We start from the raw sequence: 138,264 nt of genomic DNA, 5'->3' as shown, positions 1-138,264 counted from the left end.
GGCTGAACATCGTCGTTTAGAAGAGGCTGCTGCTAGGGAAGCTGCTCTTCAAAAGCAGAAACACGAAGAGGAGGAAAACCATAGGAAACAGCTTGAGGAGGAGGTAATTCATTGCTGATAATGGTAACGGGAAAGGATCTAGAATTTTTATTCAGGGAACTTCCATTGAGGGAGATGACTCTCCTGTCTGAATTATTTAGTGCCTCATTGCTATGATAGATCTGTAGGCTCAAAAAATTTGAATATCATATGACCTCTAAATCTGAATATAGTTATAGCAAGGACAAACTGAATTGTTTGTTCTATATTTTGTATTTGTTCTGTAGGTACTGTATGCACCCTTATAGTCCTCGGTTTTTTTAATTTACCCATATATGTATAAAGGGTCTTGCATTTTTATTGGATTAATAATAAATGTCAATATTCCATGTGCTTCACAATGTGATTTCCATTTATTTATATATTGATTAAATTATTTATATATGCTTAATTTTCTCCCCTTTGGTTGTATTATTTTAGGCTATTCAATTAAACTATAGAGTGGTAGTTCCATGATCCTATTTATAACATCTTTGTACCAATGTTCTTAATCTCATACCGTACCGGTGTATCGAGATTTGCTCGGTATGGTACGGTACGACGTATGGAGCGATACGTCTAAAATAGGCATAAAATCGTTCAAAAATACTTGAAAAATAGAAAAATAAAAAAGTTAGAATAGGGTTTTTAAGTTAGAAATAAATATACATTTAGTATAGTTTTAACAAAACTAATGTAAATTAGGTAATAATAGTATCACATATCTTTTTCGAGCTTTGAGGAGTAGCTTTGTGCAAAGTTTGCAATTTCGATCTGTTCTGAATCGTCCCTATGTTAATATTGAATTATCTACAGAAAAAGTATTTGAATTATTAGATTATTTTGTATACAACTTAAACTTTAAGATTTCAATGAATTAAGTAATAACATGCAGTGATTGCAAAAGGCGCTCGGGCGAGGCGAGGCGAGGCCCGAGCGCCTCGCTAATGTCCTAGGCGGCGCGCTTCAAACAGGCGCCGCCTGGGCGCTCGCCCGAGCCCAGGCGTTGGGCGCTTCGGGCGAGCGCCTGGGTAAACCAAGGCGACCGAACCAGAATTTTAGGTCTGGTTCGGTCCTGGTTTGGTTGTTAGTTGGTTCAATCGAACCAACTAAACCGATATAACCCCAACCCTAACCCAACACTAACCTGCTGCCGCTGCCGCTCTCGATCCCGATCCCGATCCCGATTGCGATCTCGTCGCTCGCTGCCGCTGTCGCTGCTCGCGCCTCCCGCGAGCCTTCCCGCTGCTCGCGCCTCCCGCGAGCCCTCTCGCTGCTTGCGCCTCCTGCGAGCCCTCCCGCTACTCGCGCCTCCCGCGAGCCCTCTCGCTGCTCGCGTCTCCTGCGAGCCCTCCCGCGAGCCTTCCCGCTGCTCGCGCCTCCCTCGAGCCCTCCCGCTGCTCACGCCTCCCGCGAGCCCTCTCGCTGCTCACGCCTCCCGCGAGCCCTCTCGCCTCCTGCGAGCCCTCCCGCGAGCCTTCCCGCTGCTCGCGCCTCCCTCGAGGCCTCCCACTACCGCCGCTCGCCGCTGCTGCTGCCGCTGCCGCTGCCGCCACTCGCCGCTGCCGCCGCTCGCCGCCGCTGCTGCCGCCGCCACTCGCCGCTGCTTCCTCGTTTCTCCGTCAGTAGGTTTATACTGTTAATGTGATTATATTTATTAATTATATTATATATTTTTATATTTTAATTTAAAATTTTAAATAATTATATTTATTAATTTTATTTTATATTTTTATATTTTAGCGCCTCGCTTCGCTCGGGCGAGCGCTTGGGTGAGCGCCTAGCGCCTCGGGCGTTTTTGGACCTTGGCGCCTTTTGGCGCCTAGCGCTTTTTAAATCACTGATAACATGTGTAGATATACTTGATTCTATCACCAAAACGAACGACGGACATTCACAAGTGGTGGATCGGAGTCTTCGATTCTATGTATCTATATATTAATATGATATGTTTGTCGGACCCAATCCTAAAATTAATCTCACGATATAGTGTATTGATATACCGTATGTCATTGGTGCATCAATGTGGTGACAGTTATATGTTGATCACCATAAATCACATGTGTTTGAGGTGGCTTCTGAGGTATATATTAGTGAATGTCAGAATTTTGACTTTCGCTACTGATCTGCTGCTCCTATCATACTATTGCTCGGAGAAGTATGACCAACTATCATAATAGGCTTAATCATCTCATGAATCAATAAAAATCTAGAAAGAGAATACATACCTCTTGTTAAAAAGTTTTTCTTTTTAATCCTCCTAAATTAATCTTCTAAATTTGATTTAATCCACAAATCGACGTTTTGTTGAGTTTAGGAGAGTGAAAATGTGAGAATAAGAGACAGAATATGAGAAAAATGAGTTTGAGAGAGTTTGATAGTGAAATAGATTGAAATAGGGGGGAGAAAAGGGTTTACAAACCCTGGAGGAGGCCTCCAACGTTCAAATTGATCGTTGGAGCACTGTTACCATTTGGTAATGGTCAATTTCGACAGTTACCGCTTAGTACAACCCCGTATCGCCCGATACGGGTCCAAATGCTTGATACCACCCGGTAGTGGGCAGTCTGCGTGCCAGTCTATTGGTGGACCGATATGTACCACCCGTACCGAGCGGTACAGTACGGTATTGCAATCCCTACTTTGTACACAACTTTTCCAAGCCATATGTATGAGGGAGGAGTTATATGATCAGGAACACTAGAAAGCCATTATTACTAAAAACTTGTAAGATTAGTTGAGAGTGGTGCATATGTTTATGTATCTGGAAACAGATACTGTGATTCATAGCCAATGAGTTGCAAAATTTCAATATTTATCTGGGTGTCTTTTGTTTTCTGGAATCTGGTGTCTATTTTTTTTTTTTCAGATTGAAAGTTGATTGACAATTTGGCATTTATCCTCTTGCTGTATTAACCTATGAGTAGTCTAGTAGTCTGTCCTTTAGGTGTGCTGAATCCTGAATGTATAGTTACAAGTTATAACTAACATAGAACATACCCTTCTTAGGACAATACTTTTTTGTTTACTGGTTGGCTTGACATGGTTCTTGCAGGAACTTGAGAGGATGCTTGCTGCAAAACAAGCATCCTTGCCACAAGAGCCTTCTTCAGATGATGAAAATGCTGTGACCCTTCTTGTGCGAATGCCTAATGGTAGTCGGCGTGGACGTCGCTTTTTGAAATCTGACAAGCTTCAGGTTGACCCTTTGGATTGATCATGCATTTGGCAATTTTCTAGCAACATTTGTTTATTTATATGTTTTTTTGTTACTTTGTTAGTCACACTGCTGCCATTTGTTGCAGTTTCTTTTTTATTACATTGACATTGGAAGGGTGGTTAAGCCTGCCTCCTACAGATTGGTAATACTTCCTTTTGATCTTTTGATTTGTTGGTCTATTTGTAAATGCAGTGCCTTTCAGGTTTTAAGTACTCTATATGTTCTCAATCTTTGATTGGCATGTTTGGTCTTGTTTTGGGTAAATCAATCTATTTGGAACTCGCATACGTGCAATGTAGAATCTTAGGTGCCATGGTATTATGCAACTCTTGTTTACATGTGGCTGATGTGCTGTCATATGTATATGGAGATAGGATCCTTCTACTTCCTCGAAATGAATTGGACTTCAATTCTAGAAGTTTCTTGAACAGAAGAAATTCTGCATGTTTAGCACAATGCATGTATTAGTATAAAGTGGGTGGAATATTCAATTGAAATGAAAATTTTATAACTGCTGTCATGGGCATTAATGCTGAAAGGCATGTATAAATGTGAAGTTTTCTAATTAAAGAACATTTTAGGACTATGTGAGTCTATATCTGCTTGGCCCATGTAACTGGAAGCAAGTGGTTTATTACACGGAACAAGAAAATAATGTGGTTGTATAATCAGACGATTTCATGTGATGAAAACCTATGTCAACAGAGTCAAAACCAATGTGTTGTAGGTCTGGATTTAATGAATAATACTGCTTGGTAGTTGACAGCTATCTTTTTTCATTTGTTTCCTTTTTTCAATGGTCTCTCCTCTCTTTCCCCCTCCTTTTTCTTTTGTTACACCCCTCGCTTTTTTTTCTCTGCATACCGCCTGGTACTATTGTCATATTTCTATTTTTTTCAGCTGGCAATTATTTATTTATTTTTATTTTCCCTGTTTTTTCCTTCCTTGCTTCTCTCTCTCTCTTTGTCTCATCACTTACAAGACTTGTCTAGTCAGTTTTTCCTTTTAAGCGACAGATGATTCTTTTGTTTTGTATTTGAAAGCCAATAACGGGACCTTTTAGAGGCTTATGAATGACTCCAAACCCATTGTCACCTCGTCTACTTCTAGCAAAATGGTGTCACGATGTATGCAGACATACTATGTCGGTACACCGACATGGACCAACCCATATGGGGACCATGGACAACCATGTTTGTGATTCCCAAAATTGCATTCCTTGGTCAAAACCACAAGCTGAACCAGTACGGCTATAGTATCCAAGATTGTATTCATTGATCAAAACCAGGGATCTCAATTTCAATGTCTACCACCCGTACGGGCGGCACATATCAGTTCGAGAGGATATCGGTACGCGGACTACCCTCTATCAGGCGGTACTAGTGTTTTGACCTCGTACCGGGCAATACAAGGTCTATATCGAAATTCGACCATTATCGAGGCGTATCGACTAGTACCGAGGTGTATCGATCAATATGCTTCAGATTTCGATCGTTACCGAGGCATACCGGTTGGTACGCCTCGGTATGTTTGTACCGTTACCTCCAGGTATTTTTGGAGGTTTTTCAGAATTTTTGAGCGTACTATCGGTATGCCTTGGCATATCGTCGGTATGCCTCGGTACGTATTGTACCAAGCAGGGCTCGATACATCGGTATGAACCGAAATTGAGAACCTTGATCAAAACTGCCAAATTTCTTGTGACCAAAATGATCCCTTGCTTTTTATGGTTCGGTCTAGTTATTCTAGGAATTCTATTGTTATATCTAGGTCAAGAAATGGGACTGAAGTGTTTTTCTAAGTTGACACTTATGATAGTTTAGTGTTTAATTATCAACACTTAAGTGTGTCATGATATTTTTTGGTTTTTGTTTGAAAGACTGACTAATGAAAAACAGAGGTAGAAACTGAAGGACGAGGACATAAGTTAATCATAAGGCAGATACAAAGAGCGCAATGAAGAATCGACTGGTTTTTTTCTTCATTCAAATGAAGCCTCTAAGGATATTGTTCATTAATTCTGTTTCATGTGTGTTGTAACTTGTGCTAGAGCCAGCACTTTCCTTGGACAGGTGAGTTAACCAAGATGCATACCTGGGTTCATACCTCCAGGTTCATAGTTCTGGAGGTGATTTACTTTTTGACAGTCGGCTGCACTCATGTTCTTCTCAGGCATAATGGAATAATTTCAGGGCATTTTTTGTATATGTGTTTGTTTTTCATGGTGCATTCTGGATAAGATAGTGTTTGAGTAGTTGATGTTTATCTCCTGACCATTTGGCTGCGAAGAATACAATTAGTTCTCTACCATCTGAATGTTGATTTTTGACTTTGATCTCTATTAAATAGAAGTTGATGCTTTAATGCTGCATGACAAAAGCATCATAGAGAAGGATGGTTGATGGTTGTTGAACTGTAGTTAGAACTTTACTTTTTATCTAATTTTGCATCTATTTGTCTGCATACAAACTCCAAGGCATATTCATAATAATTGTCCAGGTGAGTTGACGGAATAGCATACTGTCCTTTGCTCATTGGAACTGTAGATTGTGAAATATTAGAAACATCTTGAACAATAACTAAATTTAGAAAGAAACTTTGAATGTGCTTTGATTGAAAAGGTGGTGGATTTTGAAGTGAGGAATTTGAAAGATGAGATTGGATGGTGAGGATTCTCAAAGTACGAGTGAAGACATTAACATGACACAAGAAGGTTCAAGTTTCCTAAGGGAGCAGGCTATTTACTTGTATGAATAGAAGTACCAAGATATGGAAACTAAAAAGAAGAAGCAGGGTTGGGGGTGGGGTTGGATATGGAAATCAGGTGTGGCAGACTATTTACTTGTATGAATAGTAAATCCAAAATTAGATGCCAACCGGAGCCTTTATTCTGATTTGTCGGTAAAAGTGGACTTGGAGAAGCGAGATTTGGAAATTAGAAAGCGGCAGACAATTTACTTGTATGAATAGATGAATAGCATGCCACTATTTCCTCTCCATTGTTTCTGATATGATAACCTGTACCTGCACAATCAAACTTGATTTTTTTGGAAGTGAGGATGGGGTTATCGAGCCCTAAAATCTTGATATGTTTTCCCCTAGATGGCTGTTTCTCGTCTTGCAGTTGCATTACTACTTTGGCCTTTACAGCTCTGATATATGAGGCTTGATTTTCAATATTCTACTATTGCACTTACAGTAACATATTAATCCGATTTTTAATGACAACAATGTCAGCTCTATGTAGCCTTGAAAATTTTATTCCATTGCAATGAATCCATAATACTGAAAAATGGATATGTTTTGTTATCTATCAGAAGCTATTTTTATCTGTTTATTATTATGCATCGTGTGATTTCATGTATACATGGATCTTTCTTTATTCGCCTTGAGTTCAGTATCAGCATTATTGCCTCTCACTACACTATTTTAAATCTGACAGGTGAGGCCATATCCTCGCCGTGCATTTACTGAAGGAGAAAGCGAACTATCTCTGAGTGAACTGGGCCTGACTAGCAAGCAAGAGGTTTTGTTTATAGAGTTGATTTAAATGCTGCTAGTTGGATGACATGCTTGCAAGTACTTGAACTATAGGTTAACACATCACATGAAAAATCGGACACGATGGTGGCATTTGCAGACCATTTGGAGATTGTCATTATAAGTATTTGGGTGAATGCATGTTTTTATGTGGAGACTTGGTCATACTCCATTTGGTGGGACTTCAGAATTGGTTTAATGTCTATGTTTGCAGTAGGTACCCACCCCCCCCCACCCCCCCAACCCCCCAACAAAAAAAAAAAACTGTGTACATATAAAGATGGTTTATAACGAACCATTGTCTCTCTACCAGGAAGTAGAGAAAGGTAATAAAAATAAACTAATATTATCTTCTTTGTAAGCTCAAAGTGCTCGTGATTTTGTTTGTTATTGTTGTTGTTATGGTCTGGTGATTTACAGAATACAGGAACTGTTTCTGCTACGTACAGCAGGAAAGAAGACTGCTGCTCTCATATTTCTACGGTTGGTTCGCCTACTTTGATGAAAGAGGACACGGGCTTCCCAGGTAACATGTGCATGTCAATCCGAATTCATTATTTTATTCATGACTCCACATAACACTTTACTTCAGAAGAACCGAATTACTAGTGTAGACAGATTGACAAGGATGCCATTTGGGTTTCATGTTCATGATGAACATAATTGTTTTCGTAATAACCAAGCATGGCTTCTCCAATTAGGTGGTATTAGGTGAAAGGGCTAGTTGGTTTGAAATGCTTGTTTCTTCGCAATCATTCAATTAATGTTTTATATTTGCTATCATCGTAGTGGGAGTTACCTCATCACATAGCTAAGTCATTCGATTGATCTTTTTTGATAAGGTTATAGGGTTTTATCATAGGAGTAGAAAAAGAAAAGGGATGTTCACTGGGGAGGAATCTGCCTGTCAAAAGCTAAAATAATATTTCATAGATAGATGAAAAGAAACAAATACATCAGTATTTATAGAGTTTCACTCCTCATTTCATAAGAACTTGATTCCTAATAAATAAATAAATAAATCATAAATAAATTCTTATCCGACTCTTATGACAAACTTAATAAAATATTATTCAAAGTTAGGATCTTAATAATTTCTTCCTCTTCAAATCAGTCTTGTTCTCAAGATTGAGCAACATTAAACTTCGGGAGCTTCTCTTTCAACACTTCAATCATAAGATATCTACGACACATCACAATCCATTGATCAAGTAAGTACGATCTTCACTTCTTGATATTGTAAGTAATAGGTCAGTCTTCTAAAAAACCCTATCAATTCGATGGCTATTGGTAATCGTGACCTTACTTCCACGTCTTCCTTTTAGAATCACTTGCTTTCCATTAATAAAAAAATTCATGATTAGTTTAAAAATTTTTTAAGAAACATCACCCAGGGTTGATAGTCATTCAATTCCAAGCACCACTTCGAACTCTTCTAAGAGTAGCAAAAATAAATCGACAAGCAACTCTTGGCCTTATATAATAAATTTTATCTTCGAACACTTGCTATCATAAGTTAAAATTCGTTCATCAATAACCTTTACTTCGAATTTGTCAATCTTCAATGTGGTAGGCCAATCGGTTAGCAATCTTACTGTCAAAAAATTATTAGTGCTACCAATATCAATTAAAACTGTAACATGTTGATGTTCTAAAATTCCTCCAACTTTCATAGTTTATGGGTTAGAGTGGCCGGCTAATGCATGCACTGTATGCATGATAGGTCTAACATCTTCATCAGAATTCATATCTTCATGATGGGAGTCCACATTGTCACCTTCTGGTTCCTCTCCAATTGGTTCAATCATCAAAAGTTATCCTTATTTACATCAATGCTCCCTACTCCATTTTTCACAATAGTGCCAACACAAACTTTTCGCTGATCTTTCCTCGAGTTCTTCTCGGGTTAGTCTTCGGGTGTTAGGGTTTCGATTAGGAATAGATGGGGCGGGTGGCTTGCTGATCATCTGTTTATCATCACTTCTATTTCGACGATTCTCCCTGTTGAATTTTTTCTCATACAAATGTGCAAATGAGATTACAGTTGTCATAGTACGGGGTTGGCGAGCTTTGGCTTCACATTGGATATTTGGCTTAAGTCCTGACTAGTCTTTGGCTTGATTTGACAATCGTTCAAATTTGCTATGATATTTTAGCACTGTAAAAATCTAACAAATTTTAGCGAGCTGTCCATCAACATTCTCATATTTAGATGGTCCAAAGCGAACGAGAAGCCCTCTCTTGAATTGCTCTCACGAGGGGACCCTATGACTGGTTTCGTACTATTGGATTGCATCTCCATCTAGTTGGATTGAAGTTATTTCCACCTTGGATTCTTCTGGAGTTTTGTGAAAATGAAAAATTATTTTTGCCTTAGAGATCCAACTGGTCGGATCCCCATCTTATGTTCATTTTTCTCATCAATCATACTATTTTTCCCACGAGGGTTCCTTTTTCCTGTGTCTCTAGATCGGCTCACCGTAAGACTTGAATTTTCATCTTGCTGAAGCTCTCCAATAGACTCCTTTTGAATTCATTAAGGGTTTCCTGCAACTGGTTCTCAATCCTAGTTTCCAAGGCTTCTAGTTGGGTTTTTATTGAGTTATCAGTATCCATTGCGTAGGATTACAGATCTGTAATCCCCAACTCCTATTTCTAGTGTCGGGTCAAGGGCATCAGCACTGCCCTATTCGGTGCTACTATTATGATGCCAGTCGATGGCGGTGATGTGGGAGTGAAGGGTTGTTGCAAGGATGTCGATGAAGCCTTGCACATCGAGAGGCTAGGAGGCAGCGATGGTGGTGCAACTGGGAGCAACGCCGTCGAGAGCTCGCTGTGGTCGTTGGGAGGCGATCGCGCGATTGCGATGGGATGGGACGCTGGCGACCATGCGGTTGGGACGAGCGTTGGCTGGCAGGAAAGAAGAAGGTTGTGGGAGCGCTGAGGATCTGTGCGAAAATCATAGCCTATGTGCAATGATGTTTGTAGCAACAGCAGAGGAGACGAAGATGAGTTGCAGGGAAAGCGCAACGACGACAACGGACGTCGAGGATTGTGCGATTGACTAGGTAGTTGTCGCGATTGTGCGGTTAGTTAGCAACGGACGTCGAGCGAGGAAGGGATCGATTGGGAAGGCACGACGATCGCACGACCGGTTAGCAACGGAGGAGAAAACAACGACAATTGACGACTGCAACAAAAGGTGTGAGGAGGCAATAAGGGGTTTGCCCTATTTCTATCGTTGCGTGGGTGAGACATTGAGGATTAGGAGCAACAACAGTAGCCCTTTCTCGCTCGAGTGGGATGAGGCGACTATTGAGGGCTAAGAGGCACGTTGCCGGAAGGGGATGAGGAACTACAACGAGACGTCAAGGATTAGGAGCAATGACGATGACCCTTTCTCGCTCAAGCGGGATGGGGCAACTGCTGACTTCTTTTTTTTTTTTTTTTTTTTTTTGATGATGATGATGATAGCTGCGACAAAGTGTTGTGAGAAATTACAACGAGAACATCAAGGATCGCTATTCTAATACCATATGATAAGACCCTAGGATTTTATCATACAAGAAGAGAAAAAAAAAATAGGATAATCATTTCGAGGGGATCGGTCTCCTTGATCACTTCGAGGTGATCAATCTCCTAGGGATTATCAAAAGCTAGAATAATATTTCATAGATAGATGAAAAAAAAAATCCTTACATTATTCTCTTGATTCCCTAATTATGTCAGCATGGAATTAATTCATCACAAAGTATTGATACATGAACGATCTATCAAACCTGTGAAGCCAATGATCGAAACACATACCAAGTTCAATCACATGCGATTCGAGAAAAGTGGCGTAGTTCAAATAACTGCTCGTGAGAGTCCTGGATGCAGTAGCTAATACTTTAGTGTAATGGAAATCTACTAAATAACAAAAACACCTCTCACCCTTCTGATAAGATACAATCTGAAACTTAGAAAGATCTCGGCAGGCCGAATATTTTGTTTCGTAGAAACACTCTGAAGGTCTTGGTGCCGGATCGTGGATAAATATCAAAGCCCCAATGTTCCAGAAACCTATATATTCAAAAGACAAAGATGAATTAGCCTAATTTTTTCTCGAAATGCAAGGGATAAATGCTAGAGAGAATTAAGTTAAAAGCCAAAAGAGGAACCTTAAATATCTGTATGCGTGGCTGCTGTCAGCCACCTCCTGGAGCTCTCGAAGATTAAAGCACATGGGACACTGAGGTGAACCCGGGCGCACGAGGAGTCTTTTAAGGGCTTTATCCTAAGATTAGAATGGGCTAGATAAAAGGCTGTCTTCAAAAAAATTAAACGACATAGACTGTATAGAAAATGAATGAACAAATACATCTAATGAAGTATTATACCTTAACGGCATGGATCCTAAGACCACACCGCTACAGTTCAGAGCAGCGGTTGCACTCTCAGCCTGAAATTACAAGCTCAAATGAATTTTGGCATCAGACTTGAAGTTAAATTGACAAAATAATGATTTATCATATACATAAACAAAACTTAAGGAAAATGAATAACACAAATCAGAGCCTTACATTCCATTTGATATCAAACTCATGGTCAGATAACTCGAAACAAGTATCTAAGTGAAAGTAAATTTTAAGAAAACATTATATAATTCAGCATGAGTTTATCAAGCCATAGATGCTAACCATCACAAACTCCACAAAAGCAATCCTCGTGGAATGTTGACAATCGCCAAGCACTCTTAAGCGGTAAACCTGCAACATTCACCGCACACCATTAATTTATTTTAGTTTACATTCTTAAATCAGCATATGATATCATATATCAATCCACAAGAAAGACCCCATTATATTTTATTTTATATTTTTAAATCAACATATGAAATATATATAACTTAGTTCATGCAAAAGTTATGGAATCACATGACAATGCAAGTGGAACCAACCTCTCCACAAATAGATTCGAAGAAGAGTTTAAGATCTGCCTGAGAAACCTATATCAAACAAAAGATGTGATGACCCAAGTATGAAGAAATAAGCAATTTGTTCTGACGTAAAAATGATTAAATTGAACAATCAATACTATCATCAACCTTCTTGTCAATATTTGTACAGTAGACAGTCCTTGAACACATCAACGACCTGCCTCAATACTTTATTTAGAAGTGTTATGCTCTTTGATGAGACATGAAGAGTATACAAGTATCTCACCTGCCCGCAGTTGATGAAATGTGCTGTAAACTGTTCTTCAGTGACGTAAATATAAAGCAGAAACATACATCACAGACTCCGTTCTGAAAGTTTAGAAACGTTAAATGTGTTGTATTGCAACAAATCATTTAAAGTACTCTTCCCATAGCATTAAAAATAATATCGAATATGAGACATGTTTCAGAGTTTCTCAGTACACTGCAAACATAAATTTTATGAAAGCATGATTACACAAGGCTGGCAAATGGCAAAAGAAAACATGGAACATCTGTCACCTTTTCAAAACCAGTTATTGCCTCAGATCAATGAACTGGTGATGCCATAATTTTACTAGTTCTCTCAGATGATCAAGGACATACAGGACTGAGTGAGATACAAACCATATATATTAGATGCAGGTCTAAGTTCAACACTGAGAATTTGGCAATTTAAAAGAGAATAGGTCCTTCCCAAAACAAGTTCAATATGGAATAGAAATGTTTGAAAAATGTAATTGTCATAACTTGGCAAAATTTGATCTGGTACTGTCTCACAGACTAGGCTAGAAATTTTGCGAACATAATTCAGGATCGTCTCGTAAACTAGGGTGAGACATGTGGATGTGCAAAACTATGTCCTTGAGTCGAGGAATTATCCATTTCTTCTTATTATCTTTTCGTTATTATCTTCCTTTCCCCTCTTTACCTCTATTCCCAAATAAATAATTAAAACCCATCCTATTATCCATTTCTTCTTATTACCTTTATGTTATAATCTTACTTTCCGCTCTTTTCTTCTATTCACAAATAAATAATTAAAACCCATCGTACATCATAAAGTTTCAAAACCTTGTCTTCCAATAAGATCAAGATAAAAGTCTAGTTTAACCCAAAAATAGCATAATAGTGACGTAGATTGAGATGTGTAAGGAATCAATCATTTAAAGAATACCACAAGAGATGGTCAATGAGCATTTATCCTGAGTCTACATGCTGTGTCCCGAGCGAGGATGTCCAAAGGCCATCAACACATAAGGGAGAAAAAGGAATTAACAAAAGGAAAAAGACATGATATGATCATTGACCAAAGCTCAATCCAAAGCCATCTGTAAATATGCTCCCGAGATTTGTTCAAATCATCAAATTAAAGGACATATAGCACTGACAAATTCTGGATTAGCCTGACTACCTGATTGATGATCGATGTCTGAGACGTACACAGTTCTTCTAATCACTTCGTCTCGCTGTGCCAAGCTAGTCCGGCTATTTATCCGACGCTGCTTTCCATCACCATATCCATTCTTCTTCTGAAGAAAAGCACCAAAACATCAAGATCGGAAATATGTTACGAATTAGCACACAGAAAAGACACGGAAACGTAACAAAAGGATCCCATCCAAACACCTTACACGCATCCCACCATATTCCGCACTTGGTTGCTCACCCAAAACCATTGGCATAAAACCCTCCGTCACCGCCGCCGGCCGCGCCGCACCAATTCCCTTGTCCCGAGAGAGACGGGAGCACGAACTCCTCCGCCATCGGGTTCAGCCTCGAGAGCAACTCCTCCAAATCCATCATCTCCCGCTTAAACCTTTCGCTTCCAGAGACGACGCCGTTGGGCCTCTGCGCCGCCAATGCCGACACGGCCGTAGCCCAGTCCCTGGCTAGCCCCCGATCCAGCAGAGGCTCCAAGTGGAAATCGACCGAGCCGTCGGGGTACTAGCAGAGTACGGGGAGCCCGGCGACGTCGTAGGCGGAGGCCAGATCCTTGGGGCTACAGGGCTCCTGTGCTCGGCCACGGCCGCCGCCAGTGGAGGGGCTCCCGGTCGCCACCAGATCGACGCCGCTCGTCCTCTCAATGGCGGCCATGATCGCAATGCCCAACCAACCAGTTTCGTTTCTCCACCTTCTTCCTCTTTGGTGAGGTATTCAATTGTAACATAGAAAAAGACTAAAGAGGGGGGAAACTTAGGAGAGGGTCGTTGGTTGGCGTACGCCCAATTGGACGACGGATTCTTGAGGTTTTGGTAGGGACGGAGGTGGAGGCGGTCACCGGACTCTCTCTCTCTCTCTCACTCCCGTTTCTATTGTCCATTTCTTACCTTAAAGAGGACGGCTGGATTTAGCTTTAAGCTCCGTAAATTTTGTTGATCCCACGGACGGAAATTTTCATATATGCCGCGGTCTAACAACCATCGTGTCCTGACACCTATAAGATAAAATATGCAGTAATTTCCCTACCCATTGCTGTCACCCGCATCAAGGGTGGATCAGATCATCGGAACCGACGGTGGACCCCACTATAAACTCTCAGGTAGAAAACACAGAGGCAAGGACGTCAGAGCCTAGGTGGATGAAACATGGACGAACGGGTATGACACGGCACGGTGAACACACCAGGAAACAGTGCCAAGACCGGGCAACAGTCATACTCGAGTCTCAGGAGCCATACATGATTAACATAAGCCTGTTAACATGAAGTCCCAACCAAAGAAGACTCTAAATAAGTTTCAGCCAGAATTGTGCTGCGAAAAAATGGGCAGCCCGGTTACCCTCTGCAATGGTCGCGCAGTTTTTGGCGCTTGTCATATACATTAGTAACCTTGTGAGCAAGAAAGAAGCCATCCCACAGTCACTCTTGCTGCTCATATATTTGCATGTAGGCTTCAGAGAGAGCAACCATTTGAGGAAGAGTTTCGGTGACGTGGAGGTCCTGCATTTCATACCTGAAGGGAAAAATGATGCTCAGCAAGGCTTCAGAAAAATACCAAACAATAGCACCGATGAAATTTACTTTGATCGCACAATACCAGAGCTCTTCTGATTTTCGCTGCACGAAAACTCTATAACATCCCTCTCCAGGCTTGCCATCATGAACTATGTTCCCTATGATATCATATTTTGACCGCAACTTCTTGTTCTCCTTTGGTGGGGGCAATGGAATGTAATCCTTCAATTCAAGATTCTTCACAGGAAAGTTGACTGAAAGAAGAAAATTCTCCACGGTCAATAACAACATTGGTGGTAAGAACTAAAAACACCTCATATATTGAAAAAGAATTTATAATATACCTAGTGTCGGGTTCTTTTCTATGAAGAAATTATTTTTTGTAAATCGACGCATATGAAGAATTAGATACTTGGGCAGTCTGATGACACGATATCTCATCCTTGCTATACAAGGCCTCACAACCTCTGTGATAGTCTCACCATCGAACTTCTTCAATATGTTGAAGAGGGGAACCTACAAAAAAATATATCAGATTAGTGTTTCCATCAGTGTAGGAACTTCAGCACCAAGTTCATGGTTAACTAAAGGCATCATAAAATTGTAGAAACTTTAATGCCAGAAAGATTCATTGGCTGTTTTCCACATGTCCTGTTATCAAATATAGAACAAGTATGAGAAAGCACTATAAAATCCCCATATGATTAAGGTAAATCTTAACCCTATAACAAAAAATATGCAGTGTAAACTTGCAGATCGTGAAAGGGTAAACCTAAGCTTTAAAACGCACACCAGAAATTAAGGGTAATCGCCACTCTAAAATATCTCCAGGCCATGCCATGGTCCCAGGTGACCAGGTTCAAGGTTTTTCGCCAGAAAGAGCAAGAATTTCTTGTATGATATTCTTAATTTAATATTAAAAGGAAACAATAATCTCAATATGCTACTCAATTGAAATGCCACAAAATGTAATTTAAAACATGAAATCAAAATCAAGTCAACTATGCAAAAGCATCCTTTAGAGCCCATTGTTCTTTTGCCACAACTGAAATTCTGCTTAACACTCTTTTGCAATCCTTAATCATTTTTTGGCTCCATATAATCCAGCTATACACAGCTAATGCCTCCATATAATTCAGAAGATTTGAGCTCTACATCTTTTCTTTGCATCTCTCTTTAACTTTCTTTTATAATTTATACATTACAACGTTCTTTAAAATGACTTAGAACCGGCATAAACTATTCTAGTAAGTCGAAGATATGGGGACTCGCCAATCATACATAAGCAAAAGTTTTAGAGTATGACTCCAAGAAAATGCACACTTATGCATTATCTATCAATTTAAGTTTATAAAGCATGGGACAGAATCGTGCAACATACATACTATAGATATGCTGACATGAAATATCTTTTAAAAGTAGGATAAGACATGGCATGAACAAAGGCAATTTATACATGTTATGGTTTTCTTCATTACTACATGTTATTGTAAATATATGCTCTGTAGAATATAGACAATGCAATTCTTGCAAGTAGGATATAACACAGCATGAACAATGGCAATTTATACATTCTTTTCTATATTATGGGTTTTACTGAAAATATATATTTTGTACAATATAGACTATCCATAATAATCATGTACATATACAAAGTATAATAAACATTCAAATAAATAGTAAACTTTCACAAATGTAGTTCAAATCAAGGTTTTACACACAGATCTGCACAGTGCACACCAATCGATACTTAACCGTCCGAACAAAAGCCAATATGGGACCACATGACACCGGGCAGTACGGGTAGTTATACCACCCGATACACTGGTGCCATACTGGTCCAATAGATTACCAAAATCAATACCAAACTGTGTTTTAAACCTTTGTTCAAATGTCAACATCTAACATAAAGGAGCCAGTCAAAAGACTAAATCACATATATATTGCCAACATGTAACATAGATACACATAATAACACTTATTGGCAGATAATAAAAGAGTATCAATACGTTCTGAACTACTCAACACATTTTAAGAAGTCTATGACAAGTATTGAAGTGCACATACTTCATATCCTTTGGTAGAGTTCCTACTTCGGAATGAACTATTTACTAAACTCAATCTCTGGCAGCACCCAACATGTGGCCAAAGCCTAAGGCCACCAACCATCAGGATGTACAGTTGGAAGAAGAAAGAGAGAACTAAGGTGCTGCTCACCTGATGATTAAATGATATTATTCTCACCTAAGATAAGATACACAAGAGTTTACAATGTATGCACTTTGACACTCACAAGAACGAACGAAACTCTGTAAGGTTTAGAAAAATTTATGTTTCACTAGATAGTTGCAATTATAACATGAACATTTTCATATAAGATTCAATTAAAATTAACCTGAGACATCTATAATACGCACCTGAGGTATAATGTTTTTCTCCATTGCATCCTTAAAAAGAGGTGGTGGTGGCAAATCAAGACCAAGCATTAGGAATGGTACTCTAGATGCTTCCCTCACAACATTATCAATTGATGATCCACCATCTGCAATAGTTACATTGTACTGCTCCTCATCATTATCTTTCTTCTCGATAAGAAGTTTCGTCTGTATCTCTTTTACAACCTCCAATTCACCCTGCAATGTAAAGGAATCAACATGATGAAAAAGGGTAAAGAAAGATAAACGATTTGGGGGTGTAGCCGGGAAGGAACCTGAAAGCAGTCATAAATAATGCTTTGATCCTTTTTCTTTGAAATTCTTAGTTGTGCATGCAACGTGTTCAACAACCAGGACATAAATTCAACAGGATCTGATTGAACACCTATTTGGAAACGCTTATTACTGACTTTCATAACTGCTTGTAAAAACTCATGGGGGCTAACCTGAAAAATAAAAACCAATGAGAAGCACTACCTCCAATCAAATAGCAACATAAAGAAAAAGATGTCTTCTTAAGGAGCTAACCTGTCCCTTGAAGTTCCTTGCATGCCAAATTTTTCGTGTAAGTTCTCCAAATCGATGAACAAGTGGAGATTTACTATGTTGATAGTTCTCAGGTATTAAAAAAAAGTTCCTCAGAGGAGTCACTCTCATTAAGGACTGAATCGTGACATTCACAAAATCGGTCTCCTTAATATTGTTGAGACCCACCTAAGAACATGACACAAATTGATGAGTGCCTAATTTTTTATGCTTATAGCTAATTATACTAATTCTGAAAATGCTTCAATAGCTTGATATAATTGTAACAGCACACAAACTGATATCATGACACTCATCTTAATGGAAATAAGCCTTAATTACAGTATGTAAAGCTTTGGTTACATTTGCACCATGTGCAGCAAAAAAATAGGTCAGTAGTCAGACATTTCCACAGAGCTACTCTAGTTTTCAATGTAAACATGGGTTCAACAATGTCTATTGTTTATACACAGTGATGATCGATCAGTACGCCTGGGATCCTCAAAAATGCAGCCCTTGTACAGAATTACAGACAAGAAATATACCTACCAACAGACTCTCCCATAGATTTTGTTTATCCAATTCAACTGGAAGGTAGCTAGTACAGGAACAAACCTTGGATAAACATTTTATCAACACAGCATGGTATTGTAGATGCTGTAAGTGTATGGAAGTAGAACATACCATTCCAGGCAGATAGTTCGACCCATCGAGAGCTCTTGACCATTGCCTGTTTTCATCAAGGTGCAGAACTTGTTCTTTCGAAAACCTGAATGAAAAAACTGCACAAAGTTGGTCTAAGTAAAATAAATTCCCATGGCTCTTGGAACAGCAAAAAGACTGCCCATATTTAGAGGTAACAACATAAATCAAATCAGTTAACAAAATCAACGCCAAAAAAGATCATGATAGGAAGAAAATAAAGCACTAAAAGAAAATCAATGGAATCAATTAATGTTTCTGTTATAACTACAGTACTTATAAATGTGAACATCATAATTTTGAGAAGCCAAATAGGTTAATATTTTTACCAATAAGAATGTTCCAGTTGTAGGTTAGGAGAACACAAAAAAACAAGGAAGCAAATTACCATGTGAAAGGAGAAAGTAACCTTATAATGAACATGTACACTTAAAGAAAAATACATCAAACATAAACAAGGATTGACTTGAGTGGACAACTTGCATAAAAGTAACTAAACAGACGAGTGGAAGAGACATAACAAAATGTGAACAAGAACAGAAGAGAAATAATGATTTAAAGTTCCCAATATATAATATTGTGAAATAAGATGGAAAACATGACATGGTGTTGGTGTAAACAACTTTAAGCCGTGGCCTCGGGGCTGACGCGGCTTGGTTCGGGTCCGGATGATGGGGGATCTTCCTGGGACGACCCTTGAGACTGCTGAGGTGGCCGACTGCGGTGGTCCGATCGGGACGGGGTCGTCGTTTCCTCCGGGAGGGAACTCCTCGCCTGGGCGTTTAGTGGGAGGTCTCCGTCTTCGCACCTGCACACAGGTCGGGTCGGGAGAGCTCGGCCCGACCCCTTCGACGATCAAGTTAGCGAATAGTCGCAGGGGGTTTTTTTGTTGTCCTCCTCTTTTCCTCGGAGCGCGAGGGTTTTTATAGTGAGGGTTACCGTTGTCTGATGTGCCTGCCCGCAGGGAGCAGGATCGTACTTCTGGTAGCGTCTGACATCAACGTTGGCGTGGCGTGAGGGATCGAGCCTGAGCAGGATGTTAATGTGCCTCGGTCGACGTTCCGATCCGTGTTGACCAGGTGCTGTCAGGTCAACAGAGGCGCGAGGCGTCATTTGGGGCAGCTGACGTCACCCGAGTCTTATCGTCATTATTACCCTCATCATATTCCCCCCCCCCCGAAGGAAGCTATGCGTCGGTTGTTGTAAAAGGGGGGTCCGAGGCATGGCTTCAGCTTTAAGAAACTATCCCTGCTGGGCGGTTGCCGGTCCGTTACCAGGGGTGTGGGAATTGTGGAGTTTAGTAACTAAGGAGGGTTGGATGTGCAGCGGTGGCCCTGGGCAGTATACGGCCGAGGAGCGCGACTCGGGCGGGCAGGCCGCGTAGAGGTAGTGGTCTCGGGCAACATGCAGCCGAGGAGCACGACTCAGGCGGGCAGGCCGCGTAGAGGTAGTGGTCTCGAGCAACATGCAGCCGAGGAGCATGACTCAGGCGGGCAGGCCGCGCAGAGGTAGTGATCTCGGGCAACATGCAGCCGAGGAGCACGACTCAGGCGAGCAGGCCGCGCAGAGGTAGTGGTCTCGGGCAACACGTAGCCGAGGAGCACGACTCAGGCGGGCAGGCCGCTCAGAGGTAGTGGTCTCGGGCAACACGCAACCGAGGAGCACGACTCAAGTGGGCAGGCCACGCAGAGGTAGTGGTCTCGGGCAACACGTAGCCGAGGAGCACGACTCAGGCGGGCAGGACGCGCAAAGGTAGTCGAGGAGCACGACTCGGTCGGACAGGCCGAGCAGAGGTGGTCTTGGGCAACATGCAGCCAAGGAGCACGACTCAGGCGGGCAGGCCGCGCAGAGGTGGTCTCGGGCAACATGCAGCCGAGGAGCACAACTCAGGCGGGCAGGCCGCACAAAGGTAGTGGTCTCGGGCAACATGCAGTCGAGGAGCACGACTCAAGCGGGCAGGCCGCGCAGAGGTAGTGGTCTCGGGCAACATGCAGCCGAGGAGCACGACTCAGGCGGGCGGGCGGGCCGCGCAGAGGTGGTCTCAGGCAACATGCAGCCGAGGAGCAAGACAGGCGTGCAGGCTGCACATAGATAGTGGTCTCGGGCAACACGCAGCGGAGGAGCACGACTCAGGCGGGCAGGCCGCGCAGAGGTAGTGGTCTCGAGCAACACGCAGCCGAGGAGCACGACTCAGGCGGGCAAGCCGCGCAGAGGTCTCGAGGAGTCTGTTCGGTGAGGAAGGCCATGTGCTCTTGGTCCTCGGGCGCCCTCCTCTTCTATGAAGCCCGCTGCTAAAAGTCGCTCCATCTCCTCACAGCCATCCAGGCCTCCGCCGCGATGTGCTAGTTAGCCCGCTGGAGCATCTCTAGCACCGCGGTGGGGGGTCGCTCCGCGAGGGACCAGGAAAATCTAGAAGGTCGCAGGCCTCTCATAAACGCTTGCATTAACAGAGAGGGATGAGCGTCCGGCAAACCCCGGATTTGCGTTGCAAAGCGATCCACTAAATGTGCGAGGGGCTCGTCCTCCCTTTGGTTGAGTTCGAGGAGCAACGCAACGGATGGCTTCGGCCAGGTGTAGGATAGGAAGTTAAGCTCGAAGCCCCTGGCGAGCTGATCGAAGGAAGTGATCGCCCCGGGCTTCAGACTGCTATACCATGCATGGGCTGGCCCTCTCAGAGTGGTGGGTAACGCCCTGCACATCAAAGCATCAGAAGTTCCAAACAGCGCCATCTGGGCACGGAAAGCGATTACATGGTCCGCTGGGTCGGTGGAGCCGTCGTATGCGTCCAGGGAGGGGAGTCGGAAGTTCGGGGGGACTGTCTGATCCTGTATCTCGGGTGTGAATGGAGATCCCTGGTGTGCGTCCTCCCCGAGCTCTCCCCTCGACCAGCGAACCTCTTTTTGCACCTCGTCGAGCCGTTGACTAACAAAGTGTAACTGGGCTCGCAGGGAATCCGTGGAATCTGAGGATAATGCCTCGGGTTCCGGGCGGCCTCTCGGGTTTGCTGTCGCTCGGTCCCCGAGCAGGGCCGATCAGTCCCGAGGGGAAGTCGGAAGCTCCTGAGGTGGGGTGCGAGCCCGAACGGGCGGCTCCTGTTGCCGCAGCGGTTGGATCGCAGGCGGGTGCAACGGACGAGAAACGAGTGGGATAATGGACTGCACCATATCGGTCAGAGTTCGGACTTGATGAGTGAGGTCCTGAAAGGCCTCGGACGACACGGGCGATGGGCCAGCTGAGGCGCCGTCGAGCGGCGACAGGCCCGGGTCGTTAAATATCCGCCAATAGCGCTCTGATGTCGTGGCGAGGGGTTTGTCTCGAGGTTCTCCACGCGGGGGGTGTTCCCCCGGAGCTCCGATCGGGTGTGACCCCTCAGTTGCGAGCTCGTCTGAATCAATTGGGCGATCCCCTGACATTCGGGCCCTCCTTCTAGCGTCAAAATGTTGGTGTAAACAACTTTAAGCCGTGGCCTCGGGGCCGACGCGGCTTGGTTCGGGTCTGGATGATGGGGGATCTTCTTGGGACGACCCTTGAGACTGCTGAGGTGGCCGACTGCGGTGGTCCGATCGGGACGGGGTCGTCGTTTCCTCCGGGAGGGAACTCCTCGCCTGGGCGTTTAGTGGGAGGCCTCCCGTTTTCGCACCTGCACACAGGTCGGGTTGGGAGATCTCGGCCCGACCCCTCCGACGATCAAGTTAGCGAATAGTCGCAGGGGGTTTTTTTGTTGTCCTCTTTTCCTCGGAGCGCGAGGGTTTTTATAGTGAGGGTTACCGTTGCCTGATGTGCCTGCCCGCAGGGAGTAGGATCGTACTTCTGGTAGTGTCTGACATCGACGTTGGCGTGGCGTGAGGGATCGGGCCTGAGCAGGATGTTAATGTGCCTCGGTCGGCGTTCCGGTCCGTGTTGACCAGGTGCTGTCTGGTCAATAGAGGCGTGAGGCGTCATTTGGGGTAGCTGACGTCACCCGAGTCTTATCGCCGTTATTACCCTCATCACATGGTGACAGCAAGTTATAACTGTATATCCTCAATATACCAAAAGCTATATTCTATGGAGATATGTTTTGTACAATTTAGTCAATTTGTTATCATTAAATAAAAAAGAAATATTGGTCACAGGTTCTACCAAATCAGAAACAAGGAAATTTGTTCTCGTGACATATATTCCACTGAAATTCATCAGACTGAAGTTTTTCCCATCATCCAAATAGAAACAATTAACCAGTTTCTTTTATGTACAAAGACCAAAAGGATCTGTTTCTTTACTATATATCTCTTATTGCACTTTTTTATTCTATGATTTGTACCTCAAAATTAGGTTATTTTGTTTCTCATATTTAGACTACAATGAATACTCTTCCATTCTTCATCCCCTTCATACACATAAAGTTTGTTAACTCTTCTGAAACCTCATGCTTCAAAATCTGTTAAAAACTGGGCTTGTGCTAATTCTTTATTAGATTACCTACATTACAGGTAGGATCAACACTGTGGTATAGTATGTGTCTCAACCCCTTTAATGGCAAATCATGCTATGTATATGTATATGTATATGTATATATATATATGAATTAAAATCATGAACCTTAATATGAGACCTTAGGAAAAAGTTATCAAAAGTAGGATAAGACTTGAAACAAATATCTCTGAAATTCAATTTAGTTTTATGCATAGAAGATTAACCATAGAAGCTATTTATTTATTAAGACAATTAATAAAAAAGAAAGGTTTACATATGGTTTTTTATTGACTTAGAGAAAACCTATGATAGGGTTCCTAAAGATTTATTATGATGAGTTTTAGAAAAGAAAGGTGTTTCCATTAATTATATTGATGTTATTAAAGATATGTATGATAATGTAACTACTAGTGTTAAAACAATAGGAAGTGTGTCTAGTGAGTTTCCTATTAGCATAGGATTACACCAAGGATCCACATTAAATCCCTACCTTTTCACATTAACAATGGATGAACTTACCAATCACTTACATGATAGACCTTCCCGGTATATGTTATTTATTGATGATATCGTTTTAGTTAATGAGAGACTAAGTGAAATTAATTATAAACATGAGATATGAAGACAAGCCTTGGAAACTAAAGGTTTTAGATTAAGTAGGACTAAAACTGAATATATAAAATACAATTTTAGTGATTCTAGAAATAGACAAGAGAATATAGTTAAATTGGAGGACAAGAAATCCCATTAAGCAAAAGCCTTAGGTATCTTGGATCAAATATTCAACAAGATGAATAGATCGATGAAGATATTATTAATAGAGTAAACACAGGATGGTTAAAATGACAAGGAGCGTCAAAAGTCCTATGTGATCATTGGATACCTTTAAGATTAAAAGAAAAATTTTATAAGACAATTGTGAGACTAATAATATTTTATGGATTTGAGTGTTAGAGGTTAAGAAAAAACATATACAAAAAATTTATGTTGCCGAAATAAGAATGTTGAGATAGATGTTTGGAGTCACTAGGAAAGATGACAAAAGAAATACTTGTATTTATGTACAACTTTGTATCGATTCGATAAATGATAAGATGAGAGCAAATCATTTAAGATGGTATGAGCATGTGCTAAGGAGACTTTCAGATGCGATAGTCTGAAGAGATGAAATAATTAATATTAGTGATACGAGGAGAGATAGAGAAAGACCTAAAAAACTTTAATAGAAATTATAAACAAAGATTAAGTACAATAAACCTAACTAAATAAATGACTTTTTATCGATCTCAATGGCGACAAAAAATCCATGTATCCGACCCCAAATAGTTGGGACTTATGACTTTGTGTGTGTATATACATACATACATACATACATATATATACATATATATACATATACATACATATATATACATACATACATATACATACATATATATACATACATACATATACATATACATACATACATATACATACATACATATATATATATATATACATATATATATATATATATATATATCTTCAATACAAATTGTTCTTTAGTGGATCACAATTTTATATATGAACTTAAATCAGTAAAAGATGATATGCAACTACATTTTATACAATATGAAGATGTAGAGAATCATTATGCTAAATGGTATGAATATATGCAACTCTATTTTACAAGCAAAAGCTCCCTCTAATTCCACAACTCTCCATCTGTTAATAAAATTCGTGCAAATTAATTATCTGTAATCTACAGCCCAATTATAACAAACCCCAAAGAAAAAAAATTACAAAAAAGGAAAAGAGATCCAAGACCTTGTGGAATATAAAGAAAAAGGAAAAAAAATGTTAATGTTGGTAACTGTGTTTTTAAGAATCAAATCAAATCTAGATCCATCATATTCCTCTATACTTCTACCTTGCAATAGGTGCATCTTACTCTTAGTCAGGTAAACTGCTGAGCAACAAGAATGGTTTGATCATGCATAATATTGCAACATCCAGAAGAAAAAAAGAAAGAACTGTAGATAATACCACACGCACCTTGGGTTTAGAACATGTCGGATGTCATCCAATGATGGATCATCTATTTCATATCCATCAGGAAGGCAATAAACTTTTTCAGTTTGAAGATTGATGTATACATGGTGACCTGCTTCAAGGCTATGTGTATATGCATGAGAATTCAGGCCTCTTCCTTGGTAGTACTTTCCACAAACCAAGCATGCATAAACGTTTAAGTTTGAGAGAGATATAGAACAGAACCTCTCAAAGTCAAAGTCCAAAACCTGCATTAAGTGTAAAATAAATATTATTAATATTTAAGTGCACTTAATATAAATGATATGATGCAAATATCCTTGATCCTAAGAGAGGAAAAAAGTAATTAATCAAATTGCCATCAAATTCAAAAATTACCCTTTCCCTTGATTCATGGGTTCAATATTTGACCATGGTGTCAGAGTATTACATTCAGTAAAGTGGGTTTCATCCTCCTGGTCCAACAAAGTTGTTGAAGAGATGGAAGTATCGAGGCTAGGACTGCGTCACTACTGTAATTTTGATATCACAAAGAGGCCAAAGACATAAACCCACGGATGTTATTTGTTGTGGTCCTTGTTATTTTATCATTCTCTCCCTTGATTTTTTTTTTTTCTACAATTTCATGTTCTTGTTTACATTCTTATATGTGTCTACAGTCTACCCCTCTTACCAGTTGCTTCAGATGTCAAGGATAAACTGTGAGTGCGTTACTACATTGTTTTTTGTATGTAGATATTGTCTTGTCTCTTTCTTAAACTTGATCTGTCTCAGCTATGTCGCATTAGCCATTCAGACATAAACAAGATGACCTCCTTTTCTCAAAATCTAACAACATTCCTCATGGAAACAAGGATCTCATTTCTCACCTCTATCCCTCACACCGGCCAAGCCAAGATAAGTTATCTAGCGGGAAGTAAGCAATGGGCGGACAAAGAGAATGCCACAAAATACTGTAATTGGAAATTACTTTTTTTTTCCCCTTTTCTTTTCGTGCACATAACCTTATTGATAGAGCGCCAAAAAAGATATACTGTATAACATGGAATTAATCTAACACCTGTATAATTCTATGCACTGAATAAAAATGGAAAAGGCAAACAGAAACATCACCTGACGATTAACGGTATCAAGATACGGACAGTCCCTCCGGCGCTCCACTTGCCGCTGCTGCCTCACGGGAGCAGGAGGTCGATCTGCGGCCTTATCCTCTACCTCCTGCACTTCCTCATCTCCTACTCCTCCAACTCTATGACCGCCATTCTCTACCGCCTCGCCGCGGCCACTCCCGACCTCACCAATACCATTCGAACCGTCACTCCCCCGCTCTCTCCGGATCATCGCCTCCTCATCTTCGTCATCCTCGTCCTTATAGACAGCGAGGCCTGGGAGAGAGCCGCTTCCGTCGTCTTCTTCGCCTTCTCCGTCTGAGAGCCGCCGCTTCTTGATCGCCTCTGCATCTTCGTCGTCCACCCCATCTCGGGGTCTCCTCTTCTGCGGCGTCTCCATGGGCGTCGGACCGATCTCAAACCCTAAAGCAGGGCAGAGCCGAGTCGATTCGGTTGCTAGGAGTAGTCTAATCGAAGCCTCAACAAAGGCTGTGGGATTATCGGGTCGGATCCACCTTGTACGAATCCGACAATTAATATTTGTGGGTTCAAGTCCGAAATTTACGGATTCGGGTCAGATGTCGGTCGAACTGGATTTCAAGGTTTGATGATCTATGCTTAGGCTGTACCCGATCGGGAGCCTTCGGTCGATAACTCGAAACCTAAGTCGAATGGAATCAAATCGGATCCTGAACAGCAGCAGTCACCACAATCTCCAGCACTAGGCTAAGAGATACTTCAGAATCCTATTGACCAACGTTGTGGATAGAACTAACACAAATAAACTTCATGAACGTGTATATTCCAGTGAAGTTGTTGAACTATACAAGTTGGATGCACAAAACAAGTCCGATGAAGAACTTGCCTCTTTAGCTTGAGGGCACGAGTAATCCCCTACGACGAACTCGTGGACGACACCATCGAGTTCGATCCAGCTGCATCCAGGAACCTTTTTAAGGTCCTTCTCCCTCATCATCGTCCTCACCTTCCTCACATCTCCCCACATCCCTACACCAGCATAGAGATTAGAGAGTAGAACACATGTACTAGAATCCCAAGCCCCCCCTTGGGTTAAACCTTTCAGTAGCTTTTGGCCCATGCCAACATTCCTGTGGTTCCTACAAGCACTAAGCAAAGATCTCCAAACCACATCGTTTGGCTCGATCGGCATACTTCGAATCAGATTCAAAGCCTCTTCCAACTGCCCTGCTCGGCCAAGGATGTCGATCATGCATGCGTAGTGCTGCACCTTTGGCTCCAAGGCATAGTCTCTTCTCATGATCTCAAAGCACATCAAGCCCTCCTTCACCAAACCTGCGTGGCTACAAGCGTTCAGAACTCCGATGAATGTAATGTCGTCCGGCTTCAATGAGCATCTTTTCATCTCCCAGAAGAGTTGAAGAGCCAAATTGCCACGCCCATGAATGGCCAAACCACCGATCATGGCATTCCAGTGATCCACACTTGTTCCTGAAGTCTCGAACACCTTCAAGGCATCCTCCAATCGACCACATTTTGAGTACATGTCGACCAGCGCCACGCCCAGCTGACCATCTAAAGCCAATTTGGTCCTCTCAATATAATCATGAATGGCTATCCCATCATCAACACGACCCAATTCCGCAATCGCCGTGAGAGCTGTTGCTAGGGTGGTTATATCGGGAGCAGGGTTGCCTTTCGCTTGCAGCTCAGTGAAGAGATTCAAGGCTTCGAGGTGACGTCCGTTCTTGACATAGCCATCCATCATGATGTTCCAAGTGATGACATCCTTCTCTGGCATCAGCTCGAAGAATTGTTTGGCCAAGTCGATGCGCCCGATTCCTGTATAACCATCAATCATAGTAGCCCAAGATATGACATCCCTCACAGGCATTCGCTCGAACAAGTCCTCTGCATCGACCAACCTCCCGCACTTGATGTAGCCGTCGATCATCAGATTCCAAGAAACCAAGTCTCTTTCGGGCATTGAATCGAATAATTCACGAGCAACATCAATCATGTCGATGGATGCTGCGTAGCCACCAAGCATCGTATTCCAAGTCACCGTATTCTTTTTGCCATTATCCATTTCATCGAAGAGCTTTTGGGCTGCTACCACGTTCCCATCCTTGAGGTACCCATCTATCATCGAATTCCAAGAGATCGCGTCCCTTTCGGTAATCCTGTCAAACACTCGTCGCGCAATCTCAGGCAACCCGCATTTGGAGTAGAGCGCGATCAAGCCGTTCTGGAGATAGAGATTGGAGGCGAGGTCGCTTTTGAGGAGGAGGGCGTGGATCTGCGAGCCCTCTCGGAGGGAAGGTATGCGGGAGCAGGCGTTGAGTGCCAGCGACAAGGCGAACTTGTCTGCGGCGACGCCGTCGAAAAGCATGAGCGCGAAGGCCAGGACGGCGTCCCGGGGTCCACCGCCTCCGTCGCGGGAAGCGCCGATGAAGGCGTTCCAGAGGAAAGGCCGGTCGTCGGCGGCGGGGAGAGAGAAGAAGATGCGGCGGGCGAGGCTGCGGAGGGGAGGGTTGGGGGAGGCGAAGAGGCGGCGAAGGAGGAGGGATGGGTGGCAAAGTATAAGGCCGGTGGTGACGAGGCGGGCGTGGAGCTGACGGGCATCGCGGTGGGTTCGGCATCGGGGGAGGAGGGCGAGGGTGGAGTCGGCGATGTCGGGGGGCGCGGTGGGGCGCGCGAGGAATGGTCGCATGGCTAATGCAGTCGTTTGCCTTACCCGCTCAATCACAAGGAGGGCCGCTCGCTACCAGAACGCGGATAGCGATGATTCTATTATGCATGTTTTTTGGGGAAAATATCCGCATTTTAATTTTTTTTTCTTAAAAGTAATCTTAAAAATAAGTCACGTAAATTTTATATATATATATATATATATATATATATATAAATATAATATTTGGTGTTAATTTCTCAAGCCACAAAAAAATATATATTTCATGAAAGGCATTATCTTGCTACATTATGGGGAAAGAATACATGGAGGGCTTAGCAAAAATACTCTGAAATGTATTAACGAAAGTGTTAAGGCCAATCATTCTTCCGTAAAGTCTACCAGAGGATGTGCGGATTACTAATGCTTCGGGGGAGGCGGAGGCTCAATCTGCATGCATTCCTGCAGCCACGCCTCGCAGATGCATGAAGTCATGCACTCATCCGTATCCATGACGGCCGAGCTACTCCTCGTCTCATTTCTCACCTTCACCTCCGGCGGGCCGACCAGTGACTGCACCCAGGAAACATCGGGCTCCTCGGCCCACGGCGACCGACCCAACAACCCTCCGACCACCTCCTCTTCGTCCATCTCGCATGGAGCTACCCACTTGCTGGACCAGGAATAGATTGGCGAAGGCGATTGGTGGTCTCGAGCGCCGAGGCGGAAGCTCACATCTGGTGGCGTGATCGGGAGTGCCGAGCCCTGTAGGGGAGAAGGGAACTTGGATACGTTGGCGTCGATGCTCGGGTACAAGCTGTGATGTTGCTGCTGCTGCGGCGGCCGCGGACTGAGTCGATCGGAGTCGTACCTTGTGGGCGAAGATATGTCCGCGGCGAAGGGGGGGACAAGGTGGGTTTGGTCTATCAGTTGCGCGGAAGATTCACCAAAAGGGATGTGAATTCCGGTGGCATAGAAATCATGGAGTCCAGGGAGACGCAGCAGCACAGGCACTGCGCGAAGCTCTTCGGATGTGTGGGCGAAGAAGCAGACGCGGCGAGCGCAGCGTCCGCCGTCCCTGCACATCACCGTGCGGTACTGCGTGGGGTGAAGCCAGCGCTCGAAGACGCCGTGGGCGAACCGGCACAAGTCGCCCCTGGTGCACCCGCCTCGGCGGAAGGCGGGGCAGGGGAACCAGGCAGCGTACGGGTACTTGATCGGATCCCGACGCCTCGCCGTCTCGCCGGGATGAACGAAGGGGCACGCCGTCCAGTCGTGGACGTACGCCCGCGTGCACGGCAACACCTTGAAGCAGAACATGCGGAACTCGTCGGTACTGTAGATGCCGCCGTCGATTCGGAGGTCGGGAAGGAAGGGGTCGACGGGGTACTCCCTCTTCTTCTTCTCCGTCACCTTCAAGGTCGACGCAAAGCCAAGCTCGCCGTCGTCTCCGGAGACGATAGCATTGCCCAGAGCTCGTCGGATGATGCCGAAGGGTTCGATCGGGGTAGGGGGAGGAGATGTCTTCTGTCGCGAGCGAGAACGACAGCTACCTCCGCCGCACATGTCTGCGCTCAGGGAAGGCCTTCGACAGTACCTGCGATTGCAGTCACGGTCTTATAGGAGGAGGAGGCCGTGGATTTATAGTAACGAGAAAGAAATAAATGGATATGAACAAATCTATGAGTGAGATGTGATTCTGTCGCGATTCGGAATGGAGATTGCGGGGGTCGGAGAGGAAGAAGACGGTGACGTGGCGACGTTATGAGGAGATCTGATCCACTGTAAAATTTGGAAGTTTAAAGACGTTCACACCGAACGATTCCTCAAAATCCAATCAATGACATACAGACAAGGAAGGTTCGAAGCGCGGAATGGAAGCCGCTCGTGGTATGGATGTACGGTTTGACTCCGAGGATGAAGTCAACCGTACTGGCGATGAGGAATGAGCTAGCTGGGGGGAGGGGGCCCACACTCTCCTTGGTTTGACCAAACGTGAGTGATGGGTTTGGGTCGTTCGAGTTGACTCGATCGGTGTAAGCACCCAAGTCGAGTTGAGTTGACTTGGATCATCACTACTACACCCACGAGAAAAGCCCAAAAAGAGAAACGGATGATCTGAGATGATTTTGATTCAAAGGATAAGCTGACATTTATTGGGAGTGATATATAAAGACTTCCATCGGTTTCTTCAAAACGTATGTGGAACCAATTATTTTCTTTCGGTTACAAGAAATAATAGGAAAAAACGAATTCTAATCCCCAAAAGGAACAATAAATAGTTGATTAGCATCAACAACACTGTTATTTCTTTTAAAGCTTCTCCTTCTCCTCCTATAATATTGGACTGATCAAAATCTTAGCTTATATCCAATAATATAGCACCCAAGATTTGCGTTTCAATACTATATGGATTCTTGAAATCATGTACGGATATTTGTTTTCCTGGAGACTAAAAATTGTTCGATAATGGGAATGCCAAGGAGGATTCCATATATCAACTTAATAATGGCGTTGGCAAACATCTGATATTGGCACTTGTGCTCCTCTAATTTGCTACCAAAAATCCACGCTAATGTTCATATCGATCGAGATTGAATCAACCATGAGGTTTAATGCATGCATCAACAATAGTTACCTACCAGGTATTATTTCCTAGTTTTCAATGTAAAATCTCAAGGGATTAATGGCGAATTTTTAGACACAGTTGAAGTTCCAGAAAACTTTACCCAGCTTCATTAAAACTCTGCAGGGATAAATATGGGTGGCAGGAGAACATACTTGTTGATTTGTATCTGGGTTTGACTTGATCCGCATGGGAAAACATATAGGTTTAGAGATTGATTGCAGGATGGTCAATATATGCATATAGTCTTCAAATTGTAAAGGAACAATGTACTGACTGAGGCTAGTCTTCTAAAATTTCAAGCACATAAGCTATCCAATAACTGAATAATCTAAATTTCTAGCACATAAACAATCCAATAACTGAATATGTTAAATTTCTAGCACATAAACCATGCAATAACTGAATAATCTAGTCAGAGTGGTGGGCTATTTGGATGCACTTACCAAAGCCTCTCATCATAGTCAAATCTGATTCTCTAGGCTGTGTTGCTTTGTAATATATAGATCAAGGCCTACTCTTTAGCACCTGCAAAATATCTGTAAAGATATATTTAAACTGGCTAAATCTGTGGTTGTTTTACCTTTTGAGCATTGTCGGTCGCAACCTTACCAATCAAGCAAGGATTTTTTATTTTTGTTCTTTCCAATCTCATGAGGAGAATTTAGTAATTTTCGGTCCCAGTTATGTAATTGAAAGTTGATATTTTCCTTGAAAAAAAAGAACTGGAGAATCTAGTCATTCAAAGATCAAGCAGATCAATATTGCAAATGAACCACAAAACACACAGTGAAATATGTGATTGAGGCACTAAAATTTATTCTTTCTAATAGAAAGCTCGGGGAACACAAGCACATTTTTTATAGGCTATCATGTCAAGGAATTCCGATAGAACACCTTTTAAGTACTTGCTCAGTGTTTATTTTTTGTTTTCTTCTAGGAACTCTGCAACCTTAGGAAGAATCCTTCCTGAAGAGAACACTGTAATTTATTTTTAATTTTTGGGTTGCGCCAAGTAGATCACTTGCAAGCATTAAGTTCCGGTAAAATTACTGTAGCACATGCGCATAGACTCGAATTAGATCTAATATGCCAACACTTGAAATATAAAAAAACTACATACAAGTATTTCCAGTTGAGAATAACCAAATACCATTTTTTTTATATAAAAAACTAAGCTATTAATTATTGGACCTTCAGACACCTGAAGTTGGAACAGAAAAAAAGGGCACTCAAGGCATGGTTGTCCAAACCTATCACATAGAAAGGTCCATGCTATAAATTGAGCACATACTTGTCACTAATAAACCTACAGATTTACATTCTGCGTAACTGAAAGTATGAACAGGTTGAAACTATAGCATTGATTCTGGGCTTAACTAGATGATGATATCCACGGAAAAATATTTGATCGGAATGCAGTCAGTTTGCAGTGTCAGAATCAGTGTCAGAACCTGAATCCTGGGATTGCACACTCATTTGCGTGTTTGGACCCCCAATGGTGCTTTGGCCATGCGGGTGCCCTGGATTGGTGATCTCCTTCACCATCTGATTTGCTGGCATAGAAAGAAAACAGAGTAACGTTTCAAGCATATAAATGATATTTCAAGACAACTACAGCATATGATACGTCCGCTCAGCGGAAAATTGCCAACATGAAGTAACATAAGGTATGAATGGTAGAATGCCAACCATGAAGAGCACATAATTCCCACTGCTTCCAAATTTCCTTTGACATGTCAGATAAGAAACAATGCCATTGTTCTCAAATAAATATTTGTAACTCTTTGACACATTAGGAATGATGATGGAAGAATGTTTATCGATAAAAAAAATGACATGGAAGAGGTCTAAAGAGAGTTTCTTTATGTTAGCTTGTTCTTCATCCAACTGTTACAGGCTAAATAACCTGGACAGAAAAGACCCTAGGAGGAGCTTCCCTCAACTTCAATGTTCCATATAGTTCAATATCATGTGCAAAAGAATAACAAAGTGCAGAACCTACTAATTTTATGTTGCTTTTGTAAGATGAAAGGTGTTTTTACCTGTCATTGCACACCTCAGAACCACAGCCTTCACTAACTGGATTTCTCCTTGGTGATTGCTAACGAACTTCTCCTGAAATTTAGGAAAAGTATAGATTTATTACCATCTTTAAAGTATTCAAGAAGCATATTTTAGGAGCATCATATTAATGGCACTGAATTCGATCTCCTGACTAGTTTAATATATAGCAAACCCATCATTGTCCTTAAAGGGTAGCCTAAAGCATCCAAGATCAACTGCTCTACATAAATATCTGTTCCTAGTACACTTGGAAATATGAATAAGATTTTGAGCATATATCAACAAAGACGACTATTGTGATAGTCTGCATGGTTGTTTATCGACAATTCCCATGTAAAAAATAGGTCACATCATTAAAAATAACAGATCCCTTCTCAAACTATGTAGCAAAAGGAATGACTCAGTAAAGAGTTCCAAAAATACTTGCGTTAGAAAAAAGAATAGATGCATGGAAAGAAACATACAATTTCATGGGACAAGAAGTTAAGAAGTTGATCAACTTTAGCTTGATGTTTCAGTAGGAATGGTCGCAGGTGTTTTGCATATAAATATTTTGATCCCTGTAAGAATAAGGGAAACGATGGTTGTCAGACTCCAACTAGATAAATGTAGAAAGATAACTGTAGGCACTAAATAAGTCAAGCGGCATTGATGCATGGAGTAATAATTAATGCTCAAGAATTGATAGTTATTCATCCTTCTGTCCTAAAATTTGAAAATCAAATTGATTATTTTCAATAAAGTGGCAAAACATGCAGATGGCATATGGTTGCTGAATTTGGTAGCCAGCAATAAACCATTAAGGAAATCAGACATTTAAAATTCTCTACATAAAAAATTGGAAGGGGACTTAGGGATCAAGGATCTTAATTACACCAAAATTGCTCTACATCCAAAAGGAATCATCGCCCAAGTCTATATCACAGTTCCCAGACTTTTACTATGTAGAAGTCATGTCCATATCTTATCCTGCATGGTTATTTTTCTAAACGACTAAAAGCAACAACATGTTTCAAAAAATAATTCTATTTCAAGGCCATGAATGTAATGAGGTTATTTCTGTAGACAAGAAAATTTGGATATTGTAGATGTACTAGTGCAGATTGGCTTACATAACCAGACGGAAGTTGTAGCCAAACAAGGAAGGCAAACTTAATGTGGTAGTAGAACGGACACCTGCAGAAAATGAAATGACCAGATCGACATATTGAACATCTTTCAAGCAAGTTCAGTGTAAGATTCCTAAAAGCAGAACTAATGGCAAAAAGTAAAAAAGAAAAAACAGAGCACATAGTCAATAGATAATATAGGTTAGATTGTTTTTGATATTTTATACAAGATAAGAGCAGCAAGAATAAATCATTTCACATAACTTCAGCCAAATTTGATCATGTACAGAATTTACATGATTTCGAATTCAGCCATAATTTTATGCCCCATTAAAAGAACTGTTATATCATCAAAAGAGAACATTTTCAGCTACTTATCAACCTTTAAGTGCAGCTGACTAAAAACATTACCCGGTTCCCAATCTGACAAGAGCTAAGCAGATGAAACATAATAGTTTAAGAACTAAGAACATTATAAAGGCCTCTAATACAGCCATTGAGTTACCTCACAGGCTCACATGAAGAAAACTAAATGGACCACACACACTTCTTTGGTTATTTGGTATAAACAATCCCTGCAATTTACACACTTGTTTCCAGTATTAGGGGGTGTGTTATAAGGTCGATTTTATATACGGTTATTGAGTAGTTTCCCTAACAGCTGTCAACATGATGAGTTGGGTTAGGCTTTGGTCACATGACCAACCAGACCAGAAATGACCTATTGAGGGGTCAAGAATCATCGACCAAAACTTACAGCAGCAGCTCAACTGGTTAACCCAGCCCAACTTGCCTAATGGATGAGAAAATAGTTATCATAACCAAGGTTTTAAATCTTGGTTCAATACTGCATTCGGTAGCTTATCAAACCCAATTGGTCCAGTATATTACTGTTTGATCAATTTGTTCAATGCATGGTTTAGTAAAATTATAAAAAATAGCATGGATACACAACATATAGTAAACATAATATTTTCTGATTTTATCTAACCTTGTTGCTATCTTTTTTTGTTTATACTTCTCCTTATCTTTTTTTTTTTCCTTTCCTCATCTTTCTTTCTTCCTTTTTATTTCCATCTTCCACCTCTTCTCCTGCACCATCAACCCTCTCCTATTCCTCATCAACCAGTGGGATGTAGTGGGGGCATCAAAGAAATCTGACCTTTCAAGGATGATGGCATGATCAGAAAAAAGGCATGGCAATACTATTGGGAGTAGGGAATGGAGATCAGGACATTTAGTCTTTAATGAACGTCCCCAGTTTTTCTCAACGTAACCATTTCAAACAGTTTGCACAAGAACCAACCAGGTCTGCAGTTTATTCTGAGTTCCCGGTTTTACCAGTCAGATAGGTTGGTATCTAACAATTCTGATAACTGTGGATGGAACTGTATTGGAAAAATGAAAAGCTTGTGGGCCAATATTTGAAGAAACAAGAGAACAGGTCAATAGCAGTTGAAGCAACAAATAGAGTGCTCAAAGGTAGGGAGGCAGATGATGCTACTAAGAGAGCTAAGGTGAGATAGCACGAGTATGCAGAAAGAAAGCAAATGAAGACCTAAATACACATTTCATCTGATAAGTCTTGATTACTAAGATTTTTGTCAAATATAGACCTGAAATAAAGAATTTAAATGCTGATGATTCACAAGCTAAGTAAGGCATAAAGAGATTCGATATTGAATCCATTTGTTCTGTAAAATTTGCACCAACTAAAAGAGTAACCCTAGTACACACAGGTTCTAGCCAATACAGAGCCTAGGAAAGGTCAACTTATGTAGCCTTACTCCTACAAGTTAAAACTTTAAACCATTTCTCGGTTTGTGTATTATCCTTTCGCAGGTGGCACACCAATTTTCTTAGTATCATTCAATTTTATCATGTCTTCAAAGAAAAATAATGTGTTCAAATTTGCACCAACTATCAAATAGAAAGGAGTAAAACAAACTTGGAACGGAATAATATGTTGAACATCTTGTAAGCATCAACCACAAACCAAAACCCTAAGTTAGAGAATGGAAAAAAGGAACCTTCACTCAAAAGGATTAATATATTCAAACAAAAATTTCATAAAAAGAAATATACCAGTAAAGAAATTTGTCAGAGAGCACTTCCACCAGGCTAAAAGATCCGTATACTGCATGTTTAAAAACAAATATGCTAGTTATCTTGGAACTACTCTAAATAATAAAGAACTTTACCAAAACTATAAATAAAAATTTAAAGACTCTTAATTTAACTAAGGATTTTAACTTGTATAAAGCTCATCATTGACTAAAGATCCATATAGCCAACCCCAAATACTTGGAAGTTGGAACATTACTTCCTGTTTCTTTGTTGTTGTTGTTACTTATGCTACCACCAATCTACATAACTAGTAAAGAAAATGACAATTTATTTTAAAATAGAATTGATGGTCATAAAAATGGAAGAGTGGGATAAAGGATTTGAATACTGGTCCGACACCCAAATATATATCTATCAAATGAAACAAGTCAGAACTTTGGTATGCTCTGTACATCGACCATAGCTGTCTTACCATCAAATAAGTGTACCTGTAAGCCCAATGTCCTGGGTGGTGACCATTCTTACCCGGTTCCCAAATTCATCTTATCTTCAGAACCCAATTTCAACCCTTCAGCAGCTCTCTTTTCTTATTTTCTCACATGTTTCCTCTAATTTTCTTGTTCTCAGCTAAACTTCAAGGTTTTTGGTCAAATCAAAATTAGATATCAATGATTCTTGAAATTGCCTTCAAATTAAAGTAATTCCAAAGCTTTTTGAACTAGTTATTTTGCTTATTTGGTTCATTTGAAGCTATTTTGCCGCTTGTTGTTCAAATTGAACCTACATGATTGATTATCAATTTCTCATGCTCCAATCTTGCATTCCCTATTCAGTTGAAGCTAGTTTTAAACATTTCTACCATGGATCTACTTGAATCTAGGCTAATTGGATTTATGCATTTCTAGCATGGATAAACTAAAATGTAGGTCAGATATGTGTAGTTTAGGTTGGATTTGTGCGTACTAGAGTTTCTTGGATCTACATGGAACCTCCGTAAATCTGGATGGATCTAAGGCAGATCCACATGAATTCAGCTGAATTCTGTGCCAACCCAACCAAGATCCAGGTAAATCTAGACTAGATCTGTCTAGATCTAATTTGCAACTGCTAGATCCAACTTAAAATAATGTGGATTCGACTAAGGTCCACAAAGATCTATATTTTGTTTCCATTAAATATCTTAATTGTGTATATGAATGCTTCTTAATATTTGTATGAGAATGGCACTAAAGCAAATAGAGTATCTGACTTGACAGACAGTACATTTATTGCTTAAAGTAATAAAGCAATAAAATATTGATCCAACTTGACAGACATCAGGCTCAAAATTCATAGAGCAATTATAATTGACTTCTAAGTTCTAACTAATATTCAGACAAGAAAATAATTTTGAAAGACTGTTGTAGAAAATCATCTACAGGACCTTTTAGCATATAATCTGCTTATCGATCAGTGGTAAAGTTAAAGAAGGCAACAAAAAAGTGTTGCCAAAAAAATATTTCTTCACAGTTATTTCATTTAAAAGATTAGGCAGGCCATAATCAAAATTCTTGATGGCGTGTTAAGAATAAGTGAAGATTGGATATGTGTCAGCTTCTGACAGTTCTTTGGGTTTGATAAACACACCTCAAAACAAGTCATGATCGAGTACATAATGTAACTATTAACATGACAAGATAGTGTCCATCTGAAGCTGGAACAACAAGTCTTGGATAAAATCCTCAATTTTGTGCCTCTGAATCATCTATTTACAATAACAACAAGGAGGTGAAAAAAAAAAACAAAAAAAACACATGTACAACTTATGTGATAAAGGGACTAAGAGAAAAGAGGACATGTGTACACATTAAGTGTCAAGAGTAACAAAACATAATATAACTATTTACCAACCTGCCCAATAGAGAAGCCACTTTTCTTGTTCATTCCCATTTTTATTCTCTATGGCCTTGAAAGTAGAGTAGACAGGCAAACCAATCCCTATTGTGCAGCTGCACAACCAAAGAAAAAGGAAATATTATACAGAGCTCATTCACTGAGGCGAAAGGGAAAACATGTAACCAAACTATGTTCAATATTTAAGCACTAAAAGGTACTCTTTCCTATCATAAAACCACTCCTATGCTAATGCAGCATACAGATAGCTAACATCAGCACCAACATCTAGATGTAAAAACAGTAAAATAGATCACAAAAAATCAGAACATATCCTACATAGAAACCAAAAGAAGATGAAAATTATATATGAAGATAAATTGATGCTTGAAAAGCAAAATTCATCAATGTTCAAACCAGTCCAACAATAAATTGCACAGGGCCAAGATATCAAACTTCCTCATAGCCCATGCAGTGGTGGTTGTAAATTTAACACAATGGTTTATAGGTTTGTGATATGCATAGTTGTCGTCGCACTGAAAGCATAAGATAGAGTCTCTAACAAGTCAACAGCCACAAGTTGGTCTTCCTAGGACAGTTAGATAGGTCCCCCAAAAGGAGGAAGTTGAGTCTACAAGGCTAGTGGCCCAAAAACACAAACTTACTTATACAGACTCCAGAGTTGCCTCCAACAAGATCTGCTCTAACATTTGTGTTAGGCAACTAGATGAAAGCATGTAGATGGGCCACTAGGAATAGCTGGTAATGGAGGCAATGATCTGACAAACTCTAGGTAGGGAGGATCTCCGTCAAAACCACAATACAGATATGGTTGGTTAAACTATGATTAATTTGCATGAGCAAGGTAAATCCATGTCTGCCAGAGCAGAGTTCAACCTAAAACTAGCATTCTAGACTCAAGGTTTAGCTCCGGTTACCAAGAGGGGTCTTAGTCAAGATTCTCGAGATGTGGCCTCAGGCTCTCAGAACATAACAGGGACACCTCATAGGATTCAAGAAGCCAAATGCTATACCTCATTGACTATCTCATTTAGAAGGCTTACCAATTGTCGACAGCAAGGATTAAAATACATATCGGTATGGATTTGTATGTCTTGACACAACAGCCAATCAGGATACATATCAGGCATTTGCCCAGTTCGGTCTGATACAGGTTAAAAATCCAGTAGGCTCCCCGTATCGGGCTTATCAAGTGATAAATATTCCAATACCAAATGGTATGCATGGTAAGCCTATTGCCCAACACCTGTATTTATTAAAAAATAGCAATTAGACAATTGTTATATCCTCTCTCTCTCTTCCTCTTTTTTTCTCCGCCTCCTTCCCATCACGTTGCCACCACCTCCTCCTTGTTGTGCCACTGCTGCCACCTCGTCCTTTGATACTCATCCTCCACCTCCATCATGAGAAAGATAAGAAAGATTTACAAGTCTAATTCAATTGTTCATTTATCATAATAAAAAATATTTCATCAATAAGAGCTTTTGAAGGATTCTCCAAGCAATTTAATAACTTCAATTGCCGATTTCTTATAATTTATAAATAACTTGATTAACAATACATTAATGCTACTAATATAATGGATGCAATTAATTTTTAACTAAAGCAACTAAAAGCCAATAAAACACAAACTGTCCTAAAACAAGCATCTCATATAGAATGAAATTCCTTGCAACTTTAAGATAACTTGCAACTTAATCACAAAGATCTAATAGTGGTCCCATAAGTGCTAGGTTAGGTTGGTATGACGCAGAAATGGACCACAACATGAAACCAAGGTGACACATCTAGACTGTCGTGGACATGAGATAGTGAGATGCTCTAAGAAGACCTCTTAAGAACCAGAGTCAACAGTTGACTTTTTAGGGGACGAAGCAGTGGCAGTTAGGATTAGAATCACATGGCACTCTAAGTTTTTTATTTAGGAATTCTGGAGTTTTTAGAGAAAATGTTCCTACTTTTTTCCATTTAATGAAGTAAGAGGTATTAAAGCTCACCAAGCTGTTCTAGTAACAATGTTAGAAGTAAGCGGACATAACAGCAACCGCAATCCAACCTGCAGAATATATCTGATTTATGAGCTCAAGACAAGACAATAGACAATTAGTGACTCAATAAATATTACTCAAAAGTAGAATAATTAATCTGATATGTCACAAGAGTTTCAGAAAAAAGAATTAGTAACAACATAACTATATATTCAACTACAAAAGCTGGTAAAGAGCTTGAGTAGAGTAATGTTTCAAGCATCTGTAGGCACAAAGACAATATCAATTGCACAAGTAAATTAAATATTTAAGTTGCATTTATTGCAATCCATTGTTTTCTTAAGCATAGACTGAATCATATTAGTTTAGATTAAAGACAAGCTTTTACAACAAACGGTTTCAATGTATACAAACTCATTGGCAATTTAGCTAGTTTTAATAGCATTTATTTGATTCTCATAGTTAGTATTCAAATAACTTGTAAATTCTTTTTTCCAAATCCTATTTTATTAGAATCCATGTGAATGACAATTAATAGTATAAATCAGGCATGGGAATTTACTGGACCGTGTCATGTACCATTGCACCATGAGTTAGTATGCAGTTTGTACCAGACCCATATACAGAAATTGCAATTTTTGATTGTTCTAAACAAACTATAAACACTGAACCATTTACAGCAGTAGAATCATTCATCATGGAGAGGTTGATCTTAGAGTGAGAAATAATAGAAAAAGTTCTAGGCACGGGATTGCATCACCATATTACAGAAATCTAGTGTTATTGGAATTAAATAATAAATAATATTCAAAATGTTGAATAAAATGCAGCAAAATAGCATCCTATCCTTAATCTTAAGCAGGATCATATAAGGTTACATTTAAAAATTATTTCAATGAAAGAGTTCACTAATGTAGGCATTAAACTGTTGGAAGATTCCTACACAAAGAACAAGGGAGCCACTTGTGTGGTGAATGTCTTTGTTATTACCATCAATTAACCAGTTCAAATATAAAGGTAAAATAAGTCATAACCAGACTACCTTATTTCAATAAAACCATAATGACAAGCAAATGAAATAAATAGGCCAACAAATAAGTGAAATGTATTTCAAAGTTGATTTCCGTTAGTGCCTTCACTCATATGCAGTAATCACCAAATTCATTTCGAATCCATGAAGTTATAACTAGGTAAGAAACAAGTAATAGCCGTATGCTAATAACCTCTGCACCACATGTGTTATTTTTTTTGGGACCAAAATGTGAACCATGTCCTTTCCATCTCCAATAACCAATGATCATCATCAAACTACCACTGTAGTCAACTAATTGAACATTGGACATCCTTTTCTGGATTATAAGTACAAATTAATGCATCTTCTAGCTAATAGAATCACTTTTACAACTTCTAGATGGATGAAACCCGTGCTTCTTGACTGAATCTTCAGATATCAATACCACAGGCAAAGATTTCAAATACCAATCAACCGTAACAAAAACATGATATTTTTATTTAGATCGATTAATATACGATAAACCATGATATAAAGAGACCAAGAAACGTTATCATCGGAGTTCAAACAACCTGCAGCAGCATCTTAACATAATCAAATGCCTTCCAACAAACAGAAGAAAAAAAGGCGAGGCTAGGGTTGGGAGTCCACGGACCTCGGTGGGTATGGTGGAGGCAAGGAGGGCCATTCAGGCGAACCGCCGACAGGAGCGATTCAGGCGATCCCGCCTACCGATTCCTATCTATCACCGGCCCGGCGATGCTGAAGGAGAAATGGAATCTAGCCCCGGTTTAGTCGACGGGAGAGAGAGAGAGAGAGAGAGAGAGAGAGAGGAGCGGCTCGGATGCGTTATTTGAGACCAGCCGACCGTGTTGGGGATCCTCTCCAAGACTACGTTTAAATTCAAATATTCAAATACCGAGTCATACTCGTCCATTTTCGTGGACCCTGCCTGCAATTGCGGGACCCACGCCATCACTAACCCTTTCGGAGTTCGGGTCGGGTGGCAGTCTGTCAATGGTGCGGCTCGCGTGACTTACGCCTGCGTGACGTAAGAGGATTTCCAACTTACGTGGCAGGTTCTCTGGGTACATTACTTGGATATTGACGTGGCGGACGATATATGAGCTGTCCATATGGGCCCCACATTTGCCATTCGTTTGGCAGCTTAATTAGAAAAGCCTTAATTTTATTTGTTTCCCTCCTATTCACGGTTTCGTAATTATAAATATAAATATTATAAAAACAATCAAATTAGGACAAAAATAATGATACAATAATAACCTTTGTACTCTTTAACTTAATTTTTTTAAAAAATAAAATTTTAGGAGTTGAATTAATTTCAAATAAGTCTTTTAATTACTGAAAATAGAAAAATGGTCAATTGGCATTTCATTAGATATTTTTAATTTTGTACACATTTTAGTATTTTTTTTGGATAATAATAGACCAATGTTACACTATTTTTATACAAAACCCAAAATAGTATAACTCACATCAATCTTTTTTTGTAGAAATTCTTAAATTTTCTTTGAAAACAACTTATAAATATCTAAATGATTATTTTTTGTATTTCTAAGACATCAAAATAGATATATTTTATTTATTTCAATCATTTAAAAGAGTGAAATTAATTTTATATTATATTTTATTTAAGGTAAATTTACCATAAATTTGAGATGAAAACCACTCAAATATTGCTATGGAAAGTTTTCTGAGGTTTTTAAGATATAAAAAAATTTGAAGACTTGAATTAGGTTACATTATTCTTGGGATCCTATACAAAAACAACATAATCATATCCAAAAAACATGTCATCTCTTTTAAAAATTCTTAATTTTTTTAAAAGACATACAAAAAACAAGCAAGTGTCTAAATAATTTTTTTTTTCGATTTATAAGCTATTAAAATAGTTATTCTAATTTAAAGTGTAAATTATAATGTTTTATTCTATCCGATTTAAGATGAATTTACCATAACTTTGGGGCAAAGACACTTGACTATTTCTATAGACCATTTTTTGAGATTTTAAGGACACAACAAAACTATTTTAAAATCTAAGCTACATTGTTTTTTAAGTAGGTTATATTATTTTTAGGTCCTATATAAAAATAGTGTAACCCCATTAAAAAATAATGTAACTTCCATTTCCCTTTTCTTAAAAAAATAATTAAATTTATGTGATTTCTTGCAAATAACCTAAATGACTATTTTCTACTTTTAATCCATTAAATATATTTTTTAAAATTTTTAAACTTATATATAATAAAAAAATCATTTTTTTTATTTTACACATTTAAGGTGAATTTATCACAACTTGAATATTATTGTAGAAGATTTTTTTAATGTCTTATGGAAACAAATAAATAAATAAATCTTGAAGACATAAGCTTAATATTATTTTTCGGATCCTATATAAAAAGAATATAATTATTCTAACACACGTTTTCTTTTTTCTTTTGAATTTTTAAAATTTTAGGAACCCTTCTAAATAATTTACAAAATAAATCAAGTTATTATTATTATTATTATTATTATTATTATTATTATTATTATTATATTTTACGCTAAAGGCTTCCCCTCCCATTTAGCACCCACAAGTGTGACCCGCCGACCTACCTTATTATTATATCTCCTGACACACAGTCCAAGACTTTGGCCACGCTAACATCTATAACAAGCTTTTCACATGTGATCCCTCAATAATTCTCCTCTAGCGATCCCCTAATATTCCGGCTTGACCAAACTAAACCCCTCAATTCTCCTAAATTATGAATTGACCACACTAAGCCAAAGCAAAGCTTATTAGATTATGAAAATAATGGAATAAGGAGCCAAAATATGGTCGTATAAACAGCGGGCGAAGCCCAGCATCTGAAGCTCGATAACAAAACAGCCCTCGTGATTCTTATTTCTTGTGGTTCTTGAGGTGGCAGCAGACTTACGAATCAAAACGAAACAAATCAGGATCAACACACGAGAACACAGCAGTTTTTTCTGTTTAAGTAGAAACATTATTACAGAACATTAGAATGGCCAGCAAGCATTAGCAACTGTGAAGCACTCGTTAAGTAGACATCGAATGCTCCACTGAAATGTGAAGAATAAAGACCCCGTCAATCCCATATGTACAGATTCCTGCGGTCAACCTACAGCATAATTTGCAGAATGCATAAGAACAAGAATAATGTTTTCTAGTTATTCTACTGTTTTCTCTACTAGAAATGGCATCTGTCTCTACATAACGGATTTGGTCTTCTTAAGCTTGTGCTTGAGTTCGATATATATAAATAATTTCCCAAAGAAATTTCTACCTCAGGAAACCAGGAAACAGGAAAATAACAATAAGTTTGACTAAGCATTGTGGAAGATTATACATAACAGGTTAGTGGAAAATTTCTACAAGATGATGATGTTAGTTGTTGTGATTGTTAATTTCTTTGTTTTCTTCTTTGTGGTGGTGTTTCTACACGAGGTAGGAAGTTACCTCGGCAATAGACCTTAGATGTCAAGTGAGTCGCTTCCAAAGTCCTCATAACTGACTCCTTCGGATATGGATTCTAGTTTCCTAATGTCTTCCTCTGAATGGGGGTGAAAACACAGAAGAAACTCAAGGTGGAAAGATGCACAAAATAAAAGAAACGAGCAAGAGAGATACAGCGAAGTTACCTTTGAATTCCCTCGCTGGAGAGTCTGAGAAGTTATTTGAATCTGGTGGAAGATAAGGAGACCTATCATAATTCTCCAATATATCTTTAAACAAAAGTAAACAAAGGTAAGATATTGAATGGATTAAATAGACCATATAAAGGGGAAAAAACTTTTACTTACAAGTCATTTAAAATACATACCAGCACAGTGAGTGAAGTCATCTGTTAAATCTGAAAAACTGAAATTTCGAGTAATCTGACTAAATCCAAGTGAAGATGTATCGATATCCAGTAGAGCATCATTTAGTGGTTGTCCAGTCAACTCCGAGCTACTGAAGGATCCAGCTGAAGCATCTCCGGTTGGTTGGTGTGCTTCCAAGATACTGCTATCATTACTGAATGGAAACTCAGAGTTGTTTGAATAATCATGTTCTGACTTGATTATTGTCCGACTGATCCCAGGAATTCTTCCCATGTTGGAGCTAGGTGCAGATAACATGCTTGTCGAGGCATTCATGCTCCCAGCAAGAATTGAGGAATCATCGCCAAGGTAGTTTCCTCCTTGTCCTGATGGCCTACCATTTAAAAAAGCACAGGAAAAACCTCCATTGCCAAGCATATTATCTAGCCTTGATGATGTGGATGCATGTTGAGGCATATAGCAGGATGGAGCTTGATGCACTGAGAGAATTATAACCAGCAAGATATTCTTAGAGGAACATGTCATAACACAGCTAGTTCAAATTTGAAGGATTTAAATCTCGATCCAGTATCAATTACAATAATCAGTACCAGTAAACCAGACCGAAATATAATAATAAATACTACCAACAAGATTCAGGTCACATGTACCTCACTGACCAGTATTTAAAATCGTGTCAAATTCACCTTTAATGGTAATCAATAAAAAACCTAAAGATAAGTCCTGATTAAAACAGAGGAATCACTGGACAAATCAATTCTAGGACACATTCAAAAGTATTAACAATTATGCAGACTAAACCCAACAAAGGGTATAGGGTTGCGTTTCAAAAAGTGTGGTATAGTATTTCACATATTGGCCCAAAAGTTTCTAGGACTTGCATGCTAGTCCTAAATTCATTATATTCTCATGTTAATCAATGAGATCCTAGAGAATGTGATATATGTCCTATGATGTATTTAACCCCAATAAAAAGCAGCCAGGAAAAATATTCATCCAACAACGCTTAGTCTCAAATGATATATAACCTTTCTCATTGTGTTATCCCTTTTTCCTCCTATATCTAAACATGTCCTTTCAAGGTTTAAAATAATGATCTTTGCCCTTCTGACCCTCCCATAGTTCTATACAACCTTATAACAACTCAACCCTTGTAACAAAGGTGGATATGGTGTAAGGTTGCATGCATTGATAAAGAACTCACAAAGGTGGAACTCGTACAACCTAATGTCATCCAGATTGCAGTCAGTTTTATCTTCTTGAATTATGAGTTCCACCTTTGTGATCCCTTCATCAATGCATGCACTCAGTAATATTTATATACAATGATTTAAATCTCGGTCCAACATCAGTTTCAGTGATCTGTTGGACCGGTTGGGTACTAGCATATTGGGCAGTATGTCAAAACTTACCACCAGGTATCACCCAAAAATAATACTAAAAGGTAGTACCAACCAGTACTGCATCAAATGGCCCCATATTAATCCTTGGTCAAACTCAAAAATACTGAATGGTGCACCATATCGACATTGTTTTGTATCTTTGTTAGTGTACTCCCCACCAATGGGATGTCGCCACTGTACATTAACAGTATATAGTGTGGACCACACGAGTCCAAAATAAAAAGATGAGCTTATGTGTCATTAACCTTCTTGAAATTCACAATGTTGTCAGTCACCATTTGGACTATATAGGCGACTCCAATCATATCCATCACGGTCTTCATCAGCATACATTGTAAGCGTGATCTAATACATCAACAAATTTGTGGAAGATATTCTTCTATTATAATCAATATGCAAATTTATGGTTCTCACATTAGTAGGGACCGGTTGTCACACGACGGTGTCATAGTATAGTCCTACTACTTAAATAACTTGATCCAACTACAGGTTTCCTCATTAAGATATTTTTTTACTAATCTCATATGGAATTCAAAGTCATATCCCAAGAAAATATTTCTAATGGACACCATGAATGGATAATATTCCAAGTTCCATTTGGAGGGAAGCAGTCGAGGATGAACTACTTTTGCAGTTATCTTCCTTTTATCTCTTCTCTTTGGTGTTGTCAATCCTGGTTTATTTTGCTCACAAAAGTAAATGTCATAGTTCAAAATCAACAACATTGTGTTGGCCTCCTACCATGATGGCTAAAGAAATTCCTAATGCCCCAGCTTAGGGTTGCTAGCTCATACAGGCACTTCCAACTAGCTCATGAGCAACACTGCTACTATGTTGCCACATATTAGCACTTCTGCCTAGACCATGAGCACCACTATCACAAGGATATCATGTAATGGAAGAATGAACTGAAATAACGACATTAACACTGACATTGCCACAAAACACATGGATCCTCGAGGGACCTTCATGCATCTGGTTACATCAAAACATTCACCACCCAAGTGTTGCTCTAATTGAGTTAGTTCTCCACTGTGATTAATGTGGGATACACAGCTAAATATGGCAATTGTATAAGCAATAGGGCAGCCATGTCGACTCCATTGATTGCTGCTTCAGCATCGTTATCTCACAACAATTATCAAAACTGATTTAGACACAATTATAAACTATCACTTGAGTAGTGTAAAATACAATTTAGATGTTAATAAATCTGCATGGATCTAAACTGGATCATATGGGTGTATACCAGGTCAGGTCCATGCATTGTAGGCCTGACTGAGGTGGATCTAGGAGAGATCTACATGAATATATTCCTATTTAGGTGGATCTAGGCTGGATCCACATGGATCTAACTTGCATTAAAGTAGATATACATGAAATGCACATAACTTCAATGTTAACTAAGTGACAATAATAGCTTCACAGTTCAAACAAAAAAATTTAGCCTTAGTGTGAGATCACCGTATGAGGACAGTTCTAGAGGGGAACATAACTATGTTGTTAGGTTTCATTTCTTCTCTTAAGCGAGTTTCATTTCATACAAATTTCTTGCTTTTGTCTATCCATTACAGACAGCTACTACCAACTCCAAATTGCTAATTGTTAGATATAATTAAAATTTAAATAATTTCAGATAACAAGAAAAGACAGTGTCAATCAAATAGGTGGAAGCAAAACATCTACAAAGTTCTAGTTCCTGGTTTCTTCTTAACAGTCATCAACTTCGGTTCTATTCTCCGAGTCAGTTAGAAACAACTTGTTCACTGCACAAAGATTTAGCAATTATGTGGTCCTCAATAGATGAGGCTTTTGAAAATAAACTCATAATGATGCAAACTGGATCAAACCAATGTAATATCAACTAAGGCCTAAAATGACACCATGTAACTAACAGTGGTCTTCTAAGCAAGTTATTCAAAGACTTCGTAGTATCCCCGACATAAAACCATCAATGGTGTAGTCAACAATGTCTCAAACTGTGTAATGCACTAACAGATACAACACATCGACGAGTTCCCACTTAGAGACTAAAACAAAAACCATAAAGCCCAATAAATCCAAGATGAATTGAAGAAGATTCATTCCATATGAGATAATTTGTGAAAGAAAAAAGTCTCGATATTTTTCCATCAACATGTTCACTAATTTCCAGAAACTGAAAGAGGGCGCACCTCAGTTAAGATAAAAACTAATGAACTTTTAACTAACATTTGATATTTGTTTTCTTTTGTATCTAGCAACATCTATGATCTAACATTAAGTATTCAGAAATGTAATCTCCAGATGACAGATCAACGATATTCAATAGCAGCATAGAGCTTTCCCATTATATGAAACAAGGACTGTTGTACCATCCAAAATGGTATGGACAGTACATACCGATCCGAGCATGGGCCGATACATGGACCACCGGCATTTCAGGCGATCCAGTTAAAATAATAAAAAAAGCAGAAAAGTGGTGGAGCCCTATCCAACTCAGCATTAGAAAAAATAGGGCTTGCGCTCTTTACGTGTACAATGCCACTTCCCCTGTTGCTGCCTCACCACTGCTTCCCAGGTGAACTACCGCCGCTACTTCTCATCCTCTTCTTTCTTCTTCCCCCTCCACCGCTTCCTCTTCTTCCTCCTCTATTCCTCCACCACTCCTTCCTCTTCTCCCTATTTTTCTTCCTCCCTGAAATACCGATACGCACCAGCATACCATATGTTGGCATACTAGTACCGACCGGTACATGCTATAGTCTGATAGATCGCCGAGATGGGTCCGGTACCCAAAACAGCGAACCTTGGTGTGGAAGATAAGAGCTTAAAGATATCATGATGTGACTGTAGAGAAATTTAATGGAAGCACTAAAACACAGAGCAATGTACCATATAGAAAGCCATATGATATAAAGGCAAGCTTCAGGCAACAGTTTACAAAAGCAACAAATAATAATCAAGAAAAAAAAATTAAATAGACATACAAGAAGAATTAGAGCCATTGGGATGGGGTACAGCAGCAACTACAGCAGGACATGCTCTCTGCATCAGCTCAACCTGTTTCTCAAGGAGCTTGTTGAAAATCAATATTTGGTTCTTGAGTATCAGTCTAACATGATATGCTTCAAAAAATTCTCGATTCTCCTCCTCAAGTTTTTGCCAAACTGCGAATCAACAAAAGATGACAATCATTAAAACAGTGGCAAACTAGTTACATTTAATTATAGATAAGACTCTTAGAAACAAATCAACAGGCTTCCTGGAGATAGTTTTGAAAATCTTGTCAATAGCATTACAGGTATGAAAATTTCAGGAGTATTTGCAGTGTCATTCATTAGCATAACTGTCAAACATGGTAAGGGTCACTTCATAAACTAGTTCGTTTAAATTATAAGAATATATGTTAAATCATAAATAGATTAGGACATTAGCATCTATGAGTATGAAAAAACATCAAATGTGCTAACATCTAGCAGCGTCAAAAAAAAAAGATCAAACAAAAGTACCAGTTCCAAGGTCATGAGAATTTATTCCATCAGCTCATGGATAGAAAGAATAGAGATGTACTACTATAGTGCAACATTTTACCATGTTCACCACTTAAGAATCAGCTTGTATTAAGTAAAAAAGAAATCTATAGGACTATAACTCAGAGAAACTACCATATCAATCTAACTAAGCATATTTCTTTTCCAGACAACCACATTTAATCCCCACACATAGTCATGATTTCCCGTTCAGCATCTGAAATTCAAACTTGTTTGAAAGATTAGTTAGTTTATCCTAACAAAATATCAGGCAGATTGGTTGGCCCAGAGAATGCCAACTGATTCTGAAACACCAGAAGTTAGAGACAAGAAGCAGGTAAGAAAGAATTTGATAAGGTTTAAAAAATATCATGATTGAGCCATCTTCTTATTGAAATTGAGACTCCCTTTGAGAACCTGAGCATCCCCTTGAGAATTTGAGCAAGTTTGGAAGATTAATTGGGTGAGATTTTATAGGTGACAATTGAGAAGGATTGAGAGAGGGAATGTGAGATAGTGAGAAAGGAAGGGAAAGAGGGTTGAATGCCCATTGATAAGTCTATTTGAATCATTGAACTGGGTGGTGGCTTACTGCCCAATTCAGGCCTGTAACAGTAAGAAATAGGACAGTAAGCCTGGTTTCTAACCAGTACCAAGTTGTAACTAACCTACCAGACTGGATCAAACAGTAAGCCCTAGTTCAAGCCCACACCAGCAAATACTGCTTAACATGTACTGGTTTGGGCAAATTTGAATCCATGGCAAGGTTAATATAAATATTCTCATCCTACAAGTAATTAGAGTTATTATGTCACTCGTCATGCAAGTTGCAAAGGATAACCTTTATCAAGGCACAGAGGCTCACCTTTATTATATATTTACACACATCCACATCATCAAAGGCCAAAATACATAACAACAAAAGAACCTTGTCTTATGATGTTCTGGACCTTCTGATCACCTAGGTGACGAGGCCTAGTTTATGACTAGCAAAAACAAATACTCTAAGAGAATGGAAGAATCTAGAAATAACTCAAAATTGTCAAAATATATAGAATGCAGCTTGCTTAAACAAAATAGTTCTCTCAATTCTTAGTATTCTGAACTCCAAAGATACTTGAATTGAGGAAAGAGTCTTCATAACACAGCCCAATTTTGACCTGAAGTTTAGGTTAATATTAGGGTAATTAAATGGTATATTATATCGATACAATTGAGTTGTAATCTATCTTAGGGTAATTAAATGGTATATTATATCGATACAATTGAGTTGTAATCTATCTTATTCTGGCAGTTTAGTTTCAGTGACAATATTTTATGTATGTTTATAAGATAATGAGCCTTGGCAAGGTAAGATTCCCCAAAATGTCCAAAACTCGTCTCACAGAAATAGTGGTAGGGCTGATTCTCCACAGAGTCCCCATTGGTGGGAACCTCATAAACCAAGCTATCCCTTTTAATTGTATGTAGCCTCCAAAAGCACCACGCATCCTATTTAACTTTATTTTAAAAAAAATCTAGTGCATGAGGCTCCCACCAATGCAGGATTTGAGAAGGGTCAATGTCTCCTATTATCTCAATTTTATGTACCTTAAAAATATCACTGACTTCACATATTCTCTCTTACAAACACAAACACCCTATATATACATTTAGTTCAAAGATCCCTTATTTTACCCTTTTAACTATCACCAGATGTGCAATTAGGTTAAGTTAAATTGAAATATGTGACAGCCGATATTAAAATACTTACAAAATGACCAAAACACACCAAACAGTGGTAAACGTTCAGCATCTTGTAAATCACTCAAATAATTTTGATGGTATACTTGCATATTCAACATGGGGAGAACTAGTGCTATCATGACTAAGCATATTTCTCTAAAAGCCACAAGAAAAACATCTCAATCAGAAAATAATGACTTAGTACAAACTGCAAAGTACATTGCTCCAAAAGCCACATGAAAACATCTCAATGATTTAGTGCAAAATCATGGAGCTGATAAATCTCATTTGACTAAGATGATTTACTATGAAATTACCAAGTTGAGTGAAACTAGGCTCTATCTTTGCCTGGAATGACAAAGTGTCGATAACTTCTCTCTGGTTCATATACAACTGCAGACACCGTTCAATAAGATTCTGAACCTGAAATTAAAGAAAATCATTGGACAGATCATTATCGTCCAATATCAGAAAATAATTCTAAGCTAAATAAAATCAGTAAAAAATAAGCAAGAGATATGTTTCTATATCATCTTATAATTAATTTTGGTGCTTCTGATAATAAGTAGTTGTATAAAGTTACCTTACAAACAGAAATGCAGACTTAAACTTAAACTTAAACAACCAATAAGGTAAACAGAATTACAAGACAGTAAACAGTCATGCACTTGTCAATAAAGTTTCAAATCTTAGAATCCAGAAAAAATCAATAGAAGTCACATATAGCATTGAAGCATAAAAGTTCATTCAGAATCTCATATTGGTGGCAGCTTGAATGTACTTTTAGTTTCCTACAAGATATTCAAATATACCAATACGAAGAAGTGCATTAATTCAGGTGGCATTAGGAGAGACGGAGCATGCCATTGGACGTTCTGTCAAAATGGTAGGAAATGTTGTTTCATGCGGACAATCACAGAGCGTGAAGCATGAAAACAGTTAAGAAAGCCTCATGACACATGTAGCATAACATAGCACATGAAACACTGAGGTTCTTCTTAGGGCCCATGTGGCTCAAGAATACATATAAAGAAAAAGATATTCCATACAGGGCAATTATATTTATCCTATTCTTGATTGGATTCAAAATATATTTTAAAAAAAGAATAGTTACCTTATTATCTCTAACAGGATAAGCAACAGTCCAAATGATGGGAAAAGCTAATTCTATTGGTTTGGTAGAGCAGGCTATTTTATTATATACATTTATTATACCAAACAAGAATTTCTATAAAACTAGTCAGAATAAATACTATAAAAAAAAGGTTGTTTGGGAAGTTATTGCAGGATAAATCCTTTCTGCAACTTAGTATCCAACCAAATGACTCCTTAACTCTCTTGTAAATATTCAATTCTTTCATACATCAACAAGTACAAAGTTTTAATGCACAAAAAACAAAGCTTTAGGTGAAAACAACTTAATAAGTAGTGTGACAAAAGAATGTGCAGCATAGAACAAGGGAGTGCTCTATCTGTTGCAATACCAACACACACCTATGCCAGCGAAGCTACAACATAGAAATCAAGACTCATGGTCCACTCATTTGCTTTTTACAATCTTCATAGTTGTATGCCTTTAGAAGACATGACAATGTTGAACCATCAAAACCAAAACACTGCCCGCGATAGTCCTAACGTCTAATATCCAACATTTTACAAATTCTTAAAGGAATCAAATCACTATCTGATAACAACAAAAACGTGTTTCTTAGACAGCCTATGCTACTACTAAAGAAACAACATATCTGATAACAGCAAAAACGTGTTCCTTAGACAGCCTATGCTACTACTAAAGAAACAAGAGCTACGTAGTTTTGCTCCAAATGTCAAGTGGTATTAATTTTAGCTTGCTGCTACGATATGATAAACCTAAGTAATTAAAAGCTCCTTTATTCCACTGAAACCAAAATATATCGGATGCATAAAGAAATTAAAACCAAAACGTTATCTACAAATTTGACGATACCCTAATGGAAGTGAAGCACATAAACTGATTTTGTCCTAGATTTCATAAAAGTTCATAAATCAGAAAAAAAATAAAAATTCAAAGCACGTTATGTAAAGCACTATATCAACTACAATCAGATATCTTTTTAATTAAAGAAACATCATAATTAAACAATTATTGGAGTATAAACCTAAATCTATTCTTCGAGTTAAGTAATTCTTAAAAGAATAATATCAACCCGTCAACAGATATATGCAAACAAATAGATGTATCTAAAATTAAATGACCAAAAGCCACGTATAAACCAAGACCAAAGATGCAAATGGCTAAGATATTGAATAAAAGCTTCCTTACTAGCTGTATGTCCTGTCGGGAGACCTTCCTGACTTCTCCACTAGACATATCTCCCTTCTCTATTCCCACAAATCCAAAGAACCTTACTGCTTCGGGCTACTTCGATAAGCGCACGATCGCAGTCTCTGGTGACCGATCATCACAAAAAACACAAGCAAAACTGATGAATACATCAACCCTAGTCGATCATAAGACGAAGAAACAACAACCGACAGAAAAGGAAACGCATCAAATCACAAATTGCATGAAGAAATAGATCGAGCATCGTCCACGGGGTGTGATCCACGAGGGATCGCGTTACGTTTTGGCGACAGAGTGGAGTTCTGGGTGAGAGATCAGCGAATTCGTCGTTTCTGATCCGTGGCGACTGCTTACGGGTACGAATTGGCGATGGGTAGGATGAGGGAGGAACGGAAGGGAGGCAGGAAGGGAAAGAAGGGACGAAGGTGTCGAGTTGTGCGGCCACCCGAGAGGGACGAAGAGGAAGACGAGGGTTCGCGTCGAGCTACGTCGCCCAAGATGAGGACTTGTTATGATCCAACGGCATGTGACGGCAGTGCTTTCGTACCAAAATAATCATTTTCCGGTCCTTTGGGAATTAACCCTTTTCGTTTACCTGCCTTCTTATTGGAGATGGTGAGGAAGCCCTCCTCTCACATGTGGTCCCCGCGTTGACAATTAGTAATCTATTTAGTTTATAGCCAAAATATTACTTTGATGATTGTCTATGAGATTTATTTATAAGAAAACTAAGATTTAAAACTTTATCGGATAATTATTTGAAAAATAATTATTCCTTACAAAAATAAAAAAATAAAAATTATGAGATTCAAATAAATAGGTCTTAGATTCGAGTTTATCTAATATAACAGAACACGTATAAAGAAATAAATACTAAAAAATTTATGCGAGATAACAATTAAAATAAGTCTATAATTGATAGGTCTAATCTCATAAAATGTGAGTTTATCTAATCTTCTAATCTCATAAAATATGAGTTTATCTAATCTCATTAAAGTTTTGATAGGTCTTAGATTCGAGTTTCTCTAATATAACAAAACACATATAAAAAAATAAATATTAGAAAATTTATGTGAGATAACAATTAAAATAAGGGCTAATAATAGTCATATGTTACTGGGGATTAAAAAAAATCAAACTACACATATATTGAGTTTAGATTACAGCTAAATGTTATCTTACTCTATTATTTCATTAAGAAAAATCTTACTTCTTAATGCAATATTTTTGGGCCATCACAAAAGCATAAATATTGCATTTTCGAATAATTATGACAACTAACTACTTGGTATTTCTGTTCTGTATACAATTTATATTGTGAAAAGCACAAATACCATCTTCAGGCATGCCAATAATATTTCAAAGACAAATATACATTTTGGAGTTGTGTGTTGAATGATTTAGGCTTGGAACAAGAATATCCATTTTGAAGCAAGACCTTGTACACAACATCAATGGAGAACCCATTGCATGTGCAGGGTCTTAAGAGGATCACTGCAACATACTTTTGTGACTCACAGTCCTGAATCTCCTGATCAACTAGGTGCAAAGATACAATCATAATATCACACTCAAATACAATTATAATCATAGTAGATATTAGTGAAGGACACCAGCATCTGGAGATCATTATCAGGCCTTACAAATTTGATATGGCAAGCTTAGATCAAATGGAGCAGAGCTTTGTTTTAAAAAGCCTGAATTGGGCTGCCATGATTTGGGAGGCGATATTTTGCAGCCTGCCACTCTGATTTATTTTCATCACCACAATGTACTAAGTATGGTAATTTCACCTTCTGTATCTGCTCAATCTCATTTACCTTATTTTTTTCACGGCACCGCACTATAAAAGATCTGCAAAAGTAAGACATGATCTGCTCTTTCACCTCTTTTGCGTCTGCTCTTTCACATCTTCTAAACTGAGCATAGACTTTGACTGGAAAGCTGATCTATGGTTTCATGCAGGCAGGGTTAGCCAGAGGTTGGAATATACAACAATACCGATCATGTAAAGAGAAGAATGCCAGCTTTATATTCTTCGCAACTGATGCATTGTATTCGAGGTCGCTGTTGGTAAATTAAATCAGCTCTACACTTTAATCTCACGGATTCGGAGAGACATACATGCTGATAGGTCATTGCACATTTGGGCCAATGACTGCAGGAGTTGAACTCTTGGCAGAGTTTGTGAAGTCACAAGGCCAATAAAGGATGCCTAAATATCAGAAGTTATGAAGACTGACTCCTGCAAAAAACAACAGCTCAGAATACCAGCTAAATTAGAGAAACAGACATTTGAACCAAGTAAATTATAAATTATTCAATTACAACAAGTACTAATTCTAAACAAAGACCAGTTAAATGTGATCCAACTCGGGAACTTTTAGTTTGTGTTATTCAATCATTTACGTTGCTTAAGCAAGATAGTAGATAGCATAAAAACTAGCCAAAAAAAAAAGTTTCTTATCAAGAAAATCTAATTAAGAGAACAAATGTAAGATCACCTTTGACATTCTCTTTTCAAGGAACTCGATATGCACGTATTTAGGAATCTATCAATGTGCTTGTAGAGATTAAAAAAAAAGAATTGTGAGTGCAAGGTTATTTAACCAATATCTGGCATGTCCAGGTTCAATAAACTTAACTCCATGTCTTGCTGAGAAGCTGCCCAACCAGGTTCATAAGCTTCAAGGAAGCCAAGCTTCGCCTTGTTAGGAAGGTCATGTGGATGAACAAATGGAACACCAGGAGGCCATCCAATCTCCATTCTTATATTCCCACATGGGCTATCCATTGATAGCATGTGGCCCTCACACTCCTTAAGATTACAAAACCTGAGTTTTATGCCCTTCTTTTCAGCAATATCTTGAACACGCTCCTTGAGGACCCTCTGAGCCTCCAGACGTAGTTTCTTAGAAGGAGGCAAAGGCTTGCACCTCGTCTTGTCCTTCTTACTCTTTATATGAGGCTTCATGGATGCTACATAAAAATCTAATTTTTAATGACCAGGCAAGTGAATTAGGGCGTAGAAACTAATTTAACCAAGTTATAACAGCATAACATAAAAGACAACCGAATAAAGAAAAGCAGAACAGGCAGCCACATTCAGTTTTAAGCATAGGCATTATTATATAACCATTAGAAAGAACAAAGTGTGTGAGATAACAAATTGGCAACATAGGATGAATTTAATGATTAAAAAAAGTAAAAAAAATAATGTCAGCACAAGAAATACTCATTATGTTTCAGCTAGCTGCTGCATAGATTATATCCTGATCTACTCATTCTAAAAAGAAGGAAGACCAATAAAAGAGAAGTTTTCTTTCATTAAAAAGAAAAATAACAAACATATGGAATTTGGCATATCAGTTTCATGGCCATCTTATCCATTGTATTTTGTTTCTTTCCTTTATTCCTATTATTTTTCATATATGCTGCTTTCCTGCTAATCTTTTCCATCATCTGAGTCACTGTTTCACAATTACCATAACACTAAGCTTTAAAATGATGTGTCAAAACATACTTTTCATTATTTTGTATTAGGGATTGTTCATCACATCATAATTAAAATATTTCTTTAATTATTTTGTGAATATGCATGTTGTGCACCTTGCTTTAATGAGGTAAGGTTTGCACTTCATATCGTGCGCATCGTACTTAGGCTATAAAAGATCTCAGTACCTTAGTTTGCCTTTAGCCTTTAAATTTTATTATGAAGTTCTGAAAGATCTTGAGGTCCATTTGTTGCTCTGATGAATATAAAACAATGATCTTTAAGGCTTCATTTGTTGAAGATTTGGCATTGTTTTAATCCACAAAATAAGCCGGAAATAACCGTAACTACGAGAGGTTCCAAAGATCTATCTTCACACTACCTAAAGCATCATTATAGCACCCTAAATCTCTAGGGGTTCAGAAGAAACATATATATTCTACACTTCATACATGACCTTCAGTTTATATCACTAAACAACTCACCTAAATTATGACAGCCATAAAAGGGCGTCCATCTTACCTTTAATATGAAAGCCTTCATTATACATTGCTTTATTCAAAGTAGGAACTCTGATCAATTTAAACTCCACAAAACTCAAAAATTTTCTAAATAGCAATGACTTAGAAGGAAGTTCTGCGTCATAGAGTCCAAGGAGAGCCTGAACTTTTCTTCTTATTTTTTGTCAGGCTGTTCACCTTCTCAAACGACACATTTTATTTCCTTCCTTATCACTTTGTGTAATGAACTTCTTTTTTCCTAATCAAGAGAGTCCAAGAACTCAAAAAACCAAGCTTTAACTGTGGACCTCATTAGAATCAGCTCGCTTACCCCCTACCTTGGAAAGCAATGGGAGCCATAGAGCAGGATAACTAAAGATCTTTTTGGGTTGGATCAGAAGTTGGGGTTCAGTATTCGGTTTAGTGTTCAACCTCAGCCAACCTGAAGTTGCAGCCTACCCAACCTTACAAGCTATTTACTTGAAATACAGAGCAGCACTTGCATCTACTCCAGAGTTCCATATAGCATAATATGTATGTATGTATATGAATATATGAAAGAAGATTCAGGACCCATCACTTTGTGTGGTCAAGTTTCCTGATCTCATAAAGGTTCCCACATTTTTTATTTCAGTCATAAGCAACAAGAAAGATCATAACAAAAGTTCATGTAGTCCATCCAAAAACGGTAGGGTGGCTCTATTAGAGCCCATTGGTAGATAGGATGTCTAGAAAGGTGAAAAGAACAAATAACAAATTGTCTTCATATGAGGTTTCCCTTCATAATACATTCCCTGATTCATTTTTTTCATTACAGGTCAACTAGAACCTTTTGAAAGTCAACAAGTAAATAAAATTCAAATTACAGTGTTTTCTTTGTCAAGATAGAGGTCGTTGGAAAATTGTATATGGGTCTACAAGTGTTTCACAGGCTATCAGCAAACAGTCACATTGTCGACCGGCTGTTGCTGGCCATCAAATAATGAGAAGTTAACAATTGCCAGTGGTCGGCATACAGTTAAGCAGCGAGAACAGGCAACTGATACATGATTAATAGCTGAATAACAATTGCTGACAGATTGTAACCAATAATTATCTAAAATGGTGGATTGCTATAACCCGTAGACCATAGTTGTGACCCATAGATAACCCGATGCAGGTTTAGCAAACTTTAGATGACATTCACCCTAACATTCAGAGATCATCAAAGGGGAAAAAAAAATCAACTATATACTTCAGGTGAAAATGTGCTTTTCCATTTTGATGAGTTCCAGAAACAGACAACAAAAGAAAATGGAACTGCCACATCATTCTAGCGGATAGAGCTAGCAAAGGGAAACATATAACAGGCAAAGTGAGATTTAGAAGAACACACAGCCAACCACTGTCATAAGATTCAACAAGTTAAAAAGATCTGTAAAAGCCAGAATATAAAGAAAAGACAGTGTGAACAGATGCACGGGCACACGAACGGATATTCAGGTGTGCATGCTAAACACAAACATTTTCTAGAGCATCTTCCTATGTGTCTGAAATGTACGGATAATACATGTATATATGAAGCTATGTATAAGCCACAACAATATAAATCATAGTAAAGATATTCTTCAAAAAAATGTTAAAGAGTAGTACTAGAATGATGAGTTACCATCTTGGCCAGGTTGAAACGCGTAGCTGGGATAATTAAGTTTAGCGAATTGATCAGTAGAGTGTGACCTCTGCATAAAGTCATCCACTGGTATAGGAATCTGGAATTGTGCTTCAACTCCATGACCAGCTGCTCTCATCTCTGAACAGCTAAGACTTGCCATGGATCTAGGCATGAGCTTGAAAGCCAAAGAGCATCTTCCATACATGTTACTTTGCAAATTGCCCATCTCTACCCTAAGCATGGCAGGGCTCACATAACCAGCAGTTGCCTGGTAAAGTGCAAGTCCAGGATAAATAATTGCATCTTGAGGGCCAAGATCTCCATCAACAAGGATCCAACGTCCATGGAAGTCTTTTATATGCAATCCTGCCATATCTGACTTGACAAGAGTAATTAAGGCCTTATCAACTTGATGCTCATGATCTGGGAACATGACCAGCTGTCCATCTTCCTGTGCTGTCAAATTGTGGTTTTGTGCTCCTTGGAATGATGGTCTTGAATGACAGCATACTGAAAGAACTGAGGAGGATATCTCCCTACTTCTCAAAGGCATGTTATCAAGTATTTCAGCAAATGAAAAGCTGCGCAAATTTAAAGAAAAGCTGATAGCATCCAATACATCTCGGGCAGCCTTGCCAAGAACTGCAAATATGTCAGGCAAGCCAGCTGGAGGAAATTCCATTGAACCATGAGGCTCTGCTGCAGTAAGACCAGGCCTGTAATCATATGTTTCTTGCCACAGTTGAGGATCCGCATAATATCCAGATGTCTTGCACCACTCACGGGTTTCATTTGTATGAACCATATCAGCAGGAGGGTACGCACGCTGATGAAAAAACAAACGAGCAGATTCTAGACCAGATCTTAAAAGAGCACTGTCTCCAGGAGATAACTCAATGATAGCAGCAGAATACTGAGCAAAGGATTGTGTTAGTGTTGATACAGAGATCTTGTAAGAGTCTGGAGGAAGACCTTCAGAGGCTACAAGATCAGCGAGCCTTACACGGCCAAGAGATGGAAGAATACTCCCTACCACGGGACCCATTCAAGATACCTAAAAGTGAAAAATCTGCAAAGTCGAATGAGAAGCAAGTCATGATATAAATTATTGAAACTTGTAGACCCTCACATTGGTGAGAACCTCACACTGGGTTTGTCCTTATGAACCTAGTTGCTTCATGTAAATTACCTTGCCTAGCAAAGATAAGTAGAAATACAATGCATAGAGATATATATCTTAGAATTTTGCACCAAAAGGACTTAAATACAATCAAATTTCTCAAAATGCAACAATGATGTGCAAGTAGTTGTGCAGGGGAAATATCAGCAAAATATACCACACAAATCAAAGGTTAGCAGTCCCAACATTTTTAATTTAACAACTGCATAACTTCACTTAGTTTAGTGGCAAAATTTCCTAGTACCAGCAATGCATCACTATAAGAACTGAGTTTACTAGATCTTGCAGTCTAACTACTGTACAAAATAAATACATATATTAAAAAGTTGTACCCAGTGCACGAGACTCCATTCAATACAAGATCTGGCGAGAGTCAATATATGCAGCCTTAAAAGATTATTTTCATCACTATAACTCAGTTAAGGATAAATTTAACTAATGGTGGTAAAAGGAAACATCACTGATGCTGATCCAAACCTAGATAAAAAAGGTGAAAGATTACTTTACGCACTGTTAGAAGTGCAAAACTACATAAGATCTCATGAAGATAGATCATAACCACTTTCATTATAGGACTAGATCATCACATTGAAGTGATGTGAAACATCTCCACCACCCAAGTGTCTCAAAGTGCAAAAGGTGGATTAGGAGGTTATCTGTAAATGGCTCATCACATGTTTGGATGTGGTGAATAATAGGAAAAGGATTTTCACATTGTTCCGGACCAATGAGTTAGTACAAATTCTAAAAATTAGCTTAGCAACTTGGAAAATCACAACACTACTAAGGAAAGTGTTAAAAGTGATAGAAAAAAAGATTAGAAGAAAAATTAACACAATTTGTTATAGAAAATTAAGTCAGAATGGAAAAAATTAAAGAAATTGATAATACTATATTTTAAGTTTATTATACTAAAAAAAGTTTTACATAGAATGGTGTGAGGTCATTGTACATAAGGATCTTAAGGACAATGTTGTAGAGCTGAGAATATAATTAAAATTATAAAATTAAATTAGGAGAAGAGATTTTAAATGCTATTAGTGCTTATGCACCTCAAATTTGACTGGATGATTAAAAAAAAGAGAATTTTGAAAAAAAATTAAGGAAATTATTCAATAAATATCAACAATTGAAAAACCTACAATTGTAGGGTATCTAAATGATATGTAGGAAGAGTACATGAAGAATTTAAACGAGAACAATAGTTGCTTTCGATATGGAAAAGGAATGAAGAGGACAGGATGGTATTGACATACTCATCTATCATATCCACAATACTCATCTCTATTTCTATTGGCATCGAACTGGTATTTATTGGTCCTTGCATTAACTGGCACATGGACAGTGCAATTTCAGGTGGCCCAAATGCTGTACAGGGCTTTCCTACTTGGTAAGCCCGGTTTTTTTTTTAAGTTTTATTTCTCAAGACTAATAATCGAACTTAAAAGATGCTAGCTAACTTAGCTGGTAGAGACTTTGACAATCATCGTAAGGTCCTAAAGCTTGAATTTTGTCTTCACCATTTAGTCTTTGAAAAAAATAAGAGGACAAAATCCAACTCACATCCCTCTTGCCCATGAATAGAAACTTTTGTTGAAGATGAACCATGAAACATGCTTACAATGAGTTGATATGTCCTTTAATAGGCAAGCGGCTTTACAAGTAGGCGTCTTGTTCTAAAGATAAAAGATACATGGATCATTCTACCATAAATTCTTACCTAAACAAAGCTTTATTTGACTAATCCGATCTGGAAAATGCCTAAAATAAGGAAGATTAAAGATTTTTCATTTACTGTCATAAGATATCTTATTGCTACTCCTTAGTAAGCAACTTCTAATTATCTACAATAGCTACCAAACAATACCTATTACAAATATTATAAACATCACCATTTATTTCACTTGGAGTTGCACAAAGAAATAGTATTACAAACAATACCACCCTTCATCTTTACATGTTAAATGTTTGTGTTCATCAAAGAAACATCAAAATTTAAACGCATTATTCTAGCCACAATCTAACACTCGTATATCTGAAACTGTGCGACTCTAAAAAAATTGCCAAAGACCATTGGTTTTTGAACACTACCAAACACAAACCGAGCCGATCAACATTAAATTCCAACTGTGCGATAAAATAATACCTAAAAAAGTATTTGAGTATGCATACTTAACCATTTAACTGAAACCCATTTAGCAAAACCCACGACAAAGTATAATATCCCATTTAGTTTCCTCGTGTCCCATCCCGATCATCCGCATTCAAGAACAACTAACCAAGAGATCAAGCATACCACGGCAGGAGAAGCACATGTAAGATAACACGATAAATCACGAAAGGGGAAGCCGTCGGATCAGACCAAGGCAAAGATTCAAAATCAAGGGAACAGAGAGGGGGAATAAACGGGGGAGGAGATCGGACCGTCTTCATGGAAGGCAGGCGAGAAATACTGGGACCCGTAGGGCGCGTTCTTAATCGGGCGTAATCGCCGCCACCGTCGGTGGAGGCGCCGAAGCTGCACCGGAAGCCACGGCCAGTGGGGGCGGACCAGCGGTGGGGCGGCCAGGCGAGGCGCGTCACCCGCCACGGCCGGTCCAAGCGCGGCGACGGCGACGGAGGCGGCGGTGGTGAAGGAAACGCTTCTTTTACTTTTAAGCTGCGCAATGGCCGTGGAGATTTTTCATTCGAGTTGGTTTTCTTTTCTTCATCTTGTTTTCGTTTCGTTTCGTTTCGTTCTCGTTAATTTCGTCTTCATAGTTTATTTACTATTATGCCCCCTAAACTTTCTATCTATCTATTATTGAATTGTATTTACTAATCAAAACCTTTACTCATTTGCTTATAATCAAAATAAAATTGATTTTAATTATTTTTTCTCTCTCCTCTCTCTCTCTAAGATAATGACATCTGGGAAAGATGGATGCTACATATAAACTCTCACTTCATTTATCTTGCAGCCATTGCCTCATATACAACTGGGACTCATCTTTATCTCCAGTCTGTATCTACTGCATGCTTACAATCACACCATGAATGCTAATCATTCTCAGTTCTCTTTGCATTCCTGCTCCTGAATTCTTTGCCTCCTCAGAACTCTCCAACACTGTGTTCCATGATTTCTGCACCATAAGAAGAACAAGTGGGCAGTACTTACCATGATTTGGATCTCACACAAAGCACTAAAGCAGCAGGTCAGACCTCTCTTCACGCTTCTACTGCTTCACTCTGTATCTTTGACCACCTGCTTTTTCTTCCATAACAATACCTTTCCTTAGAGCCCAAAAGAGGATGCAGTGATTGCGAAGCTTTTGCAGACACCATCCATTGCTGCTGATATAATAGCATTCCTGCTGCAGAGAATGCCCTCTTCTTTATTGGTGGCGTAAACATCCAAAAGCCTCGTTCTTAACACCCTTAAATGGTGTTTATATTAGAGAGATGATGGCAAAAGTGAGAGTTGTCATCATTGGGTTCCTCGCAGCATGATTCAAAATGTAGAGGCAAAGGTGATTCAAACCGGTTAAAGACATGGCCTCCTGCACAGACCATACGGTGGTGGAGAAGATGAGTAGGCTGTGTCTTCTCCTCCTCTCATTCTCTTGCGTCGTAGCTGCGGCGGCCTTCTCATGGCAGCGCCATCACCCACACCGACCTGACCGTTTGGCGGCCTCCTCGGAGCTGGTGGACGTCGCATACCACATGGGTCCTGTCCTCGCCTCCCCCGCCAACATCTACACCATATGGTATGGCCACTGGGAGGCGGCTCCGCAAGGCATCATCAGGGACTTCCTGCTTTCCCTCTCCTCCCCTTCTCCTTCCCCTTCCATCGCCGAGTGGTGGCGCACCGTCCGCCTCTACGCCGACCAGACCGGCTCCAACGTCACCGGCAGCTTCGTGCTGGCCGGCGAGCTGCACGACTCGGCCTACTCGCACGGGGCCACCCTGTCGCGCCTGGCTATCCAGTCCATTATCCGGTCCGCCGTCGCCGCGCACCCGCAGCGGCTGCCGCTGGACCCGCACGGCGGGCTCTACCTGGTTCTGACCTCACCCGACGTCCGGGTGGAGGACTTCTGCAGGGAGGTGTGCGGCTTCCACTACTTCACCTTCCCGGATATCGTCGGCGTGACGGTGCCGTACGCATGGGTCGGGCACAGCGGCTCGCAGTGCCCGGGGATGTGCGCGTACCCCTTCGCGCTGCCGGACTACATGGGAGGGGCCAGCAACGCCAACGGCAGCGGCGGTGGCATCCAGGTGTTGGGAGCGCCCAACGGGGACGTCGGGGCCGATGGCATGGTGAGTGTGATAGCGCACGAGCTGGCGGAGATGTCGAGCAACCCGCTGATCAATGCATGGTATGCGGGCAGTGACCCGGCGGCTCCAACGGAGATCGCCGACCTCTGCATCGGGGTTTATGGATCAGGAGGAGGAGGAGGGTACGTGGGGAGCGTGTTCAAGAGCTCGAAAGGGGAGAGCTACAATTTGAATGGCGTGAAGGGGAGGAGGTTTCTCGTGCAGTGGGTGTGGAATCCTGTGAAGAAGAGTTGTTTTGGCCCAAATGCCATTGATTGAAGTGAAGGGGAGGTGTAATTTGGGTTGAGAGAATGGCTTCAATTCCTCTTTGAGGTACTCTGCTAAAAGAGTTCTTTCCTTTGATTTGGTTTTATCTTGAATTCTAATAACAACATTAATTTCAAGTTAATATCATAACATAAAAACGTCTTGTGTAAAGGTTACATGATATGAGAAATACACAGAGAAACACACAAAAACCTACTGGAAAAAATATGTATTATCCTACAAGTGAATCCAAATTTTTGTTGTTAATCTAAGATTGCACACAATAAGGAGGGTTGCCAAAAAATAAAAGAAAAATAATAGGATACCATGGCAAAGGTATGAAGGAAAAGTTGAGGATGCTTTGGAGATAATGTGAAGGAGATAAGTTGACACTTATGACCACATGTGATACTTTCTGGAGTGATAGGAGGGGATATATAGATTATCAACACATTTAAGGATAAGCTAAAGCAAAATGAAGAGAAAACAAGGATATACCATGCAAACAAGAAAACAGAACTTAAACAACAGGAAACAAGGATTGTATAGATTGAAACATCTTGTGCATTACAAAATGCCATGGTAAAGTAGATCAATATTTGCTTCTAGGAACTTCCATGCCATCTTGCAGTACAGAAAGTAAAAGCATTTGAGGCCACAATTTAGTCCATTGCACGTGTTATAACATAGATTTTAATCATATCATAAGCTCTCAGACTGAAGTGTTCAATCCAGTGTTGCTTAATGTCATGTGCATTCTGCTGTCTAATATGGATATAAGACCTCAAAGAGTCTGACTGAAGCATTTGCAACTTGAGGACACAAACAACTTGAAGAATATTTCTCCCATTGGACTGACTATAAGACAAAAACAAGTTTCTTCTACAAAGCCTGCAAAAAAAAATATTTGTACTGCAAGCAGAGAAAAATAAGTCCTGAAAAATGATATTTTCATATTCACCAGTACATGATTACTAAAATAAATATTATAAGGTTTGCTACAGCAGCAGCACTTCGAGGTATGAGTCCATTTCAAAACTCATTAAAATGCCCACAAGATTATCCTGTACTCTAAAGATTCCAACTTGAGGACCATTACTACACATGAGGATAAAAAACGTACTTTTGAGGGTATTACAGAACAGCCTCGAAGAATATTTCTCCCATTGAACTATAAGACACACAATTTTCTTTTCGCACCAACTCTTTAACTATACATAGCACTTAAGCACCCGAAGCAAGCCTGTAAAAAGAATATTTGAACTGCAAGCGAACGACAAAGTTCAGTCCTGAAAACTAATGTATTCTAAAAGAAATTATGAAGTTTGCTACAGCAGCAGCACTTCAAGTTATGAATCCGTTTCAAAACTCACTATAACACCCACATGCATAGTGATTATCCTGTACTTTAAAGATTCCGTCCCTGGTGACCCAAAGAGAACTTCCGAAGGTAATCACCAATTTTACACGATGAAAAATTTGTGAACCAATAGTTTTTTCCTAACATTCATGATGAAGACAAGGAAATGGCAGTATCCACCTACTAAACACTTAGCAAAAATGTAATTTTACCAACATAACATGTTCAATCAAACAGAACCGCAGGACCCAATTGCTCTATCTTAATGCTAGTTCTCCAATGACAACCTACTACTTGCTTCTCTAGAAAAATGATAACATTATCATGATATACCACATTTATGTTTACAAAAGTAATTGTCAAACCGATAAACCTTGACAGACTCACCAAGTTTATTAAACTAACAAAGTTTGATATGTTCACTCAAATATCCAACAACACTCACTTAACTAATTATCAAATGCCATCAAGCCATTGTAACTTTGCATGATTTACCATAACATCCTATTAGGACAACAATGTTGTCTACTGAAAAGTTTCTTCTTTGGAAGTACCTCCTGATGGGAATCAGCTATGCCTGATTATTGGTGAACCATATCTAAAAATCAAACATGGGAACTCTTAAGGATGGGATTGTTTTTTTACTAGGCAAAGTCACTGTTGGCAGATATGTTCATGAATAAACCAATAGTGATAACTAAGTTATCCATTTGATTTGGAAAAAAGAAAGATCCATAGCTAAATAAAAAGAAGTAGGAAAATTGCAGAACTATAATCTCTTGATCTAATTTATTCGATGAGGTTGGGTTTTGGTCCCATCAGGTTCAACGCTCATGTCATAGGAGGTTAGGCTAATACCAAGGAAGTAATATTCAGATAAGGTATAGGACCTACATTTCAATTTCACTGACACAAAAGACAGAAGCTACAGCAAATTCAAATAAGAGTATTAACACCATGAGATGCATCAAGAACACAAACAAACGAAATCTGTACCAACATAGCCAAACGAAAAATTAAAGCGCAGAGAACCACAAATTTACAATGTCCAACTGCCCAAGAGAATCAGAACATCTTACTGGTATGGCAAAGGGCTGTATCATTGAAAGTTCGAAGTTTTCTTACACTAGTAAAGCCATAAATACTCGAGAATATTGCTTCTTGGAAGTATCGCTCAGCTAGAAGACGATGCGGAACTGAGGGGCGTCCGTTCCAACAGCGGGGATGATCTCCCACCGGCACGGCTCGAGCTCGTCGGAGACGGGGCAGTAGCCAGCGAGAGTCATCCTGTCGCCGGACGCCGCCACCGAGCCGAACTCGAACACCGTCACGTCTCCCGGTCGCCGCACCTCCACCGCCCCGTTCATTCCCGGTACCTCCTCGGATGCAACCTCTGGCTTCTTGCCAGTGTCGCCCTTCGTCACCGACGACGGAGACGAACCCTTCCCCTTCCACCAGGATAGCACCCCCATGTACCCTGTCGAGAGAAGGGACTCGATAGCGCTAGGGTTTTGCGAGGACCCTCTCGAATCAAACCGGTCCGTTCGAGGCGAGCGATCCTTATCGGAAAGGGAAACGCGCGTCTTGATTAATTGGGGCGGATAAACCAGAGGGGAAACGAGAATCGTAACTGTGTCTATGAACAATGCTTTCCCACTCATTTGGATTTGCCACCGACTTTACCTGTGAGGTCTCACTGCAGGGCTGAAACGGGTCCCATCTGGGACCCACTTGAGGGACAACAGGCGGCAACCTCCTTGCAGCAACACCGTTATATATATGCGACACCGACACCGACACGAACTCCGTTATATAAGCGATACCGAAGTCGAAACCTGATATATATATATATATATATATATATATATATATATATATATATATATATATATATATATATATATATATATATATATATGTTGCCGTTATTGTCTCCTCCCTTCCCATTTCTTCTTGAGTTCGAAACCTACGGGAGTGCGTCGGTACTTCTCCACCGTGATCTAGGGTTTGGATTAGGTTTTGCTTTTGCGTATTTTTGTTCGATCAAGGCGGGAACGGAACAGAGATGCCGTAGCGGCACTCGAAGAACAACAATTACCTTGCATTCTTCACCCACGAGGAGAAGCTCAAGCTCGGATGCGGCACGCAGCGGGAGCGGCTCGGCAGGGACTCGATCAGGCCCTTTGACCCTTGTTGCCTCTGCCTCAAGCACCTCATCCACCCTCTTTTCTGCCAGAAGGGGCACCTCTTGTGCAAGGAGTGTATCCTTGAGTGCCTCCTTACCCAGAAGAAGGACATCGAGAGGTGTGTTCGTCTCTTCCGAATCCCCGTTTCGTTATGTGATTGAAGATGCCTATATAAAGATGACTCTTTGAACGTTTTGATGCGGAGTGATTTAGTCGACTTGACCTGGATTTGTCAATTGAATCCCGTCAATGGTAGTAATTTAAGATCCCTTGCTAGTTTGATAACTTGGTAGCTGATCATGAAGAATATACATCCAGAATATGCAAGTTGGTGGCATATTTTGGGTTAAGTGTTTGTATATTGTCTGATTTCAGCTTAAATTTTTGTTGTTGGACTCAGCAATGATTCCCTCAAAGAGCTTAATTCGGTAGTCAGGTGTTGGCTCTGATGGTAAAAGATCTCAAAGAATACATATCGATGAAGGAAATTTATTTTTTTATTGCTAGGGATTGGTAACTTGAATTTGGAAATGCATAAATATTAGAATTCAGGTGTTTTTTCGGCCAGAAGACAACATATATTGGCTCTTTGGTTAGAGATTGAGTAGCAATGTTTCTGAATATTTTCTTCTTTTTTTTAAATATAAGTCACTTTCTCGATACTATTTTTAAGATCCCTTTCGTTTCATATTCATCCATTAATGCCCCTTGGGTTTCTGAGCTTGTTATCAAAAAATCAAAATTAATCTTATTTTTCATTTCATATGCATTACACATTCTTTCTGATGTGATAAATTTTAGTGTGTGATTCTGTGATTGGACTTAAAGCTTTCCAAGACTCTTTATCAATGGACTCCTAACTCAAACAAAATGCAGAGTTCCTAAATCATATGATGATTTATAAGCTAGGGGATTACACATGATGAAATTTCATGCTAAAGTGCAAAATTGGAGCAGCTGTTATTTGCAATATATCACTTTGTCTCTTTAGAATTATTGGAAAAAAAGAACAGAAATTTTCAAAGATAATGATGGATATTTTTCATTGAGAAGTGTGATTTTCTTTTCTACTGAATGAATGCTATATAAGTACCCATCACTTTGGTTGGAATTTTCACTAATAGTGAATTTTTTGGTGTTAGTAATCTTTAGATATCTGGTCAAGCTTGATCTCTAGAGAGCAGTTTATTCTTTTTATTTACTCTATCATTCAGTTTGTATGTTTGAATTAATGTTGCAGAAGAAGATTTGCCACTAGTTTTTTTTTTCGTTTCAGTATCTTTTCAAGAATTTTTTTTATTATGCTTGAAGCTTTGCCATTAGTTCTTAGCTGTCCACAAAGTTTGTTTGGTCTGCAACAAGGAATGCTAGGACAGGAACCTAGTTTGCTTGGAGAAAGGAGGTACTGGATTTGCCTGACATGGGGATCATTTGCAGGCGGATTGCGGAAACCAGCCACCAAAACTTGAAGATGAGAAGGGAATTGCATCATGATATTTCTCATGAGATTATTACCAGTGCAGTTAATTTTCGTGTCTGGAATCTTGATCATATAGATTACAAGTCTCATAAGTCGAGTGGCAGCATCGACCAGCAAATCAAAGCCAATGCATTGGGCTCCCGTCAATATTGGATAAACAACAACACAATTTTATCTGGTATAAAATTTTATGTCGCAATATATACATCTCTCTCTCTCTCTCTCTCTCTCTCTCTCTCTAGTCCACATACCTAACCCTCTGATAATTTGACCTCACCATTTTGGGTACAGGAGCAATCTCTTCACACTAAGAACATCAAGAAAAGCAAGGCATATATACATGCAACATACACATATGATGATGATGATGTTCTAGAGACGAGACAAACAAATAAGGAAGAGGTTTCCTCGAAGATAAGCAGCATTCAGGTTTCTCCTCAAACCACCATCCTGGCACTTGCTCTGCCAAGAAGAGTTGCTTGGTATACTTCATTTGCATCATCTTGCACTGGCTATGCACAACCATTTTCTCCATGAAGCAAAACGAGTTTTCAGTTTCCGACGGATCATGCTGGCACCCAATTGCTCTGATTTCCCTTCAACCAGTGCCCCAGCATCATCGTGGAAGACTTGCCTGTGCTGACCAAACTCTATCATGAGTTGGATCGCCCCATTACGAGTGCTATCATTGTCTCTCACAGGCATGACAATAGAAGCATTGACGGGTTTGGCTACTGTGACTGCTGGCGTCTTATCTTCAGCTTCATAGTGGTGATTAATTCGTGCTGCTATCTGCTGTCGAGGCCGGTTTGTCATTTCTTCAAGAATAAAGCTTTTTCTTGCACCAGCAAAGTTCATCTGCATAAAGAGTACAGCAATCATTATTACTGCTCATGATCTTTTTCATTTGATGTGTTAAACAATATAGACAAATGATTTACATGGTTGCTATTGACAATTAAAGATGGTTATTCACATGAGAAATTCGTAGAGCACATCTTCTCACAAGGTTTGAGAGGCTATGATGTATGTAACTGACTTTATACTTCCATTGCTAGGCTTCAACTATGTCTAGAAGAAACACTTATCATGATCTGCAACTATGTCTAACAAGGAAGCTTAAACTAAACATGAAACATATCCAGGAAAGTTTCAATTAGAACCTTCACAACTTCTACTTCCTTCATCACAGTTCATAATATAGTAAGAAAGAAAGTGACCTGCAAAGAGATCAATTGTTTCTGCCAAGTCCTTTCCATAGATTTCATTTTCGACTCGTATTCTGACCACCTCATCTCATACTCTCGAAGCTGCTGTTTCAGAACAGCATTCTCCTCGTCTTTGTCTCTCAGTGCTGCTTCTGCCTTACACACCTGACTCTGAAGTTGAGCTAAAACAGAGGGGTCCAACTGAGGATGCTCACTCTCAGTGTCCTGCAAGTCAAACCCATCCAATTAAACCCTTGAATATAAAGCACCTTGAAAGTTTTTAACAGGGAGCACAATATGAGTTGCAATTTCTGGATCTTTATAAAACTATACCGCTTAATCGATCTCGATAAAACATGAGGCATTATTACTAGTTACACTTCTAGATACTTACTAAAGAGAAATATTAATAGAAAAGGAAACCAAGTCACCCAGGTTGATAGTTATGGGATGAAAATTTTGAAACAACAATGAACATCCAGCCAAGTTGTTATTTGAACACACAGTTTCATTGTTAGAAATCAGTGACAAGCTATAAAAATGGAACAAGATACCTTCACAAGTTCTGGAGAATCCCTTGCTGACCCTCCTTTGATTAGTTGAACATGACTGACCATTGACACCTCCCTTTTCTTCAAATAAGTATGACCAGACTTTAACACCTCAATTTTCTTTAAAGCAGTAAAACGTTTCCTCGCCAGCCGACCACGGATAACTGCGGATGAGTCAAAATACATCGTCGGGACAAATGCCAAGGAACATATAATGCACTTGAAATCTATGAATAAATTACCAGACTGCAAAAATATAATGTCCTTCCGCTGGTTATTAAAAACAGTCCTAGCAAAACACCGCCTCAAATGCTGTTGGATAAGTATAGCTGCCCTCCATCTCTTCTTCAAGACCTCAAAATTATGCCTTGTGCTTTCACCTCGTACGACTGTCGTCGGCACAAGCATCCAATAAAACATTTAAGGTCAGTGGAGCTTTTTTCAAGACACAAAAATGGTGTCTGTTTTCAACACAAAAGAAAGGAACATTGCTCTAAGATCCAATTTAACTATAAAAAAAGCACCAAATACTTTAATTTGAATATCTTAGAGGAGATAAGTGTAGATATAATATTTTCATATTACTAGATTATCTAATGTGACACGAGACTGCTTAAAAATATATAAGACTCCTCGAAAACAAAACCCAGTAGTTCTTCTGTCACTATGCACGTACATGATTGCAACACGGTTGCTCCTTTCTTCAGCTGTTGATAGTAAGAACAAGCTCGGAAACCACGAAAGCTTTTTTGAACCCTGATAATTCCCTGCGAAGTCTGATTTCTATCGTCTTCCATTCCGAAAACCTGTGAAAATAATGTAAAAGGTAAAGCCGAAAGCTAAAGATGCCAGAAGAAAAAAGGATCTCTGATAAAGGAACCCAGAATTAATCAGAAGAACAAGATGTCTTAAAATTCAATGTCAATTTTCAGCGCATGACTAATTGCAGACAAGATTTCCTGCACAAAATTAAAACTAATTTAATAGGAGTACATACCATGTTCGATTATGTGATTTGTGTCAAGTTTTATTAAGTATGCATACATCCTGTCTGTGCATTACATCCAAGTTCACTCGCTAATAATCTACAATCTATTTGGCTCGATAGAATGCGATAAACAAACGTTCACTGACGATAAATATGAAGAAAGGAAAGTTCCGAAACACATAAAATATTTGGTCATATGTTCCAAATTACATGGAGCTATGTCTAAATAAGTTTTTCTTTCACAGTGAGGAACCACAGGGAACAAAAATTTCTACAGTACAAACCACATTATATATTTAATTATATAGAGTTTATGTAACAATATACAGTTTTCGGTCAATGTGATTGAAATTGCAGGGATAAGTCAAACTGCATCCTAAAAACAAAAAACACAAGTTGAATCTTTTCAAACCATTTTAAGAGCTTGAAAATTTGCCTGCGAGGATGTAAATTGACTATAAGTTGGCTCACCAGGCAAAATTTGCACAGAATACTGTAATCAAGTATGCAAGTTAAGAACTATCAGTAAATTGATTATTACCTCATTCATGGAATACTTGATGACACCACCAACTGCTGGCGGCAAGGAGAAAGCAGGTGAATCTGACCCATCATCGATCTGCACTCTCTTTTCATACCTCACCAGGTCTGAGGTTTTGAGGCATGGAGATTCTGCCAGTTGCTCCACATCCCTCTCATTCTTTCGTGTCTGTTCGTCTTCCTCGTCTTCGCCTTTAACGGAGTTGCTCAACAAGCTTCTGGGTGCACCTATTTCGAGATTAAGGTGCACGGGCAATGGCCTTCTCCAACTGGGCAGGCGTCCCCTGGAGGTTGGCCGGAGAGGCAAAGCGGGTGGCAGATCCTTAGGCCGCTCATCCCTCTGCCTGATCTCATCCAGAAATATCTCCAGCGAGCTCCGATTGACCATTAGGTTAGCTGAAAACATGATCGAAACCCCCACCCCCCTGATCTACGGATATACAACACCAGAATCTAAACTCCCCCAATCTAAAACCGTAAGAAACAGAGTTCTATCCTACAATTCTGAAGTCAAAAAAAGACCTATGTCCATAAAGATCAGGATGAAGCAGAAAAAAAACAGCACTTCAGCAGTTCAGGGGCATAGTACCCGATCAGAACCTGATGCTGAATCCTCTTCAAGAACGATGACAAGAGGAAAGAAGTGACTGCGATCCAAAAATCCAAGATCCAACCTCCCTTTTAACGTCCATGGAGGAGCGTCAGGGGGTCCGAATCGCTCCCTTCCAAGCAAAGAATTAGGGTTTGCTCCGCCAAACATTCAAATTTCCGGACCCAGTCAACGCACGCTCTGACCTCCAACCTTTCAAACGAGCATCGGAAACTAAAAACCCTTGTCTTTCAGAAAAATAACAAATAAACCCCTGCGTGCACCGCTGTCTTCCTATCATAGATGGCACCTTCTGTAAATAAACGACACATTATGTCATGTTTGCGAACGTTGGGTGCGGAGAGCGTTGGCAGCGCCTCCAAAGGCAAGCCTAACTGAAATGGCTGTCCATCATAGATGGCACCTTCGGTAAATAAATGACAATTTATGGCACGTTTCACGATGAGGCCCCTTTGCGAACGCGCGCGTGCGGAGTGTTGGCGGCGCCTCCAACGACAAGCCTAAATGAAATGACCAAACTGTCCCTCAAATGAAATCATGTCAAATTAGGCTACTAAACTGAAATGTAGCTTTGTTTAGATTAATCTAATATGTTGATCAAGAGGAAATTAGGAGCTCTTCCTGATTGGGTTTAAGATGGCAAATCGTCCACCATTTTATGTGCTTTCAAGTATTTCCTTTAGATGTTGATCGATTGCATTGAAATTTTGAGTTGGACTAGATATGATAGCTCATCATCAAAAATAAATACTTCATCAAGTTTTAGAGTTTTATGTGAGGTAAATAAAGCATTGATGCACCTAATATCCAGCAATTTGTATCTTATTTTAATTCATTCTCGTAAAAAAGTAGGTCGATAATGTGTTCGATAATAAATCAATTTTTTTTATTATGATAAATAATTTATTTGTAAAGGGTTTTGCGTTTACTTTGTGCTTCGAGATAAGGGTTTATTAATGCAGCACGATACTTGATTCTCATTTTTTTCGGTGATCGAAAAAAAAATAAATGTCAAATGTCTTAAAATAAGACACTTTCGTCATGTTAAATGTTTCATATATACATAAAGGGATGTATCATAAGTAAAGGAAATAATTTATATATAATAGGGATGAATCACGAGTAAATGAAATATTTTATTGTATTAGGTCCTTTGAATGTATTTTTATGGTGATGAATATACTTAACTTTATTAGCTTTAAACCTGACATAAAATATTAAAATCTAAGTTAACAATAATATAGTCAACAGACTCTTATAAAGAGATTTTATTGGGTCAAAATGTCAAACATTTATGTAGATAAGCCTCTCACCGAACTGGGCTATGTCTTATAGATATGGCCCGATTGTCGACTATGCTAAGGAGCTTCTCATCATGTACTAATATTAAATCGATTTTGAGATCAATTTTTACTATTCGATCGATTAACTTCATTGAATCTGAATTACTAACTTAGAATATTTAAATCTGAATTAATAATAATAAGCTTATTAAATTGTTCAGGCGACTGACTCGCTGTTGCACTGTTATAAATTATTCAAATAAAAAAAATTCAAAAGAGTTATTTGAAAATATGATTTCGTTTATAGTTATTTTGGTAATTATTTTTTAAAGATTGTATCTTTTATGGAAATATCTATAAATAGGTATTTGAGAGTAAATCATGAAAAATATCTTCGAGTGATTGTATTAGACATTCTCTAATTCTTCTTTAAAATTTTCTTATTATTTATTCAATATGGATCTTTTAAAGGTTTATCGTATCTATTAAAACTATTTACATCAAACTCATAGCAATCTTGTTGAGAAGACGGTACAAATATCATTTTTTAAAAAATATTTATACATGTTTCAAGCCTAAATATTTTTATAGTGTTCTTGATCTTATGTTTGTTATTTGTTTCCATAATATTTTCATCCTCTTTATTGTAATTTTCAACAATCTAAAAATGATATTTTGTGAGTTTATACAAATTCACCGTGGAGGCCACAAATATCATCAAATTATTGAATCAAGATTTTGTTCGTTTGGATCATTTTGATGGAACAAATTTTACCCGTTGGCAAGACAAGATGAAGTTCATGTTGACTATTTTGAAGATCTTCTATGTGCTTAATCCAAATTTTCAATCAATTCCTGATCAAACCGATAATGACACTGATGAAGTTAATGTTGAACAAAACAAAAAAAATAAAGATAGAGTTATATGTAGATGACACATTCTCAATTCTCTTTCGGATCGGCTTTATGATCTTTATACGATGAAACTATCTGCAAAAGTAATTTGGAATACTTTGGAATTCAAGTATCATATCGAGGAGGAACGTATAAAGAAATTTTTAATTTTTAAATATTTTGATTATAAGTTTGGAGATGACAAGCCAATCTTTGCACTAAGTACATGATTTGCATGTTATTATTAATCAAATAAAGCCTCAAAAAATTAAACTTTCAAGACATTTTCAAGTAAGGGCTATAATAGTTAAGTTGCCTTTGTCTTGGAAAGGGTATAGGAAGAAGATTTTGCATAATTCCAAAGATATTACTTTGGAGCAAATTCAAAAATATCTTTGAATCGAGGAGGAATCGAGGATGAGAGATAAGAGTGAGAACTCTTTTGGCAATACAAAAGCATACTATGAGAAATTTGATGCAATAATTCTTTCTAATTGATTTGTTCATAGATAAATATATTTATCTTAAAACTTGTGATGACTATATGGTGATAGTTTGCTTTTATGTTGATGATATGCTAATAGTGAGCAACGACATGAAAGGTGTTGTAAAAACATAGAGGTTTCTATCTTCAACATTCAAGATGAAAGATCTTAGGTAAGTTAATACCATACTAGGTATCAAGGTAAAAAAAAAAAAATAGTGGGGGATATGTTTTGAGTCAAATTCATTACATACAAAAAGTACTAAAGAAATTTAATCATTTGAAAATCAAAGAGACAAATATCTCATTTGACCCAAGTATTAAATTAGTCAAGAATGTTTGAAGAACAGTGGCTCAATTAGAATATTCAAGTGCTATAGGAAGTTTTATGTATGCAACATAATGCATGTTAGGATCGGAGCGGCACTAAGAGGGGGGGGTGAATTAGTGCAGCGGATTAAAACTTCGATTTTAGAAAAATCTTTCGTACGATAAGGACGGAACTTGAAAAGCTTAACTTGAAGGCATATTCTTAAAGTTGCGCAGCAAAGATAATAAGGAACTAAAGCATGTAAGAAGGTTTGCAGTAATGTAAACAGCAATAATGAAATACAAACCAGAGATTACGCTGATTTTAGAGTGGTTCGATCAAATGACCTACATCCACTTGCGAGGCCCCTCTTCGATGAGGCTCCCACCTTCCACTAGCAAATCTCTTGAAATGGAAGGGTAAATACCCATCTTACAACCTTTTACAAACAGTTCAACCTCTTACAAATTTTTCAATAAGAAAGAAGGAGGAGAACTCTCTAGCAAATTGAAAACAAGACTTGCTAAGACTTTCTAAGACTTTTCTCTCAATCAAAATGCTTCTCAAAAGTTGTAATCTCAGTTGAGATTTGAGGGGTATTTATAGGCCTCAAGAGGATTCAAATTTGGGCTCCAAAATTTGGGCTCCAAAATTTGAATTCTCTTTGGGTTCCCGATGCTGGCGATGCCACCGCCCAGCCCTCGGGTGCTGGACGGTGCAACCACCCAGCCCAGGAGGTGTCACCGCCCAGCTCTCGGGTGCTGGGCGGTGCTACTGCCTGGCTCTCCGGTTCGCTGGTTTGGCTTAGTTTTAGCCCAAACCAAATCTGACTTTGGGCCCAGTTGGCCCCTAACCAAGATATAGGATTATCTCTTAATCCTAATCCTAATTACAAGTGAACTACATAACCAAAACACATCCTAAGCAAGTTTTCAACCGCGAACGTCGAGTCTTGTTCCGGCGAGCTTTCCGACGAACTTTCTTCCAACGGACTCCCATCAAGCTCTCGATCTTGTGATGACTTTAACGAGTAGCTGAGCCTTCTCGGTGATCTCTGTGAACCTCCGACGATCTCTTCGGCGAACTTCCGAAAATTCCGATAGGTTCCCAATTTCTTCTCGGTTGGTTCCGGTAGCATCTCCAACGATTCTTCGGACTCTTAAACGTCCATCGATCTTGACTCCGGTATCCTTGCTTTATGTTTTCTGGTTATCGTAGTTAATCCTGCACACTTAACTCAATAATATGGATTAGATCAATTAACCCACCAATTGATTATATCATCAAAATCCGAGATTCAACAATCTCCCCCTTTTTGATGATGACAATCAATTGATGACGGAGTTAAACATAACTCCCTCTATCTATATGCCATATAATGAGAAGATAAAAAACACTTGAATTCCATCCCATTGGATTCAAGCATAACCCGATAAGTTCTAACCGTAGAGCTTATCGTGATCCTCATTAAACAATAGTAAGTACGAAACTTCGATGAAAATCATAAGTTAAATGAAAAGAGACGAATTTTATTACGACAGAAGATAAAAATTTTCAATATAAATTTCATGATATAGATGTAAGGCATGCTTTCAATATGATCAATCAATCTTGTGATATTTTCAAGGATTTTGCAAGGCATATAAGTCATTCATATCACACAAGTTTTTGTAATCCATATAAGTCATGCTATCATTATGGTGTAAGTCATCACTTAGTCATCACTTCTCCCCCTTTGTCATCAACAAAAAGAGACAAGCCAGCTAATTGATGATCATAGAAAAAAGGTTTAGCATTTAATAGGAAACAAAGTTCATCATTCAAATTTGCCAGAAATAGTTTATCCAAAAGACATCATCATTTATGCAGATCAAAACAGTAGTTATCTAAAAGGAAGGATCAGTTATCGTTCAATCGATGACAAACTTTGAACTTCTTGTTAAAAGCAAACAGAACAGAATAAAAAGATACATCAATTTAATCCTTAGGAGGCAATCCACAGTGCTGATACATTATATCTATTTTTAATTCATTTGTCGTAGTGTCTTCAAAATTTTAACTTGTTGATTCTGAATTTGTTCTTACTGTGATTTGATCTGAGACAGTTCCGCCATAATGAGATCTTCAGAGGAGGAAACAGGAGCTGAAGGTGCTGCACCAAAAGGACTAGGAGGAGGAGATTCATTTCCCATAAGAATTGGTGTTTCAGGGTGTTCTATTAGTGGAGGAATTGGATCTGTCCTTCTAGGCTGCCTAACCCATATGCCATTGCTAAAAGTGCACCTAAGTCTTTTCAGTAGGTTTTTATTTATTATGTTATATCGATCATTTTGAATAGATTCTTCATCGGGTGGGATGCAAATGTCATAGGCATGAAGAAATCTAGTGATTAACCTCCCATATGGCAACATAGTATCTTTAGCCATAATATCCTGCATGTGTTGCCGAATTGAGTACCCAAAACAATTATGTTGACCGGTCATAATCCAATACATGGTACTTATCTCTATTTGACTTATTTCGTCAAGATGAAATTGTTTGGGGAATATGATGCTTGTGATAATGTGATGAAGAATTTTAGAATTGAAAGGCAGTAAGTGTTCACAGCTCTTGGGTAGGAAGTCAAGGTTTGGATTTGCAAAAATTGTTTCTACGGCTTCGGTATAGGTTGCTCCTATTGTGTTGACGTCCCATTTACCTTTAAAATAGCATCCCCTATCTTTTTCAGTTATGCCAATTAGCTCACAAATCGTACTGTCAAATATTCTAATGGGTGTTCCTAGAAGGTAAGTGCTTAGGCTATTGTTGTCCTCATATAGGTTGGCATAGAACAACCTAACTAATCGCGGATAGATTGGTTCATCTATTTGTAGTAGAGGTAGAGCTTCTAGGTGTGCAAACCACCTAATGGGTTCTAAGTCCTCTAGTTCATCCAGATCAACGTATTTTCCCTTATGGATACATCGTGTTTCAAATTTTGGAAAGCTAAGGGCTACCTCTTTTGATCTAAAAAGATCATGGTCAAATGAATCTCCTTCAATCCTTTTTCCTTTTGATCTCTTAGGAGCCATTATCTAGACAAGATGATGATGAAATTGTGAAAAATAAGCAAGGGAAAGAGGAAAGAAAAGAGAGAATGAGATACCAAAAAGAGGGATTTCAAGTGTTACCTTATGGAGATTATGTTGAGAGATGAAAAGCTTAGACCACCAAGAATCCTTCTCCAATGCTTCTAAGAGTTAGAATGAGGGTTAGAGGGAATGGGAGAGGGTTTTGAGAGCCTTTTTTTCGGGTTGGGGGCGGTGTCACCGCCGGCCCTAACCCCTCGGGTTAATAAGGGTCGCTCGGTCGGTGCCACCGCCAAACCGAGCGGTGTCACCGCCTGGCGCCCGAGCGCCAGGCGGTGCAACCGCCGGATCTGGCGGTGCCACCGCTGGCATCCCGCGGAGGAAAGAAAAAAAATTTTCTTCCTCCCTTTTGTTTAGCTTCTTCCCTCAAGATCATAAGTTATGGATCATTTTGAATTGAAGAAGAAGGAAGAAATCAAATCCACAAAAGAAAGGAAAAGGACGAGTCATTTTTCGTGAAGCTCATTTTAGGGACAATTTAACATGCCTAATTCCCTTCTAATGAATTCAAATTGATCTTCGTTCAAAGCTTTTTTAAATATATCTGCTAATTGATGCTTTGTGTCAATGAATTCTAGAACAACATCATTGTTAAGGACATGATTGTGTATGAAATGATGCCTAACGTCGATGTGCTTAGTTCTAAAGTGCAGAATTGGATTTTTAGTAAGACATATGACACTAGTATTATAACATTTTATGGGAATGTTTTTGAAGTGAATTCCATAGTCTTCTAATATATTTTTCATCCAAATGACTTATGCACAACATGCACTTGCAGCAATGTATTCGGCTTCCACCGTAGATAGTGCAACTGAATTTTGTTTCTTGGAAGTCCAAGAAACAAGTGCATGTCCTAAAAATTGGCATGTTCCGGATGTACTTTTTCTATCTATCCTGCATCCGCCAAAATCGGCATCTGCATAAGCTATTAGATCGAATTTTTCAGATTTTGGATACCATAATCCTAAATTTGGAGTTCCTTTAAGATACCTAAATATTCTTTTAACACTCTTCAGATGAGATAATTTAGGATTAGATTGAAACCTAGCGCAAAGTCCTACACTAAACATAATATTTGGTCTAGTCGCGGTGAGGTAGAGTAGACTACCTATCATTCCCCTATATGTTTTTTTATCAAAATTTTCACTATTTTCATCCATATCTAACTTAGTCGCAGTACTCATAGGGGTGTTTATTGCTTTTGAATTATCCATGTTAAATCGTTTTAACAATTCTAATGTATATTTGGATTGGTTAAGAAATATACCATCACTAAGTTGTTTGATTTGTAATCCTAAAAAGAAAGTTAATTCACCCATTAAACTCATTTCAAATTCATGACTCATACATTTGGCAAATGATTCACATAGTGATTCATCCGAAGAGCCAAAAATAATATCGTCAACATAAATTTGCACAATAAGAAAATTATTTTCAAAATATTTAATAAATAATGTAGTATCAACCTTGCCTTTGGTAAAATTATTTAAAATAAGAAAGGAACTAAGCCTTTCATACCAAGCTCTAGGAGCTTGTTTCAAGCCATAGAGAGCTTTAGTCAATTTGAATACATGATTAGGAAGAAGAGAATTTTCAAATCCGGGAGGTTGTTCGACATATACTTCTTCAGAAATAAAACCATTCAAGAAAGCACTTTTGACATCCATTTGAAATAGTTTAAAATTATTACTACTAGCATAGGCAAGGAGCATCCTTATGGCTTCTAATCGAGCCACGGGAGCGAAGGTTTCTTCGTAATCGATACCTTCTTCTTGGTTGAAACCTTTGGCCACTAATCTAGCCTTGTTTCTAACCACGATACCATTTTCGTCTTGCTTGTTTCTAAAGACCCACTTAGTACCTATGACTAAGTGGTCACTTGGTCTAGGAACAAGCTTCCATACCTCATTCCTCTCAAATTGGTTCAATTCTTCTTGCATTGCAATGACCCAAAAATCATCTTTTAAGGCTTCGTCAATGCATTTAGGTTCAATTTGAGAAAGGAAAGCGGCGTTAGCACAAAAATTCTTGAAAGAAGAACGAGTTTGAACCCCTTTTGTTGTATCTCCTATAATTAGCTCCTTTGGATGAGCATCTACATACTTCCATTCTTTGGGTAAAGAAATTTCGGAAGAAGATGCATTCAAACAGCTATTTTGAGGAGGGGGTTCGTTTAAATTCAAATTATTAAAACCAAGATCATCATCAAAATCATTTTTCTTTAAATCAGAAATTTCATTAAAAACTACATGAATAGACTCTTCTATTAATAAGGTCCTTTTGTTAAAGACACGAAAGGCCTTAGAAACGGAGGAGTAACCAAGAAAAATGCCTTCATCGGATTTAGCATCAAATTTACCTAGGGCATCCTTTTCATTTAAAATGAAGCATTTACAACCAAAAACTTTAAAGTAAGAAATATTTGGTTTTTTGTTATTCCATAATTCATAGGGAGTTTTTAATAGAGATGGTCTTATTATGACCCTATTCATGATGTAACAAGCCGTATTTACGGCTTCGGCCCAAAAATATTTGGGTAAACTATGTTCATTTAACATAGTTCTTGCCATTTCTTGTAGGTTTCTATTTTTCCTTTCAACTACTCCATTTTGTTGAGGATTTCTTGGAGTTGAGAAGTTGTGATTGTACCCATTAACTTCGCAAAAATTTTGAAAGTCATGGTTTTGGAATTCACCACCGTGATCACTCCGAATTGATGAAATCATGAAGCCTTTTTCGTTTTGAGTGAGTTTACAAAATTTAGAGAAACACTTGAAGCAATCACTTTTGTGAGCTAAGAAATATGTCCAAGTGTATCTAGAGTAGTCATCCACAATCACAAAAGCATATTTGCTTCCACCTAGACTTGTTGTATCAATTGGTCCAAATAAGTCCAAATGGATCAATTGTAATGGTCTAGTGGTGCTAATTTGATTTTTTGGTTTGAAGCTTGTTTTTATTTGTTTGCCTAGTTGACATGCATCGCATACCTTATCCTTAATAAACTTCATATTCGGAATCCCTCGTACTAATTCTTGAGATGAGATTTTAGATATTGTTTTCTTGCATGACCTAATCTCCTATGCCAAAGCCAAGCATCATCATTTACAGCGGAGAAACACATTTCATTACTTAGTTCATCAAGATTGATGGTATAGACATTATTTTGTTTTAAAGCAATCATAGTGATTTGGTTTTTCAATAATGCACATATTAGATTCAAATCTAACGATGTAACCTTTATCGCATAGTTGACTAATACTCAAGAGATTGTGTTTCAATCCATCAACTAGTAAAACATCATCAATGGAAAAACTAAATTTGTTACCAATAGTTCCCTTGCCAATGATTTTGCCTTTGTTGTTGTCTCCGAAGGTGACGTACCCTTCTTCTTTGCTAGTGAGCATAGAGAAATGAGATGGATCTCCAGTCATATGTCTTGAGCATCCACTATCGAGATATCATCTCTTGCTCCTAGCTTGTGGGTTTGTCTACAAAATAGGATGATTTTTAGGTACCCATTTGATTTTGGGTGCCTCAAAAATTGACCCACTAACTTTGTTATTTATTATTGAATCCTTTATAGTTCCTTTAGGAACCCATATTAATTTTTGTGAACTAATTTTCCTAAATGGACATTTGTAGGCAATATGTCCGGATTTACAACAGAAGTTGCATTTCATATAAGAGGAAACATGTAATGTAGGTCCTTTTATGAAAGTGGTAGGATTTTGATGTAATCCTTTTACAAATCCAATTCCATTTCTATTTACGATGTGACCCTTGTGTGCAAGGATCATGTCTAATCCTTTGCTACCAACCTTAAACTTATTTAAGGTTTCTTTAAGAAGCAAATTTTTATTTTTTATTGCTTCTAAATGCTCACACTTAGAGCATGGAGGAGTTTGAAGACTATCAAACTTATCTTGTAGCAAAGCATGCTCTTTCTTTAAGATACTTAACTTCTTGCTAAAGATAAATCTTCATTAAATAAATCACATACCTCTTCTTCTAAAGCCATTAGCGCATAATGAGCAACTTGCTCGGTGTTGGACTCCTCTTCTTCGGACGCACTTGAATCATCCCACATTGCCTTGAGCGCCTTCTTCTTTGATGTTCTCTTTTTGGCTTGAGGACAATCGTTTTTGTAGTGTCATGGTTTTTTGCATTCATAGCAAATCACTTGGTCATTCTTTTGTTCAAATTTGTTTTTTGTATTATTTTTAAATTTGTTCTTTCTTAAGTATTTCTTAAATTTTTGAGTCAAAAGTGCAATGTCATTATCACCGTCCTCATCACTTGATGTTCCTTTCAAGTGGTCTTCTTGTGATTTGAGTATCATATCCTTCCTGTTCTTTGGAAGGGGGTTCTCGAGCTCGTCATGAGCTTGACATGTCATTTCGTAGGTCATTAGAGACCTAATGAGTTCTTCAAGAGGGAATGCTTTAAGGTCTTTGGCCTCTTGAATGACCGTAACTTTTGGATCCTAACTTTTAGGGAGAGATCTTAATATTTTAGTTACTAGTTCAAAGTTAGTAAAATCTTTACCTAGAGCTTTGAGTCCATTGATGACATCCGTAAACCGGGTGTACATGTCTCCGATGGACTCACTTGGTTTCATTTGGAAAAGTTCGTAAGAGTGCACAAGGATGTTGATTTTGGACTCTTTCACTCGGCTAGTGCCTTCATGAGTGACCTCAAGAGTTCTCCAAATATCAAAGGCCGAATCACAAATTGAAACACGATTAAATTCATTTTTGTCTAGTGCACAAAACAAAGCATTCATAGCCTTTGCATTTAAAGCAAAAACCTTCTTCTCCGATTCATTCCATTCGCTCATCGGAAGAAAAGATTTTTGAAATCCGTTTTCAACAATAGACCAAAGCTCAAAGTCCATAGAAATGAGGAAGATCCTCATGCGAGTCTTCAAATATGTGTAATCTGACCCATTAAACAAAGGTGGTCGTGCAATAGAGTGGCCCTCTTGCATGCCGGAGTAAGCCATCTCTCTTGGGTATTAAACCAAATATGAGAGATAACCTTGCTCTGATACCACTTGTTAGGATCGGAGCGGCACTAAGAGGGGGGGGTGAATTAGTGCAGCGGATTAAAACTTCGGTTTTAGAAAAATCTTTCGTACGATAAGGACGGAACTTGAAAAGCTTAACTTGAAGGCGTATTCTTAAAGTTGCGCAGCAAAGGTAATAAGGAACTAAAGCATGTAAGAAGGTTTGCAGTAATGTAAACAGCAATAATAAAATACAAACCAGAGATTACGCCGATTTTAGAGTGGTTCGGTCAAATGACCTACATCCACTTGCGAGGCCCCTCTTCGATGAGGCTCCCACCTTCCACTAGCAAATCTCTTGAAATGGAAGGGTAAATACCCCTCTTACAACCTTTTACAAACAGTTCAACCTCTTACAAATTTTTCAATAAGAAAGAAGGAGGAGAACTCTCTAGCAAATTGAAAACAAGACTTGCTAAGACTTTCTTAGACTTTTCTCTCAATCAAAATGCTTCTCAAAAGTTGTAATCTTAGCTAAGATTTGAGGGGTATTTATAGGCCTCAAGAGGATTCAAATTTGGGCTCCAAAATTTGAATTCTCTTTGGGTTCCCGATGCTGGCGATGCCACCGCCCAGCCAAGCGGTGCCACCGCCCAGCGCTCGGGTGCTGGGCGGTGCCACCGCTGGCTCTCCGGTTCGCTGGTTTGGCTTAGTTTTAGCCCAAACCAAATCTGACTTTGGGCCCAGTTGGCCCCTAACCAAGATATAGGATTATCTCTTAATCCTAATCCTAATTACAAGTGAACTACATAACCAAAACACATCCTAAGCAAGTTTTCAACCGCGAACGTCGAGTCTTGTTCCGGCGAGCTTTCCGACGAACTTTCTTCCGACGGACTCCCATCAAGCTCCCGATCTTGTGATGACTTTAACGAGTAGCCGAGCCTTCTCGGTGATCTCCGTGAACCTCCGACGATCTCTTCGGCGAACTTCCGAAAATTCCGATAGGTTCCCAATTTCTTCTCGGTTGGTTCCGGTAGCATCTCCAACGATTCTTCGGACTCTTAAACGTCCATCGATCTTGACTCCGGTATCCTTGCTTTATGTTTTCTGGTTATCGTAGTTAATCCTGCACACTTAACTCAATAATATGGATTAGATCAATTAACCCACCAATTGATTATATCATCAAAATCCGAGATTCAACAATGCACAAGACCTAATATAGCATTTGCAATCAGTAAATTGAGTAAATTTACTAGCAATCTAAATATAGAGCATTCGAAGACTATTGAAAGAGTTCTTAGGCACCTTAAATGGACCAAAGATTATGGTATATAATACTCAAAATTTTCTGCTATTTTAGAAGGATATACTAATGCAAGTTGGATATCGAGTTTCGGAGATAAAAATCTACTACCGGTTGGGTGTTCACCTTGGGAGGTAGTGTTGTTTCTTGGAAGAGTAAGAAACAAACATGTATAATTCACTCAACTATGTAATCAGATTTTGTTACTCTAGTAGAAACAGGAAAGGAGGCTGGATGGTTGAGAGACTTTCTATTAGAAATTCTATCGACTTCTAAGAGTGTGAATTCAATTTCTATACTTTGTGATAATTAAGCCACTTTAGCTCGTGGGTATAGTAAAATATATAATAGAAAGTCAAGACACATAAGTCTTAGACATGATTATGTAAGGAAATTAATCAAGAGTATGATTATTTCACTCACATTTGTGAAAACAAGTGAGAATTTGGCTAATCCATTCACCAAACCTCTTACAAGAGAAGTTGTAAGATCAACATCAAAATGGTCAGAGCTAAAACTTCTTGAATAAAAGATCTACCAATGATAACAACCCTATTCAATATTATGAAATGAGTAACGAAGAGTTCAAAGGGTAAGAATAAGTCATTGACATGTGAAGTTGTTCAGCACTTTGAAATATTTTATAAGTTCCATCTAAAGATGTTAAAGTACTGGTTGTCACCGAATGAGAGTTGAGTTAATTATACTCTTAACGAAGTTCAGTCAAATTAGGACAAGTATCTCAAAGAGTGATAAAGATAATATACGAACTTCATAGTGGTGCCGTTTTAATCGATAGTTAGAGTTTCTCTTATAAAAGTTCATAAATTTGGATAAGCCTAAGGCTATATTAGTGTTGAGTGAGAATTTATGAGAAATACAAGAATATTGTATTTATGTGTGGGGTACACTTATCATTAGAAATAATAAATTCAAAGCTTTTATACTATTTAAAATTTTGATACTTCAACTTTCTTATGCTTACACTAACGTAATACTCAAATCGAACGATATATTATTTTATTTATAAATACTATTTAATCGCTTATTTTTTTTTTAATTTGAACAAGTGGGAGATTGTTATAAATTATTCAAATAAAAAATAGGTTTCTTTTTAAAAGAGTTATTTGAAAAGATGATTTCCTTTTAGTTATTTTGATAGTTATTTTTTAAATATTATATCTTTTATAAAAATATCTATAAATAGGTATTTGAGAGTAAATCATGAAAAACATCTCTTTCACATCCTTCTTCTTTCTTGATAATTTTCGAAGTGATTGAATTAAACATTCTCTAATTCCTCTTTAAAGATTCTTTATTGTTTGCTCAATACCGATCTTCTAAAAGCTTGACATATCTATTAAAATTATTTATAACAAATCCATAGTAATCTTGTTAAAAAGAAAGTGCAAATATCAATTTTGAGAAAGTACTTATACACATTTTAAGTTTAAATATATTTTCTTTCTGTATTTTCCAACATACACACTTGTAGCCTCCTCCAGCGACGCGCACACGAAGCTCACCGTCACCAGGCGGCAGGGTGTGCATGACGACCTTCACGCATGCATGGGAGCAGTACGGAGGGCTCGATCCGAGCTATGCCGGCCGCGATGCTCATCATCTGCCCACCATCCTTGTTTGCTTAATCCTTATCCGTCGTAAAGCCGAGCATCAGAAGGAAGACGCACCTGAGCGAGGCTGGCCAATGTTTCTCGCGATGGCATCCGTGGCGACCATGAGGATGGCGAAGGCGAGAAGAAGAAGACGACGATACGAGAGCTCCCATTTCTTGGATGCAGCTGAAGGGCAAGTACGAGGTTGACCAAGAAGGTGCTGATATATAGGAACGCAGGAAGGCAAGAGATTGATGTGCTGGGCGTGGAGACGTCTGAGGGCGACTAGCTAAAGCGAGCTTCCATGGATCATGGAGGCCAGCCGGAGAGATCACAGGGTTCACGGCGAGCAATTGAGCGTCGGGAGAAACATGGTTGGTTGGCATTCAGGGGTTGGTGAAGTGCATGTTGTAGGTCCTACTTCCTTCCTTCCTTCCTTCCTTCCTTCTCAATGTAAGTGTACAAACTTCACACCAAAGTTCATGAGCTGTATCTTCTTCATGTGGCTCATACTCGAATTGGGGCCCGCATGAAGCTCCACAACGCCGACTTATCCGACGCCTCTTCCCTCCGCCGCTGGGTCGACGCCCTCCTCCCCGATGAGGTCTACAACCTGGTCGCCCAGTCCCACGTGGCCGTATCCTTCGAGGTCCCGGACTACACCGCCGACGTGGTCGCCACCGGCGCCCTCCGCCTTCCCCCAAGCCCATCCGCTACTACCTGGCCGGCTCCTCTGAGATGTTCGGCTCCACGCCGCCGCCCCAGTCGGAGGCCTCCCCCTACGCCGCCGCCAAGGTGGCCACCCACTGGTACACCGTCAACTACCGCAAGACCTACGGCCTCTTCGCCTGCAACGGCTTCCTCTTCAACCACGAGAGCCCCCGCCGCGGCCAGAACTTCGTCACCCGCATGAATCACCCGTGCCGTCTGCCGCATCCGCCTCGGCCTCCAGACCAAGGTCTTCCTCGGCAACCTCTCGGCCGCCCGCGACTGGGGCTTCGACGGCGACTACGTCGAGGCCATGTGGATGAGGCTACAGCAGGACGCGGCCGGCGACTACGTGGTGGCCACCGAGGAGTCCCACACCGTGGAGGAGTTCCTCCAGGCCGCCTTCGGCTACGTCGGCCTGAACTGGAAGGACCACGTGGTGATGGACCCCAAGTACTTCGGCCCCGCCGAGGTCGACAGCCTCAGGGTTCCAGGAGCTGGTGAAGATGATGGTGGACCATGATCTGGAGATCGCCGAGAGGGAGAAGGTGTCGGTGGACGCCGGATACAACGACGCCCAGCAGCAGCTATAGATAGAACCAAGACATTTGTTTTCTCTGCTTGGTTGTTGAACTCATAGATTGTTTCGTCTCGTTCAAACACTCGAAGCTTTCCTCTTCTTCTCTTCCTTTCCACTTCATGTATTCCCTTGCATTGTATTCTGCACCTTAATTTGGTCCGATGAATCCACAATCTATCGAGGTCAAACCACGGAGGTCAAAAGGCGGCCGCACTGGACACGTCAAAGACGGCGTGGAATTTGTCTTTACGTGCACTCGGTGAGGTCGATTTCTTTTTCTTTTTTTTGTGTATAAATATTAATTGCATGACGGCGATAAATATCAGCGAAAATATTGTTACGAGAATATTCCAATGAAGAAATAAAGGCAACAATTTTCTCATTAAAATATCAACGACTAATTTGTGGCGTAAGTAAGTGGGAATTTATTTATACTCGAAAATAATTAAAAGAGAAAAAGAAAGGAAAAGAAATATCTATCTCCTCTGTGGCGATGGCGTCGCCTCGTCCGCCGCTCACCAGTTATAACAGCCAGGGCAGGGGTTCCTCCTCCTTTGGCACGCGCGGAATCCCCTAACGTCCCCCCATGGCCATGGCTTCCCGTTTCTCCCCCGTTTGCCTTCCGTCCCCCTCCTCCCTTTTCCGGCCCGATCGTCACGGCTCCACCTCCATGCCGCCACCGTTGGCTTCCACGCCCCACGGTATTCTTCTTCGTCCAGATCGCTTGCGTCTTGTTCGACCAATGTTTCTTATCTTTCTTTCTTTTCCTCCCTTCCGGTGACAAATTTCTGTGGAGTTGTTGTTGCCCATACTTTTCTGTCGGAGTTGCGGCTGTTGTTTCCTCAATTGAGATCCGTAATTTCGTCTCTCCGCGAGCTTGGGAGACCAAATTTTCAGGAAATCGTTTATGTTCTCACTGCTTTATGTACATCCGCAAATTATTTTTTGCTTCTTGAGGTTCATATGCAGACTGTGCAACGCAGTTGACCTCTAAGATTTACAATAAAAAGGAAAAAGGTGTATTTTTTTTACTTAGATGGTTATTTGTGTGGATTAGTTTTGGATTTACTTTTATTAATGCATTTACCCGGGCAAGAAGTATCCATTTCTATAAGCAATTAGCTAACTGCTGCTTTTCATCGATGTCCTCAATGGGGATGAAGCTCTTGGTGCTTATTATTTTTACATCAAATCTTACTAAGCAATTATTTCTTTGTGAAGCTGCAGATTTTGCTGGTGCATGTTCTATGATATACCGGCACAAGCAAAGGTTTGTAAGGACAATCCGAGAGGCCAGTGTTGCTGCAGCTCCAACTGTGGAGGAAACTAAAGAGTAAGAATATTTTAGATTGATATGATCCACACTTATTAATGATATCTATTCCCAACTGTGGAGAAAATTAGAGCTAGCTTTTTATTTTACCCTGATATCTGCTGAATACTAGTAATAATTATCAGAACACCATATTCATAATGTCTGATATTGGTTTCTTTAACCTTTTTAGTGACACTTATCTTATATATTCAAATCATAAAGGTCATGCTAAACATGGAACTTGATGGCCATACTCTCTCTCAAACCAGTTATTTGGGTCTGATCCACTAAAATATTTGGAAAACAATATTTCAAATTGGCTTCCTCAGTTATTTTGAATCAATATCGTATCCTGGCAATAATCTTTGGGAATATATTTACAGATTTCCACACCCGTTGTTGGAAAACAAATGATATATTGGAAAAAGGTTGCAAATTATTGTATATGGAATTAACTCCAGTACTGCACTAAAACTGGCTTCCACAGTAGTCTTTATTTATAAATTTTAGAAATCGTTACCATTTCCAAATTCAAATGGTTTGCAGAATTTGCTTACTGTTTGTGATCCCTTTTAATTAGCTTGTGCTTTTTCTAGACGTTTTATTAACTTGAGAACATTTTCAAGCTTACATTCTAATTTCTTGAATTTTTACAATATGACTTGTTTGTTTTCTCAATATTTCAGGTATACACTTCCTACTTGGGCTGAATTTGAACTGGGGATGGCTCCTGTCTTCTGGAAAACCATGAATGGTCTTCCTCCAACATCTGTATGTGAGGATATCAACTCATCATATAATGCCTTGATTTTCTCGTTTTTCTTCACCGAGTATAACTTTAGTGTTTGACAGGGAGAAAATTTGACACTCTTCTATAATCCTGTTGCGAGCAACCTCGTCCCTAATAACGAATATGGGGTTGCATTTAATGGTATCGAATCATCCATGGTTGATATTTTAGTTGTTGTGGTAATTCAATGTTTAACGTTGATATGCAAATAATTACAGGTGGTTTTAATCAGCCCATTATGTGTGGTGGTGAGCCAAGAGTAATGACAAAGAGAAATAGGGGGAAGGCTGATCCTCCCATCTTTAGTATAAAAATACGTGTACCGAAGCATGGTTTGTGATATTTTGTTATTGTGGTCTGAAATTTCTAGTTCACATAGGCTTGTTATAACTATAGTCTTGCAATTGTACAGCCGTTAACCTAATTTTTTCATTCACAAATGGAGCTGAATGGGATGGCCCATACAGGCTAAAGTTTCAGACTATGAAGATGTGGCGGAACAAACCACTAAGCTTTTTTAATGAGGTAAATAAACTATTGCTCCCAAATTTCTTGAAAATCTTACCATTTGGCATTTTCCAATTCTTCAAAGGTAAGTATCGGTCATCTCGAATTATTTTAGCTATTGATTTGATTATTTGCGGTGCTCTGTCTCTTTTCATACTTCTTGAATTGCAATTTGTAACAAAGAATATGCAAATTTTAGCTTTAAGGTGGATCTCTTTTGCACAAACTATGTTGTATCTGAGAACTCCATGCCTTTTTTTGGCCAAATCCTAAATTAAGCATAATCAACTCCATCACCTCATCTCCTTTAAACATATAGACAAAATGTAGGAGGGACCTTTTAACCAGTACTCCCACGTCTCTAGAAGAGCAGTGGTATCCTGGTGCCATCCAGTAGATTTAGGGTCCGAACCTTTACTTATGACACCTTGTGTATTTTTCAGTGCCTCATGCACGAATTTGAAAAAACTAAGGAAAAAAAAAAAACATGTATTGCTGTCAAGAAATCTCAGCTAACCTGGCTTCTGCAAGAAATCTCCAGATGTTGCAAATATGTATTGCTGTCATGCCATTTTTCTTAACACACTTTTTTTTCTCTTTTATTTGTATTACTTAGTGAACATGTGACTTGAGAAAATTAAGGGGTCAAAGGCTTGATGTAGGGTCTGGCTCAAGAGCTCAGTGTAGAAGGAGCTTGCGAGAGAGCCATCTTTCCTGATGCAAACAATTTTGTGGCAAGCTGTGCAATTGGCAACATTTACACCGAAGGAGTAAGAAACTACTTCAGCTTTCCTTTCAATTATACTAGAAAATCTTCTTCTCTCTTTGGGTGCATCATATTATTTGAAGAGAGTTTGAGGGGCTATGGATGACAACTTAGCCCATGAATTCAATACAGGGAAATAGCTGCAAGCTGAATCTTGTACAAGGATGCATGGATCCAGACTCTCCATTATATAATCCATTAGCAGATGTAGATGATGGGTCTTGTCCTTTGGACTCGGATTCCGAAGAAGAACAGTGTGCTTCGCCATTGTAATGAAGGATCTCAGGTATGGCTGCCAGATCTTATTCTAGCATGCTTATAAACACATTGACATGTAATATGCTTGGTTGATGTAGACTGTATTATCCATATACTTTCTACATAATCCTCTTACTGTTTAGTGTACAGCATATTTGCCAATCGCAAGCATTTGTTGCTTTCTGTATCCATCTTGATGGGGGCATTGGTTCTGTGTTACAATATAAAGTTGCTATTCTGCTTCCAGTGTTTATCTCAATTTTCAAGATAACAAAAAGCTCAACATATTTTGTGCAACACCCATTAGTCTAAACATGAGGATTTATTTGCCATTAGAATTTATTACAAACTGGATCATCTAATAGAGGCATCCATCCATAGTGTAAGTGTATTTTGATAGACAATGAGGAAGAAATAATTCATGAAACAAAATGCATTACAATAGGATCTTACTAAGAGAAAAAGAGAAACAATAACAGCAGCATTTTGTTTATTACATATTACACGGAGCAAAGTGGACAGAGATAACATGTAGAGTTGTCGTGCTAAAATGGCAGCAGCCACAACACTTGTACTAGGCGACGTCGACGGCGGCGGACTCGTCGACGACGACGCGGGTGGGAGGGTGGAACCGGCAGTAGGGGCAGCTGGTGGAGAGGAGGGAGGTCGTGCGGTACTTGTCCTCTCCCCCCATCATGGGCATCGCCACCCCCTTCTTCACCGGGCTCACGTATTCCGCCCGGTAGGTCTGCCCCAGAACCCCCTCGACCCGCTCCGTCAGCCCGGCGAACCTGAACTGCATCTCCAGGTGCGCGAAGGCGTTGCCCGGCGGCAGCCGGTACCCGTGTGCCCGGTCCTCCTCCTCCGTTATCGGCACCACCTTCACGTCCATCTCCACAACTCCCGCCACCGTCACCCTCACGCTGTTCGTCTCCCCCGTCCTTTCGACCACCACCTCCCTCGTCCCGGTACCACCGCTTCCCTTCTTACCTTCGCCCCCGGTCGGCGCGCGCCACTCGGCCTCGCCATCGGTGGGCACCGTGACCTCCTTGCCGTCCCAGCGGACCGCGAGCGCGTCGAAGCGGTCGTCCCACTTATCCACCCTCCGGGCGGCGACGACCAGGGAGTGGGACTCGAACATGACGGCCAGCGCCTGCACCCAGGTGAAGTCGCGCGCCCTCCCCTCCGGCCGCATGCCGATGAAGTGGGCGTTGATCTGGAACTGGTCGTCGGACACTATGGCGAAGTCCCCTCCCTTGGCGCCATGGAAGTAGAACATCTGGCCGTCGCCGCCCACGAACCGGGGGTCGTAGCACACCGATCCGTACCCATTGCAGTTGGGCAGCCTATCTGCATCAACACAAGCCAAAGGAAACACAAAACATGAACGAAGGCAATGCACGTCATCTTCGAGTGAGAAGCTAAGAGTGACGGCCGCACGTTTGCAGGTGGTCTCGCAGCGGCTGCTGCAGTCGGCGAAGCATCCCTTGAAGACCTTGTTCCTCCTGGGCTTCCGTTGGGGGCACTCGGCGGGGCACTCAATGGTCTTATAGCGGCAGCGGCCTCTCGCCAGGCAGAAGAAGCGTTCCTGCCTCGACCTTCTCCTCGGTTCCAGCACGATGTAGTGCGTGGACGCAGGATCCAGTGCTCCCTTAGCCTTGAGATCCTTATAAGCAGCCGAGACGGCTCCCATGGACACCACCACCACCAAGGCTGCAAGCCAGACCAAGATGACGGCCCTCTTGCCACTCCAGACCACCATGCCTTTGATCTCCCTGTGCTCTTCCTGACAAGAAGCCCTACACTTGCTATCAAGTTCTCTCTCTCTCTCTCTCTCTCTCTCTCTCACACACACACACACGCACACAAACACACACAGGAGAAACACCTTCGAGGGGCTTCATATATATATATATATAATATATACCTCGAAGTAAACGGGATCATAGGTTGACTTGAGATCGATTTACAGCTAAGCTCTCCACGATCTAGGCGATATACTAAACATCTACCTCTGCATTCTGCATCCACCATTCCAAAATACAGCATAGAATGAGGAGGCTATCATGCAAAGACACCAAAATCCAGGCTTATGCCCGTGGCCGTAGCATTACTTGCGGAGTGATCCGTAGTTTGCGTACTCGATCCGGTTGAGCTCGAGCTTTTATACGGTCATTGTTGTGCAAGCAACGATCCATAGGCAACACGATCGAGTACAGCGCCTTGATGGTGATGCCTCCTCGCGGCGTGCCTGCCAACGCACGGGAAACGCTGGCGTTTGCTTCTGCTGCTGGACTTCGTCGGCTTGTTTGTGAGCCCCGAGAGAGTCGACTCGTACGGTGGATATACAAACGAGAGCAGATGGAGCAGCGTCGGACATGCAGAAGGCTGCCGACTCTATGTATGTATGTATGTATGCATACCATCCATTTCATTCCCTCTCGTCGTCTTAATTATATTCGCTTAGTTACAGCAAATCATTCTCTGAAGGCGCAAAGCCATCAGAGTCGCGGTGGAGAATCGTGACGGACGCACATGCCGCACCGGAAAGAACGCCGGTCCTCTTCGCTATGTCCACCGGGGGGTGCCATCTCTCACGTGCACCCATGCACGTCAACTTTTATTTTGTTTATATATACAAATACATAATTTTGGATGAATTGTCGAAAGAATTTATTTTATGTTTTTTTTGCTTCTTTTCATAATTTCTAAAGGGTGTTTCTCATTTTACTGTAATCCTTAAAATGTCTCTTGATAAGATAAATAGTACAGTATCTACTGAGTATATACCCTATGGATTGATCTAATTGTTCAGTTATAATATTATCATGTTTTGATAGAGATGTCAAAAAATAACTATTTGTAACTCTGTTTTTTATAGGAGATTAATTTTTTTTTTTGGGTTTTGAGTTTAATTTGTCTTTGTTTTAATATTTTTGAATACATTTTTTTAATGATAAATGTGTCAAAAATATTATATATTGGAGATTAGACCAAATCGAATCGGTCGATATATATATACATATATATATATATATACATATATATATATATATATATATATATATTCTCATTTCAAATAAGTAAAGCCATGTGGAAATAAACTAAGGAACTGTCGACATTAAAGCATGCGTCGATCTCAAGTTACTGTTCTAACGACTGCGTAGGTGAGGGAAAGCTATGTGCGTGGCCTTTTGACTTGGCTCGTCGACCGATGCCGACCATTAACGGAAGAGGCCATCGATGGTGCCCATCGCATGTGCGCCAACTGTCACTTTGACCTTTGAACTCCGGTCAACACAAAGATTTGACTTTTTTTTTAATTTCAACTAATATTAGTATTTTTATAAAAAAAAATGATTTACTTATATAATATAAAAATAAAAATTTATAATTTAGCAGAAGATGATGATACAATTATAACAATGTATGAATTACAAATAGATTTGATCCTTTTCGGATCAATATACATGAACATATTCATAACATAAGTTGAGAGCAATTCAATCAATATTTCACAGATTCCCAGAACTGCAACCCATCAGAGAGCAAATCTCTCTCACTCCATTATTCTCGCCTTTCATACAAACCGAGTGACTTGTGAAATGGAGTACTTAAATATGATTCATTGTGCGTAAAACAAGCAATAGAAGACCAGGAAATCATTTAAAGAACAAAGGTTGAATGACTGAAACAATGAGGTCAATGTCCAGTGAGCAACAAATGTAGAGAATGGAGGCTACCAAAGTTGTACATTTCATCTGATATCTTGCACAATCACACCCAGGAATTCATACTATACAGATTGACAGTAATGGCAATTTGACTGTTGATAAATGGGGGAGAAAAAGAAATCTTCAAGGGCACACCAAAAATTGGCAATTAGGAGCAGCCATTCTTGCTTTTCACCTACATGCCAGTGACCAGAAGTTCATGAGAAATGATGGGCAGACTGCAAACCAACTGATGAAAGCCATCGCCGTTGCAGTCTCGAAGCTCGTGCAGTGGTTCTGTGAGCATATTTTGAGATCATTGCCGATCAATACTGTAATGCCGGAAGATGCACAAGCAGCTGCAAATGTCAGTGTGGCCGTGATCTGCATGAGAAATCAAATTAATGCACTTTCCACTGCATAGATATTTACATGAAAAAAATTGTGCAAATCTTATGTCGGGAAAGGAGATTTCTAACTAGTCTGACTTCACAGTTATAGAGACATTTGATAGGGGCACGGTTGGTTTGAGCTCACCGACAAAGTTAATTGATGCATACTAAATTGCCAGATGAGAGACTCTTAAAGGATAAATTTACTTTTATGACGTCCGCAGATTGAATTTATATGACAACATGCATCCAGGTGTTTATCTGCATGTGAAAAACCTCTTGATTTTGTTTAGAACAAAACCAGGAAGCTAACATCCATCATGCAGTCGACTGACTTCCTTACCCCATCTCCAAGAGTAAACAAACGCAGTGCTCGGGGATTCCGCAAGCAGCGTTTTACTAGAAGTGCATATATATCCAGAAAAGCTAATGAGATACTCCACAAGCCTTGTAAGATGGTTGCCGCAACCAGATAACTGCAGGATACGGAAAAAGTTACTTCAGAAGGTTCAGAATTTCTGTTCCGTATTGTGAATCTAAAGTTGCTAACTATGTTGCAGACAAGAGAGCATTCACCATATATGCCCACACTAACAATCTTCAAGAAGTATCTTAATTAAGAAATTTAAAGTGAGTTTTAATTAGATTACAAGAGCATCATGATTTCTTTAGATATAACTAATGGCTTATATTTATAGCGCCTTAGCTGCCTATTCACAAGGGCTTCATCACTCAGTTCGTGAATTTTTCAGAACACAAGTAAATTTGCAAACTAGGCAAAAACAAAAAAGACAGAGACAACCAGTACTATCCATCTATACATCCAAACAGATATCAGTGCAGCATGGCAGCAGTACATCTATTTTGAAAAGTCAAGGACATGCCAGAGAAGCCAAATGAAGTATCATGTTATCAAGTCGAAACAGACTGTTCTGAAGACCCTTCCTCAAGCTTATCTACATGGATGAAGGTAATGTGTATCATGATAAATACTTTACATAGGGCATTTCAAAGAGAATATTCTTAATTTTCATATTATCGATGATAAGAGCAAATTTGATGGCTTTAAAAGAGACAATAAAAGACAGAGCAATGTACAAGTTATTGAAACTAAGAAAATGTAACTTGAAAACCAACAGCTGCTGTTCACCATAATTCAGCAATACTAAGACTAACTTGGTCACTTGCAAATGCCGATCCTAACACTCCTTATTGTCGACCTCGACCTCTGTCCCAGTCTCCCAGACTCAGTTTCTTCTCCAAACATGGTAATGATATATTAGTCAGGCTATATTTATATAAACATGAATGTTTGAAAGAAAGAATGACCAGAAAGTATTACTGTGATTCCTTAATTAGAGGTTACTTGGCGTCATAAGAGGACAATATATTTTCCAAGATGCCATATGAGAAGTTTTTGGGCTTAAGAACGAATGGATAAAATTGACAAAAGAATTAAAATCTATATCCATGGCAGAAAGAACCATGGACAAAACCATAATTAGCAGAGCAACGATGATGGTATCTCCACCTTCTACTTAAGAATTTCTTTTCCTAATCGGATAGTAGTAACAAAAGAAATTCTAGAATCTTAAGAACTCAGCGGCAGTGTGATGAGACATACTCAAATTCTAATTCCTCAGAGGTTCTAGTGCAATTTGAGACATTTGAGGTACTGGTAAAGAGATATATTGGACCACAGGAACATTAACTTTTTGCCAAAATTTACTTTAGGATCATAATCATTATTATTCTGAATTTCTTTGGCCTTGTGAACAATTTTGCAAGATGAATTTCAGGAGAGAAAACCTCCAACCAGGCAAAAACATGACATCATCATTGCACCATATATAAACCCATGAAACTGAAAAAGGGATGATGTAAGTGTGTATATTACATAAGTGCACGTTGTTACGTGCTAACAGACTAAAAGTGTTGCCCAAATTCTGGCCGATAAACCGACTAAGTCTCCTCATCAAAACAGACACTCGAATACATGTACCTATTTGATTCATGCAACAACTATATTCATACATGCATGAAAAGGGCATCCTTGGTACAATATGGATTCGTACATGGTGGATCATAAACCTTTATGGGAGGAACATAAATTAAGATATTGTATAGTTTCAGATTATGGTCGCTAACTTTGAGTGAGCATTAAATCCTTCCTCCCAGCAAGTTTCAATTGTTTGAGCAAGACAAGACAAACAGAACTAAAAAGAAATTGACTTGTGTAGCTGTTTGTGAGTAGCCATCAATAAAATGTCTGAAAATAATAATATGGCAATAACGGCTTGAGAGTCTGACTCATGCTGGAAGAATTCAGTCAAAGGCGCATTCTAACTCTCTTAGCCCTCAACAGTTCAGGAAAGTTCAATGCAAGATTGCATGCATCCAAGAGAGGCAAGACTAGTGAAGCCCCATTTTATGCACTTTGGCACTAACCACCAAGGATTGTGAACCATTAAAATAAGTAGAATGGAACTTGTATCCAGAAACAAATATCCAGTAACCCATACCCTAACCCAAAGAAGATGGAGGGACCCTGAAAAAATAGATACTTGAAGATAACACAGATTATGATGACGAAAGGCAATCTCTGCGTAACAACAGCATTTGCTCTTTTCCTGGCAGTTGCTGCCAATGCCCACACAAGCATAGTCAAAAGCAATCATTAGTCTTCAAAGAATTAAATCCTGGTACCAATCCTGTAATGGTCACCTCATGGACAAGTATGATACGTTGGTACGGCACACACCAGAACATCACTGAGAAAGTAATAGAATATTACTTTTGATAATGATAACATAATACAATGTGCTTTTGTACATGGCCAGACTGGTACAACGCATATGATATTTGAATCCATGACTATCCTTGTTGCTATTGCCGCTTCTCTCTGTAGTGACAGGAGCAGACATTCTGCATCGTTTTCTTTGTAATTGACTTAAAGTTGGGGTGATAAGCTCTTTATGAGCCTAATGGAACTTACTCTAAAGTAATTATATTAACAAGTCTACAGTGTATCAATCAGGAGCCTCATAAACCATTGACTTGGTATACTGGCTGAAAGAAATCAATTAACAAGGATACATGCATCATCAATCAATAAGAAACATTAAGGAAGACAAACTTAAACATTCAGAAGAAGAGGCCAAGGTCTCTTATAATTCAAACGCTGAAAGGTCAATGGATAATTCCTGTAATGGTATATTTGTTTTAAGAATCTGAGTTGTGTTAGCAAAATTTTATCAAAAATTTTATTTTTATCATACAGCAAACTGTACTAAGAGCAAAGGAAACCAAATCACAATGATCAAAACATGGTGTATAACTATTGTAACCCAGTTGGTAAAGTTCTGACAGTAATTGCATCCACATGCAACAGACTTTGGAACTCCAACACCAAAAGAAGATAATCAATGGAGTATCAATAACATTTGGACTCTCTTTAGACATCCTAAGCATGAAACCAAAAGAAAGATTTGTTTATAACATGAATAAAAATTCTTCCACCCTGATTACAATGTCTTGTTGATCATTTTAATCCTAAGCACATCTATTTATGGTTCTCAATGATATTAATGTCTTAATAAAATAGTCTGTCAAGTCAAGAATGTAGAGAGCACAGTAAGTGATCTCTTCAACTAACTAGTAGAGATGCTGGTTCTCTTAGAAATGCTTCAGGGAAGAAAAAGGAAGAAAGAAGGGAATCGATGAAGGGCCAAGTTACCAGAAGGCAGTGACGGAGGCAAAATCGCTGGCGGAGACCATGACGCCGAGGGCGGCGGCCGCGAACACAAACTGAGAAAGGCGCAGCGCGAGGCCGCCGGACGTCCCCGGCATGCCCTGGATCTCCTTCATCCTCACCCTCGGCGGGTTCTCGGCTGCATCCGTCAGAGGCGGCGCCTCCACGGGGTGCACTGCCGGCCTGCTCACAAACATCTCTCCTAGGCGAACTCCCAGTCCATGACGGCCGACGAGGCTACCAACTAGGCGTCAGATCAGGTGAAATCCCATCATCATCACCACCCTACCACCCCCCTCGTTAATCGAGATCCCTCTCTTCCTACCTCCAATTTGCCGGACTCCGGAATAAGATATGATTCTTGTATGGAGGACGCGATAGCAAAAGGAGAAGGATCAGAGAGCCGAGAGAGCGACGGCGATCGAAAGAGCCAGCCGAAGACAACACGACGAAAAGAAAACACACGAACACAAAACGATCACTAAGAGTGTGACCGAAGATTTCTAAATGGTTTGTGGGAGCCACAAATTTCTCCAATCACAATACAGGTAGAGCTGTATGGTGTTGTGTAGAAGGCGTAAGCGTCTTTAATATACAGGTGTGTATATGTATATATATATATATATATATATATATATATATATACGTCAGCGCGTGCTCGGCAAACGTGTTAAGTGGCCGTCTCTTACGCCCGCATGCTTTCTTTGTTCTTACGCCGTCACAGTTATTTATTGAGGACTTCCGTTTCCTCTACATGGCCCCAAAAAACATACCCACCTCGGACGCTACCCGAGACGGCATAAGCCTCACAGATGGGACCCGGTCCAATCAAGTGTATATAAGGAAGTGGCGGTGACGGCCAAATACGACCTTCCAAGACTGTGTTCGGAACAAAAGGCCTCTTCCTCCTCTATCATCTTCTCCTCGCCATGAACCAACAAGATCTGGACTGCGTTCTGGTGCCGGCCGGCCTCACCATCATGTTGGCTTACCATCTATGGCTTCTCCGCCGCATCGCTAAACACCCGACCAAGACTGTCTCTCTCTTTCTCTCTCTCAAATGCATACCTGTTCATGCAGATCTTGGCATCATGATACAGAACTCGACTAAGAACGGAGTCCTGGCTATCCAAACCCTAAGGAACAACATAATGGCGTCGACGCTGTTAGCCACCACAGCGATCATGCTCTGCTCGGTGATCGTCTACCTAATGACCAACAGCGGCGGGAATGGAAGCTCAGGCAAGCACAGCGGACAGGACTTGGTGCTGGGCGACCGAAGCAAGCTGGGTCTCTCCGTCGAGCTGTTCTCCATCTTAGTCTGCTTCGTGTTCGCCTTGCTTCTAAACATCGAAGCCGTTCGGTACTACAGCCACGTTCGCATCTTCATCAACGTGCCTCTCCGGGGCCGGCGGTCACCGGCTCACCTCGATACAGTCATGAACAAGGGGAGCTATTTCTGGTCTGGTGGACTCCACGCCTTCTACCTCTCCGCTGCTTGCTACTGGTGTGCTTCCTGTACCGAGGAGGAGAAAGAGAGCGGTGGTGGCGGTGAGAGGATGATGGAGAGTGCACTGGGGGATCCGCGCGACCAGAATCGACCGGTTGGGTCCAGATCTAATCGGTCACATGCAATGTAGTATTTTTAACGCTGACAACATCGCATTATGCATGCACTTTGGCATAAGAGACAACCAAATCTGCACTATCTCACGTCAACAAATGCAATGCACAGAATCATGTGTGTGCGTGTGGATCCCACACTACTTCCTCAACACGTCAAGTTCGTGAGAGGCTACTGCCGTTGTGTTTGTGGACAATGCAGCTTACAGAGAGTTTCTTTTCAAGGAATTTGGGGTATCGACGGTCGATGAGGAGAGTGCTGCTATTATGATGGTGAGTTTGTCCGGTTAATGGTATCTTTTCGGTGACATCAAACTCATATTCTAACTTTCATGTTAATGCAGGCAATTCTCTCAACAATTTAGCATGTTGGTGAACAAATATATCATGACTGATGAGTCGGCATAGTATAATTCACGAGTAGATGTCGAGAGTCTTTGACCGATGAGCTAGTTGCCGAAGTCGATCACGCTCTCGGGTCGAGGCGCTGGAAGCTGTGCGTTGGCATCTCTCGGTCGGGATGACGATGGTAGCCCGATGAACTCCGCTTTCCTGCACATAAGACCCTAATCGGTTGGTTACCGACGTTGGCCCCTCCGACGATCAAGTTAATACTTGGTGGGGGGTATTTGTTTTTGCTTCCCCCTGGCCAGATGCGGAGCAAGGGTTCTTATACTACTGTACGAGGGTCGATCGTACATAGGCTTGGCGTACCAACCGATCCTCGAGGGGGCGTGTTGGTACCTTTGTGTGATCGTCGTCTCGGGATGCGTAGGACGGTACCAAGCAATTGTCATACGTAGGTTTGGCATGCTAGTCGATTCTCGAAGGAGGTATTGAGGAACGCCTTCGTATGGATTTTGACCGGGCGTGTGGGAAGGGTATGCGTTGGTGGTGAGGTGGCTGATGATGCGGTGATGATAAGAAATGTTCAATACAAGCAATAAGAACTAGCAGTATGTATATATAAAGTATCAGCAAACGATCATCATAGCAAATTTTTGATGTTGACAATACTTTAGATAGGGCATTTAAAAGTGCCTTATGTATTTATGAGAATAGTTAAAGCAATATATATATATAAAGTTTATGTTATAATAATATTGAGATGGATATATAAAATTATCATAAAAGATGAAAAAAATATTTATATTCGTGAAGAATTACATATCGTTTTGAATAAGATAAGTGTGAATCATTTAAAATGGTATGAAATATGGCATGAGAAAACGAAAAAAATCTTAAAAAGATAAGTGAGAATCATTTAAAATGGTATGAAATATGGCATGAGAAAAGACGAAGAAAATCTTAAAAAGATCTTAATACAAATTATAAATAAATATCTAATTACTTTAAACTTAATTAAATTTATAAAATTTTATATATTTCAATTACGATAAAATATTTATGTAATCAATCCTAAATAGTTAGAATTCATAATAATAATAATATATTATTATTATTATTATTTTATAAGAAAATATAATTTACTATAAAAGAATGGCTCTTATGGTATGAGATGCATAGTCATCAATTTTATCAATAAACATCACCTTTAAATAAAATTATTTTTTAAAATAAATAAATATGAAAAGTTATGTTAGGAAAGAAAAAACATCTTAGATTGCTGGGGATTCCATATCCCAAATGTCATGTCTACTATAGATCACGTCGTCCTCTACATAGTAACGGAATGATTCGGTCCGCCCATCTGTCTCTCTCTCTCTCTCTCTATATATATATATATATATATATATATATATATATATATATATATATATATATATATATATATATATATATAAAGAGAAAAATCTTATATAAAAATGGTAGAGAAAATGGGGATTTGAACTTTCGGGTGGGGCCCAAAACACTCCGGAGGAAGAGGATAACAAATGTGGGGTCCACGACAGCACGATGGTAGTCTCGTGATTCATCCCAAATCCCAACCTCTTTCCGTAGTTTTCATCCAGAGGTTTCAATTCCAAATCAAATCGATCCCAATCAACAGATCGGGGAGAGAGAGAGAGAGAGGGATCGACTCCCCTCATTTCCTCTGTCGCCGGAGATCTCTGATTCGTCGGCCCAGATCTCACTTCTCCCTCTCCGTAAGGCAAGTAGGTGGTTGCTTCGATCCGTAGATCCTTGGATTGTTTTGTTCTTGGAGTTTCCTTTCTTTGATTCTATCTCACAGATGGATCTGAGCTATACTCGTGTGATTGGTCTCGGCTCGTAGATCTCCTCTCCCAGTTGCAATATTTGTCGGCGATACAGTCTTCTCTTTGGGGCCGAACGGTGGTTTCCGGCGAATGGAAGAGGTAAAGCATGTTTCGACCTGTGCTCGCTTTTGAGGTAGGGTTTCCATGGTTGCTTTCTCCATGTATGGACATGATTTTGTTTCTCTTTTTTGCTGAGCCTTTTGTATGGTTTGTGGTTTATGCGTTTGTTCCGCTAGATGAGCAGCTTATGGTTCTAAGGGAGAGAGGGAGGAATTGCGGAATTTTGGGATGGAGGATCTCTCCAAGTACGCCCACAGTCCAGCCCACCTCGCCGTAGCACGAAGAGATCATGCAGGCCTCCGGCGGATGGTCGCGGCGCTCCCGCGCCTCCCCAAGGCTGGGGAGGTCACCACTGAGGAGGAGTCCCTCGCCGGCGAGCTCATGGCTGATGCCGTCTCCGCCGTCATCGATCGGCGTGACGTTCCGCACCGGGAAACCCCCCTCCACCTTGCTGTCCGGATGCGCGACCCCATCTCTGCGGAGATCCTCATGTCGGCTGGCGCCGATTGGTCCCTTCAGAATGAGCATGGATGGTCGGCGTTGCAGGAGGCTGTTTGCACCCGTGAGGATGCAATCGCTATGATCATCGCCCGCCACTACCAGCCCCTCGCTTGGGCCAAGTGGTGCCGCCGCCTCCCTCGCATTGTTTCTTCCATCGAGAGGATCCTGGATTTCTACATGGAGATCACCTTCCACTTCGAAAGCTCAGTGATCCCATTCATCAGCAGGATTGCACCATCTGATACTTATCGAATATGGAAGCGGGGTCCAAACCTTAGAGCTGACATGACGCTGGCCGGATTTGATGGCTTCAGAATCCAGCGTTCTGACCAGACATTCCTGTTTCTTGGTCAGGGTGCTCCGGCTGAGGATGTGCATCCACCACTGCCTCCTGGGTCTCTAATCGTGCTTGCTCACAAGGAGAAGGAGATCACAAATGCACTCGAAGGAGCTGGAGCCAAGCCCACAGAAGCAGAGGTGGCTCACGAGGTTGCTTTGATGTCTCAGACTAATATGTACAGGCCAGGTATCGACGTTACGCAAGCTGAGCTTGTTCCTCACTTGAATTGGCGACGTCAGGAGAGGGCTGAAATGGTCGGGAATTGGAAAACTAAAGTCTATGATATGCTAAATGTAATGGTGAGTGTGAAATCAAGAAGGGTTCCTGGTGCTATGACTGATGAGGAGTTATTCACCGTCGACAATGATGAAAGGATAGCCAATGGTGGGGATCTTGATGGGGAGCTTGATGATGTATTGACACCCGAGGAGAGGATGCAGTTAGATTCAGCGCTTAGGATGGATAATTCACAGGGCTTAGATGAATCTGAGGGGAATAGTGGGGCATTGGAAGGTGTTGAGAACTCTGAATCCAATGGTGTAACCAAAGAGAGGACAAGCTGGTTTGGCTGGAGCAGTAAAAGGACTTCCAAGAACACTGGAGGTGAGGATGCAGATGATGTAAAGAATAAACACGTGAAGTTGTGCCCAGAGAATGGTCATCATAAATCTGAATCAGCAAAGGAGATGGGAGATATCAAGAAGGGGAAAGAAAAAGGCAGTAAGAAGAAGACCGGAAATGAGTCTAATAAACATGAAAGTGAGTTCAAGAAGGGTGTGAGACCAGTTTTGTGGTTGACTCCAGACTTCCCTTTGAAAACAGATGAGCTTCTTCCTTTACTCGATATCTTAGCAAACAAGGTCAAAGCTGTGAGGAGGCTGAGGGAACTCTTGACCACAAAGCTCCCGCAAGGCACATTTCCTGTCAAGGTAAACCGACAAATGTATACTCTATTCTAATTTTTTCTTTATAATTTTTCTAATTATTTTTTTGTCAGTATGACCACTACTCTTTCTACTTGCTTGAAATCGAAGAGTAAGCCTTCCTTCTCTAGTGGTTTCACTCTTTTGTCTGTTAAAAGTTGTATTTGCTAATTCTACTGGAAAACCTGCTTTGCTAGTTATGCTGCCATAGTTTATGCATTTGTGTTTTTGTTTTTTTTTATTCATAGATCTATTTACAGGTAATGCTGATAATGCTTCTTTTAGCTGCACATTATCTACTGAAGTATGGTTCAGACATATTGTACTTATTTTCCATGTCAGACATCCTGAACTTCTCATTACCTGGCCATTAACGAAAGGTTTTAAGTTATCCTTATTGAGGAATTCAGCTTTAATCTTGGTTGTGCAATTTTAATGGTTCTCAGTGAAAAGATCATCTCAAATTCTGCTGCAGCTTTGTGTTATTCTTGTTAATTGGGGTGGATTCTTCTGACTTCTACTGTTCTACAGAATCCCAGTTTCATTAGGAAGTGTAGCAGTCTAAGTTTGGTCAAAGGCCCTACTAGACGAGTCTTATAACTGCTTTGTTATTGTTTCAGTGGTATGTGCATGTCCTGCAACCTTATCAATCACTGTTTTGTCTCAAATGCTTCTCCAATCTCCATGTCTAAATGTATAGTTTCTTTCATTTTATTGGTGAAATTGTGACGTTTTATTTGGTAAAAGGAAAATATTTATTCTAAAGGAGGAATGGGTTCCCTCAGCAAAATTTTGTTTTCTTCCACTTCTCCAGCTTGAGAATTTCTCTGGTGGTAATAAAGTCTCTTTTCTTTTTGTTTTCTTCAGATATGTTCCTCGTAAATGACAATGTTTTGTGAAATTTGGTTCAGTTGGATTAGGTGCAAATTCACAATAGTTCTTTTTAAGTGTAAATCTTTCTTTCCTTAATTTCACTGTTGGAACCAGCTAAGTACCATTTCTGTCTTGACACTTCTATATAATTTCTCCAGGTTGGAAAATTTGAGAAGCAAATGTGCAATTTTGTTGAGAATATACTTGTTTTGTTTGATCATGTGTCATCATAAACTTTTCTGATGGCTTTCTACTAGCCATTTTTACCCTTAAGGTGCATGTGATGAGTTTTTTGCAATGATCTGGACATTATGGATTGAACTTAAATCAAATAAATCTTTTGTAATATATCTTCTGCAGCCTTTGAAATTCAGTTTATGTTCACATAAATAGTTAGTTAATCCAAGAGAATTTCAAAGCATTAACCGTGGTAGACCAAATTCCCAGTATGATCTGTCATGAATTTCCACATATATGATTTGCCTTTAATCTAGTCTTGTGATTTATTGTCTCATTTTTTGTTGTCTTATCCCTCATGTGCTCAGCTGATCTCAGTCATGTGCAATCTTTTGGGTCTTTGTCCCTTAGCTAGATGATGTGATATGTTTATAGTAAGAACAGATTATCTCCTCACACCACCACGAATTGTTGTGGTTGTTGCTTTTGTTTCTATAGCAGTTTATTAAGTTTAAAGGCCTTTCCTTTTGGAGCAGTGAGTGCTGTTGAAGGGCTCATGGAGTGGTCAATCATAAAAATTGTCACCAAGGTTTTTCGTTATAGATCTGCAATGGTGAAATACTTTAGTGGATGAATCTCTAATGAAAGTTTAACATGCAATGACATGTTTTATAAAGCTTATCCTAATAATATTTCTCTTATTATGTCCTTTCTGTTTCTGATGCAAGGTGCACCTCTGTGGATCATGGAATATGACATAACATGTATTTTGTCAAATCTTTGTCTTGTGGTCACGGAATGGAAACAGTCAATTGGATATTGAAGTAGCCATTAATTTTCAGTCCATTGCTGCATCTATGATGTATTTAAAGATTAAAATGGCAAATTTTCATGGGCAAAATTTCACAATTCAATACTGCATCTATGATGTTTTGACTTTCTCAATCATCAACTTAATATTTTTTATAACAATTTCAGTTAGCCATTCCCATCGTTCCTACCATTCGGGTTCTCATCACCTTTACAAAGTTTGAAGAGCTCCAGCAATCTGATGAATTTTCGACTCCACTTTCCAGCCCAACTCATTTCCAGGAAAGCAAAGCCAAAGAAACAGAGGGATCAGGTTCATGGTATTCATGGGTGAAACGAAGCCGAGGTGGGCAGTCTAGTGATAGCAGTGAAGGGCGAAGCTGCAAAGATGAGATCGATCCTTTTCATATACCCTCAGATTATACTTGGATTGATGCCACTGAAAAGAAGCGCCGGATGAAGGCCAAGAAGGGCAAGAGCAAGCGAGGTACCAACAGAAAGCAATCCACCAGAGGTACAGAAGATCAGCAACTATTGGATGGTTTCGAATAGCAAACCAAGTGCTGTATATCCGGAATGTTAGGTAAATTAACACAGGTATCGATATGTGTATCTAGAGATTCATATTCATTCCATTTCGGTGAGAAGTGTGTGATATCCTCAGTACCACGCTTAAGTAGTTCCATTTGTTCTTTTTTTTTGCTTGATGAAATGGTCAGTAGAAACCAGCTCACCCCTCCCCCCCCATTTGAGGGTGTTACCTGCATTATGTTATGGATGCATCTATATCATTAAAAAAAAGCAAAAAAAAAAAAGAAGAAAAATGTAGTGTTCAATCAAAGAACAAAGTTTCTAGTGTGATCCACTCCTTTCTTGTTTTCCAACTTTGTTGTACTTAAATGATGTCAAGTAATTTATGTTCATCGTCTGATGCATTTCATTAAACAATGTTTTACCTGCCCATTCTGCAGTGTGGTTTCTGTCTTTCATGAATTCGACGCTGTTGTTACTATCAATGCGCAGATTTGAAGTTTATTTACAGTCTTTCTTGTTTGTAGTGGATGTTAATTTGATTGTCATGCTGCAATTTCTTTTAATGAAAATGGTTTGCTTTGCTGCGTCTGACCATTTATGGTCAACTAGGTTAGAACTTACAACACTCTCAGTCACAATATTGCAGTCTAAAAAATATATTATTGCTTATATTACATAGACAGTTATTTTGTTATCGATAGTTTTCAGATCAATTGGCATAATTTTAATTTTTACATCTGAGAAAATTACATTTAGATATCTATGTTTTCAAAGATGAAATATTTAATTCTGTTCATCATCGTTACTTGTTTACGATCATTATTTTCACTGTCCTCTCTTTCAATTTCGTTATCCTGCTTTGTCATTTAAAATCATTCACGTTGTCTTTGATGCTCTCCTTCGCCTGTTGAGCCTTGCTAGAGACGAAGTCAGTCCGCCGCCTCCTCGGTGGTTCCTTTGGCGGATCCCCATGCATCTCGGGCCACACGGGATGCTTTGTCCCCGATGTCTGCCACCTGACTTATACAACTCTATTGTTGATCCAAGAATCATATAAGTCGAGACACCAAACCGAGAAGATGTATTTACTAATGTACCTGACTGGCTGCAGCACTGGCGATGCCTCGGCTCTCCGTCGCCATGTTCGCCTGCCCCGAAGTCACCTCCTCCTCCGTTGGCGCGTCCTCTCCCATATTCCCCTTTGCCACACACACACATCAACTCCTCATTTCAGCCCGTCCCCGCAGTCATAAACACGAACGAGACAGAACGGATACTACTTTTCTCGCACCTGAGAAGGGTGACCAGAAACCGCGAGCTCCTCGGACTTCCCCCGGCGATGGCCGATCCGAGTGGGACGAACCTGGCGATGGCGCCGGTGAGGACGATGCTCGCCATTCTGTTGCTTTCTTGTTTGTGGTGGTGCGGAGGTGATGATGAAGAGGAGGAGGTATTTATAGGGGGGAGGAACGCATGAGGAGGTTGTTGCGCGTCAATGATACCCTCGTCGCCAATAACTAACGTGAACCGCCAAGTGTCATTCGCAGGTTTTGCCAAATGGCGTGTTTCGACAGGTTCACGGGGTTTCCACTTCGTGGTTGTGAAAACCGGCGGTATTCTCGGAGGAGTAAGTTCTTTGCGGTTCCATTGCAACTTACACCCATTTCGTCACCACGTGCGACTATAATTTGAGATATCCCAATGTGACACTCGTAATTTAGTTGCCCGAAGAGGTGGCTTCACGCGGTAGAGTCTGTTCAATGGTCGACACCAATATGGTTGGATCGTTTGAAGAGGTGTCTTTCGATTCCAACATGATCAAAATATCTAACGAGATAAAACTCACGTCAATAATTTTTTTACTAGTTTAAAAGATTGGCTCTTGACACTAAATTTATTGAATCGTCTTAAGAGGTAATTCTTATCACTAGCAAGGTCAAATTACTTAAAATGATAATTTCAACGCGGTCGAATTGCTTGAAATGATAATTCTTATCAAAAAAAAGGTGGCTCCTAACCTTTTTGAAATGATCGAATTGCTTGAAATGATAATTTTTAATACTAACGTGATCGAATCGTCTAAAGAAATGAATCTCGACACCAATATGATCAAATTATTTAAATAGGTGACTCTAGACTTTAGCACGATTGAACCACCTAAATAGGTGTCTTCTGACATTTACATGATTAAATCACTTGAAAAGATAACTCTTTATACCAATCTAGTCAAATTGCCCAAAGATGTAACTCTCGACAATGACATGGCCGAATTGGCCAAGAAGAATGCTCTACTCAACTAAACCCGACCATAACGCATCCTTAGATGATGACATCGTCAAACCCGATCATGAAGTGCCCCTCTATAGAGACGAGATCGAGTCAATAAAAAAAATATCATTCTACAACAACACAGTTGAACTTGATCATAAAGTATCCCTTGATGATGACACGACCAAACTTGGCTATGAAGCAGCATCCTTCTACAACAATGCAACTAAACCCAACCATAAACGTTCTTAGATGATGATGCAATCAAATATGACTATGAAGTATCCCTCTATAATGACATGGTCGAATTAGCCAAGAAGCATCATTTTACAATAACAACAACAATGCGATTAAACCTGGTTATAAAGTGTCCCTCGATGATGACATGATCATTCGTGCATGAAGTGACATTCTATAACGATACGACTAAACCTGATCATGAAACGTCCTTCTACAATGACGCACCCAACCTGGACATAAAGCATCCGTCTAGAATAACATGATCAAATCAGCCAAGAAGTGTCATGCATTAATGTGATCGAACACGATCATAATATTTTTCTTGACGACGATACAGTTAAATCCGATCATAAAGCATCCCTCTATAACGATACGATCAAATTGACCAAGAAGCGTCATTCTACAATGATATGATTGAATTAGGTCATAAAAAGTTCTTCGATAATGATGCATCCGAATCGATATAGAAGCATCCCCCGATAACGACACAAGCCGAATCAACCTAGAAGCATCTTCAAACAACAACATAAGCTGAATTGGCCCAAAAGCATCTCCTAACATTAACACGAGCCAATTGGTTTAGAAGCATATTTCAATGATAGCACGATCGAAATGACCAAGCATTATTCGAATAGTAATGCGGCCAAGTTAACCTAAAGTATTATTCGGATGATAATACGATCAAATCGACTCAAAGCACTGATGATAACATAAATGGATAGGCATAAAGCGTTATTCCAATCACTAAGTGGTTAAATTCGGAGTCTAACATAAGTTGAATCACGCTGCCGAACATGAATTCATCGAGACATGATGAGGGTCAAACAATACGAGGATATGATGTCACGAGCAAGACTGCTGCACCTTACCACCACATAGCCCGATACCTCGTCTCTGTTCGGCCGACACCGCACCACCACCAAGCGGCTGACAACTTATTGCCATTTAGATGACGTGGCCACTGGTTTAGTCTAGCAGTGTCGGTCATGCAAGAAATTGACTAAACTACTATTATCATATCTATGGTCGAAGGACGAAGGAAGCACATATCTATGGTAGAAGGAAGAAGCATGTTTTTCCAGTTTGACACTATATGATCATATCTATGGTAGAAGGAAGAAGCATGTTTTTCGAGTTTGACACCATAATCATATCTATGGTGTAAGGAAGAAGGAAGCACATAATCGTTTTCGGACATTTAACCAACATAACCGTTTTCGACATTTAACTGAGAGTCCTAAACTTCACTCCAAATTATCCAAAACCCATACTGATTTAAGCATCACAGAAACCTATACATCTCGACATAAATTTTTTTGTATGATCCATTCCTAAACGTACTCATCTTCTAACATCAAAGTAATAAAAGACTCATCTTATTACATTAATAGACTCATCAAAATAATATTAGTTTCTTACAATGGATGAACTAATGTCGTTTATCGCTATAGATTATGGAACAAGAGATACCAATAATAATAATAATAATAATAATAAAAAGAAGAAGATGGTTATGAAACAACTGTTCTCCGATTCCCATGCGTCCAAAGAGTCTGACAGAACCCTTAAATTGGAAGCAAGACATATCAATGCTTCCAGTCACATACATTTACTACAGCACACCATCACAAACACCTGAAGCTAATTTTATTCCCCTGAAACCAAACCAAACCGACCAACCAAATAAAATGTAACGTGCGTTATTTGTTCCCTTTCTGCTTCTTCTGCAATCGACGGCGTAACGATCTAATGCTTTATTACCTACTTCCACAACTTGACAGACTTGTCGTGGCTCGCAGACGCTACCATTCCTGCGGCTGGTGACTCTGCCAGTGCTGCAATCAAACCCTCGTGCGCTTGGACTGACATGGTTTGGTTCTCTCCCATGTTCCACAGCACCAAAGTCTGCAGTTAGTTCGCATGTCAGTGAATGAAGAAGAGGACACCACAAACAAGATATAAATCGACTCTCAAATCCTATATGAGTTATCAGGTAAATGGTGATCGATCCTAGTCAACGAGGAGAACAGGAGGCTGTAAACCAACAGATACTAAGCAATTTAATAACAATCAGTAGTAGAATTGAGGAGATTTTGACTTGAGTTCTGCAAAGTGCTACAATGATCGATGAGAAAGCTGTGTCAGATACGATTGTATAACAGATCACTTGCTTCTATAATGCATGAACACAAACGAATTGTCAAGAATGGTTGGAGAAATAGACCACTACCTGATACCCGCCGATAACCAAGAGATTCGCATAGCTTGGATGAAAAATGCAAGAATGGAACTTGTTCCCGTTGGAACTTAGCTCATGAATGCACTCGCCTTTTGCTAACGACCACACCTTTACACAATCCTGACTAACAGATGCCAGGAGTTCTCCAGTGTTGTCCCAGCAAACAGATTGCACATCCTTTTTGTGAAGCTGCAAATAAACAGAGATGATGGTTATCAGAAACAACAGAGATCAATATTCTTGAGTTTGGCATTTCAATAAAAGTCATAACAATGCTAAAATCTACTAATCTCTGGTAGAAGAACACCTGCCATGTGTGTTTCTTTCTATCTGTTTCCACATCAAAAATTGACACCACATTTTCCGCAGCTGCTGCCAGAAGTTGTCCAACATTAGGCTGGAACCTAACTTGTACTGTACCACCCTGAAGTGTACACAAGTACCATCCACTATAAAAATAGACATTTATATAAAGCACAACACAGGAAAAGAATTATAAATATGAACCTTCGAAACACGTGAGAGTGTGTACTGACTGACATCCCACAATCGAATTTCACCATTACCATCACAAGAGCACATTAGATCTGTCTTCTTTGGATGAAAATCCAGGGATGTCACTTGCGAATTGTGCCCCGAAAAAGTGTGCAAACAATAATTTGGCTACAAAGAGATGAAGATGGTCGCAAAAATCAGCTACTTCGTATAAGATTGTTGAATGAAAAGAAAAGGTGCTCCAATTTTGTCTTATTTCTGTTTTCCATTGGGCAGGATCACATGAATGGAACTCTAATTCTAATTTCTATCAGTATGCTAACATCAAAACAATGAGATCTCTCACAACAAACAAAGCAGACATATATGAGGATCAAATGAAAAATGTGGTAAGACGGAACATTTAGGTATAATGTTAAGGTAGCTTATAATCAATCTGGCTTGAAGCAGATTTTGTACAAGGAATAAGATATGCATTGGGTAGCTCAAACCAATGAAACTTTCTAAAGAAGATTTATCACTGAGAATTATGCTTAGAAAAAGCAAGTAAAAAGAGAAAAAAGCAAAGGACCATCAAGTGTGCAGAACAAACTGGTACAGTTTAGACAAACTTAGGAGCTAGTTTGGACAAATAAAAAATACAAGACAACATTAGAAAAAATAAGTTGAGAAAATAAAATCCAGGGATTTCTTCTTTAGTGCTGTCATGACAATTACTACTATCTGGATGACATTACAAATGGTACATGATAACACAACATTAATCACTTCGAAATACACAGTTCCTATGATTTATCACTATTGTAAGTTCTTAAAAGAGCAAAAATGCCATTGTATAGATTTTTATTGTTTAGTGGATACATAAAGATTGATTGTATATATTTCTTTATGCATGTTGAATCAAATATGAATTTGGATATTCAATTGACCCCCACAGACAGTGCCATATGCTTCCACGTACAACATATGCAGCATACAGTATCTTGACTGCCCAGATACCAACTATAAGTACATCATAACTTGGTTAATATAGCATTAACTGTTACCCACTTCTTAATTATCAGAGAAAAGTTTTTAGGCTATAGACCTCAAAGCTGCATCATAATCGAAGCCATTGTCACATATTAGAGTTGGCCATACTGTAATCCAAAATAATAGTCAAGAAAAATACAGTCAAAATAAAGTTCATTACAAAAGCCCAAGCTGCAACATTAAACTTGAAGAGCCTAAATAAAAGGGAAAAGTGACAAGACATGGCTTAGGTTTTGTCCAAAAAGCACCTGAAGCAAAACCCGTTTCAAGGATGATATCATAAAAGAACAGCTAGGTTTCTGTATATGCTACAAAATCATAGATGAAAGTTGTAGCTAAATATAATAAAAACCCAAGATGAAACAGAGGACACATGAAACAAAGATACAAGCCAAGGCTTAAAGTCCAGAAAGAATAGATCCTTACTTGTGTTGCATCCCAGAGTTTCACATGCCGATCAAAAGATGAAGTTGCCAGTCGAGTTGAGTTTGGCATAAAACGAACATCGGTAATGATAAGACTATGCTCTTCCGGAGTACTCTCTGTTTTATAAGTATCCATGTTCCATAGAACAGCCTACAAGATGACAAATAAATTGTTAAATAAGACAAATTTCACTAGTTCAATACTGCAATCAACATAAATTACATAAAGAAACCTTAACGCAAGTTAGTAACCATAAATTCAAATGGCAGAAATACTTGCAAGCATGGTTTGATGTTATGAGTACTGAACCTGTGTTGGTCCCAGGTTGGACCGGAATGGGTCTAATACATGTACATGCTAGTGTACTAACAGATGATACGCCAGCATGTGCCATGAAACTTTTTCTAAGAGGAGACTATGCAGTGTTGGGAGGCACGTGACTAGTCCATGACGCCAACACAACAGGCCAGACTGGACTGGCATGTACTGGTCCAAGCAAAACATAGAACCATACTTGCAAGCACAAAAACAGAATGACAATCAGCAGGTACAGGAATTTTAACATCTAACTGGTCAAACATGTTCTACAAACTAGAGAATGAAATTATTTACCATTAATATAAAGCCAGTGGAAGGCTCTAAGGAAAATGCTTATGTCTTAGCTCTTAATGACCACTCGTGCTTCAATATAAGAGCAAAAAAGATGTACCTCAAGATACACCCATAATATCTTGGTTCCTTTTTACAACTAATGCACAATAAAAAAGACCAGTGGCAATAACAAACTATGTTTCAGTTGTAGCTTAATGAATCTCTAAAACTTGATACTAGGGAATCCCTCTTTTAGCAGTTAACCTTTTGAGAATAATAATATATCATTGCACCAATTTGGCATCCAGAATTCTCAAATAAATGCTGCATGAGTTCAACTAGTTCCAATACCAATGCTTAATACCTTCATCTCATGTCCAGCACTGGCCAAGAATTTCCCATCAGAAGAAAAATGACAGCAGACAACCTTACTGTTACTTGTGCGAATACAATTGACTTCAGTGAATGTAAAACCTGGACAGAAAGTTTAAGCATATTCAGGATCATTTTTGTAGTATAAAACAAACAGCACTGTCATGTATACCTTTTGAAGACCCTTGATTTTGATCAGAAGGGCCTTTTTTTAATGCAGCAAATATGTCCCTTGCATCTCCGTCAACATGCGATAAAAATGACTCTACATTATCTTCCAAAGAAGCAACATCCCCAAAGTTCTCCAGATCATCCTATACAAAATTTTAAACCAACATGGGGTTAATTGCAATAGATTCCTCTTATAACTTTAAGATCAAAAAGAAAGAAAAAGAGAAAGAAAATTGAAATTGATACCATCTGATTTGAAGACGAAGCAAGCCCTGGTCCATCAGCACCATACATCATTGAACTTTTTGGCATACTGCTAACATGGTGCAAGTTTCCAGCCATCCCCACCCTATCACCAATTGTATGGGTAAATGGTGTTGATGAAGGAGAGTTGGGAGAATGACCCAGAGTGTTTCCAGTGCCAGTACTGTTGGCAGCCCCAGATGAAGAAGGTTGTTTCCTTTTCCTATTGTTCTGGATATCACAGTTAAGAATTGTCAGAAAATATATTTTCATCACTCCAAAAAACAGAAAGAACACAAACGGATTGGTTGAGGTCATTTGATGATGAGATAGTTGAAAACATAAAATAAGGGAGTTGCAAAAGTGGTTCTTTATTACTTGCTCTAACTGTTGTTGCTGCTGAAGATGTTCCTGTGGCTTCTGAGATGAGGACTGCTGCATCTGCACAATCTTTATCTAAATTCATAAAGTACCAGACAAGCAACAAGGCAGAAAGGGGAAGACATCTATCTGCAGTTATCAACATGAGCTACGAGAAAGAAACCATTAAAAGCAACAGTTTCCAAAGAAATGGTGAAAAATAATATATCTGATGCAATAATAACACGACACTTGAACATATATCTTTTATGTCAGAATAACTGTAGTAAAACCACTAGGCTTCTCAAACGGAAAAGAAAAGAAGAGAAAAAAAAAAAAGAACACCCTCCACAGATAACAATGTGATTTTCAGTTAGTCGGATTTTCTTCTAGTGTCAATCATAGGACACTCCAGGAGGTGTCCTTGTAGGATGGAAAGAAGCCAACAGGGGCTGGTTATATATGATATATTTTCTTATAATACTATATTTGAAGTTTCAAGATTCCGTTTTGTAGAAACAAGGAAGAATGGAATGCAATGACACAGAAAAACTTTGAAACATGGTTCAGATTGATCAACCACCTTATTCAAGTAAACATGGTCTTATATGAAACACTTTATTAGATTGTACCTCTTGCATAATAGATATACCAGATGTTTTATGAATTATGTTTGAATTTGAGAACAGGACTGCCAAAGAAATGTTTGGTTTGATTAGAACTTATAAATATCATCAGATTTGGTCTTTAAGGCAAATCTATAATGTACATTTCATGTCTGCATTAACAAAAGTTGATACATGTTGACACTCCAATATAGGGCTTATAAGGACTGCTGAGAGCAAACGGAATCTGGGGCAAAAAACAGAAATATCTAGGAATTCATTATTGATAGGAAAGGATAAAACAGTTTGGTTTAAGATGGATCTTAAATGAGTTTAGGTTGAGAACAACGGGAGTCATTTATCTTCAACAGGATAATTTTCATCTTTATTTTCAGTTGTTAATGCAGACAGCCCTTGGTGTCTTATTTCAGTTTACGATCCATGTTCTTAATTTGAGTCCTATTTCAAGTACCGGTTGCATTCAGTGTTGTTAAAGATGCACCTGAGTGATGCCATCAATGCTTTAATCTTGTGCCTTGCTTCAGTTGTGGCTCAATGACTTCAATAAATAGCACCTAAGGTGAGCACCGCAAGTCCATGAAGCCACTCCTTATGAAACTGGCCTCTGGTTTCCTTTATAAAGATAAGATCATCATTTGATTCCAATCTGCATGAGGTCCAAAAAGATGACAGTGAGACAGATACTGTCATGTCCATTGACAATGGTGGCAAGGTTACGGTCCTGTTTTCCTAACAGATAGACACAAAAGAGAATGGCCTGGAGAACCAAGGTTCGCCTTACCAGTCCGAACCGATGTACCGGCTGGCCAGCAGTATGGTATATACCGCTCCATACCGACATAGTATACAGATATACTATAATTGGTTGTGGGATCACACGTGTGATCAATATATTGGTACACTGTATATAGTATATCGATACACCGTCCCAATCCTGAAATTGAACCCACGACATAATATATCGATACACGTGTGATCAATATATTGCTACACTGTATATAGTATATCGATACATAGTCCCAATCCTGAAATTGATCTCACGACATAGTATATCAATACACCGTATGCCATTGGTGCATCAATGTGGTTATGGTCATAGTTTGATCGTTGTGAATCACAGGTGTTCGAGGCGACTCCGAAGGTAAGTACAATTGTTGCATTTATTGGTGCGGAGCATGAAGAATGTCAAAACTTCTATTTTCACCACTTATTTGTTGCTCTGTATCATAAGATCGATCACCGTACTGCTACTCGAAGAAGAATGACCAACTATTACCGCTGCTTAAAGATGAATGGCCAACTATCACGTCGAGCTCCATGATCTGAGTTTGGATGGCATGCATAAAATACTACTTCTCGATCTATGCACCACTTTCAAATTGTGTAGATGAGACCATTGACTTCCCAGTGTCGACACCATTGTCGATCGAGGCATTACTGTCCATGTCATTGCCATATCTTCGGACCAAGTGGGTTGTTGAATGCGATTGAGAAGTTGTCTACGATTCTATATACCTTTGATTAGAAAGTTCTTTCTCTAACTTAGGTGTTAATCCTCCATAATTAGCCTCCAAAACTTGATTTAATCCATAAATCGCAGCTTTGTGAAATTTTAAGAGAGTGCAAATGTGAGAATTTTGAAAAAAAATGAGTGAGAAAGAGATTCGGAGAGTATAAGAGTTTGAGAGAGTGAAAAAGGATGAAAGAGAGGAACGAAAGAGCCGACCATTACCGAACGATACAAGTCAGTAACCGTCGAATTTTGATTGTTACCAAGCGATACAGGCCTGTATCGAGTGATATAGAGCTTTTAAGTATATACCACCCGGTACAGGGTAGTCCACATACTGATCCCTTGTCGAACTAGTATGTACCACCCGTACAGGGCGATATACCGTAGAACGATGAACCTTGTGAAGAGCAATACTTCCCTCATGTAGTCATGCCACCTAAATGATGATAACGACACGAATGAAAAATAGGTCATGGATGAAAAACACCACGGCAAGGAGAAGCAACTTAAGACTTTGAGAAGATGAAAAGAGCTTAGTTGTAATCGAGTTAGATAAGAATTTTCATAGTTATAACCATACAACCAGAACATAATTCAGGGCTATGATATGTTATCTATAATTGGTCCTAATTTGTGACTTTGCTTCAAATGGTTCATAGCCCTCATGGTCTCACCACTCAACACTAGTTCTACATCAATTGTTGCATAGCCCTACTTACCTTGCAACACTGATATAAATTAGACATAACGAACAAGATATCATAACTATTGCCAGATTGAATGTTTCAAAGTAATATCATGGGAGTTCTTTATAATTATAATACTTATCACCAACTGATTCACCTTGTGGACCTAGACACCTCTGATCCAACATGCCATTGCTTTTGGTGGCAGTAGTCATTAATAACGCATGGCTCATATAGCTCTAAAATTCATGTATCTATAAGTTTTTCAATAATATGTTTATGATTTATTAGTCATACATGTATAATGTTCTAACTTCATGCATTTTTAGAATTTTTTTATGTATGTATTTTTAACATACGGACTTTAGTAGATCCTAAATGCATTTTGGTTTAACATTGAGGGATAAAAAAAAAGAAGACAAGATTTACTAGAGGTTAAAAGGGCCAAATAGGTACAGGTTGACACAAGCTCATCCTTGTGGTAAAGTACTGGCCCAACCAACGTTTGTTATTGATCTTGAACAGAGGTTTTAATCCTTGACCCATCTGTCCTTTGACAAAATGAAAAAGAAAAAGAAAAGAACATTTAATTTATTGTACTTCTGAGATTGGAATTCTTGGTTGTATTTTAAATTTTACGCATTACAAACTATAATGTAAGATATGCATATGCTTCAGCGACCTGCATTACTATGTCCAAAAATCCTGTCTGCTAATACCGAATATCGTGTCATGATAACTAAAACAATGGCAAGAACCAAAGGATGCACATAAAACATACAAAAGTCTCCCTCCTGCTCAATTAAAAGAACAAATATATTATCCATGTTCATTGACAGACAAATAGCCAAATATATGTAACTGAATATTCTTGTTCCAAGTAGTATTAAATAGTATGCAATGAGAAGCTTGAAATAATCTCTGTGTGATTACAAGTTGGAAAAACTAACCTTCATTATGTATTCAGCTTGATCCTGTCTGATCTTTGGTGAGGTTGACTGAATCAAAGAACCTATTGACCCATCAGTTCCAGTGGGTTGGCCCTCTTTACCACTTAAACTACCCCTAGGCAATGTCCTAAATCGTTGAGGATCCATATCTCCAGAGCTAGAAGAACTACCAAGATTGCCCTGTACTTGTGCTTGTGCTAGGAACTGTTGCTGTTGCTGTGGTGACATAAGCTGAAACTGAGCTGGTGCAGATATAACAGGCTTCTGCACTTGAGGACCTAAATTGGGCCGAAGCTGGTCGATACCCTGTGCATGAATATGTAATAGAAACAAGTCAACATAGATAAGTACAACAAGATGAAATTACAGAAATCTTAACACTCTGAAAAACTACTCACTGTTAGAGGCCAACCCTTCAATGGAAAACCACTGACACCTTGGTTCAGTCCTGTATAGGCAAAAAGTCATTTAGCACCTAATCTCGTATAAGTCATAAAAAATCAAATTCACCAAAACGTATGTCTTGACAGCCTTGCACTTCCAAAGGCACCAGACCCTTGAAATACATAATTCTTCATATAAAGTCAAGAATCATGAAAAGAATGCGATCATCAGAAGACAGAAACAGATAGGAAATTATCTCAAAGGATAAAATCAAAAACTTAGAATGATCACTTCCCTTGACTTTCAAATAACAAGGTAAAGCTGTTTCTATGAAACACACACATACACACACAAAAAAAAAACCTCAGTGAGAGCTCATTGTTGCAGCACAAAGACTCGCCCAGTCCTACGTGAAGCATAAATACAAGTATAGGATACTAATCCATAATGATCCTGATATGTCATTACTTCCAATCTTGTTAAACTAGGACAGAATACAGTATCTAAGTAAACAATTATATAAACAAAATTACAAAATCTAACAGTAACTTGTGAAATTTAATGGAGATTTGACCATTCTTTTCCTCTCAAGTAAATATCCAGATGGTTACAGAAATACTAGTTACAAAAAGTCATGGTAAACATTCACTTACCTGCAACATTTAATGCAGACTTTGACTGTATAAGGCCCTGTCCATATATCGAGGATGGATCCATGGGCAAAGTTCTTTGAGGCATATTCAAATTACCCTCCATCTTAATGTCCTATCATAAATATAATACATGAGAATAAAACAGATCGATCAAGTCTATGATAAAGCAAGATATCTAAATATAAAACATTGAAGATACAAAACATAAAAAAAAGTGCACTAAGTTACAGCTGTCTGTTGATTTCGAGCTTGAATTTGCTGCAATGTTGCAGAGATACTCCCTGGATTACCTTGGATTAACTGCCTGCAACAATGGATGAAACAATTGAATGAACTTTAATAGGTGCAGTGGCAGGTCTCAATATCAAAGAGAAATAAACAGATTTTACCCAGCGTGAGTGGTTGCGGACTTAGGAAGGGCCATCCTATTAGGATCGAGAAGCTGCGAGGATGTCTCAGTATCCATTGAGTGTGGGTGCTTCATACGTTCTTCATACATCTTGGCAGCCAAGACACTAGCAGTTGAAGGTCCTAAAATGCCATCAGAATTTACAGCATTTACAGGACTCATAAGCGAAGGATGAGTAGGATTATTTCTCTGCAACTGAGCATGTCGCTGTTGCATCAATTGTAACTGTTGCATCTGTAACTGTTGCTGATGTTCCCTTGCTTTGATTTGTTGAGCCTATCAGACAAAAAAATGTTCAGGAATGACTACTCAGAAAAGTGATAAAGGGAAAAAAATGAGGACAAGGATTGTGACGATTTTACCTCTATATATGCTGCTGCAACTTCAGAATGCTTGTCATTTGTCCTTGCAATGAAGATATCCCAAAAGACTGACCACCATTCAAACAGAAATCCTCCAGGAGCATCAATTGCTGTGAAATGAAGCCAAAAGTCATGACTTTCTTAATAAGTTTTCTTTGACATATAATAATTTCCAGAATTATAGCTAATATTTATGAGTTGAAGCTATTCCATCAAATTAAAAACAAAGTGACTCCTCAAAAGATCTAATTAGGCAGAAATTTATACAGCAGAAACTATGTCATCTGGAAATGTGAAAAAAGCAGAAGAAATTGGAATGATGAATCTATTCTGAAAATCAGATCCAAGGATAAATATCATTCATTTGCATTCTAGCTACCCTTTCCGAAAACAGTATTAATGTAAAGAGACGATAATACAGGTATAAGGTAAAAGAAGGGAGATAATATCCACATCAAATGCTAGTAGATTACTTATGTTGTAGAGCTTTAGAAAACATAGGAAGTGTCAGGGATGCACAATGAAATGCAATCCCGTCTTCTTGCCACTCATCCACTATGACCACATTGAGACATGGTCAATGAAATCCAGTAATGTCTTCTTGCCAACACATCCACAATGACCACATTGAGACATGGTCACAAGGAAATCCAATCCCATTTTCTTGCCAACACATCCACTATAACCACAACTAGACATGGTGGTAACCTTCATTTGGACTCGTGGCATACTAGACCTATCATCACTTAACTAAATAGGCGGCACACTTGACCTATCATCATTTAGGCAGAAAAAATTCATATAAAAGTAGGAATAAGTTGTGCAGTAATTAATTCAGTAAGACCATCATCTTTTGTTGGTCTTCAATAATAATATGACTTGAGCATCAGGGTGGAACTCAGCAGGATAAATTTTGGTTCTCTCACATCCTGGCAATGTCGCTACATGATCAGGGACTTGTAGGTCCTCCTGATCCGGAAAAAATGTGGCCTAGGCCAATTCTTAAACCGGCTCAACAAATTTGACTGTCAGAACTGATGGGCAACAACTAATAATCACAAGCTATGTCAGGTGACTAAGATTCTTTAGTTCTCCTAGTTAAAAAGAAGCATTTGGTAAAAGAATTTTGGCTGCTCTGTCTCCGGTCAGATAATTTGTTGTACTCTATGAATGATATCCCAAATTGAATATGCCAGAATATTATCAGCAAACATACCAAGAACCTTATATCACATAGAACATCTAGAAAGGAACCAAAAAGGGAATTCCATTACCTACTGGATCAGCTGCAACCTTCCCTTCAGCCATGAAAGCTTTTGCAGTGGTTTGCAGATTTCTCTTCATCAAATAATCATAAATATAGACATCAAGCCTACAGTACGAGAAATAAAAAAAAGAAAAAACAAAAAGCCAAGTAAGAAGAGAATACTACTCCAGTAGAAGTACAAAATATAAGTATCTTAATCGCAATGTACGAACATCTTATCAGCTTCCCAATTACTCTGCGCCATATTCCGCTCGACTGACCACCAGAAAAGCGCTACTCCACTCGTCTTACAGCATGATCCATCAACCAAAACAATCGACAAAACAAAACCCTAACACGTTAAGAGGAAAAGAGTAACAATTATATCACCGCACGCATTATCGATCTCGGCCTCTAATCATCAGTCACAAAACCAATTCCAAAATCTACAAGCCACAATCTACTTAATGCAAAAACGGAAAACCAAAAATCGCAAATCCGAACACGACCTCTTACCACATAACTCAGCTCAACACCTACTGCGACCCACCGCAGTTCCGGGTGGTTCTTCTCCGAGATCCGAGCTCGAGGCGACCAGAGTCGATCGGTGCCAGATGGGCGCTCGAGATCGGGGGCAGGACACCACAATCGTTAGACGGGAGAGACGCCCTCTCAACCTGCCTCGGCAAGAGTGAGAGATCGAAGGAGGCTCGAGCTCCCGCTTCGTTCTCACAAACCAAGGTTCGAGAAGCTTCGGATCGTGGCTCGGTTATCCGAACCTACCGGCTCTCACTCATACGCAGTGGCGCTTTCCAATAAACGCATGAAACTTGGCCGTTATTGCAAACGTGTTCGATTGAGATTGACTAGCTTTTAGTTTGCTGTTTATGGTCGGGTAGCCGAGACGCGTCATGAAGGCGTAAGCTGACACCGGGGATCAACAGGAGAAGCATCTGGAAATCTGCGGCTGTGATTTCATTTAGGCGACACGTGTGCTGTCCAGATTACGCCTAGGTGACGGGAAGAAGCGACGCTGCGCCTGATCAGGACCGTTGGTTGTCTGATGACAGCGGTGTATGGCTTTTCGCGTGGTTCGGGGAATTCATCGCGCTGCTGTGTGTGTCAATCGGGAAGATGTGGGAACGCACAGCAGTCCATCGAGGTTAAAATATTAATTTGGTTTGTGGATTGCGTATGGCAAATGTCAATCGAGAACCACGACGCGTGGGTACGAGTCAAATTGACGTGATCAAGTTTGATCAGCTCTAATCAGGGGTTTGTGAGACGGAAAGTAGATGGGCCCCGTTACTGTAGGCTTTGGCCCGCGGGGACCGACCGTCAACGATCGCAACCGCGATGCGCTCACCAACGCCGATTGAGACGGGCGGACGGAATCCGGTAATGCGCGGCTGAGATTTGAGATCGACGACTCGTGTGCGGTTCAGATGAGCCGAGCGGCCCGAAGCATTCCCGACACCCAGCCCACATGTTTCGACGCCGTGTTCTCTTTCCAACCACCGCTTGTGGCTTTTGGCGTCCGGGAAAGCGACCGACGAATTCGTCGCCCCGACTCCGTCTACTTTTCACACTGTTCGCGCCGAGCCACCGGGAGGCTCCAGGTAACGCCGGGCAGATTGGCCCAATATCAATTTCCGGTTCGGCCCATGACTTGAGGGCATTATAGTGATCGGACATCTTAAAACCCTAGGTTCCCACCATGCTGCGCGCTATAAATAAGACCCACGCGTTAACCCCTTCCGCGGTCGCCGACTCCTTCGGAGATGTCGAAACGAGGTGAGTAGGGTATTCTTTTATCGGGATTTCTTCTTTCACCGAATCAATGCTTCCGTTGCGTGGTTTTCTTTGCTGTAGCTTTGGGAATACAATAATATTTTTCTTGCGTAAGATTTCGTTCATAGATGATGGTAAAACGTTGTTTTGTTGCAAAAGATTTCATCTTTCGTTAGAAAGGTGGGGTTTTGTTGAGGTTTGGTTCCAATTTTAGATACTATCTACCCGATCTGTAGAATGCGTGTGATTTTGGTTTGTTAATTGATTTGTTTATGGTGATACAATAGGACGAGGAGGCACCGCTGGAAACAAGTTCCGCATGTCGCTGGGTCTTCCGGTGGCGGCGACGGTCAACTGTGCCGACAACACAGGGGCCAAGAACCTCTATATTATATCCGTCAAGGGGATAAAGGGCCGGCTAAACCGGCTTCCGTCTGCTTGTGTCGGGGATATGGTGATGGCTACCGTCAAGAAGGGTAAGCCGGACTTGAGGAAGAAGGTTATGCCTGCTGTCATTGTCAGGCAGCGGAAGCCGTGGCGCAGAAAGGATGGTGTCTACATGTACTTTGAAGGTAAAAGTTAATTGCTGGCTTGCATTTTCTCCTTATGCTATTATTGGATGATTAATTGCGTCATTTATATAGCATTTCATAGTTTGCCTCGGTGTTTGGGACATTATGCACTTATCATATGCCATTATAAAGTTTGTCTATTTAGTTATTATCTGATAAATTTTACTTTCAGATGATATTGCCACATCATGTCTTGCTGCAGATTTTTACTATGTGATGCATCCATTTCCCCATGTACAAGTCAAAGTGGTAGCTATACTATGAATCTTTTTCTTCTCATACTCATACAGTAAAGCTTATCTATGTTGATGGAGGAGATTTTCTGGGTGAGAATTTCCTCAACATGATGGAGCAAACCAATTATGTTTGTAAATTCCAGAGTAAACATCACATACAAAGTCTCTGAGTGTTGACGGTTCTTCCTGAAAAGGTAAACCTTTGTAGGGAGTTTGTCCATTTGGAGGTGGTCTCATATTCCATCGCCTGGAAGAGCAGCATTACTGCAATTACCTCTTGGGACTGGCCATGAGACATACATCTAGCTAATGAGCTAAGATCAAGGTGGTGGCTACACTGAATCTTTATCTATGTTGACGGAGGAGATTTTCTGGGTGAGAATTTCCTCAACTTGATGGAGCAAACCAATTATGCTTGTAAATTCCTGAGTAAACGTCACATACAAAGTCTTTGAATGTTGATGGTTCTTCCTGAAAAGGTAAACCTTTGTAGGGGAGTTCCTCCATTTGGAGGTGGTCTCATATTCCATCGCCTGGAAGAGCAGCATCGTTGCCGTTATCTCTTGGGACTGGCCATGAGACATACATCTAGCTTTGAGCTACGATCAAAGTGGTAGCTACATTGAATCTTTATTTATGTTGACGGAGGAGATTTTCAGGGTGAGAATTTCCTCGACATGATGGAGCAAACCAATTATGTTTGTAAATTCCTGAGTAAACGTCACATACAAAGTCTCTGAGTGTTGATGGTTCTTCCTGAAAAGGTAAACCTTTGTAGGGAGTTCCTCCATTTGGAGGTGGTCTCATATTCCATCGCCTGGAAGAGCAGCATCGTTGCCGTTACCTCTTGGGACTGGCCATGAGACATACATCTAGCTTTGAGCTACGATCAAGGTGGTAGCTACACTGAATCTTTTTTTATGTTGACAGGAGATTTTCTGGGTGAGAATTGTTTCAACATGCTGGAGCAAACCAATTATGTTTGTAAATTCCTGAGTAAACGTCACAGACAAAGGTAAACCTTTGTAAGTCTCCGAGTGTCGACGGTCCTTCCTGAAAAGGTAAACCTTTGTGGGGAGTTTGTCCATTTGGAGGTGGTCTCATATTCCATCGCCTGGAAGAGCAGCATTGTTGCCGTTATCTCTTGGGACTGGCCATGAGACATACATCTATCTAATGAGCTAAGATCAAGGTGGTAGCAACACTGTGAATCTTTATCTATGTTGACGGAGGAGATTTTCTGGGTGAGAATTTCCTCAACTTGATGGAGCAAACCAATTATGTTTGTAAATTCCTGAGTAAACGCCATATACAGAGTCTTTGGATGTTGATGGTTCTTCCTGAAAAGTTAAAATCTTTGTAGGGAGTTCCTCCATTTGGAGGTGGTCTCATATTCCATCGCCTGGAGGAGCAGCATCGCTGCCATTACCTCTTGGGACTGGCCATGAGACATACATATAGCTGTTGAGCTAAGATAAAGGTGGTAGCTTACACTGAATCAATTCTTCCCATATTTAAACTTTAATGTGAAGGTTATCTATGTTGATTGAAGAGATGCATTGGATAGGACTCTCCTTAACTTCTATGTTTACAATTCTCATGTTAATGTCACATACAAAGTCTTCGGTTGTTGATGTTTCTTTTTTATGAGAAGTTGAATATTTTGCAGGGAGTTTTTCCATTTAGGGGTGGTTTCATATTCCATCACCTGGAGCAGCAGCATTGTTGCTGTTGTCTGGGACTGGTCGTGAGTCACACCTGCTTGTGCACTAGGTTTATATTAGCCTTTTTGTTGTGATATGTCAGAAGTGTAATAATATGTTATTTTGTAATCTGGATCACAGTCGCCTCTCTCGTAGGTTCAAGTAGTTTGAACTTTGGCCGTCATCTGATCCTTTGGAGTTGCTTCTGTTCTGGAAGAGTGGCTTCCACTGGAGTCATTCTGTAGCGAGAAGCATATATTTAATTTGGCCAGTGTTAAACAGCATGATGTTATAGAATAGCATTATGTTACCTGTCTCCTGGTAAATTACTCATGCATAGTGAATTCACTTGGTTGGGAGGAAGATGATAAAATTAGTGGGCTCTTAATGTTCGTTATAATGTTTTTTTAACTCTGGTACATATGCATATTTTTATGTTAGTGCCACTTGGTGGAGTCATGTTGGCTGTCCTTATATCGTATTTTTTTGCTGCTTAGTATAATGCTGAATTATGGACTCATATTAAAAAAATTGTCTTCTGTAGATAATGCTGGAGTTATTGTGAATCCAAAAGGAGAAATGAAAGGTAAAATTTATCTCTTTTTTCTAACGATATCATAGTTTATGAAATATTTATAGATTTTCTTTCATTTTTTCCTTCACATTAAATCCTCATGTTAATTCTTTCAGCTATAGAAGTTGAAAGATACTTGTCATTTAACACTAGATTGATTAATTCTTTTATTCTATCTTTTCCTTTTTCAGGATCTGCTATCACAGGACCCATAGGGAAGGAATGTGCTGATCTGTGGCCTAGAATTGCCAGTGCAGCCAATGCCATCGTATAATGGTGAAGGCTTAAGTTTTTCTTTTTCCCATTTTCCAATCTGTGTGCTCAAATGGAATTTTGGATTTTTTGTTGGTTCTATAAATTTTCTTTTTCTTGTGGTTAACTGGACAAGATTTTGATGTCTGTCTTATGTGTCACCCACGAATCTGGGTTTTAGTGTCAAGTGCTTGGATTCCTCCATATGAGATGCACTAATGTGGCATTTAACATAAAATTGAGACATTCCATTATGACATTTAATGGGCACATATCAAAATTGCATATGCTAAAGGTTGCATGAATTTTTATGCACCGGTATTTTCTGTTCAACATAACATCAATATTATGTTGGTGATCACTTTCTTGGACTAAACGATCAGAAGACTGATCGACGTCTGAGCAAATGCCATAATATGGAATGCAAGTGGCCTGAAGAACAATCAGAGAACTTCAATTAAAACGACATCATCCAAATGATCATTGTATTTGGTATCATATATTCTCTATGTTTCGATCATCCCTTGATTCTCAAAGTTACCTATTAGATTCTCTATTTCTCGTCAATATTCAGAACAGCACACCAAACAACACATCAAGGTTGAGAAAATATAGATGTAATATGGTCCCAACAATATGATCTTTTCCTGTCAATCGTTCGGCTCATCTTTTATGCGATGACTAGCCACAGTACAAGCAATGCTCTATCAAGTTTAATATCACAATTTGAAGTCCTCTGATTACAAAGGAAGATGCAAAAATGGTCGCACCAAATGAACTAAGGCAATGTAAGATCATTATCTACTTCCTTGTCTTTACACCTCTTTAGATAATGGAGTTGCCACCGCAAGTGCAAAACCTGTCATGCATATATACGAGTTCGTCGAAGTCCATTCATAATATAAAACACAAGAAATGAAGAAATGAATCGACGAGAAAGAATTAAAAGCAAGAGAAGCCAACCTCTTGTTGAAGAGCATCAGGTAGATTCTCGGTTGAAACAAGACCTTGGATTTCAGCCAACAAGCTCTCATCCTGAATGTCCAACCAGGTAGAGGGAGGTAAAGCCAATAACAGAACGGTTAAAACATCATTGTTTGCGGGGTGCATCACAATGCAATTATTCAATGTGGTATCACAACTGCTCCTTGCCATTGCTTTTGATACCGGTACCAGCATATCAACCTCCTGTTCATTGCCGCCACCTGAAACTACTGTCCCAGAGACAACAGTCGTATGCTCATCACCGTTATCCTTCAAGCATCTAATACATGTTCTGCAACAAATTCCATTTCTAGATGTTAGGCCTCCGGATAACAGAGCTGCTCCTTCGCAACAGACATTAGCTGCAATCTCCGTCAATGAATCTTTTTTTCTTAGCTTGCAATTTGAGGTTGAAGAAGATAACAAGTCTGTCACACACTTATATAGCTCGGTTTCATGAACTTGTTGCAGTACCTCTTCCTGAAACCAGAGAATTACCAGGGACTATTCAGAGACAAGAAACAAAATAGGTTAAAGAGAGGGAATAGGGGGAAAAAGAAGCAAGACCTTCACGGCAAGCCTATCCTTTTCCTCTTTGCTTAAGCTAGATCCTTCTTCCTCTTGTCTCCTAACTTCTGCAACCCATTTGATGAAATTTCCAGCACATGCAGGCAAGGACATTAGTAGGAGAGACAGAACTTCATGAACATTTTTTAGGTCCTCAGACTTCAGGAGAATAGGTACATCATCAATCAAGTACTTTGCCATGCTCACCCAACTTTCATCTCTGCAGCTCTAAAGAATATTCGAGAATTCACACAAATATAATATTAACTATGACATCATAAATCACATAATCTAGATGACAAACTTCCCCTTATGCCTACGTAATAATCTGGGTGACAAACTAGAGAAAAGTTCACCTTGCTTTTTTTAAAGTTATTTTAACACATTAGCATCATAGATTTCATACTTATTTTCAGAAAATTATCATTTCAATTATAACAGGATCCTTGCATATTAGCACTGAAACACTTAAAATTACACCGAAGTTTGCAAAAGCTGTTCTAAAAATTAAGATAACAAACTATAATGCATATCATTATTTTCTGAAGTCAATTGACATATTCATTAAAATGGTATTGAAAATGGTAGATAATTAATTATATGTGATGGTCCAGACAAGCGAAACCTAGATGTCATGATTCTCCTTCACCATCAAAGCACCAAGGTGATTGCCTGTAACATGTTATAATACATGATAGATCCACAATAACTTGTAATATAACATAAGCATATTCATAATTATGTATATTGTGCACCTGACGGAATACTGTCTGTCTTTGCATATGTTAAAAAAGGCAAGTACAGAAAGGTAATTATATTTGATGACGAACTAAAATCCTATAACCAAATCTCTTCGATGGCCCTATATATTCAAAGAAGAAAGCTTAATTAAATTTTTAAGAGGGAAGAAAAGGAATGAAAATCATTTACCAACGTATAAAGCAAGGATGGGGCTCTCTGATGACTCGAAATAAGCATAAACCTGAAAAAAAATAAAATCTCCAAGTCAATAACTAAACGTTTAACACAAACAGGATTTGAATGTGTATCTAAGAATCAAATTCAGTGAGAGGACCAAAAGGATATAAGGGACCCATCAAAGTAAACAAAATACAACTAATTTTACTGTTCTATGTATGTGGTGACAAAAGGACAAGTTCATAAGAAGCTTCAGAAACCAAGAGGTTCCAAACCTAAATGCCTCCATCTTTAAGAAACATTTGAAGTATATGTGGGAAGAATCTTGCAAAAATCTGATTTGTGGACCACGTACAATATACCAGGAATATTCATAAAGAAAGAAAATAAACATAAGAAAAGAAATCCACAAAACTGAACCTAGTCCATTCAGTTAGCCATCCCACAAGAAAAGCAAATGAACCAAGCAATGAAAACATATATTTAGTTAGCCATAAGAGTCCATATGCTCTTCGCTAAGGTCCTTGGAAGCATGATATGTTCAATGCACACATATGACAAGAGGGCAAAAACTCTCAGGCATTACTGTTGTTCTCTCTCTCTCTCTCTCTCTCTCTCTCTCTCTCTCTCTCTCTCTCTCTCTCTTCTCTGTCACCCCACCTCTGGACAAAGGCTGTTGTCTCCCTCTTGATTTCTTTACTCCTTATTCTCTCCCTATCTTCCCCTTGACAAAGGCCACAACTACTGTCTTGCTCTCTCCCCCTCCCCTAATAGAAATTGCAACCAAGAAACCGAACCACTGAAATCAATCAATTGTCGCCTTGGTCAAGTGACTTAACCCATTTAGTCAAAATTCTGAATTTCTTCAAACCAAAATTTTCATTTCAGTTGAAGTGTTTGGACAAATATATAGATTGGTTGGCCAACATGTGGACCAGAGATTCCAAACACAATGGTTAATATCAATCCTAAACCTTTTCTTGTGGGCCTTCCATCAATATTAACAAATAATTAAGACATATAATAGGACAGTACCCTCCTAGAACTGTGATTCCAACCCATGGAAAAGGATTCTCAATTCTAACAATCCAGTCTACTATGTTGCATAAACAAAATAATATCAATCTCAAAACAGGGCCTAGGCCTTACACCAAAGCACATATTTAGAAGCCAACGATACCCAAATCTTATGCCAACTCTAATTCTATTCTATAAAAGAAATATCTATCAATTAAAGAGTGATTTATGTCAACTACAAGAACTTCTACAGTGACTTTGTTTTGTAATATTCTGCCCTTCTATGTCTGATTGAATCTTTTTAAAGGTCAGCTACCTTGTAATGGTTTATCTCCTTTAGATATATCTAAATGAGTTTGAAGTCTTAAGACTTCCAATTTGAACTGTTGTGCTCAAAAGCGAAAAGATATCTCTCTAAATCCTGGACGTTCTCCCAATGATAACACTTTGTCCGGATCATGATCGATCATGTGCATCCAATGCATCAGAACGCTTCAAAGGGACCTCTTTACACCTTGCAGCAATTAACAAGATCAGCTGCTGCCCTGTTTCAGTAAGCACGGTTGTCTTTTCTAGGGTCTTATAGGGATCTAGTTCGGATCTGATCTGCATTACGACAGATATAACGGATCTTTTTGTAACTACTATTTTTTTCACATCATGTAGAAACTTTAAACCACAGCAAATTATTACAAACCAGTTAAATAAAAGCTCAGATGAAAAATATGATGGGCTCATACTTGTAGGAAGCTAAACAAGATATCAAATGCCAGACACAATATGTTTGATGCCAAAAAATAATAAGACCATAAAACATCATATAGACACTGCCAACCAATGCTCACTTTACCTATTAAGCTTCCAGTACAAACCCTTTATTCTTATAAATGAACATGTGGAGTAGCAATGTTACCAGGTCAGCGCTAAAATATTGTTTCTCAAGCCCACTACATGTATGTCTATCAGGTTTTACATTTATGTAAATCTATTAGAAGTAACTCACATGTAATATATAAGACAGATCAGATGCAAGTAGAGATTACCTACATCAAGAACATCAGAGATGACACATCTCCATTTCCCCCTGATTTTCAGATGATCATTTACTAGTAACATGTAGGTAACTATGTTTTCCTTAAAAAGTCGCATCATGCAAGTAAGAATTAGCACACAGCATAATGTTTTCCACACAAAAAATGGCAAGTCGAATCAACATGCTCCTTTTCAAGTAATGGACAAATAAAAAGTGAATGATTCAAAGCATACCCCCGTGGACGCCCAGTTGCTTCATCAATTGTATCCATGGCTTCCCAAAGAAGAGCAAGTGGAACCCAATGAGGAGGATATTTAAAACGGGCCACATCCAAAATGAGTGCCATGTCACTTTCTGCATGATATCCACCAATTGGTGAAAAATGGCCAGTTCCTGTCTGCATGTAAATAAGATACAAATATCAGGTATTTCTGCCAACACTGAACAGCGAATAAATAGGTGCCTAGGTCATAAAAGAATAAAATACTTTCAAAGTCTAAGAACCAGTTAATAGTTTACATCAACTCCTGCAGATCATTCTATAACGATTAGATATGAAGCATATTGCTTACTAATGCATATTCAAGTAATTCAACTGTATGGCAAGTAATTTGAGGTGATATCGAAAGAAGTAGTGGTGAATAGCCACCAGCAAATGTGATGCAATCAATATGTTTAGAAAGTACAATGCTAGTTCCAAATAAAGGCAGCATTTCTATGTTCCAGACAAGCACAGCCACAGAATACCAAACCAGCAAGTGTTATTGCTTTCATTAAACACTTCCATTAATTCGTAGAACCAATTTGTTTAAAGAAAGCAATATTATCCATTAATGTGCCCACACCATGGTGCTTTTGGCTTAATCAGTTGGAGACAAAAGGGAGCTACAATATATAATTTTGCTTTTTTATAAAGCAATAATGAACTAAGACCAACAAGCTTCCCTGAACTTATAAATTTTATATAACTATTTAGTTCTTCAAACATATACCATTGAATAACTCATGATAAATACTAATACAGGAAAAAAAAAGTTTCCATGCATAATATTATTTCAACTATTAAGCTATAAAACCAAAAACTTCTAGCTGTGGATAATATTTGCAAAAAAACTAAAGATAAAAAAAAAACACTGTTGCTAATGCATCTTTCTATATAAACAATTACTGATGCAGAGGTATAACTAACAAGTTCATAGGCCCCTGATCTTAAAAAATAAATCAATGGTTTACCATCATGCTTTTCCATATACAAGCCAACATTGCAAATACATCACTGAAGAAGTGAAAACTTGCATTCAACTCATATCCTCTTCCATATAAAGTCACTTGCAGTTCATTGAAAGCAATATTCCTCACAATATATCAATTTGATGCTAATTAGGATTGGACAAACATTCAAAAAGAATATTTGTTCGAGGAAAAGTAGAGGGACCTGTTTAAAAGGTTTCCTGTGATATGATGCTATCAAATGGCAGTGTTCTGAAGAGGTGCATTTGGCAACATGGTTACGAAAATCATCTATGGTGCTTTGATTCGTACGGAAAGATTCGACTTTAGCTCCAGCACATTGAGCCAAGCAAGCAACTTTCCCAAATGTGATACCTTCAGTTTGAACTTTCTCCAAAGGTTCACAACAATCTAACATGGACTCATCATACCATCTCCAAGGACCTAAAAAGTGAAAAAAGAACCATCATAACAAATTTTAAGTGAAGGTAAAAAAATGAAGATAAAGACGACTTCTGTAAATATTTCAGTTTTGTTATCACAGCACCACATCAAAAGCAATTAAGTTCAAGAAACATTGCATATTAGCAGGTAGCAATCTGTTGTTACCAATAGCAAAATGTATATATTAGTATCAGAAATAAGTCATATATGATTCAGAACTGGACAATGAATTAGTCAAATGCTTGTTTATACATACAATCAGAACGGGAAATTGTTTAAGGATCCACACGAAAAAAAAAAATCAAATCTGAACCTAAAAAAATTCCTTTGAAAGGATATCACCAACCAAAGATGGGGAGAAGAATGTCGAGAGATACAAGTGTATATTTACTCAACAAGAATTTATTAAGTTGTAACTGAAAGTGAATCTGCACAAAAAAAGATATCACCTAATTTAGGAAAAAATAACATGAAGACTAGTGATGAAATAATACCTTTCCACTTTCTCTGTGGATCTATTGCAAGAGCATTCAAGACCATAGACAAGCTGGCCAATCCACAGTATGCAGGCTCAGATTGTGTTTGGAAGTGAGAAATTAACTTGAAGAACCCCTCCATTGTTCCATTTTGAAGAGACTCGGAGAATAATCTCTGCAAATTTTGTCAGAGAAGAAAAATAAAATGAAGAAGAAATATAATGTTGGCTCATAAAGAAAGACAAAATCTGTCCTAATGACATCCAATGCTAGTACTTAAACCTGAATATAACCATTGTATAAGGAGCTAAAACAGAGTATCAACAATAAAAACAACAGCATCTTTTACTTTTAAATAGTATGAAATAACGAAAGTAGGTCTACCAGGAAAAAAATTTCATAAAAGACATACAAGACATATCTTATCATGGAAGACAGGAGAAACCTATACAGGGCGTATATCTTGTCATGAAACATGCGATTATCTGTGGAAACAGGAACTAACTCATACAGACAAAATAAAAGCATCAAGAAGTCAAGCAAATTCCATATTACAGGATCAAACAAGAATTGTAGGGATTAGTGAAACCAAAACCAGGGCATGAATCATGTTCTATTCTCATGAGCATTCAAAAAATTAAGTTCATATGTTTCTCATGGGATCCACCGCCTCGATACTGTGCAGTAACTTTTAGTACTTTCTTACCATCTGTTAGGCTTTGAGTTTCAAGGTCAGGATATAAATTTGTAAAGAGCGTGAAACACTTCTAGCCAATCGCTGACTGTTTGACTCTGAGAAACCATTCATGAGATCAATACCACGAAGAACATACTTGCACGTGACCATGTTACTCACCACTAAGTAGAAAAGATGCAATTTTTTTCTCGCGGCATAAGATCTCTCGGGTTCAATAGTTATCCACAGAACATTCCAACAAGCTAAGTCCTCGAAAACCCTATTTCTGTAGCACACAAAGACTAAAACTTGTTACGCCTTTCTTCACCACACTATACTCATTAACAGTCAAATCACACATTAGGTATGCAACATCCAACATTCGTATTCGGTACGCACTGATGATTGAACTTATCAAGGAATCAAAACTAGAAAACCCAAATCGAATCTCCGATGTGAACGAGAAATTAGTTCGCAGAAAGCCCCATTTCTTGCTGATTTTCTTTCTCCGTCTTTGGATTAGAGAGCAGAACGATGGGGATCAAAGAGTGTAGCATAAAATTTGAGTATAACTAACCTTCCCTTCCGACGAGGCGAACTCAATAGCGGGCGGAGAAGGGAGTATTCGCCGGTAAAGACCCGCGACGGCCATGTCTCCTCGCCACTCTTCGCCTTTGCTTCCTTCCTTCTTTATATATATATATATATATATATATATATATACATATATATATATATATACATATATACATATATATATATACATATATACATATATATATATATACATATATACATATATATATATATGTATATATATATATGTATATATATATATATGTATAAATGTATATATGTATATATATACATATATACATATATATATATATACATATATACATATATATATATACATATATATATATATATACATGTATATATGTATATATATATATATGTATATATATTTATATTTATATGTATATATATATATATATATATTTATTTATTTATATGCCAAATTGCAAAAATCTATGCCAAATTGGAACCATTAATTATATGTTTTATTTTCTTCATTTTGTATCTCAAATTGTCATGTTGTCTT

The 138,264-nt window shown here is 39.2% G+C and overlaps 18 protein-coding genes, 2 long non-coding RNA genes, 1 other non-coding gene and 1 pseudogene across 51 annotated transcripts in view; 9 read left to right on the top strand and 13 right to left on the bottom strand.

The window, feature by feature from the left end:
- LOC135597039 (plant UBX domain-containing protein 8-like) overlaps positions 1-7,199 on the top strand; it is a 14,884-nt gene extending 7,685 nt beyond the window's left edge. Inside the window, exons 8-11 of the mRNA XM_065089445.1 lie at positions 1-103; positions 3,134-3,277; positions 3,384-3,440; positions 6,741-7,199. The exon at positions 1-103 is cut by the window's left edge and continues 62 nt beyond it. Coding sequence (XP_064945517.1) covers positions 1-103; positions 3,134-3,277; positions 3,384-3,440; positions 6,741-6,848 — 412 coding nt within the window. The 3' untranslated portion in view covers positions 6,849-7,199. The remainder of the gene's footprint in view (positions 104-3,133; positions 3,278-3,383; positions 3,441-6,740) is intronic.
- Positions 7,200-10,664: 3,465 nt separating this feature from the next.
- LOC135597038 (polyadenylate-binding protein-interacting protein 11-like) lies at positions 10,665-14,308 on the bottom strand. 3 transcript variants are annotated; one of them, XM_065089443.1, is made up of 8 exons: positions 13,425-14,308; positions 13,210-13,327; positions 12,043-12,125; positions 11,778-11,825; positions 11,518-11,586; positions 11,218-11,279; positions 10,999-11,114; positions 10,665-10,900 (listed from the first exon to the last, which is right to left on the bottom strand). In XM_065089443.1, the coding sequence occupies exons 3-7, from the start codon at positions 12,106-12,108 to the stop codon at positions 11,000-11,002; spliced, it is 360 nt and encodes a 119-aa protein (XP_064945515.1). In that variant the 5' UTR covers positions 12,109-12,125; positions 13,210-13,327; positions 13,425-14,308; the 3' UTR covers positions 10,665-10,900; position 10,999. The 3 variants fall into 3 exon arrangements, with proteins under 3 accessions (XP_064945515.1, XP_064945516.1, XP_064945514.1); XM_065089444.1 differs by having other exon boundaries at positions 11,925-13,327; XM_065089442.1 differs by having other exon boundaries at positions 12,043-13,327.
- A 144-nt stretch (positions 14,309-14,452) lies between these two features.
- On the bottom strand, positions 14,453-26,640 carry LOC135597037 (uncharacterized). Of its 2 annotated transcripts, none has more exons than XM_065089440.1 (9): positions 26,016-26,640; positions 24,906-25,150; positions 18,396-18,480; positions 17,715-17,900; positions 17,462-17,632; positions 17,169-17,384; positions 15,096-15,267; positions 14,834-15,005; positions 14,453-14,749 (listed from the first exon to the last, which is right to left on the bottom strand). In XM_065089440.1, exons 1-9 carry the CDS (start codon positions 26,409-26,411, stop codon positions 14,656-14,658), a joined length of 1,737 nt encoding a protein of 578 aa, XP_064945512.1. In that variant the 5' UTR covers positions 26,412-26,640; the 3' UTR covers positions 14,453-14,655. The 2 variants fall into 2 exon arrangements, with proteins under 2 accessions (XP_064945512.1, XP_064945513.1); XM_065089441.1 differs by having other exon boundaries at positions 14,528-14,749; positions 14,818-15,005.
- A 143-nt stretch (positions 26,641-26,783) lies between these two features.
- On the bottom strand, positions 26,784-28,750 carry LOC103970921 (pentatricopeptide repeat-containing protein At2g45350, chloroplastic). The gene has a single exon (XM_009384836.3). It carries the CDS (start codon positions 28,701-28,703, stop codon positions 26,799-26,801), a length of 1,905 nt encoding a protein of 634 aa, XP_009383111.2. The 5' UTR covers positions 28,704-28,750; the 3' UTR covers positions 26,784-26,798.
- Positions 28,751-29,081: 331 nt separating this feature from the next.
- Positions 29,082-30,227, bottom strand: LOC108951724 (zinc finger CCCH domain-containing protein 30-like). Its single transcript, XM_018820553.2, has one exon. The coding sequence runs from the start codon at positions 30,225-30,227 to the stop codon at positions 29,082-29,084; it is 1,146 nt and encodes a 381-aa protein (XP_018676098.2).
- Positions 30,228-32,365: 2,138 nt separating this feature from the next.
- Positions 32,366-42,256, bottom strand: LOC135597036 (HVA22-like protein k). 2 transcript variants are annotated; one of them, XM_065089437.1, is made up of 8 exons: positions 42,079-42,256; positions 40,421-40,479; positions 38,421-38,518; positions 36,549-36,600; positions 34,467-34,530; positions 33,819-33,914; positions 33,333-33,405; positions 32,366-32,843 (listed from the first exon to the last, which is right to left on the bottom strand). In XM_065089437.1, the coding sequence occupies exons 1-8, from the start codon at positions 42,109-42,111 to the stop codon at positions 32,710-32,712; spliced, it is 609 nt and encodes a 202-aa protein (XP_064945509.1). In that variant the 5' UTR covers positions 42,112-42,256; the 3' UTR covers positions 32,366-32,709. The 2 variants fall into 2 exon arrangements, with proteins under 2 accessions (XP_064945509.1, XP_064945510.1); XM_065089438.1 differs by lacking the exon at positions 33,819-33,914 and having other exon boundaries at positions 32,531-32,843; positions 42,079-42,245.
- Positions 42,257-44,308: 2,052 nt separating this feature from the next.
- On the bottom strand, positions 44,309-54,762 carry LOC103970596 (uncharacterized). 5 transcript variants are annotated; one of them, XM_009384428.3, is made up of 8 exons: positions 54,455-54,760; positions 54,218-54,342; positions 52,233-52,338; positions 49,648-49,827; positions 45,275-45,754; positions 45,093-45,176; positions 44,911-45,004; positions 44,309-44,572 (listed from the first exon to the last, which is right to left on the bottom strand). In XM_009384428.3, exons 2-7 carry the CDS (start codon positions 54,263-54,265, stop codon positions 44,925-44,927), a joined length of 978 nt encoding a protein of 325 aa, XP_009382703.2. In that variant the 5' UTR covers positions 54,266-54,342; positions 54,455-54,760; the 3' UTR covers positions 44,309-44,572; positions 44,911-44,924. The 5 variants fall into 5 exon arrangements, with proteins under 5 accessions (XP_009382703.2, XP_009382702.2, XP_064945507.1 ...); XM_009384427.3 differs by having other exon boundaries at positions 54,519-54,760; XM_065089435.1 differs by having other exon boundaries at positions 45,093-45,134; positions 54,218-54,762.
- An 814-nt stretch (positions 54,763-55,576) lies between these two features.
- Positions 55,577-63,761, bottom strand: LOC103970595 (uncharacterized). Of its 5 annotated transcripts, none has more exons than XR_010481098.1 (4): positions 63,487-63,760; positions 59,880-60,951; positions 56,743-57,229; positions 55,577-56,483 (listed from the first exon to the last, which is right to left on the bottom strand). XR_010481098.1 is itself a non-coding variant. In XM_065089434.1 (4 exons), the coding sequence occupies exons 2-4, from the start codon at positions 60,925-60,927 to the stop codon at positions 56,468-56,470; spliced, it is 1,410 nt and encodes a 469-aa protein (XP_064945506.1). In that variant the 5' UTR covers positions 60,928-60,951; positions 63,487-63,760; the 3' UTR covers positions 55,577-56,467. The 5 variants fall into 5 exon arrangements, 4 of the variants coding, with proteins under 4 accessions (XP_064945506.1, XP_064945504.1, XP_064945503.1 ...); XM_065089434.1 differs by having other exon boundaries at positions 56,884-57,229; XM_065089432.1 differs by lacking the exon at positions 55,577-56,483 and having other exon boundaries at positions 56,492-57,229; positions 59,880-60,936; positions 63,487-63,761.
- Positions 63,762-64,174: 413 nt separating this feature from the next.
- LOC135597034 (protein EXORDIUM-like 7) lies at positions 64,175-65,718 on the top strand. The gene has a single exon (XM_065089429.1). The coding sequence runs from the start codon at positions 64,594-64,596 to the stop codon at positions 65,632-65,634; it is 1,041 nt and encodes a 346-aa protein (XP_064945501.1). The 5' UTR covers positions 64,175-64,593; the 3' UTR covers positions 65,635-65,718.
- A 2,255-nt stretch (positions 65,719-67,973) lies between these two features.
- On the bottom strand, positions 67,974-68,537 carry LOC135597035 (uncharacterized). The gene has a single exon (XM_065089430.1). The coding sequence runs from the start codon at positions 68,452-68,454 to the stop codon at positions 68,161-68,163; it is 294 nt and encodes a 97-aa protein (XP_064945502.1). The 5' UTR covers positions 68,455-68,537; the 3' UTR covers positions 67,974-68,160.
- A 384-nt stretch (positions 68,538-68,921) lies between these two features.
- LOC135597033 (uncharacterized) lies at positions 68,922-71,078 on the top strand. Its single transcript, XR_010481097.1, has 3 exons — positions 68,922-69,286; positions 70,606-70,826; positions 70,940-71,078. It is a non-coding gene; the product is annotated as an uncharacterized LOC135597033 (long non-coding RNA).
- On the bottom strand, positions 70,971-74,697 carry LOC135597032 (myosin-2-like). The gene is made up of 6 exons (XM_065089428.1): positions 73,937-74,697; positions 73,084-73,213; positions 72,650-72,796; positions 72,411-72,571; positions 71,869-72,081; positions 70,971-71,506 (listed from the first exon to the last, which is right to left on the bottom strand). The coding sequence occupies exons 1-6, from the start codon at positions 74,339-74,341 to the stop codon at positions 71,147-71,149; spliced, it is 1,416 nt and encodes a 471-aa protein (XP_064945500.1). The 5' UTR covers positions 74,342-74,697; the 3' UTR covers positions 70,971-71,146.
- A 14,412-nt stretch (positions 74,698-89,109) lies between these two features.
- On the top strand, positions 89,110-89,881 carry LOC135596407 (GDP-mannose 4,6 dehydratase 2-like; annotated as a pseudogene).
- A 466-nt stretch (positions 89,882-90,347) lies between these two features.
- Positions 90,348-93,750, top strand: LOC103970588 (protein POST-ILLUMINATION CHLOROPHYLL FLUORESCENCE INCREASE, chloroplastic). 2 transcript variants are annotated; one of them, XM_009384418.3, is made up of 8 exons: positions 90,348-90,569; positions 91,096-91,201; positions 91,870-91,954; positions 92,036-92,114; positions 92,192-92,305; positions 92,386-92,498; positions 93,143-93,250; positions 93,379-93,750. In XM_009384418.3, the coding sequence occupies exons 1-8, from the start codon at positions 90,455-90,457 to the stop codon at positions 93,517-93,519; spliced, it is 861 nt and encodes a 286-aa protein (XP_009382693.2). In that variant the 5' UTR covers positions 90,348-90,454; the 3' UTR covers positions 93,520-93,750. The 2 variants fall into 2 exon arrangements, with proteins under 2 accessions (XP_009382693.2, XP_009382692.2); XM_009384417.3 differs by having other exon boundaries at positions 90,364-90,569; positions 91,090-91,201.
- A 132-nt stretch (positions 93,751-93,882) lies between these two features.
- LOC135597030 (uncharacterized) lies at positions 93,883-95,450 on the bottom strand. The gene is made up of 2 exons (XM_065089426.1): positions 94,945-95,450; positions 93,883-94,854 (listed from the first exon to the last, which is right to left on the bottom strand). The coding sequence occupies exons 1-2, from the start codon at positions 95,264-95,266 to the stop codon at positions 94,079-94,081; spliced, it is 1,098 nt and encodes a 365-aa protein (XP_064945498.1). The 5' UTR covers positions 95,267-95,450; the 3' UTR covers positions 93,883-94,078.
- Positions 95,451-95,606: 156 nt separating this feature from the next.
- On the top strand, positions 95,607-96,240 carry LOC135597031 (uncharacterized). The gene is made up of 2 exons (XR_010481096.1): positions 95,607-95,905; positions 95,978-96,240. It is a non-coding gene; the product is annotated as an uncharacterized LOC135597031 (long non-coding RNA).
- An 899-nt stretch (positions 96,241-97,139) lies between these two features.
- LOC103970586 (CASP-like protein 5A1) lies at positions 97,140-101,854 on the bottom strand. The gene is made up of 3 exons (XM_009384415.3): positions 101,346-101,854; positions 97,953-98,085; positions 97,140-97,601 (listed from the first exon to the last, which is right to left on the bottom strand). Exons 1-3 carry the CDS (start codon positions 101,555-101,557, stop codon positions 97,410-97,412), a joined length of 537 nt encoding a protein of 178 aa, XP_009382690.2. The 5' UTR covers positions 101,558-101,854; the 3' UTR covers positions 97,140-97,409.
- Positions 101,855-104,947: 3,093 nt separating this feature from the next.
- Positions 104,948-109,652, top strand: LOC103970585 (uncharacterized). 8 transcript variants are annotated; one of them, XM_065089425.1, is made up of 4 exons: positions 104,948-105,096; positions 105,220-105,301; positions 105,439-107,032; positions 109,055-109,652. In XM_065089425.1, the coding sequence occupies exons 3-4, from the start codon at positions 105,491-105,493 to the stop codon at positions 109,436-109,438; spliced, it is 1,926 nt and encodes a 641-aa protein (XP_064945497.1). In that variant the 5' UTR covers positions 104,948-105,096; positions 105,220-105,301; positions 105,439-105,490; the 3' UTR covers positions 109,439-109,652. The 8 variants fall into 8 exon arrangements, with proteins under 8 accessions (XP_064945497.1, XP_064945496.1, XP_009382688.2 ...); XM_065089424.1 differs by having other exon boundaries at positions 105,220-105,335; XM_009384413.3 differs by having other exon boundaries at positions 104,953-105,100.
- A 3,743-nt stretch (positions 109,653-113,395) lies between these two features.
- LOC135597028 (transcriptional corepressor LEUNIG_HOMOLOG-like) lies at positions 113,396-125,457 on the bottom strand. Of its 3 annotated transcripts, none has more exons than XM_065089416.1 (18): positions 125,203-125,427; positions 124,920-125,038; positions 124,715-124,812; positions 123,441-123,550; positions 123,059-123,354; positions 122,898-122,973; positions 122,670-122,781; positions 122,031-122,080; positions 121,633-121,938; positions 117,876-117,947; positions 117,501-117,728; positions 117,256-117,397; positions 117,076-117,185; positions 116,121-116,270; positions 114,675-114,830; positions 114,475-114,591; positions 114,159-114,356; positions 113,396-113,833 (listed from the first exon to the last, which is right to left on the bottom strand). In XM_065089416.1, the coding sequence occupies exons 2-18, from the start codon at positions 124,949-124,951 to the stop codon at positions 113,690-113,692; spliced, it is 2,397 nt and encodes a 798-aa protein (XP_064945488.1). In that variant the 5' UTR covers positions 124,952-125,038; positions 125,203-125,427; the 3' UTR covers positions 113,396-113,689. The 3 variants fall into 3 exon arrangements, with proteins under 3 accessions (XP_064945488.1, XP_064945490.1, XP_064945491.1); XM_065089418.1 differs by having other exon boundaries at positions 117,876-117,938; positions 125,203-125,426; XM_065089419.1 differs by lacking the exon at positions 117,876-117,947 and having other exon boundaries at positions 125,203-125,457.
- Positions 125,458-126,328: 871 nt separating this feature from the next.
- Positions 126,329-130,101, top strand: LOC135597026 (large ribosomal subunit protein uL14x/uL14z/uL14y). Of its 8 annotated transcripts, XR_010481093.1 has the most exons (6): positions 126,329-126,480; positions 126,765-127,049; positions 128,216-128,529; positions 128,649-128,765; positions 129,533-129,574; positions 129,754-129,941. XR_010481093.1 is itself a non-coding variant. In XM_065089412.1 (4 exons), exons 1-4 carry the CDS (start codon positions 126,468-126,470, stop codon positions 129,834-129,836), a joined length of 423 nt encoding a protein of 140 aa, XP_064945484.1. In that variant the 5' UTR covers positions 126,330-126,467; the 3' UTR covers positions 129,837-130,101. The 8 variants fall into 8 exon arrangements, 4 of the variants coding, with proteins under 4 accessions (XP_064945485.1, XP_064945486.1, XP_064945484.1 ...); XR_010481094.1 differs by lacking the exon at positions 128,649-128,765; XR_010481095.1 differs by lacking the exons at positions 129,533-129,574; positions 129,754-129,941 and adding an exon at positions 128,955-129,526.
- Positions 129,187-129,317, top strand: LOC135597859 (small nucleolar RNA snoR137). Its single transcript, XR_010481450.1, has one exon. It is a non-coding gene; the product is annotated as a small nucleolar RNA snoR137 (small nucleolar RNA).
- Positions 130,102-130,404: 303 nt separating the features above from the next.
- On the bottom strand, positions 130,405-137,836 carry LOC135597025 (glutathione gamma-glutamylcysteinyltransferase 1-like). 2 transcript variants are annotated; one of them, XM_065089411.1, is made up of 9 exons: positions 137,737-137,825; positions 137,340-137,445; positions 136,502-136,658; positions 135,769-136,007; positions 134,567-134,730; positions 132,296-132,347; positions 131,366-131,593; positions 130,778-131,278; positions 130,405-130,673 (listed from the first exon to the last, which is right to left on the bottom strand). In XM_065089411.1, the coding sequence occupies exons 3-9, from the start codon at positions 136,623-136,625 to the stop codon at positions 130,593-130,595; spliced, it is 1,389 nt and encodes a 462-aa protein (XP_064945483.1). In that variant the 5' UTR covers positions 136,626-136,658; positions 137,340-137,445; positions 137,737-137,825; the 3' UTR covers positions 130,405-130,592. The 2 variants fall into 2 exon arrangements, with proteins under 2 accessions (XP_064945483.1, XP_064945482.1); XM_065089410.1 differs by lacking the exon at positions 137,340-137,445 and having other exon boundaries at positions 137,737-137,836.
- Positions 137,837-138,264: the final 428 nt, after the last annotated feature.

Source organism: Musa acuminata, chromosome BXJ1-11 (assembly GCF_036884655.1).
Source record: "Musa acuminata AAA Group cultivar baxijiao chromosome BXJ1-11, Cavendish_Baxijiao_AAA, whole genome shotgun sequence".
Classification (NCBI taxonomy): Eukaryota; Viridiplantae; Streptophyta; class Magnoliopsida; order Zingiberales; family Musaceae; genus Musa; species Musa acuminata.
This window is presented reverse-complemented; position numbering and strand designations above follow the sequence as displayed.

Excerpts from the sequence above, each read along its gene's own strand:
- LOC135597038 (XM_065089442.1), bottom strand. The coding sequence starts at position 12,108 with ATGTTTCTGCTTTATATTTACGTCACTGAAGAACAGTTTACAGCACAT. Across the intron at positions 11,826-12,042 it reads ATTTCATCAACTGCGGGCAG|GTTTCTCAGGCAGATCTTAA; the intron begins GTGAGATACTTG and ends TGTTTGATATAG. Across the intron at positions 11,587-11,777 it reads TCGAATCTATTTGTGGAGAG|GTTTACCGCTTAAGAGTGCT; the intron begins GTTGGTTCCACT and ends TGAATGTTGCAG.
- LOC135597037 (XM_065089440.1), bottom strand. The coding sequence starts at position 26,411 with ATGGAGACGCCGCAGAAGAGGAGACCCCGAGATGGGGTGGACGACGAA. Across the intron at positions 25,151-26,015 it reads TTGATACCGTTAATCGTCAG|GTTTTGGACTTTGACTTTGA; the intron begins GTGATGTTTCTG and ends CACTTAATGCAG. Across the intron at positions 15,006-15,095 it reads AGAAAAGAACCCGACACTAG|TCAACTTTCCTGTGAAGAAT; the intron begins GTATATTATAAA and ends TTCTTCTTTCAG.
- LOC103970921 (XM_009384836.3), bottom strand. The coding sequence starts at position 28,703 with ATGCGACCATTCCTCGCGCGCCCCACCGCGCCCCCCGACATCGCCGAC.
- LOC108951724 (XM_018820553.2), bottom strand. The coding sequence starts at position 30,227 with ATGTGCGGCGGAGGTAGCTGTCGTTCTCGCTCGCGACAGAAGACATCT.
- LOC135597036 (XM_065089437.1), bottom strand. The coding sequence starts at position 42,111 with ATGGCCCTCCTTGCCTCCACCATACCCACCGAG. Across the intron at positions 36,601-38,420 it reads GTGGCTTCTCTATTGGGCAG|TATACGGATCTTTTAGCCTG; the intron begins GTTGGTAAATAG and ends TTAAACATGCAG. Across the intron at positions 33,915-34,466 it reads TACAACTTCCGTCTGGTTAT|GGATCAAAATATTTATATGC; the intron begins GTAAGCCAATCT and ends TTATTCTTACAG.
- LOC103970596 (XM_009384428.3), bottom strand. The coding sequence starts at position 54,265 with ATGTCTAGTGGAGAAGTCAGGAAGGTCTCCCGACAGGACATACAGCTA. Across the intron at positions 49,828-52,232 it reads GCCTAGTTTCACTCAACTTG|TTTGGCAAAAACTTGAGGAG; the intron begins GTAATTTCATAG and ends GTTGATTCGCAG. Across the intron at positions 45,755-49,647 it reads CAATGGCTCTAATTCTTCTT|TGCATCAAGCTCCATCCTGC; the intron begins GTATGTCTATTT and ends TAATTCTCTCAG.
- LOC103970595 (XM_065089432.1), bottom strand. The coding sequence starts at position 60,927 with ATGGGTCCCGTGGTAGGGAGTATTCTTCCATCTCTTGGCCGTGTAAGG. Across the intron at positions 57,230-59,879 it reads GTTTCAACCTGGCCAAGATG|ATTTTTATGTAGCATCCATG; the intron begins GTAACTCATCAT and ends ATTAAAAATTAG.
- LOC135597034 (XM_065089429.1), top strand. The coding sequence starts at position 64,594 with ATGGCCTCCTGCACAGACCATACGGTGGTGGAGAAGATGAGTAGGCTG.
- LOC135597035 (XM_065089430.1), bottom strand. The coding sequence starts at position 68,454 with ATGGGGGTGCTATCCTGGTGGAAGGGGAAGGGTTCGTCTCCGTCGTCG.
- LOC135597032 (XM_065089428.1), bottom strand. The coding sequence starts at position 74,341 with ATGTTTTCAGCTAACCTAATGGTCAATCGGAGCTCGCTGGAGATATTT. Across the intron at positions 73,214-73,936 it reads TCAAGTATTCCATGAATGAG|GTTTTCGGAATGGAAGACGA; the intron begins GTAATAATCAAT and ends TTATTTTCACAG. Across the intron at positions 71,507-71,868 it reads AACAATTGATCTCTTTGCAG|ATGAACTTTGCTGGTGCAAG; the intron begins GTCACTTTCTTT and ends CTCTTTATGCAG.
- LOC103970588 (XM_009384417.3), top strand. The coding sequence starts at position 90,455 with ATGGCCATGGCTTCCCGTTTCTCCCCCGTTTGCCTTCCGTCCCCCTCC. Across the intron at positions 92,306-92,385 it reads AATACGTGTACCGAAGCATG|CCGTTAACCTAATTTTTTCA; the intron begins GTTTGTGATATT and ends GCAATTGTACAG. Across the intron at positions 92,499-93,142 it reads CACTAAGCTTTTTTAATGAG|GGTCTGGCTCAAGAGCTCAG; the intron begins GTAAATAAACTA and ends GGCTTGATGTAG.
- LOC135597030 (XM_065089426.1), bottom strand. The coding sequence starts at position 95,266 with ATGGTGGTCTGGAGTGGCAAGAGGGCCGTCATCTTGGTCTGGCTTGCA. Across the intron at positions 94,855-94,944 it reads CTGCGAGACCACCTGCAAAC|ATAGGCTGCCCAACTGCAAT; the intron begins GTGCGGCCGTCA and ends GTGTTGATGCAG.
- LOC103970586 (XM_009384415.3), bottom strand. The coding sequence starts at position 101,557 with ATGTTTGTGAGCAGGCCGGCAGTGCACCCCGTGGAGGCGCCGCCTCTG. Across the intron at positions 98,086-101,345 it reads GCCTCCGTCACTGCCTTCTG|TTATCTGGTTGCGGCAACCA; the intron begins GTAACTTGGCCC and ends CGTATCCTGCAG. Across the intron at positions 97,602-97,952 it reads TGTTTACTCTTGGAGATGGG|ATCACGGCCACACTGACATT; the intron begins GTAAGGAAGTCA and ends TTTCTCATGCAG.
- LOC103970585 (XM_065089425.1), top strand. The coding sequence starts at position 105,491 with ATGGAGGATCTCTCCAAGTACGCCCACAGTCCAGCCCACCTCGCCGTA. Across the intron at positions 107,033-109,054 it reads AAGGCACATTTCCTGTCAAG|TTAGCCATTCCCATCGTTCC; the intron begins GTAAACCGACAA and ends TAACAATTTCAG.
- LOC135597028 (XM_065089416.1), bottom strand. The coding sequence starts at position 124,951 with ATGGCGCAGAGTAATTGGGAAGCTGATAAGAT. Across the intron at positions 124,813-124,919 it reads AATTGGGAAGCTGATAAGAT|GCTTGATGTCTATATTTATG; the intron begins GTTCGTACATTG and ends CTCGTACTGTAG. Across the intron at positions 117,729-117,875 it reads AGCAACAACAGTTAGAGCAA|AACAATAGGAAAAGGAAACA; the intron begins GTAATAAAGAAC and ends TGTGATATCCAG.
- LOC135597026 (XM_065089412.1), top strand. Across the intron at positions 127,050-129,532 it reads TGTCTACATGTACTTTGAAG|ATAATGCTGGAGTTATTGTG; the intron begins GTAAAAGTTAAT and ends TGTCTTCTGTAG. Across the intron at positions 129,575-129,753 it reads TCCAAAAGGAGAAATGAAAG|GATCTGCTATCACAGGACCC; the intron begins GTAAAATTTATC and ends TTCCTTTTTCAG.
- LOC135597025 (XM_065089410.1), bottom strand. The coding sequence starts at position 137,811 with ATGGCCGTCGCGGGTCTTTACCGGCGAATACTCCCTTCTCCGCCCGCT. Across the intron at positions 132,348-134,566 it reads GCAACTGGGCGTCCACGGGG|GTTTATGCTTATTTCGAGTC; the intron begins GTATGCTTTGAA and ends ATTTTTTTTCAG. Across the intron at positions 130,674-130,777 it reads CTGATGCTCTTCAACAAGAG|GTTTTGCACTTGCGGTGGCA; the intron begins GTTGGCTTCTCT and ends TATGCATGACAG.